The sequence below is a fragment of the Vipera berus genome (assembly GCF_964194415.1).
Source record: "Vipera berus genome assembly, chromosome: W".
NCBI lineage: Eukaryota > Metazoa > Chordata > Lepidosauria > Squamata > Viperidae > Vipera > Vipera berus.
Window position 1 is genome coordinate 58,238,901 of NC_138210.1, and position 144,179 is coordinate 58,383,079.

The 144,179-nt window shown below is 45.3% G+C and overlaps 3 protein-coding genes across 5 annotated transcripts; 2 read left to right on the forward strand and 1 right to left on the reverse strand.

The window, feature by feature from the left end:
* Positions 1 to 17,660: 17,660 nt before the first annotated feature.
* LOC308676232 (kremen protein 2-like) lies at positions 17,661 to 65,854 on the forward strand (the record flags this gene model as incomplete). Its single annotated transcript, XM_081342040.1, has 8 exons — positions 17,661 to 17,946; positions 36,710 to 36,976; positions 38,551 to 38,675; positions 41,454 to 41,607; positions 53,373 to 53,705; positions 55,864 to 55,992; positions 60,563 to 60,635; positions 65,557 to 65,854. Exons 1-8 carry the CDS (start codon positions 17,880 to 17,882, stop codon positions 65,852 to 65,854), a joined length of 1,446 nt encoding a protein of 481 aa, XP_081198166.1. The 5' UTR covers positions 17,661 to 17,879.
* Positions 65,855 to 92,644: 26,790 nt separating this feature from the next.
* Positions 92,645 to 121,881, forward strand: LOC308676233 (progestin and adipoQ receptor family member 4-like; the record flags this gene model as incomplete). The annotated part of the gene is made up of 3 exons (XM_081342041.1): positions 92,645 to 92,810; positions 119,318 to 119,536; positions 120,469 to 121,881. The coding sequence occupies 3 exons, from the start codon at positions 92,645 to 92,647 to the stop codon at positions 120,900 to 120,902; spliced, it is 819 nt and encodes a 272-aa protein (XP_081198167.1). The 3' UTR covers positions 120,903 to 121,881.
* A 3,905-nt stretch (positions 121,882 to 125,786) lies between these two features.
* On the reverse strand, positions 125,787 to 142,121 carry LOC308676231 (membrane-associated tyrosine- and threonine-specific cdc2-inhibitory kinase-like). Of its 3 annotated transcripts, XM_081342038.1 has the most exons (9): positions 142,103 to 142,121; positions 133,283 to 133,451; positions 131,896 to 132,266; positions 130,187 to 130,677; positions 129,967 to 130,073; positions 129,609 to 129,781; positions 128,720 to 128,979; positions 127,575 to 127,673; positions 125,787 to 126,515 (listed from the first exon to the last, which is right to left on the reverse strand). In XM_081342038.1, the coding sequence occupies exons 3-9, from the start codon at positions 132,262 to 132,264 to the stop codon at positions 126,269 to 126,271; spliced, it is 1,746 nt and encodes a 581-aa protein (XP_081198164.1). In that variant the 5' UTR covers positions 132,265 to 132,266; positions 133,283 to 133,451; positions 142,103 to 142,121; the 3' UTR covers positions 125,787 to 126,268. The 3 variants fall into 3 exon arrangements, with proteins under 3 accessions (XP_081198164.1, XP_081198163.1, XP_081198165.1); XM_081342037.1 differs by lacking the exon at positions 142,103 to 142,121 and having other exon boundaries at positions 133,283 to 133,757; XM_081342039.1 differs by lacking the exons at positions 133,283 to 133,451; positions 142,103 to 142,121 and having other exon boundaries at positions 131,896 to 132,534.
* Positions 142,122 to 144,179: the final 2,058 nt, after the last annotated feature.

Consider the following 144,179-nt stretch of genomic DNA (forward strand, 5'->3'; position numbering starts at 1 on the left):
AGGCAGCACGCCTGGAATCTCAGGCACCCTGCTTCAAACAGGAGCCGGATCAGAGCAGGCTCAACATTTGCCAGGTGCAGCTGGAGGCAGATCTGAGCGCAGAGGGGGTGGCGGGAAGAAAGCCATTCCTAGCTGATGGGCTGGGAGGATTGGGTTACTCGGAAGCTGGGGAGGGGGAGGCACTGGAGAGGAGGTGGGTAAGGAGGGAGCAGCAGAGACTCCCATGGGGCAGAGGGATCCCAAAGTTGGAAAGAGGGCCTTTTGTGTCCCAGTGCAATTAAACGGGCCATTCGCAAAGTCTCTGCTTCGGATCATCCCGGATTGTTTTTTTCAGCTGAAGATTTCAGAAAGGCTCTGCTATCACATTGCCAAAAAGGTAGAGGGAGTCCTCAACATACGACCACAGTTGAGCCCAAAATTTATGTTGCTAAGCCAGACATTGGTCAAGTGAGTTTTGCCCCATTTTAATGACTTTTCTTTCCATGTTTGCTTAGTGAACCACTGCAGTGGTTCAGTTAGTAACAGGGTTGTGAAGTGAATCTGGCTTCCCTGTTGACTTTGCGTGTCAGCAGGTTGCGAAAGGGGATCACATGACCCCGGGACGCTGCAACCGTCATAAATATGTACCACTTGCCAAGCGTCCGAATGTAAATCACATGACCTTGGGGATGCTGCAATGCTTGTAAAGGTAAAAAAAATTGTCATAAGTCACCTTTTTCACTGCTGTTGTAACTTTGAATGGTCACTAAACGAACTGTTGTAAGTCGAGGACTATCTGTATTGAAAGATCCTTGAAAGCCACTTATGAGGGCCCGAACACTAGTTCTGGGGACAATAGAGCCAAAGGATGGAAAGGCCGTACTCCTGGTGTTTGGGATGTGTCTGTACACCTGTGTGTGCATTTGGCACGTTGAGACTAGCAAAAGAACTCTGCATGTCTAAGGATTCTGTGGCAAACGACAGCTTGTCACCATTCAAGCGAAACATTCCTGCTTAGAAACTGATGTGAAGGACAACACGATGTGTATCTGACTTTCTTCTCCACTTTCTCTTTCTCTTCTGAATGGCTGAATATGACATGCTATGTTAGGTTGCCAGTTTGGGTGAAAAGAGAAATGCTGGCAATGACCTACTGCTTTATGGCAAGTGGACTATAGTTACTTGTTGAGTAGCCTAAAAACATGTATAATGGTCTGTGGCGAAATCATAATTTTAACCATTGTCTAGCCACTGCAGGACGAAGGCCTCTTCCGCGTGTTTCCAACCTGAGCTTCTTTTGCCAATTGGGCCTGCCATACTTGCTGATGTCGTCGATCCATCTTGTTTTAGGTCTCTTTCACAGACGCCTTTTATCAAGTGGGATCCGTTCTATGACTGCTTTGGCCCGCCTGCCATCAGTTCTTGCTATATGACCATCCCATTTCCATTTCAATTCTTTTACTCTCTTGATGATATCATATGCTTTTGTTTGTTCTCTAATCCATGTGCAGGTCTTTCTATCTTGTCTTGTAATGCCAAGCATGTATCTTTCCGTGGCTCTTTGCGCCACCCATAACTTTTGTGTCATCATAAATACATCCTATAAATAGCTTCTTGGATGAGAAGCGAAATGTCTTCAAGGAAAACAAAGCCCAGTTGCCTTTTGAAAAAGCACCTTTGAGATGATCATGACCTGGATGACTGAGAATCTCCATAGTTATTCATAAATATAGGAAGCCTTGCCCAATCTGATGCCCACCAGGTGTTGGGACTGCAACATCCAGAATTCCACAGCTGGCATGCGGTGTGTTCCATCATGCCAGGCAATCTACCAGCTGTGGAATTCTGGGAGTTGCAGTCCCAACATAATTAGAGGGTGCCAGGCTAGAGAAGACTGATACATACAAAGACACTGGAATTACCATTACTGTTTTTGAGCAGTTCTAGCTTCAGTTTTTCTTGAATTTCCACATTGCACTCTAGTCCAGGGGTGGCCTTCAGCAGTGGGAAAGGAAGGAGGTGTCCTCTGCTGCAGCATCAGTTCTGGGACTCATCAGGGCCAAATTAAAAGAAAAGGGATGTGGCATTGAGTGGGTGGGAAATAGAGATTTTTGAGGCCGGTTCTTGCAGCTGGAGGCCAGATGAAGACAAGGCCTGTCACACTGTCATCATTTGATTTGCATTCTTCTTAATCCTTAATTAATGGACAGGAAGAGGCAGAAATTGCCACCCGCTCCACACCCCACACTTGTCCTCCCCTCCGGAACCACCTGTTTGATTAAGAGGGAACTTCCTCATGGCAATGTTCTGTCTCCCACATGGGTTAGGAAACAATCTTGCATGGAATTGCCCTGTGCTTGGGTTTCACAAAGGCTAGCCCAGAATAACTCTAGTTCCCAGCTCACAAGATAAGGCTGGAGATGTTTTGATCTGCAGTTCCCACAGTTGTTTGACATTGACCAGGCTGGCTGGAGCAGATGGCAGCTGAAATCCTACAGTCCAGGTGGGCCCTGTTGGCTTCTTCCAACTGTGTACAGGTAGTCCTCGATTTACGACTCCAATTGACTTATGACTCCAACGTTTCTGTTGCTAATTGAGACAGTTAAGTGAATTTTGTCCCATTTATGACCTTTCATGCCACAGTTGTTACATGAATCACTGCGGTTGTTAAGTTAGTAACACCGTTGTTAAGTGAACCTAGGTTCCCCATTGACTTTGCTTGTCAGAAGGTCGCAAAAGGGGATCACATGACCCAAGAACACTGCAACCGTCATAAATATGAGACAGTTGCCAAGTGGCTGAATTTTGATCACGTGACCATGGGGATGCTGCAATGGTTGTAAGTGTGAAAAATGGTCATAAGTCACTTTTCCGGTGGCATTATAACTTCGAATAGTCACTAAATGAACTGTTGTAAGTCAAGAACTACCCGTTTTAGGCCAGGAAGGCCTGGGATGATCAAAAGTCCATCTCCTCCTGGATTAGTTAGCATTTTATGCCAGCACAGCCACAGAACCTAATTACATTTCCATTCAGTTATGCTCCCAACACTCTTCCCCAATCTGGTGCCCTTAGTGTGATTTGGGGCTTCAACTGTCAGAGTTCCAGCTATCCTGAAAATTTAGTATTATCTTGACACATCTGTAGGGCACTGGTATGAGAAAGCCCACTTATATCTTGGTTGTGTTCACACAATATTTGAAAGTTAGCACACAGTTCAGCCAATGGTTTACACAAGACAGTGAACCATAAAGTCACCACTGGATGGATTCATACAACCCTGAGACATAAACTGGCAGCCTGGAGTTTGTTGTGGGAGCACAGCCAAAGCTTTTTCAGAGCTTTCCCTGTCTGCAGATGGTTAGAGGCCTTCCATATGCAAGGCATATATTATCTATCCTTAGGCCACAACTTTTCGGTAAAAAGGTTACAATTCTCTCCTCAACGTTTGGAGGGGTATTGAATCTGAATCACAAGGAAAATATATAGTTATCATGTACTTTGCCTCTGTGGATTTGTCTCATTCCCTTTTAAAGGCCTCCAAACTAGTGACCACCACCACATCCTGTGGTAGCAAATTCCACAGATTAATGATGCGTTCTGTGGGGTTTTTTTTCTTTTTCTTTTTTCTTTTGTCTGTCCTAAGTTTCCTGCCAAACTATTTGACTGGATGACCCCAAATTCTAACTTTATGAGGAAGGGTAAAATAAAATGTATCATTTGGGGCCTTTTGCCCACATCTAACACTCTCTCCCACTCACAAACATATGTGCACACACACATACACACACTTGCCACCCAGAGACATCTGCAGGAAAAAAACCCCTCAAAATGGCAGCCTCAACATTGCAACTGAGCCCTGTTCCTTTTTTATGTGCGCATAAAAAGCTGTGTGGCTTCAGTCACACAGTTGCAAGTGCCATTTTGACTTCTTTTTTTTAACTTGTTCCCCTCAACCTCCGGTCACCCATGGCCCCACCTTTATAGCCCATAGGCTATTGCATTAATGTCAGTCTTTATAGGACAATCTTTCCACACTTACTGGATAGATTCCAAACTTAAATCCAGTCAAGACACATAATGGTTGAGCTCACATAAACATGTTGTTTTTCTCCCTCTCCCTACCAAACAAGCCATTTAATATGGTGGTCTGCTTCAGACAATGTGCTAAGATATTTTCTGGATTCCCACAACTCAGAGAACCACTAACTACCAGCTCTATTTAGTCGCATCTAGGATACCGTAAGAACTCCGTCAGTGTGTAATTAACTGATGGGATTCATTGCTGAAACAGCCTTTAAGAGGCAACCTCGGCTCTTTTATGACTCATGGACTTCAACTCCCAGAATTCCTAAGTCAGCATAGCTGACTCAGGAATTCTGGGAGTTGAAGTCCATGAGTCATAAAAGAGCCGAGGTTGCCTACCCCTGGGATAGGACAAAACCAGATACCCACGGACCCACTGAAGTCTTTGCTGGGCTACCCCAGAATAAATCCTTCACAGTCACAGAATGAGAAGATGGGCTGCACCAGTGTTTGGAGAAAAGGGACAAGTGCTTTGCAGGGAAATCTAGCTGGCTTTCTTCCCAATATGACCTCATCTGGGTTGGTGTTTCAGGTGTTCCAGTTGCTGTGTTGTTGTCTGGGGCCCCAATTCAGGTCATATGGCTAAGCAATGGAGGGGGGAGCTGAATACCCCTAAAACTTTCCTCTCATTAAAAGGATCTGGCCTTAAGTCGAACATCCAGGGACCCAATCCTTGCCTTTGCCATTCTTATTGTTCAAAGTAGCTTGTTATGTTTTTTCTTTAAAAAACAAAACAAAACAAAAACCTCCAGCCAATCTTCTGAAAGGCTGATTTGGATTTTTGCAGGGCCAATTTGGGACTCTTAATCTGAGCCAGCTCAGAGTTATTCTAAAGTCAGCAAGTGAGAGGAAGGAGAAGGAAGGGGCTCGGCTTCTTGCCATCCATCCCTCAAGTGGATGCCAGCAGAATCCAGTTGCCGACCACTGTTGTACGAGCCTTAAGGGTGATGTGAAATTTCCTGCACGCTGGGCCCTGAGGCAATTGTGAACTATTTTGTAGGAATCATATGTTAAAGATGAGAAACCAAGCTTGTCTCCTGTGAGTCTCTTGCTCCAGGTCCCTCACTCATAACAGGAAAAATGATCCTTGGATACTTGAGGGCTAACTTTCCAGTGGTTTGGCAAAGCGTGGGAAAACCTTTGCTCAATTTTTGTGCACAAAAATCTGTCTTTTCCTCTCCCCCCCTCCTACCGAAATAGGCTGCCGTCAGCCCTCCTTTCCCACATACCCAGCTCGACTTCCAAGATGCTGATTGTTGGAAGGGACACAAAAGATGAAGGGGAAGCTATGATCACAGGTTTCATGATCGGGAAGAAGAGAAATTTGAGAACAGAATTCCATTTTGGACAACTTGAACATTTAAATTGGTTGGTTGTTGGTTGGCTGGCTGGCTGGCTCTCCATTCAAGTGTTCAGCCCACATTCCTACAAACCTAGCTTTGAAATCTATTGCTAATTATTAGTGGTGGAGGCCATCCAGATTTCAAGAAGCCTTGTTCCATCATTTTTCAGAGCCCTACAAAGCAAACATACGGCTAGGAACATCTGCTTTTTTAAAAAAAATCAAAATCAAAATCAAATGATTAGAATAGGGACTATAATTTCAGGATAAGCCCATGTGTTTTCATGCAGATGTCCTGAAGTTTGGGCCAATAATAAGAAACTTGAGTAGGAGGTCCTGAGAAATTCTTCTACTCAAAAAACCTGGTCAGCCACTGCCGATTAGACCAGACAGTCTTTCTTATTATTTTTTTTGCTTTTGGGACTTGTTCCCACTTTTTAAAAAATATGGAGAATTCCAAAAGAGTTTTTGTTTGCATAGGTTATATTTACCGGTATCAATATTTAGCAATTAAAATGGATGCATTTGTAGAATTTTTATTTACTAAATCATATTAAAACAACAATATTAAACCTATTGGATCAGGCATGTCCAACTTGTGGCACATGGGCCATATGTGACTCTGGACAGCTAGTAATGTGGCCCCTACAAGATCGTACAGGTTTAACATTATGTGATTTTTTTTTGCAATATTTATATACATTAACTATATTGTATATTTTATATGCAGCCCAAGATGATTTATCATCACTCAATGAGGCCCACATTAGAGATTAACATAAATAAAACATTTTTCATAAAAAAATCCCTATATTTTTTAAACAAATCAAAACTATCAATGAAAATGTGAGATTCTTATTTTATTCATTTATTTATTTTATTACTTTTTACTTTATTTATTGATTAAATTTTTAAGCTGCCACCTCACCAATGAGGTGACTCTAGTGGCATATAATTTTTTTGCAAACATCTTCAATATCTGGCAAATAATTTTGATTTTGCAGAGCCCTGAAAAGGTCTTGAGGGACATTCCCCGCCCCTTGGATTCTTAGACCACACTTTTAAAAAAAACTCTGGACTAAATGGACCAGTGGTTACATCTGATAGGAAGCAGCATCCACTCAGATTCCGAGAAGGCTGAACTGTGTATTGACAGATGAAGAGGCAGTTCATTGGCTAGCCATCTGGAGAGATTGTGTGTAGGCTTTGGGTGCAGCAACTACAGGTTACCAAGAAACATCAGGACCAAGCTCATATGAAGAAGGTTTACAGGATTTGGGTTTGGCTAGTCTAGAGAAAAGAAGGACTAGGGGGGGGGACATGATAGCAGCATTCCAATATTTGAGGAGCTGCCACGAAGAGGAGGGGATCAACTTATTTTCCAAAGCACCAGAGGGCAGGACAAGAAACAATGGATGGAAACTAATCAAGGAGAGAAGCAACCTGGAATTAAGGAGAAAAATTCCCAGCAGTGAGGACAATTCACCAGTGGAACAGCTTGCCTTCAGATGTTGTGGGTGCTTCATTACTAGAGGTTTTTAAGAAGAGACTGGACAGTCACTTGTCTGAAATGGTATAGGATCTCCTGTCTGAGCAGGGAGAAGACCTCCAAGGTGCCTTCCAGCGCTATTCTGATGGAAATCTCAGCAGCTCGCTATGCCAGGCTGCGCTTACTCAATGCAGTGGAAGACATGCATTCTGCAATGCTCGAGGCCACTCTTGCAAACAGGATCCAGGACTCAGATCTGGTGGGGTTGCTTGCTCCTCAGCAGCATCCAGATGGAAGGTCTACCAGCTTCTCTTATTATGATTATTATTACTTTGATATATGATTATTATTACTTTGTTGTTTTGCATACATTCTAAGAGCTTATGCACTGGAGACAAATTCCATTCCATTCCACTCCACTCCACTCCACCCTACCCTACCCTACCCTACTCTACCCTATCCTGATGCCTTGATGTTGCAGCTGGGGAAAATGTTCCCTGTTGCCTGTTCAAGCGCTTTGTAAGAACTGAGGTTAGAATCTCTCAAAATCAAATCTTTATTACGGCCATAGGCCAGCAGCATAAGGAAGGGGGCCATAGGCCACCATAAGAATGGTGGTGTACAGACATGAAAAAACTATAAAGGAGACATCAACAGTAAAAATCTAAATCTATAAAATTATGATGAAAAACTAGAAGATACAAAAAACATAGGAATTTAAAATGAAAAATATACAGGTAGTCTTTGTCTTAAAGCCCTCCATTTAGTGACTGTTTGAAGTTATAATAGCACTAAAAAAAAAGTGATTTCCAACAGGTTCTTGCACTTATGACCATCACAGCATCCCCACGGGTCAGGTGATCAAAATTGGCAACTGTCATGCAACGGTTGGAGTGACTTGGAATTTGTGACTTTTCCAGCCGGTTTCCAACAAGCAAAGTCAATAGAAGAAGCAGGATTCGCTTAACAACCACGTGATTTACTTAGCAACTGCAGTGATTCTTTCAATAACCATGGATAAAAGATCATAAAATCAGGCAGGACTCATTTAAACAATCACCTTGCTTAGCCATAGAAATTCTGCCCTGAACTTTGACTGTGACTTGAGGACTATCTGCATAAAAAAATCAAGAATCTAAAACAAAGGGTGCAATAAAATGGCACAGGAAGCATAAAAAGCTTAGTATGTGGAAGACTGTGGCAAGTTACAAAGCACTTTAATGGGTGAACTAAATGCTTCTTGGCCTAGTACAGGTAGTCCTTGACTTACAACAGTTCATTTAGTGACCATTCAAAGTTATAATGGCCCTAAAAAAAGTGACTTATGACCATTTTTCACACTTGCGAGCCTTGCAGCATCCCCATGGTCACATGATCAAAATTCTGACGCTTGGCAACTGACTCATGTTTGTGACGGTTGCAGTGTCTGGGGGTCACGTGATCCCCTTTTGTGACCTTCTGACAAGCCAAGTCAATGGGGAATCTAGATTCACTTAACAACGGTGTCACTAACTTAACAATTGCAGTGATTCACTTAACAACTGTGGCAAGAGAGGTTGCAAAATGAGTCAAAACTCACTGTTTCGCTTGCCAAAAGAAATTTTGGGCGATTTGTGGTTGTAAGTTGAGGATTACCTGTACTTCTTATTAAATATAAAATGCCTGAGAAAGACAGGACCATTCCAAGCTGTCCCTGGATCTTTTACTGTGACCTTCAGAGTAAAGGAAGGCCTCCCCCCTGATAGATGGGAGATAGTTTGGGGCAGGGGTAGGCAACCTCGGCTCTTTTATGACTCATGGACTTCAACTCCCAGAATTCCTGAGCCAGCTTGGCTGGCTCAGGAATTCTGGGAGTTGAAGTCCATGAGTCATAAAAGAGCCGAGGTTGTCTACCCCTGGTTTGGGGCAACTGTGTGGGGCCTTCATCTGTGTGGAGGCTTCATCACAGACCTGTACTGGGGCTCCGATGTGTCTTACAACCATCTTGGGGAACCCAGTTTTCTGGCCTTAAAGATTGTTGTTAGCTGCGAAGTCGTGTCCGACCCGGGCCTTAAAGATACTGTAAGTTTAAGTTAGTTGGCAAGAGATTATTTAATAATGAAGGGAATGTACTCATCGTTAATCATCTGAGGTAAGCTCTTCCCATCTGTCCAGCTCCAGAGAAATGGCTGACTGTTCAAAGAGATGCTAGGCATCTGCCAGACTCCATGCGCTATAACTCTCCCACTCCCACCAGTCCCAGCCAGGCTGGCTAGTGGGGAAGAGAGTGGGAGTTGCAGCCCTTCAAACCTTCCAGGGTCACAGACTTATCTCTTTGCTCTCTCGCTCTCACTCCCCTCCCCGCACCCCTGCCTTTCGAGTGCCTGTATGCACTTGTACACCTTTCCATATGGCTACCTGCATGCTGTGCTACTGGCAAGGAATGTGTGTCTGGTTGCAAGGGGAACATTTTGGAGCTTGCCTCAGCATTTGAGGGACTTGGTTGCATTTCAAAGTCTGGATTCTTCTATGCTTGAGTGTTCACAGAAGCTTTTGTAGTTGAGGTATGATTGATGCCTCCACGGCCTCCTTCTCATCCCCCTCCCCAATATGCACCGCTATTTCAGCTTACCACCTGGGGCCACTCCCTGCCCCCCTTCTCCAAGCCTGGGGGGGATTCCAAGCCCCCTTCAAAGGGAGCAGGTTTCTGCAGGCCCCAAATCTTAGCAGGCTTCTTCTCCTCCCCGCATGGAAACCCCCCTCAGCCAGCCCTGGGAGCTGCCAAGAGACACCAAAGCAAGCCACATCACACCTAATCCCCCCCTTGATCCCCACAAAATTGCTTCCCCCCTGCCCCCTCCCCCTTGATAGCTTTGAACCTGAAAGAAAAAGGCAGATGAAAAGGAGGAGAAGAAAAAAGGTGTGGTGTTTTGGGATTGATAAGCCACAACGCCAATCCACAAGAACCCGTCCTGACACTCTTTTGTCCCTTCCACCCAGACCTTGCTAATCCTGGCATCCTTCCCTGCCAAGGCTGCTTAATTTCATCTCATTGTTCCTCCACTCTTAGCCTTCCCAGGAAACCCCATCTGGAACAATGCCCTTCTTATCTCTGCACCCCTGTCTTACCACATTGACCGAATTTTATGTAGGTTAGGGTCACTACTGGTCCCTTCAGATGTGGAAAGGTCACTAGTACTCCCTCTTTGAGAGTCAAGAGTAGAACAAAAAACCTCTCTCAGGCAGTGTTAAGATGTGACACGATGTGATACTCTCAGGCAGCGTTAAGATGTGCGGACTTCAACTCCCAGAATTCCAACTCCCAGCTGTAGACCTACCGTAGCTCTACAGAAAATCTTGTCCCTGACTTAATCCCTAGCATGATTTCTCAGCATTAATCTACCCAAATTCCTAAATGCTCTCTGGCAGAGCAGGATTCTGTTAGCTCCCTTTTGTAATCGGGTCAAACCCACAGATAGGGTTAGGATTAGGATTTATTAAATTTATATGCCGCCCTTCTCCCTAAGGACTCAGGGCGGCTCACAACAATAAAAATTAAGAGACATAAAATACAAAAATTAAAAAAGAATTAAACAATGAATATAAGAAATAACGGGACAATTTAACACAATAAAAACCAAATTAAAAACCATGGTCAGTCCAGGTCCACTTGTTGGAACAACCATGTCTTCAGGTCATGGCGGAAGTATCGAAGGTCAGGGGCCGTCCACAGCTCCAGAGGCAGTTCATTCCAGAGGGTCGGCGCACCCACAGAGAAGGCTCTCCCCCTGGGGGTCGCCAGCCGGCACTGCCTGGCCGACGGAACCCTGAGGAGGCCGACTCTGTGGGAGCGAACTGGGCGATGGGAGGTTGACATTGGCAGCAGGTGGTCTCGCAAGTACCCCGGGCCTAAGCCATGTAGGGCTTTAAAGGTAATTAACAGCACCTTGAATCGCACCCGGAGGGCAACCGGAAGCCATTGCAGCTCGCACAGGAGAGGTGTAACATGGGAGTATCGAGATACTCCCATAAGCACCCGTGCAGCCGCATTTTGCCCCAGCTGAAGCCTCCGGGTGCACTTCAAGGGCAGCCCCATGTAGAGAGCATTGCAGTAATCCAGGCAAGAAGTGACAAAGGTGTGGGTGACCATGCATAGGGCATCTCGGTCCAAAAAGGGGCACAACTGGTGCACCAGGCGAACCTGTGCAAAGGCCCCCCTGGTCACGGCGGTTAGATGATCTTCCAGGTTAAGCCGTGAATCCAGGAGGACACCCAAGTTGCGGGCCCTTTCTGAGGGGGGCAATAGCTCTCCCCCCATCAAAAGAGATGGAACATGTTGGACAATGCGAGATGCCGGTATCCACAGCCACTCGGTCTTGGAGGGGTTCAGCCTGAGCCTGTTCCTTCCCATCCAGACCCGCACCGCCTCCAGGCACCGGGACATCACGTCAAGGGCATCACTGGGTTGGCTCGGGGTGGAGATAAAAAACTGGGTATCATCCGCATATTGGTGATACCTGACCCCAAAGCCACGGATGATCTCACCCCGTGGCTTCATATAGATATTAAACAGGAGGGGGGAGAGAACCGACCCCTGAGGCACCCCACAAGAAAGGGGCCTCGGGGTGTATCTCTGCCCCCCTGCCAATACAAACTGCAAACGACCCGAGAGGTAGGAGGAGAACCACCGTAAAACAGCGCCTCCCACTCCCAACCCCTCAAGCCGTCACAGCAAGATACCATGGTTGATGGTATCAAAAGCCGCTGAGAGGTCAAGTAGGACCAGGACAGAGGAACAGCCCCTGTCCCGGGCCTGCCAGAGATCATCTACCAGTGCAACCAATGCCATTTCCGTGCTGTAACCGGGTCTGAAACCGGACTGGTACGGGTCCAGATAGTCCGCTTCATCCAGGAAATGCGGAAGCTGATACGCCACAACATTCTGAACAACCTTCGCTACAAAGCGAAGGGCAGGCTTCTTGAGAAGGGGCCTCACCACCACCTCTTTTAAGGCGGAGGGGAAGACACCCTGTCAATGAAGCATTGACAACTGCCTGGAGCCAGCCCCCTGTCACCTCCCCAGCAGCCAAAACTAGCCAGGAGGGACATGGGTCCAATAAACAGGTTGTAGCGCTCAGTCTACGCATAATCCTGTCCACATCATCCAAAGACACAGGGTCAAACTCACCCCAAATGGTATAACCAAGACCTGCCCTCTCCACTCTGCCGGATTCCGCCCAGTCGGAGTCCAAACCAGTCCGGATCTGAGTGATTTTGTCCTGCAGATACTGTACAAATTCCTCAGCCCTACCTTGCAAGGGGTCATCCCTCGGTCGCTGATTAAGCAGTGAGCGGGTCACTCTAAACAAGGCGGCTAGGCAGTTATCTGCAGACGCAATGAGAACGGAAAAGTAAACACGCTTTGCCGCTTCCATCGCCACTAGGTAAGACTTAAGATAAGTTCTTAGCTGTGTTCGATCAGATTCGGATCTGCTGGACCTCCAACAGCTCTCTAGGCGTCTTTTCCGGCGCTTCATCTCTCGGAGTCCCTCGGTAAACCAGGGGGACACCCGGGATCTGCGACGGGTCAGAGGCCTCAAAGGCACAACTCGATCCAAGGCCCCAGCAGCCGCCCTCTCCCAGGCCGCCACTAGGGCCTCAGCAGAGTCATGGGCAAGGGAAGCAGGAAATGTCCCAAGCTCCGTCTGGAACCTCTCAGGGTCCATCAGGCGCCTAGGGCAGAACCACTTAGTTTTGCAATTGAACAAGCTGGCTCTACCAAGGAATTGGAATGACCAACTCTTGAGTTTGTCTAGTCCAGCACTCTCTAGAAGTGTTAGATGATGATTTCCATAATTCCTGGTCATCACTGCCATCGGATACATTGCCTAGGGCTCATTCGAATTATACAAGACATTTGAGAATGACAAGCCTTCCGGAGACAACTTCAAGGATGACCGTGATGCCCAACCTCTATACTATTATATGCTTTGAGACAACTTGGTTCTTGTGACCTTCCCAACAAACAATCCTGGGCATTTTATGACTTCAAAAGTGTTTTTAATATGAGCAAATTGCTTTTCAGCCCCATTACAGTTCCCAAGAGTCTTTGAAGGAAATCCACAGTATTTATTTATTTATTTATTTTTGGGACTTATATGCCGCCCTATCTCCCGAAGGACTCAGACCGGCTAACAACAATAAAACACAATAATGCAAATGTTAAAGAAGATTAAACTAACAAGCCCCAATGATAAAATCATAAAATATTAAAAATATTCTATTTAAAAATCCCTATCGTCAGTCCAGGTCAGCCTGATGGAAGAGAAATGTTCTAAGTCCGTGACGAAAGGACCAGAGATCCGGGGCCATCCGGAGGTCAAGGGGAAGTTGATTCCACAGGGCCGGCGCTCCCACAGAGAAGGCCCTCCCCCTGGGGGTCGCCAGCCGACATTGTCTAGCCGACGGCACCCTGAGGAGGCCCTCCCTGTGTGAGCGCACCAGGTGATGGGAGGTTGTTTCTGGCAGCAGACGGTCCTGCAAATATCCCAGGCCTAAGCCATGTAGGGCTTTATAGGTAAGAACCAGCACCTTAAATCTCACCCGGAGGACAACCGGTAACCAGTGTAGCTCATGCAGGAGGGGTGTAATATGGGAGTATCGGGATGCTCCCATCACAACCCGTGCGGCCGCATTCTGCACCAGCTGGAGCCTCCGGGTGGTCTTCAAGGGCAGCCCCATGTAGAGAGCTTTGCAGTAATCTATACGGGAGGTAACGAGTGCATGAGTGACCGTACGTAGAGCATCTCGGTCCAGGTAGGGGTGCAACTGGCGCACAAGGCGAACCTGGGCAAATGCCCCCCTGGCCACAACTCCTATATGATCTTCAAAACTGAGTCGTGTATCCAGGAGGACGCCTAAGTTGCGCACCCTATCAACGGGAGGTAACACTTCTCCTCCCATAACCAAAGACGGAACCTCTTGGACAGTAGCTAAACCAGTTTCTTAAACCAATTGAATGTTGCAGTGCCAACTTTCTTCAACCCAGGGATGGGCAGACTTAGGTTTTCTGAATTAGCTGTCTTTGCTGGAACCTCCAAATCCATCACTTGGAGGGTTAGGTGACAAACAGTGGCTTAGGAGATGAATCAGAATGGAGGGAATCAAGAAGCAGAAGTACCTCTGACTGTAGTTTAGTGCTGAAATAACAGTCCTTTTTCACGAACCCCCACTACTGATTGTTTTTTTTTTTAAATCTCAGCAACATTGTTCTGAGGGGGAACAGAATTTGATCCTGGTTTGTTTTTTTTTGCTAAATAACCAGGAGTCAGAAATGCATTTCGATCAATTGAGAATTATCGAGAGAGCAATTTAGGTGGAGATGAAAGGAGACGTATCTGCTACACCTGGAGGGAGAGGCAATTTTGGGGAAGGCTGCTCTAACCATTAACTCTTCCACTTTGGAATGTTTTCATATATTTTTTTCCAAATTTACTGCAAAGAGATGAAGCAGGGTACCATATAAATTCACCCTAGATTCATGTCTGGAACCTCTTTTTATTGCCAAAATATTTGATTTAATAATACCCATCAATCTAGTGAATTAGGTGACGTACAAATCACTGTAATAAAAGAAAAGAAAAGCATTTGAATTATGTACAGGCAGCATTTCTACTTATATTAATAAACAGTGAGATCAGGCTGTTTCTGCGAGTTTCTAGCAAGTTTTTGAGCCATGGAAACATTGTGTAGATGTTCCGACATCCTTTTGGATAGCCCCTAATCTTAGCTCTTTCTCCCTTTCAAAGTAGGGTCCAAAACGACCTTTGGGCCGTGTAAAATCTGAGAAGCATTTTTCCTGGTTTTTGTGACACGGACTTGAAACCACTAGGTGAGATTTGGAGTGTCATTCACGTGTTGATCACCCTGAGGAAGTAGTTGAGATCTCGGACCATCACTTGGGCTGTCTCAGTTTTGGGCTGAACAAGTCCAAACAAGCAGAGCTAATTTGGAGCTGCTATCCATGAAGAGATAGCTTGGCCCAGGTTTAGATTTCAAATTGTTCTAGAAAGAGCTACAGGTTTCTTGGAAATGCTTCTTTGCTCCACTTGGCTTCCAGACTTTGAGTGGCAGCGGTAGAAGGGAATGGAATGCTTGTGCAATTAAGTGGAGTGCATCAGCGGTAAATGTTTTCTCCCCACATTTGTCCATATTTTATCCACCATGACTGGACTACCGCAGTGAGCTAGCTATACGTAGGGCTATACTTCGATTACATTCTTGTCACTGAAATCTCTCTGCTAGGTGCCATTCGCTTTTCGGACAGTTTTAATTTATTAACCTGCAAAAGTTTCTATGGTTGATCCCGGTTATCTGACTGATTGCCCATATTCTATGACCTTGTCTGTTATTGACTACAGCAGACAATCTCGTTTTGTAGATGCCCACTGACCCAGTTTATGAGAAACGGCATTCCGGCAGATGAATGCATATCCATCCACCCACCCGCTTTGCTTCTGGGAAGATTGCCAGAGCACTTTTTAAAATTACGGTTTGTTTGTTTGTTTGGTTTTTTTTAAAAAAAAAACCGCGGTCCGTCTTTGTTAAAAGGGTTGATTCATTGATTCTGTTGATTCTGTTGTTCAATGAACTCCTTCTGTAGTATTCGTGGTGTTATTTTATTTTTTTTCTTCCTAGGTCAGAGGTAGGCAACCTTGGCTCTTTTATGAAGTTTAACGAAGAGAAGGGCGAGGGGTGACATGATAGCAGTGTTCCAATATCTCAGGGGCTGCCACAAAGAAGAGGGAGCCAAGTTATTCTCCAAAGCACCTGAAAGCAGGACAAGAAGCAACGGATGGAAACTAGTCAAGGAGAGAAGCAACCTAGAACTAAGGAGAAACTTCCTGACAGTTAGAACAATTAACCAGTGGAACCACCTGCCTCCAGAAGTGGTGAATGCTCCAACACTGGAGGTTTTTAAGAAGAGACTGGACAGCCATTTGCCTGAAATGGTATAGGGTTGCCTGCCTGAGCAGGGGGTTGGACTAGATGACCTCCAAGGTCCCTTCCAACTTTTTATTATTATTATTATTATTATTATTATTATTATTATTATTATTATTATTATTATTATTATTATTATTATTATTATTATTATTATCTCGTGGACTTCAACTCCCAGAATTCCTGAGCCAGCATGGCTCAGCTTGGAAACCTCTCCCTTTCCCCTCAGCATGTCTGGCTCAGGAATTCTGGGAGTTGAAGTCCACGAGTCACAAAAGAGCCAAGGTTGCCTACCCCTTGGGCTAGGTCAGAGGTAGGCAAGCTCGGCTCTTTTATGACTCGTGGACTTCAACTCCCAGAATTCCTGAGCCAGCATGGCTCAGCATGGAAACCTCTCCCTTTCCCCTCAGCATGGCTGGCTCAGGAATTCTGGGAGTTGAAGTCCATGAGTCATAAAAGAGCCGAGCTTGCCTACCCCTGCCATAGGCCAAGCCCGCTGCCATTCTGGCCCTCCAGCAACTTCCCACCGCCCCACGCCCGCGTCCCCCCAACCCTCCCGTTTTCGCGTTGACGAACCGCCTCCTCCTCCTCCCTCCTCGGCTCCGCCCCCTTGCACCGCCCCGTCTCGGATTTCAAGGCGGCGCGCAAAAGCTGAGAAAAGGCGAGCGACTCGGCTTGCGAAGCCGACGCCGCCGAAGAGCCGCTTCCCTCCTCCTCCTCCTCCTCCCCCTCCCCCTCCGTCGGCCCTCCCTCTCCGAGATGGGACGTCCCAGGGGCGGCCGCCGGCCAGGGCGGGGAGATCTGCTGGGAGTGGGGTGGGGTGGGGATGGCGGGGGGGAGCCGCCTTCCCTTCTGCCTCCGGCTGCCAGGGGAGCGGGCTGGGGGAAACGGAGCGCGGCGGCGGCGGCGACGGGAGCGGCAGCTGCAGCGTCGGAGAAGGAGAAGCCGTCCGGCCAGGCGCCGTCGAAGCCGGGGCGCGCCGGGCTGCGACAGGTGGTCCTCTCTCGCTTTCTGACGGCTCTTGGAGGATCCGATCTCTTCTTCCCTCGCCCAGCCGAGACGATCCCCCAACTCGGGCTGCTTGAGCTGCGTCACCCGACCGAGGTAAACAAGCGCCCACGGTGCGACTTCCCTCGGATTGGGTCCTTCGGGGGATCGGCGGCGGCGGCGGCTGCTGGGAGGATTGCTCCGGACGCCACCGTCCAGTAAGACGCCGAGCGAGATTCCTCGAGGGATCGAAGGCACCTCACCTGAGGATGACACCTGGCGGGGACGGGGCTTGACCTGCCGACCGGTCGGAAGAGGAGTGTGTGTGTGGGGGGGGGGGAAAGAGAGAGATCCGGAGAGATCCGGATTCATTCCCGAGGGGAGCAGGTTGGTCGGGAGCCAAGAGAGGCGGGGAAGGGAGGCGGAGAGACAAGAGACTAGGGAACGATCCCTAAGCATCCCGCTTCTGGCAGGCGATCCAGCCGCTTCGAGATCTGAAGTGTTTGGGAGCGAAGCCGAGAAGGGCGAGGCGCAATCCCGTCTCCGAGGCGCGTCTTCGGTCCCGCCGCCAAGATGATCTCCGACCCGGAGTAATCCCCAATGTCTTCCCGGAACGGCAAGCCCCGATCGGTGGCTGAGTTTGGGAGGGGGGGGCGCCTAGTAGGTTCCTGACTCCCGAGTAAAGACTCCAGATGCGCCTCGACTGGTGCTCCTTCAAACCGGGAGAAGGCAGCCTCCGACGTGCTACTACCCTTTGGAAACCGGGAGGAGAAGCAGCAGAGTTCCCACGACAGAATCACCCTGGACAGCGAAAGCAGGTTTCCGGCACCATGGCAAGCGGAAACGTTGCCCACTGATCCAGCTGACCCCTTGATCCGTAAAGCTCCTGGCCGGCACCTTGACAGTTCAGAGACCCCGTTGCAGCTCTAGCTGTCAAGTTGGGATCCTGGCGGTTCCCTCCAGCTGTGGGGCAGCCTTAATGCCCAGAGCAAGGGTGAGCGACACTGTCCAGAGATGCCCTGGGAAGTTGTTGGTTTCCTGCTGGTGCTCCTTCAACGCTCGTGGACTCTGCAGAAAGCAGGTAAGTGAGCTGGGAGGACAAGGTTGGGAATGGGGTCCATAAGACGCAGGACTTAAAATCTGAGAAGTGGGACAAAGAGAAACCACAAGAATCCATGCTGTTCAGTGGCTTGGCCATTTCTGCTTTGCTGAACCAGTGTTGCCCAAGCAATTCAGACTACTATGCTCATCACAGTGGCCATCACCTATTTGGACCCTCTGTATGCACCCCCCCCTAGCAACCTCATGGGAGTTATAGATCACAAGACGGAGTACCAGGTTGGATGGAGAGCTGAGCAAACATACCCTCTGCTTCAGGTGCAGGCAGCATTCACACATCACCTGCTGCTTTTGTAAATGTGCCCGGCTGGTTTAGTTTTTGAGCTTGGTTTTGTCTGTCCATGGCTTACAGGGTTGTGGGAACCTTGCTGGGCTAATACAGTACAAGCCTCCAAAATGGGATCATGCCGTAACCAAAGTGCTGTATGAACATGGCATCTACTCGTTCCACCTGTGCCTCTGGAGGTTGTCGTGAGGGTGTGAGCCACACAAGAGGCTGTTGAGATGCAGAAAGTGGCAGCTGGAAGCACAGCCGTAGCCCTCAGCGCAGACGCAGCAGAGATTGGGAAGAGGAGGAGGAGAGCCACTCAAGCGGTGTTGGTAGACGCTTCCTCTGCCTTTGGCCTGGGAGGACCCTTCTGCCTCCCTCATTTGGTGCCTCTGCTTGGCCCGAGGAGCCCTCGGCCTCAGAAGCACCCCATCTGGACCACCTGTCCTGCCCGTGCAGACAGATGAGCCCCACCAATTTCTCCCTCACCCTGGCAGACCAGACAGCTGCAGGACCACAAACGGCAGCTCAGATTGTAGTAGGATGGGAGGAGAATAGCCTTGGCAGAGATCCTTCACTCTCTCTCTCTCTTCCCCCCACCCCCCATTGCAGGCCTTCTGAGCCAAAGCATCCTCTGCCCCTCCAGATGTGTTTGACTGGAGTCTAGGATACCTGTCCAATGGGAATCCCAAGTGACTGGAGAGTGCTGGTCTGGTCTCTTTTTGAGAAAAAATTGTGCTGGCAGGACAGGAGCGGGGATGAGCCTCACCTACACCCCAACAACACTCCCCAGGCCCCTGAAATGATAGCAGCTTTTTCGGATCCTCCTTTTTTCTCTCCTTCAAACAATCTGACCCCTCTTTCAGTTATTTGCAAAGATGGTTAGATGAGGTATGGCAAGGCTCAGCGGGCTGGCTGTAAGAGGAGCAATGGGAATTGTTTGCTATCAATTATACATGGGTGTCATTAGGCTTCCCTCAGCAAGGAGACACTGGGGAGTTTGTGATCTTGATGTGTCCAATTGGGATGTCAGACTTTTGTTTTCAGCACTCCCAGCGCTGAAGAAGAATGAAGGGACTGGATGCTGCCCCCAAGGGGGGGGTGTAAGAAAGGAAAAAGTGGAGGGAGCCAAGGAAGAACGGAAAGGGAAGCGCTGGGGAAACAGCTCCATCTTCTCAGGTTTAGTCAGGACTGCTGTACACAGGCTGGTACCTTTTGGGATATGTTGTATTATTACCGTTCCCATTAGTCTCAAGGGATTGACATACCAGCTTGGGATGATGGGATTGTAGTTTTAAATCCTCGGGGGGGGGGGTTGATTGGAGAAAGCTGGAATTGGATGCAAGGAACTGTAGAGAGTTCCAGAGGTATTGTGGATTAATTAAAGTAATTACATGGGAGGAAGAGTCTAGTGAAAGGTGTGTTTGTATCCATCATCACTAGAGTCAGCTTGATGTAGCGGTTCAGGCTCCGGGCTAAAAACCAGGAGACTGAACTTTTGGCCAGTCACACACTCTCTTAGCCCAACCCACCTCAGTGTTGCTGTTGTTTTGGAGAAAACAGGAGAAGGAAGAAGGATTAGGTATGTTCGCCACCTTGAGTTATTTATAAAAAAATAACAAAGGCAGGATGTAAATAAATAAAACAAATCACCACCACTCTGCCATTGAAGTGGGAACTCTGACCCCTGGTGTTGAAAGGACCTAGCCAGGGTTGTCATCCCTGCCGATTGTGCTAAGTCTAGTTTTTGTACCTATTCGATGGCGTTCTTTCCTGCACACATTTTCCAAGAGTGAGCCTCCCTTTGGGAAGGGATCCTGGCAGCTTCTTAAAAGTACCTGCTTGGCATGCTAGAGGCTGGATTCCATTGGAAAAATCCAATTATAGCAGGTGAAGGGAAGCATCCCTGTTTTATCCTCCAGAGGTGGCCTTCCGGCAGAGCAGACTACCTCAGCCTCAGAGGACCACTTGCTCTCCACGTGAGGGACTGCTTCGTATATTCACAACCCAGCCAATATAGTAGACAGTGCTTTTTTTGTAAAAGAAAAAGGTGCCGGAACTCACAGATGTCATACAACCCGCCTTGCCTATCCTACAAGGTTCCATCCAAAAAAGGTGCCGGCACTCCGTTCTGAGCGTTCTATGAGAAAAAAAGCCCTGATAGTAGATATGTTCTGGGCTGAAGACCAAATAATAAATGCTGTGCAGGTATGCAGGAAGAAGACATTTCTATTCCACACCTCCTTTCATTGTATCTCCCCAAGAGAGGGAAAGATGTCTGGCTACTTTCCCAGCCAAGCAAGGACTTATATCATAGAGCTGGATATTAATCCCTGAGATCTGACAGTTACTAGAGCTGCCAATATTCTCCCCCTTCCCAAACGTATCTTGGCTGTCCTTCAGTGCCTTTAATGTAATACTTTCCTGAAGTCATCCTACCTCTCTATTTATTCCTCTGTTTGGGAACTCTTTGTTCTCTATCTCTTTCATGGACAAGTGGTGTGGAAACTCTTGGGTGATACGGCTGATCCATGCACAGGTATACTTGACAGGTGCCATTGTTCAGAGAAGTCCAGATTAGGGCTTCTAAGATTGTTGAGGAAGGGAAAAACTCATCCGGGAAGATGAACAACTCTTCCATTTTTCTTCTTCCCATTTTGGGCCTCCTTCCGAGTGTTTAGATGTCACTTGGATAGGGACATGTGTGTCGTGAGATGCACAGAGATAGCCAAAGAGAGATGCCAAAATCAGAACGGCAGTGGGAAGGATAGGGTGACACAAAGAAGAGAAGTGAGATTCAGTCTTCCAGTTTTGCAAACTCCACTAACTGGCCCCACCCATTGCTTGTTTTGGGCTCTTCTCACTAACCCACTTTTATTTTGCCCCCCCCATCAGTATTCCTCCACCCATTAGTCACTGTTCAGTTTAGCATGTCATGTGAATGCAACCACCATAGCTTTTTCATTGACTTGATTAAATCTGAAAGCGCATCCACTAAATGACTTGGGACCGTCCATTCATTCTTTTTGAGGCTCTCTTAATCCGTTGTTAAAAGAAAATGATGGGGAGTAAAGAAAGAAGACCATTCAGCTTGTTCTTGGAGGAAGGGTGGGATTAGGAATAATACGGATAAGGGAATGGGGTTTTTGGAGGACCGCATTTAATTTACCCAGAATTTACCTATCGTGATCATGTGATCCAACATTTTCTGAAACCTCCTCTGCTGCTTATGCTCTTACTCTGACATGTTCAGGGTGAAACAGCAATTCAGCAGATGAAATATGAATACCTGCACTGAAGCTGTAGTGGATCATGAAAGATTTACTGGTTGAACCCTCTGCCCTTTGGTGCAGTTAGCAAAGGTGGGGTTGTTGACAACTCTGATGGTTGCAGATCATGAAATACTCCATTTTCTCTTTGTTGTTTTGCCTGAATCAATTATAATTTCTTTCTATTTCTTTTGTAACAGGAAATGCCAGTTAGTCTCTTTCAAAGTAGCTACTTTGTGTTTTTCTATGTTCTGAACAGAGCAAAAAAAAAAAAGCCAGTTTTAAAGCTTCGGGCTCCATAAGGGGGCACTAGATCACAGAGGCAGTTAAACCCGTTTGTTTCCTTTTGTTCCAGACAATTTTCAGAATGTCCCTACGTATTTTGATATTTTTTTTCCTTATTTCCTGGGGTACGATCTTTTAATAATGCCTCTGCAATTCTCACTGACATTGAAAATCTAGTTGCCTTAATTAGCTGCTGAATTTCATTTTGGAAACCTGTTCAAAGACGAGACTCAGGAAGAGAGAACACAAAAGAAAACAATAAGGTAATTTTCCAGTTTTGTGGAATGCCGAGTAGTTAAGAATGTAGAACGCAGAGGTGTGACCTTAATACATAATCCGTGCTCCAAAATTAAAGAGTTATCTGAATTAGCGGCATTGTCACATCTTGCCGTAGGAATAACCCTAGTCATTTCATTATGCTGTTGTGTGGATTTTGGCTAAGCCACAATTTATTAATTTATGAGCAAGAACTCCTGCCAAAAGGCTTAAGCCAAAGGGCTTGTATCAAAAGCGCACGCCTTTCAGTTTCTCACAAGTAAACCAGAGACGTTCCTATGCTTGTCAAACCCATTATTCTGACGCCAGAGCTGCGTCTATTCTTCCTTCCCATGCATGCAGTAGGTTGAGCTGTCAGTCTTCCCAAATTCAGTTTCCTCCTTCAGTCAGCTTCAAATTAGGTCTCAGCAAGGGGCTGTATGTATTTGTTTCCACATACAAATGCACAAACACGAGGGAACGTGTAACCCCTGCCCTGCAAATACGGTTGATGGGAAGGCCTACCCTGAATTAGGTTTTTCAAGGAACTCCTCAACTGAAGAGAGAGAAAAAAAAGTGCACTCTGTTTAAATCAGGGGAGGACAGAATACAGCATTGCAAGCTAAATGAAGACCAGGCAGGATAGAGAATTCAGCAATGTGTAACAGATGTGTTCGAGCATCAGTTCCTGGTAGGAGAACTGAGTTCTGTTTCTATCCCACCTTTTCTCAGAGAAGTTCAAAGCAGCATATGGGATTCCCCTCCCTGCCTCTGCCTCCCCTGCCCCCCCCCCCATTCTTCTGGCAGGCAAGTCAGTCTGAGAGAGAGAGAGAGTAATTAGCACAAGGTCATTTGGTGTGCGATATAGCTGAGCATGGAAATGTGCCTGGATCTCCTCTGATCAGTGCATCGTGCTGGTGGGTTTCTGGGTCTTTTTTTGTGAAATGTTGAAAAGGGTAAAAGAATAGAGTTCCAAAGCTGGAAGGGACCTTAGTGCTGAAGACAGCAGCTTCTGAACTTTTTGCCCTCCAGATGTGCTATACTACAGTATGACATCAGCCCCAGACAATACAGCAGAAGAAAACGCCAAGGAGATTGAGAATAGCTCAGAATCGTTAGGAAATGACTTCTAAGAAGTTAGCCAGAAGCACACCATTTCCTGGCATTTTTCTTTTTTCTACCCATGGCTTCCAGTCCAGGTCTCCGAATTACAAGCAGGAACTTAGCTCCACTTTATATGTGACAATCCTTCAGGTATTTAAGACCCTTGTCGTGCTTTGTGCTGGATCTTCTCTTCTTAGGATTCAATGTGCCGAGCTCTTACTTTTCCTCCTTCAAAGGACTTACTTGCCAAATCTCTCCCTTGCTTCTCAATTCTCTTCTTGACTGTCTTTTTAAAGCGGTTTACCTCTTGGACTGCAAGGCGATCAAACCGGTCAGTCCGAGAGGAGATCAACCCTGGCTGCTCTTTAGAAGGCCAGATCCTGAAGTTGAAACTCAAATACTTTGGCCACCTAATGAGAAGGAAGGACTCACTGGAGAAGAGCCTAATGCTGGGAAAGGTTGAGGGCAAGAGAAGAATGGGACGATAGAGAATGAAGTGGTTGGATGGAGTCACTGAAGCAGTAGGCGTGAGCCTAAATAGACTCCAGAAGATGGTAGAGGACAGGAAGGCCTGGAGGAACGTTGTCCATGGGGTCGCGATAGGTCGGACATGACTTCGCAACTAACAACAAAATGTTTGAACTGAATGTTTATGGAGCTTGCCCATTCCCTGTTTAAACAGGTCATGTTTTTCTTTAGCTTCTCACTTTAATTGGTTAATCTCTTCCCCCTATTCCTAAAATAGGACAGGATGATGGGATGCTAGATTTTATTTTTTTAACACTGCTGAGGAGCATTAGATTGAGGAACACTGCTGCTTGGCATATTTATTTAATTTGCAGCAGTAAATGATTTTGCATTCATGCTGCATTGTGTCAGCTGCAAGCAAAAAGGGCATCTGGCTGGTGAAAAAAACAATAGAAGGAAAATGCAATTTTTGAAAAGTGATCTTCATTTTATGGCTGCCTGAGGTATAGCAGCCCAGATATTATATGCTGCCAATAACATGCATGTAAATGGCATGTGCTAGAAATTCAAATCATCCCCCTTTTTTATCTGTCCTAAGCTTTCGTGGATCCCTTGGTAATGGTTTCAAAGCTATGCAACAGGAATTACCTTCCTGAAATGTTTAGAAAAATACCACTTAATGTCAGTGAACAGAGACACGGTAGCACCGATTTATCAGTAGTGACATTATGGCAAATGTTGAACTGCAGCTTATTCTGACAGATGATATTTGTGTGAGTGAGTGTAAGTACTTATATCATCATCATCGTCATCATCATTATCATTTAGCCATTGTCTATCCACTGCAGGATGAAGGCCTCTTCCGCATGTTTCCAACCTATACGGTCCTGAGTTTTCTGTTGCCAATTGGGCCTTCCATACTTGCTGATGTCGTCAATCCATCTTGTTTTAGGTCTCTTTCCTGGATGCTTTTTATCAAGTGGGATCCATTCTAGGACTGCCTTGGTCCACCTGCCATCAGTTCTTATATATAAGTACTTATATATACTTAGTTAAGTATATGCAGAGGTTTCTTAACACTTATCACACAGTTAAAGCAACAAAAACTAAAAGGAGCTCCTTTTTCTGAAGAGTCTGATTTATACTGATATTTTGGGAGGTGGGGATGACAACAATAACAATAATGATAGAGTTGGAAGGGACCTTGGAGGTCTTCTAGTCCAACCCCCTGCTCAGACAGGAAACCCTATACCACTTCAGACAAATGGCTGTCCAGTCTCTTCTTAAAAACTCCCGGTGTTGGAGCATTCCCAACACCGGAGGCAGGTTGTTCCACTGATTACCGTATATACTTGAGTATAAGCCGAATTTTTCAGCCCACTTTTTGGGCTGAAAAAATCCACTTCGGCTTATACTCCAGTGAACAAAAAAAAAGAACTTCCACCCCCCCAGTTTGGAGAGCTGCTGCTTTCGTCAAACATGGACGAAGGCAGCAGCTCTCCAAATGGGCGGCAGCGGTTTGGAGAGCTGCGCGCGCAGCTCCGCTGCCACCTCTGCAAGCCTCCGCTGAGAGAATGGGGCGGTGGAAGCTTGCCACCCATTTTCTCGGCGAAGACTTCTTTCGGGGGATCCAGCCTCTGCCGCCCCCTTATCTCAGCTGCCCAGGCAGCTGAGAGAAGGGGGCGGCAGAGGCTGGATCCCCCGAAAGAAGTCTTCGCTGAGAAAATGGGCGCTGAGACGAGAGAATGAGGCGTTGGAGCGCTCCGCGAAGTATGGGGCGGTGGGCAAGCTTCCACCGCCCCATACTTCGCGGACCGCTCCACCGCCTCATTCTCTCGCTCAGCGGAGACTTCTTTCGGGGGATGCAGCCTCTGCCGCCCCCTTCTCTCAGCTGCCTGGGCAACTGAGAGAAGGGGGCGGCAGAGGCTGGATCCCCCGAAAGAAGTCTTCGCCGAGAAAATGGGCACTGAGACGCGAAGTATGGGGCGGTGGACAAGCTTCCTGGGCAGCTGAGAGAAGGGGGCGGCAGAGGCTGGATCCCCCGAAAGAAGTCTTCGCCGAGAAAATGGGCGCTGAGACGCGAAGTATGGGGCGGTGGACAAGCTTCCTGGGCAGCTGAGAGAAGGGGGCGGCAGAGGCTGGATCCCCCGAAAGAAGTCTTCGCCGAGAAAATGGGCGCTGAGACACGAAGTATGGGGCGGTGGACAAGCTTCCTGGGCAGCTGAGAGAAGGGGGCGGCAGAGGCTGGATCCCCCGAAAGAAGTCTTCGCCGAGAAAATGGGCGCTGAGACGCGAAGTATGGGGCGGTGGACAAGCTTCCTGGGCAGCTGAGAGAAGGGGGCGGCAGAGGCTGGATCCCCCGAAAGAAGTCTTCGTCGAGAAAATGGGCGCTGAGACGCGAAGTATGGGGCAGTGGACAAGCTTCCTGGGCAGCTGAGAGAAGGGGGCGGCAGAGGCTGGATCCCCCGAAAGAAGTCTTCGCCGAGAAAATGGGGTGGTGGAGGCTTGCCGCCCATTCTCTCGGCAGAGACTTCTTTCGCGAGATCCAGCCTCTGCCGTGCTGCACCGAGAGAACAGCAAGCCGCCCCATTCTCTCGGCGGCGGCAGTCCAGCGTTGTTTCCCTCCTCGTGCATCTGTGTGTGTGTGTGTGTGTGTGTGTGTGTGTGTGAGACCCACGGGAATGGCTGGTAGAGGTGGCGGCAGTCCGGCGTTTGCGTTTTTGTGTGTGTCGAGCCCCGTGAAGGGAGGGGGGGGGAATGCCGCTTCCCTACCAGCCATTCCCGTGGGTCTCACACACACACACACACACACACACACACGCACGAGGAGGGAAACAACGCTGGACTGCCGCCGCCTCTACCAGCTCTGCAAGCCTCTGCCGCCCCTTCTCTCCGCTGCCTGTTCCAAACGAAGGGGCGTCCCTTCGTTCGGGCCAGGCTGCTGAGAGAAGGGAGCGGCAGAGCCTTGCAGAGCTGCTCCCTTCGGCTCCTCTTTGTTCAGGCCAGGCAGCGGAGAGAAGGGGCAGCAAAGGCTTGCAGAGCTGGTAGAGGCGGCGGCAGTCCAGCGTTTCCCCCCCTCATGCATGCGTGCGTGTGTCAGACCCACCGGTTATGGCTGGTAAGGAAGCGGCGTCCCCCCCCTCCTGTGTGTCGGGCCCACGGGGCTCGACACACAAAAAAACGCAAACGCCGGACTGCCGCCACCTCTACCAGCCGTTCCCGCGGGTCTCACACACACACACACACACACGCACGCACGAGGAGGGAAACGCTTGACTGCCGCCTCCCTAGCAGACCTCCCCATTCCTGTTAGAAATGGATCCCAGTACTTCTAATCCTGCACCAAAACAAAAATGCAGGTCATACGAAGCTGCTTTCAAACTAAAGGTTGTGTCAAGAGCAGAAAAAAGCAATAACAGTATTGCAAGTAGGGAATTTGGTGTTGATGAAAAACAAGTGAGGGAGTGGCGGAAAATGAAAGCTGACTTGGAAAAGATTCCAAAGGCAAAAAAAGCTCGACGTGGTTTAACAACTCCATATGGGGCTCTAGAGACTGAATTGCATAAATGGGTTATGGAGTGTCGTCAAAATGGTTACTGCGTAACACGCATGGGAATTCGCTTACGTGCCCTTCAAATGGCTAAAGATGACAAATTAAAAGCACCAGGCATTGAAAATTTTGTTGCGTCAGCAGGATGGTGTACTGGCTTCATGAATATGTATGGCCTATGTTTGCGGCAAAGAACAAAGATTTCACAGAAGTTGCCAAAAGACCTTGATGAAAAAGTGATGTCATTCCATTCATTCATCATAAAACAAAGAAAGATCCATAACTATGACCTGGGAGATATTGGGAATATGGATGAAACACCTATGACCTTTGATCTTCCAAGCAACAGAACTGTGGCAAGTTTGGGAGACAAAACTGTTTTACTCAGAACCACAGGTAATGAGAAAAACCATTTTACAGTCGTTCTGTCATGTTTGGCTAATGGAACTAAGCTGCGGCCTGTCATTATTTTTAAAAGAAAGACCTTGCCTAAAAAGGTCAATTTCCCACCACGAATTACAGTGCGCCCACATGTTAAAGGCTGGATGGATGAAGATGGAACAAAAAAGTGGCTGGAAGAAGTTTGGAACGGACGACCAGGAGCAGCCTTAAAGAAAAAACCATCATTGCTAGTTTGGGATATGTTCAGAGCCCACACATCTGATGACATAAAAACATTGGCAAAGTCTTCTCAAGTTACTTTAGCCGTTATTCCAGGTGGGCTTACATCTGTATTACAGCCCTTAGATGTGTGTTTAAATAAACCTTTCAAAGACCGTGTGCGAAAGATGTGGTGCGAATGGATGTCATCTGGTCAAGCCCGACTAACAAAAGGTGGAAATATGATGAAGCCTGACATAGAACTGATAGCAAAGTGGGTTCGTGATGCATGGGAAGAGATTCTAGAGGACATGGTGAAGCACGCCTTCAAGAAATGTGGCATAAGTAATGCTATGGATGGCAGTGAAGACAGTGCTTTGTATGAGGACGACAGCTGTGATAGTGATGACTGCGAACTCTGTGACAATGTATATGATAACCTCACACCAGCTACAGCTGAAGCTCTGGAGATACAGATGAGGAGGAGGAATCCAGTTTTGAAGGATTTTGATGCTTGTGTTTTAGCTTGGTTGCTTATTGAGTTAAGGTTTTTGTACATTTAAAGTTATTGTTAATACTTTAATGTTATATATTGTTTTTGTTGAATATACTGATAATATATTGTTTTTGTTGACCCTCTTTTCCACATGCCTCAATTAAAGCAATTTTATTGTTATCTACCTGTATTTTTATTTTTGAAATTTACCGTGAGCTGCTGCATTTCCCAGCCTCGGCTTATACTCGAGTCAATAACTTTTTCCAGTTTTTTTGGTAAAAATAGGGGTCTCGGCTTATACTCGAGTCGGCTTATACTCAAGTATATACGGTAATTGTTCTCACTGCCAGGAAATTTCTCCTTAGTTCTAAGTTGCTTCTCTCGTTCATTAGTTTCCATCCATTGCTTTTTGTCCTGCCCTCAAGAGAATAGCCTGACTCCCTCTTCTTTGTGGCAGCCCCTGAGATATTGGGACACTGCTATCATGTCACCCCTCGTCCTTTTCTTCATTAAACTAGACATGCCAAATTCCAGCAACTGTTCCTTATCTGTTTCAGCCTCCAGTCCCCTAATCATCTTGGTTGTTCTTCTCCGCATCTTTTCTACATCTTGGTGACCAGAACTGGATGCAGAACTGGATGGAGATGGAAAATTAGGTGTAAATAGGAACGAGGTGGGATATCCTGGAAGAGTTATAAATGACTAGCTAGAAAACTGAGAAGGAAATCTTTGGCCACATAAGATTTTTTCCCCTGTTCCTCCTTTCTTCCTCATACTCTTGTTTTTTCCTTAACCACCTCTCACTTGAGTCTTTTAGTTTTCTCATTTGTACATGAAGCATCAAGAAGTGCGTCACTTTGGTTTGTTTGCATTTCAATTTTTATTCTCTCACATTTCTCAGGGCTCAAATCATTCCAAATCTCCCACAGATGAGAAGGCTGAATATGTGCTGCTTGCCATAGAACTTTTGAGTGAATCAGGAAGGCTGCCCTGAGGATTTGTTTGAAAGCACCATTGTTGACCCATGGGCCCTGAAGGCCGAACTGGATGTGGCCCTAGCAATGAACCCAGATCCCTTCGCAATTTTGTCCATGAACATGTAACATGAGGAACAGAGAGTGTAGATAGTTTTACTTAACTATAGAAATGGTGATGAAAAAGGGGAAGGCCAAACCCTTCAGGGTTTCTGGGCTTTGCTACTTCTTCAGTCCATCACAATGTTTCTCCGTTCCATTTCCAGCTCACTTTGGCTATGTTTGAACTGAAAGGAGAACGCTGTGGCTAGAAAAATGGAGATAGGTAGACTGAAGTCCAAAGCAATGGTGCTTCTCTAATGTGCTCCTGTTGTGATTCAGGGTCAGCCTGTGCTCCCTGAATCTGAATCTGCAGCTGAGTCCGATGAATCTGAGGAGGAGGAGGAGGGGTTTGGAGAGCCTTTGGTGTCGGAGGGAGGTTCTGATGCACTGCAGGACTCTCAGCCTGGCCCCTCCAGTCATGTTCCTCATGAGGCCCAGCTGTGTGAGCGCAAGGTATCGGACTTAGATGAGTCAAAGCTGAATCTGTTCAGAGATGCTAGAAGCAGAAGGCAATCCAGCAGAGCAGAGCAGAGAAAATCAATGAGGCAACTCAGTGAGAGGAGGAGAAGGCAGTGAGAAGCCACGCCTTGGGACTGATAATAAAAGGGGAAGGCGTGGGTGGGGCTGGTTGCTGAAGGCATTTGAAGACATTCTGAGAGAGTCCTGGTCTGTTCTTGTTACTTCTGTTTAACTCTTGTTTGATATTTTGATTCATTTATTCTATTGCTTCAAACAAACTGTAAATAAATTTGGGTTAGGTTTTTCCAGCCTATTGACTGTAAAAAGGAAAAAGGGGTTGTCCCTGATACACAAACAGGGCCGGTCGTAGGCTGGAACAGAACAGCTCCCTTTACATTTGGCCACTTTGTGAACATGTGAATGATGGCCCTGTTCAGTCTGGCTTGGCCCCAGAACACCCCAGTTCCTCCCTGAGCCTGCTTCATGGGGAAGGAGAAGATCCTGTGGGGGTGAAGCAGCTGTCTTGAATGATGGGCCATTTGCTGTAGGGACTTTTGCTGTAAAGCAAGGTTATGGCATGAACTGGGAAGGGAGAAGATGTGGTATTTGCAAAGCCTGCATAACAAAGATAAAGGAAGAGGGAGTGTGGACAAGTGGGACCCCTTTCAATGTAGAAAACAAGAGCTGACTGTCAGGCATATCATACAAGACATATTGCTAAGATAAGGAATAGGGTTAAGACCAGCCAATAGAACACTTGCTAAAAGTCTTCTAGGATGCCTATTAGTTAACTTTTAGGAATAGGGTTGAAGTAGAGCGAGTAGAATACTTGCTAGATAACTTTTGAACCATTTATTAGTTAAGGTTTAGAAGTAGGAATGGCATGGAGCCAATAGACGACCCTTTAGAGAATTTTTAAAAAAACCTATTAGACAATGTTTCTCTATCCCACCTTAAAAAACTGTATAAAAGTTGTTAAATCCTTTGTTCTGGGTCCTGGCATTTTGCAGGCTGGGACCCCTTTTGCTGAAGCGCTTCAGTAAAGGGAAATAAATCCTGCACCTCGTGTCTAATAGTCTTCATTGGCTATGGCGCCAGGCTAAGACCTGAATTTGGGGGACAACACCCAAAGCAGCTGATCTAATATGATTGCTACTCTCACTAAAGGGGCCTGGTAAGTATCTAAGGATCTCCAGAGTATCCGGAACACAGATGCAAGCCCCAGAGATGCAACATAAAGGTGTGAATATACCCTTGATTTCTTTTTAAAGAAAGGCATTACAGACATGTTTGACATTCTTGCCTGTCCGTTCTCCACAGCCTGTTGGTCTTTCGACAGCTGCAACCCCAACAGGAGGAAGCTTTCCACAATGGTACCAAAATAGCTAATCCCACGTTTGTTGAAACAGAGCTATGAGCCTCCCGGCCTGCCTGTATGCGTTCCATTACATTCATGTCGCATTTCTTCAGCAATTCAACAGTGCGGTAACACCAAGGCCTCCTGTACCATTTGTCTAATGCCTCACCCCTGATTTTTATTCCCCCCCCTCACCTCCCCGGGGCCATCTCACATTCGTGCCCCCCAGATAGCACTCCACTGGTCCTAAGCATCTTCTAAAGGACCAGCTGCCAACACCCGCCACCTGCTAGACATCCAGTCTCCGGCCTCTGTGGGCTTCCACATCCTCCCATGAAGAGCTCACTTTGCTACCCTCCCCTTCCTAGTCTGGTCCTTTTGCTTTATATCGACCACCTGTTTATTATGTTCTCAGCTATTTCCATCTCCAACAACAGGTGGGTCCTGTCCCCCTGGGGCTCATGTCTGCTAGGTTGGAAAGGCATCTGGTTACACCAGGAGAGGTTTGGGCTGGGAGGGTGGGTGGATGGCAGGAGGCAAGTGAAGAGAAAACAAGTCATAGGTTATTCCCAGCTGTGGAAGGACATTACTATGTCTGGGATAAAACAAGGCAGGCTAGGAGCCAGCCCTCTCAAGTTCTTGGTCGGGGCGAGGGGGAGCCGCTGGTTGTCTGATCTCCTTGCCAGCCCAAAACGCAGCTTTTGTTCACCCTTGTGAGTTCTACCACCCGGCATTCAGCATTATTTAGCCTGAAGGACCACTTGCTGAATCTCTGCCATTTTTCCAGATTTTTTTTTTAAAAAAAGGGGGGGAGAGGAAGGGAGGGAGAACTACAGCCCAGATTGGATTCTGCAAGGAAAATGGCCTTCTGCCACTTCTGCAACCTACTTTGTGCAAAGCCAAGTAGCACAGATGTATTTCTATGCCTGTTTTTGTCCTTACTTTTTAAGCAGATATACACGGTTGTGCAAATTGCCAATAATAATAATAAGAAGAAGAAGGAGAAGGAGAAGAAGAAGTAGTTGGAAGGGACCTTGGAGGTCATCTAGTCCAACCCCCTGCTCAGGCAGGAAACCCTATACCATTTCAGACAAATGGCTGGCCAGTCTCTTCTTAAAAACTTCCAGTGTTGGAGCATTCACCACCTCTGGAGGCAGGTGGTTCCACTGGTTAATTGTTCTGTCAGGAAGTTTCTCCTTAGTTCTAGGTTGCTTCTCTCCTTGACTAGTTTCCATCTGTTGCTTCTTGTCCTGCTTTCAGGTGCTTTGGAGAATAGCTTGACTCCCTCTTCTTTGTGGCAACCCCTGAGATATTGGAACACTGCCATCATGTCACCCCTCGCCCTTCTCTTCATTAAACTTGTGGCTGGCTATGATCCTTTTGCTTCCTTGACGTGTCGTACTATGCCTGCATTCTCCCTTTGCACCCCTTGCGGGACTGTTCAATGCCAGGGCAGTCTTCAGAATGGAAGGAGCCACTGGGGCACGATCTCTCATGGGCATCTCTTCAGATCCAGCACGCTATTTTCTTTGACTAAAAATGTAGTGGAAATAAGTGGCAGAATTCCAATATTTGTACTTCAGACTCTGGATGACTGAACTGATATGTGAAGGTTCTTTGTATGTAGAGACATATGAATGCGGCGAGGAACATGCTTGTATGACTTTGAAAGAATGCAAGCAAAGCCAGGGCTGGGCTGGGCTAGAACTTTTTTCCTTGATATGTCAGTTTTTACTTGGGCGAAAGGGAGTGTAGGTTTTGTATGTTTTGTTTTTGTTTTCAATGCAGAAACATTTAGAAATGACACAGTAACTTGCAATCTGATGTGGTGCATTCCTTCCTTCGTTTCACATTTCAACCACTTCAATCGGCTGCCTCGAGTAAAAATTCTCAAACTTGGCCCTTTTTAAAATGTGTGGATTTCAGTTCCCAGAATTCCCCAGCCAGCATGCTGGTTGAGAACTACTGGCCTAAAGAAACAAGATTTTCCCCCGGGATTAGCATTTATGATGTAAGGAGAAAACACTGTAAAAATGGGATTTCTGGGACGATTAAGTCTTGATATTGCAGATGAACTGGATGGCTCTCCACAGTGGGGCAAGACTCCTAAAAGCCTTGGTTGAAATACTTGGAGGCCTTCTACAATTTCTAAATTAATTAGTTCTTACAACTTACAACCATTTGTTTAGCAACTGTTTGAAGTTACGACCATGCTGAAAAAAGTGACTTTCCCAGCCAGCTTTGGACAAGCAAAGTTAGTGGGGAAGCCCTCAGCAAAAGACACAAGCTGCAGGCAAGCGATGTCTAGCTTAATGACCATAACAAAAAAGTTAAAATCAGATGTGGGCGTATGACGTCTCACTTAATGACTGCACTATTTTAACAAATTTTCTGGTTCCTGCAGTGGTCGTAAGTCAAGGACTACCTGTAGTTGTAAACACTTGAATCTCGAGTTCTTGGTTGATTGTATATTTCTTTTAATATAATTAATTAGGTTTTGAGGTAAGCTACTCCAAATCTGTTTAGGAGCATGAGAATGGAGATGAAACCAATCAACAAATAAAAGACAAATGATAAGCCTAAACAGGAAAATTAAATACATAGGAATAATCCTATCATCTGCATGTAAATAAATCAATTCCATTTCAACCCAATTGGGCTTTGCCCAGTTCATTATATAGTCTCTGCCATCTTTGGGGAATCTATCCCCACCGGTCACTCTACTCAAAAGACCAAACATGACTCATTTCCCCCCCCCCCAAATATTGTTCATCCTTGGTTTAGAAAGGCTCATTCTTTGACCTCGGTAGAGGTCAGAGGTTTAGCAGAGGCTGTGCCATCTCATTGTCCCCCATACTCTTTCTTTGTGTTCTGCCTGCACTTGACTGTCTTGGCATGGCCGATTAAATGTGTCTTTGAACTCTTTGATCCTCCTCCAATCCCTCCTCTTCCCAAATGTGCGATCTAAAAGGGTCTCCTGTGTTTCACTTGCCTCCAGTCAAATCTCACAGGACACCCTCCGCCATTTCCCTTTGAATCTTCAAAGCTCTTGCATGCTTTAACTGATTACACATTTAGCATCTCTAATCTCGGGGGGTTTTTTTGGCCCCCACCCTGGAGGCAGCCTTGAGAGGAGTCCCTCTTCTTCCAAGCTTGTCTTGTCATGGCTTGCTCTGATGTTTTTCCAGCTCCACATTTCAGGATTGGGAGGGGAAAGAAAGAAGGGGCAGCTGGAGGTCTCCTGTGAACTTCCCAGAAGACCTCAAGGTCTCTTCTCCAGCTGCAGCTCTTCAAACTTCCTTCAATTTTCTGACCAAAGCGAATTCCCTAGATTATGGGCAAAAGAGAAGCACAATTATTATTTTTTTCAAATTTTCTGCCCTGAAATTATAACTCGTTTTGACAGAAGCTCTTTCTGTGAAGAAACAGAGGGAGTTTCCTTCACCAATGAGAAATCAAGGGCTGAATTCACCCGTCAGCAATCCTCTAAGACTGAGAGATTAGCTTTAAGAGTGTTTGTCTATGGAGATTTTCAGTCATCCAGGTCATAGTTATCCCAAAGATGCTTTTTCGTGAGGCAACTGGGCTTTTTTTTTTTTTAAGATGTTTCGCTTCTCATCCAAGAAGCTTTTTCAGCTCTGATTGGATGGTGGAGAATGGAAGGATTTAGACAGCTGTTCATTTGCATTCTTTTAGAGAGTCATTGAGGCTACCTGGAAGTTTTATCTGTGTTGTCAGGGTCACCTGAGTAGTGCAAATGGATGTGGAGCCTTCTTGGAACTGTTGAAAGGACTGTGTTGTAGACTGGAGATAGATGGTGTCATATCCTTTCCCCTCTGTTGAGAGAGGGCTGTTCAGTTTTGACATAGACAGCTTCTTTGACCCCTCTTTCAACCAGTGGTCCTCTCGGTCCAAAATGTGGACTTTGCTACCTTCAAAAGGGTGTCTTTTTAAATGCAGATGGACTGCTGAATCTTGTCCTGATGTTGTCCTATGTTGTGCCATGTGTTTATGAAGATTGTTTAAAAATTTGGGATCTCTTCCTCATCTAGAAATGAAGTTCCAGAAGTCATGATGATGTAGGATGTCACAGCGGTCCTGCTTAAATTATGCCTGATTGAATAGTTGAATCATATATATAAATATATATGATTCTAATTGGGACTGGCAACTCAATCATTAACAGTCAGTAAATGAAACTACGATTGCATTTGTGGTCTTATTTAAGCTTTCCTTTGCTTTATAGACCTAAATATGAGGAACAGTCTTAAAGTTACTTTTTCATCGTGATTGTTAACTGTGAACAATCACCAAATGAGAACAGTAGCTAAACAAGATTTACTTTCCCACTGTGTCAGTTTTATCAATGTCATTGTTATCCCTCTCTAAGAAAAAAAAAACATTCAGTGGGATTTCCTGATTATAATTGCAACGCTCACTGACAACCTGAGTACAATTAAGGGCATTGGCTGCATTCACACAACTTAACCTGAATTCATTTTCCTGGTTTGCACAATGCACTGAATCATGCGTTAACCAAAAAAGTTAAATTCACCCAACACACCAACTTACAAAAATTGACAAGAGGTTAAAAATAACCAAGCTTAGTAACTTGTATGTGAATTTGCTATATTTTAACTGTCTGGAGCTTTGTTGTGTGGACAGGCCACTAAAATCCGACCAAATACAAATTCACTACTCCAGAAGGCTTAGGTTTTTTAAAATTGCAAACCCTTTATTTTCTTGATTATGCAATTTGTATCCGTACGTATATTTGTGTGTGTATATATATGTGTCTCACCAGGATGTTGTTGAACTATAACTCCCAGCACTCCCAGCAGCTATGGCCAATGTCTGGAAGTTACACTTTCAGCAATACCAGGAGAGCCACAAGTTCTTCATCCATGAGGAACTGTGGATTGTTTTCCTGGCAGGCTACCATACGTCCCTTAGATGACCTTGAGCTGGTTACTATAGCTCAGTTTAACCAAGCTCTCTGGGTTGTTGTGAGGACAACTTTGTTTGTATATAATAGCTTCCCGGGGGATAGCTGTGTTACTCTTCTGCGGCAAAATCGAAACAGACTCTTATGCCACTTCAAAGGCAGATATCTATAGTTTTTGTGCATCGCAGTTCAGTTTATCAGATGCATATGATACAGAGAGAATTGCTGTGGTTGTCAAGAGAGAAAAGGAAAGGGGGATTGTTGATCAGAGATAGGTCTTGGGTTGAAAGTGACCAAACACTTATGTTTCATCATAAAGCAGCAATCAAATATGTCTTAGGTGTGAAGAAAAGGCGTTGCTTGGCTGACTTTGCTAAGAGTTGGGTCTGAGAAGTTGGAAGAACATCCAACGCCATCATCAAGAGTTGATGATTTGTCTCAAAATAGCCATGTGTGACTTGGTTCTTTAGTGAATGGGGAGGAAATGCACGATAACAACCATCACCACCCCCATATAGAAAATTAAAAGATGCAGGAGAAAACGTGGAGAAACCTGCCTCCTACCATTTCTCTTCCCTCTGATTACTCCCCAGAATTATCTGAATGTTTTATGGTGAATGGAGCTGATTATCGGGGACTGCAGAACAGAACTGCGCCTGGATCCGCTGGGAAGCCTTGCCTCTACTGGAACCAGACACGAGAACATGCTTACAACACGGTCAAGTATCCCAATGGCGAGTGGGGGCTGGGCAGTCACAATTACTGCCGAAATCCAGACGGTGATGTACAGCCTTGGTGCTACATCTCAGAGAACGAAGAAGGGATCTACTGGAAGTATTGTGACATCCCAACCTGCCACAGTAAGTGTTGGACCTTGCATTGAAGTTGGGGGAATCAGCCAGAGTTTAGCAAAAAAATAAAATAAAATAAAATTGGTCCCAATGATGGAGAATATGTGTAGCTAAGGGTTGAAATGAGGGGTCCTTGGTGCTCTGAGCTTGCTTGTTTCCTTGCAGACGTTTCATTACCCTGACTAGGTAACATCATCCGTGCTAGTAAGGAGTGCTTGAGTGCTTGAGAAGGCTGATTTAAAGACCTTTAAGATTTATATAAACTGACAGCAAACAGCGGTCCTTACTAGCCCGGACAATGTTACTAGATAGGGTAATGAAATGTCTGCAAGAAAAAAGCAAGCTCAGAGAGCACCAAGGACCCCTCAAAGTTTGGTCCACTCTGTAGGAAAGTTAATAATTGGTGGACCTTCTCAGAAGTTGAACATCCTTTTCTCAATTGCTTGCTGGTTCTGTCTGGAGTCTCTAACCCAGCTTTTCCCAAATGGGTGTCCTATAAAGGCCAGAATGGGTAGAAATTATGGAAGTCCCCTTCTTACAGTTCTCTGACACTGTGGTCCTAACTGTTCTCCTTCAAACTGACAAGCAGATCCCATTCTGATCAATCACCAGCTCAGAAGAAAGATTTGCTTGCTTTGAAATTTATTTCAAAGGAGAAGAACATTTAAGTGAAATTCTTATAGATGGAGTGTTGTGGTTTGCCTTTATTATGGGAGACCAAGAGTTTTAGATGAAAATCCAGTCTAGGGGTGTCCCTTCTACTGTCCCTTTTCAGATTTTGAAGTTTGGGCAGCCAGGGCAACTCTGAAGTCAAAGAAACAAAATAACGCTGTAGCACCCTTCTCAGTTTCAACAGGAATGTACTGTAAACCCAATACATCAAGAAGAGATGTATTGGAATGCAATTTTCAAGCCTCAGAAAAATACAGAAAAACATGAACAGCTCTTATAGCGGAAAACACTTCAGAGAAAGTGTAAGTTGGTATTAAATCTGTTGTACCTGAAGAGCAACAATTTTGAGACAACTGCCTCTGATGCCTTTCACTCAAAACAATATGGCAGTGTTTCTCAACCTTGGCAACTTAAAGATGGGTAGACTACAACTCCCAGAATTCCCCACATCTGGCTGCATACGGTCAATTTGTATCACAAGTAGTCATCACTTATTGACTGCCTTGTTTAGTGACTGCTTGAAAAAGAAAAACAGCTTTGCAACCAAAGTTTACGTTTTCAGCCGTACAGTGTCCCATGGTTAAGTGATTGCCATTTGTGAGCTTCACAATCAGCTTCAAACAAGCACAATTGATGGAGAATGCGAAAGTGAAACCCCAAGTCGCAGTCATGTGATGTTTCACTTACTGACCATGGTGATTTGTGTAATGACGGAAGCAGAATTGACATCAAAGGTCCAGCGCAGTCACATGGCTTTTTTTGGCTTAGTGACTGTGGTGCTGAGTTGCAAGTCCCAATTGTGGTTGGTAAATGAAGACTACTTGTAAAGTCCTACAGTTGTGTAGCATTGTGATACCTTCCTGTATAAACATTCAAAATTTCTACCCTCATCCTCCATTGTTTTTTTTCAGTGCCTGGCTATGTTGGCTGCTTCTTGGACTCTGGTACTCCCCCAACACTAAGTGGGAGCAGTGGCACCTCCACCAAGCTCACAGTGCAAGTTTGCCTCAGTTTCTGCCGCAAGCGAGGCTATAAGGTACAGCAGCTCAGGAGGCCTTCACAGTCCATTGAAGAGGTTGCTTCAAACGGCCCTCCCAACCGGGGTTTGTCTAGGTGTGTTAGAACTACATCTCCCAGAATTCCCGGATAACAGACTGGCTAGAAAATCTGGGGTGGATTAAGAATCCAGGAACTGAATTCTTAAATAGTCCAGATACAATTAGATGACATTAGTTGAGAAAAACTAAACTATATTATTTTTAGAATAATATAAAATAATAAATAAAAGCCAGGGAGTGATTCCACCCAGTTCCCACTTATTCTCTTCTCCAGCCTAGGAAAAAAGCGCCAGTGAAAAGGATTTCATTCTTTCTAATCTGCCACACTGGAGTTGTGTGATGCAGCTCTGGGCTTGTTTTTAATTTAAACATAGAATCCTGACACTGTTTCCAATACAGTATGCTTTTAGATTTGTCTTTCCTAACCTGACTTGGTCTGCAAAGCTTGAGAAGGCTGATTTAAAGACCTTTAAGATTGGTATATATAAGGACAGGAGTCTTCAAACCTGGCCCTTTTATGACTTGTGGACTTCAATTCCCAGAATGCTGGCTGAGTAATTCTGGGAGTTGAAGTCCACAAGTCATAAAAGGGCCAAGTTTGAAGACCCCTGTATAAGGATGTAGGCTGGTTCAAAGAGATACAAAGCAGTGCTCTGGCACAGCTAACAAATTTAGCCAGTATGGCATTGGAGACCATTAGGGGGTTCTGAATACAGAACTGATGAATTTATGTATTGATTTATTATTGTTGAGGAATAAAGAAATTTGGAACCCAACCAAGTTTAGTGACTATTTCTCTGTCTGGGAACCAAAAAGCTGTCATTCCCTGAATAAAAATATATGGTAGAGAAGCTCCATTTGTAATTTCAACCTCTTTTTCATTTGATCTCTTAGTGTCCCATTAAACTACAGTTCCCATTAAGAACAGCTATGACAATTCTTTTTTTCCCCCTATTAATGGGTAACCAAGATAGCTCATCTCTCATATTTCAAGAAAAACTGTTAAGACAGCTATAGAGGTCTTGCTGGCCACTGATCCATGGTTGTTAATAAAGAGATCTCTATTTAATATTGATATAGGGACTGTTGGTTTGCCAACTTTTCTGAACTGATCTTAACTATTGGGCCTTGAGCAGCTGCTGCTTGATTTGATGGGCAATAGTGCCTATCTCCACGCCATAAAAAAGCTTTCCTACTTGATTTGTTTGCTGATCACAGCACCATCAGCACTTTACGGGGGACCAGCTCTCCACCCTTCACTTGTAATTCAAGTTACAACATCTAAACAGCAAATCAAATGATGACCTCAGAGTAAGGCAGAGCTAGCTTACATGAAAGGCCTGAATCTTGATTTTCTTCACTCGCTCTGGGCATGTGCCTTCACTGATCTACTTTTTCCCCTTATTTGGATTGATCTTGCACCCTTTCATCGGTTCTCTGACAACTGATGGGAATAGAGTAGACACATGTTATCCCCCTTCTCTATTTTCATCCCATCAGCCCAATTCTTGGCATCCTGTGAAACAGAGCTCAGCCATCAAACAGCATTTGTTTTGTCGTTCCAGGCTATCAGTTTTTATTAGCGCAACAAATGCACAGTTGTTACCCATTTGTCACACTTGGTTCAGACGGCTGCCCTCATGGTTATGCTTCTGTTCTGGAGATACTGAATTTGAAGATTCGTCTATTTTTTTTTAATATCTGGGAAAGCATTATACAGTCTGGTTACTTGATTATGTCATCTGTTTAAGCTTTCTCATTTGGAAATAGCAAAAATTTGGGGCTCTTGTAGGTAATTTTGGCTCTTTTCCTATAATCTTCCATATCTTCCAGCCCTTTTATTTTATGGAAACATAAATCTGCTGGTATTACTCTGAGTAATTGCTCCATAGAAAGTAAACCATTTCTTCTGGCTTTAAGGTGGACAACTAGCTCAACAGTTTACCATGCAAATACAATCTTTATGGTCTGTAAACCATGATTTATTTATTTATTTATTTATTTATTTATTTATTTATTTATTTATTTATTTATTTATTTATTTATTATTGGGATTTATATGCCGCCCTATCTCTCGAAGGACTCAGGGCGGCTAACAACAATAACATACAATAATACAGAAGTTAAAAGAAAAATTAAATTAATGGCCCTGTAGAATAAATTAAAATTAAAATTAAAATAAGTTAAAAATTAAAGTTAAAAATTAAAAACATAATTAAAATCCCTGTCAGTCCAGGTCAGCCTGGTGGAAAAGGAGTGTTTTGTGGCCGCGGCGAAAGGACTGGAGATCTTGGGCCATCCGAAGCTCAGGGGGGAGCTGGTTCCATAGGGCTGGCGCTCCCACAGAGAAGGCCCTCCCCCTGGGGGTCGCCAGCCAACATTGTCTAGCTGACGGTACCCTGAGGAGGCCTTCTCCGTGTGAGCGCACTGGGCGATGGGAAGTCGTTCCCGGCAGCAGATGGTCCTGCAAGTATCCCGGGCCTAAGCCATGTACGGCTTTAAAGGTAAGTACCTTCAATATGGTCTAGCATATTGAGTGAACCCAACCAATTTGGCTTATTCAGTAAACCCTGATTAAATCAAGCATGGCTTTCAGTCTACGAGTATATCCTAGGAAGTCTTGAATTTCCTTCAAGACAATTGCTTGTCCTATCCTTGTTTCCTTGTTTCATGTTTCATCTTCTTGCCATAGCAATGCAGTTAAAGAGATGGGTCCATCTTAAATCTTCACTTATTTTCTTCTGCCTTTTTGGAAGTTTGCTGGAGTAGAAGCTGGTTATGCCTGTTTCTGTGGCCATGAAGGGGATATCCGGCACAGCCAGCAAGTGAGTGCTGTGGAATGTGATCAAGTCTGCTTTGGCAAGTCCAGTGAACTGTGTGGAGGAGATGGCCGGATTGGCATATACAATGGTAAGTGTGAGAATTGGATGCATATCTTTGGTAAAGATGTACCTGCTACAGCTAAATGCCTATAGGTGAAACTTCTTCCCTCTGCATATTACACATTGGAAGGCCATCCAGTGAAGTTGATGGGGTTTAGAAATAACTTCCAATGCACTTTTAGAAAGACAAAGGCAAGTTATCTTTTTATTCAAGGATTTGGAATCCAAGTTACCCTAAGTCAGGGGTCCACAACCCCTGGTCTGTGGCCCACTACCAGGCCTTGAGCCGTTTGGAACTGAGCCACAGAAGTGGCAGGTGAGCGTGCACGTACATTGTTTGAGCAGTGGGTGAATGTGTGCATGTGCGCTCCATTTGCTGGTAGCAGCGGGCAGGCTTGCCCACTGCTCGTGCAAATGGAGTTGTGTACGTGCTTGTCCACCGCCTGTGTGGCACCATCCCCTCCCCTCCACCAATCCACAGAGTGGGAAAAATTGGGGGAACTCTGCCCTAAGTGGCATACTAGGGGTTTTTCAGAAGTTTCATATTGTTTATAACAGTATTTCTCAGCAGCTTGAAAATGTACAGATTTAGACTTCCAGAATTCCCCAGCCAGCATTTGGGAGTTGAAGAACTGAATCTTCAAACTGCCAAGGTTGCGAAACCCTGTTCTATGCACGTTCTGAGGCCATGTTGACCTAGACAGTAGGTTAAGGTCTGAGATTGTCATTGCCCCTCCCTGTGTCCCCATGATACTGTGAACTCTCTGTGAGGCTTTGAAAAGTGATCCAATTAACTGCTGGCTCATTTCCTGCTCCAGATAAAACATTTCTCCTTGTTTCACTTCCTAAATGCTGGAATTTCTCTCTTCTTCCCTTGCCACCATTCTATATTTGCACCACGCAAGGGCTGGAAAAGGATTGTTTTTGTTTTTTAAAATTCTTCTCATGAAAATGAAAATGTGAGAAAGGAAACAAGGAAGGTAGAAGATTGCCAGCTTGCTGCCTTTTCTCGGTCTCTTTCATTGGTCAGTTGGAGGAAGTGCCAGTCAGCTGACAGGATGGAAGGTGAAATCCTTGGTGAATCCATCACATTGGCATAAGAGAAGGTTTAAGTTGGACACTGGCATGAAAACGCTGCTTACATTTGGAGGGGATAAATCGGTGACTATAGAGAAGAGGATAAAGTTCCATTAAAATTGAGTGGGATGGAATCCCGAGAAGAGACATTCATAGATTCAGAGGCATCTGAGGCAAGAGGGCTAGGCAGTGTGAAAAAAAAATATATGACAAAAACACTGTCACGCTATCATGATGAACTCTTTCTTGTGCCCTGAGTGACCTTGCGCACACATGCAAAAGGAGATGAGCTTGCTTCGTAGAAGGTGCAACTTTGCTCTCATCATTTAAGATGACAGCCTCCCATCCTGCAGACTCTTCTGGGTAAAATGTGTTTTCTCTTGTGGCAACCGATGCTGCAGCATAACAGCTTTTATACCTGGGATTAGAAAACTTCCAGTGTTAACAATGCAGCGATGTGCTTGAGTTCATATTTTGCCATAAAGGTAAAGGTTAAAATTCCCCCGCACATGCGTGCTAGTCGTTTCCGACTCTAGGGGCCGGTGCTCATCTCCGTTTCAAAGCCGAAGAGCCAGCGCTTGTTCGAGGACGTCTCCGTGGTCATGTGGCCGGCATGACTAGACGCCAAAGGCGCATGGAACGCTGTTACCTTCCCACCGTAGTGGTCCCTATTTTTCTACTTGCATTTTTACGTGCTTTCAAACTGCTAGGTTGGCAGAAGCTGGGACGAGTAACAGGCGCTCACTCTGTTACGCGGCACTCGGGATTTGACCCGCCAAACTGCCGACCTTCTGATCGACAAGCTCAGCATCCTAATCCACTGAGTCACCGCGCCCCTATTTTGCCATAGAGAGTAATAAATATTTGCAAGTTTCATTTGCAAGTGCCATAACCCTTATTATACGAATAGGAAGGCCATTTTAGGAACCAGCTCTTGCACATTTTTGGGTAAAGGAGAGAAGGATGGTATTTGCTCCCATCCTGCTGGTTTTATGTTCTCAGCATCTGGAATGCAGTTATTTATTTTAACTAGTGTTAGTTTTCAAGAACTTTGCTTTGCCTTCTTGTTTATTTAAGATGCAGCTGGGCACTTTTCCTTCCTGATTTTGACTCTTGACAAAGTCTGTTTGCAACTTAGTATTATTTCCATTTTAATTACTTTTTAACAACCATAAAGAAGCCGGGATCTATATAGGATCTCCTTTCACTTGTGAGGCAGTGCACTGGCAGTTTTCCATAATACAATTGCAACTTAGAAGGCACATGACAAACACAACAAGGCAGTGTTAGCTTTGTTTAGAATATGTGCGTGAGATGCACACTAAGCAATTGTGGGAGAAGTGGGAGGTGCAAAAAAAAAAGAAAAAGAAAAGTTTGTGTGTTTTTTATGACTAATAGCTCTGTAATTGCAAATTCCAGTTTGGCCTTTTAAATCTGTTTTTCTCTTTTGAATTGTTCTTTGTTCCTTTAAATGTAATTGCTAAGCACATTTGATTTGTGCTTAGATTGTAAGCCGCCCTGAGTCTTCGGAGAAGGGCAGGATATAAATGGGATTAAAATAAAAATAAAAAATAATAATAATAGTTTTATTTTAATTCAAAAGGAAAGGGAAAAAAAGTTCTTCTGGTTGTATCTTCTAGAGGCCTAATGATTAGGAGCGCTACTATCTATCACTTACAGAGTCCTTCGCTTATTTTGCTGTCAGTTTTATACCCTCACCCTAGTCCAGTCAATTTCATATGTCTTTGTCAGTTTTACTATGCTAGACTAAGACATTTGAAATTGACTCTACTTTACCCCAAAATATCCTAAAAGTAAAATCTTTATCTTTATCTTTATTAGACTTATATACCGCCCTTCTCCCGTAGGACTCAGGGCGGTTCACAAGGTTTTATCAAAATAACAATACAACATTACAAAAATTAAAAACAGTTAAAATAATTACATTTAAACCTTGAATAAATATAAAACCCCAATTAAAATCCAATTTAAAACCCCAATTAATACTCTCAGTCCAGGCCAGAAAGCTCAAAGAGCCAAGTCTTCAGGTCCCGGCGGAATGAGCGAAGGTCAGGGGCAGTCCTAAGCTCTACGGGCAGCTGATTCCAAAGGGCCGGCGCACCCACAGAGAAGGGCCTCCCCCTGGGTGTTATCTGCCGGCAATCTTTTACCGGCGGTACCCTGAGAAGACCCTCCCTGTGGGAGCGCACAGGACGAAGGGAGCTTGATGCCGGCAGCAGGTGTTCCCTCAGATATCAGTAGTACTGCTTTGAAATATCATGTGTTATATACACATTTTTTATTAAAACAAACAAACAAACAAAAACCCCAACTAGCCAGAAGGGTGGGAGGAACAGTTTTGATGAAAAAAATAATAAGAGGACAATTGGAGCCTTCTTTGCATGGTTCATGAAATTAAGCAACTGAAAACACTAGTGTAAATAGCCTTTGATTTAAAACCACCACTGGGACCAGAATTTCTATTGCTAAGCAAGGCAGTTGTTACGTGAGACGCACTTGATTTTACGACCATTTTTGCCATGGTTGTAAGCAAAGCACAACAGTTTTTTAAATTAATCCAGCTCTCCCCATTGGCTTTTCATTTCAGTTGGGAAGGTCACAAATGGCAATTACATGACCTCAGGTTAGTGCAACCATCATGGATACACGCCAGTTGCCAAGCACCTGAATTTTGATCACATGACTGTAGAGATGCTGGATGTTACATATGCAAGGACTGGTCATAAGTCACTTTTTTCAGTGCCATTATAACTGAATGGTTGCTAAATGAATGGTTGTAATTCAAGGAATACCTGTATCATATTTGAAGGTCGATCTCAAGAGCTGGCATATATTGGCATAAATATTGGGGGAGGGAGAATTACATATTATTTGGTCAATCCCTTTGGCAGCTCATTGGGGACTCAGGAGTTGTTTACTATATAAATATTTTTATTTTTATTTTATTTATTTTTATTCCATTTATATCCCGCCCTTCTCCGAAGACTCAGGGCGGCTTACAAGCTTAGCAGTAGCCTTCATTCTATGTATATGCCTGCTTATTAGGGCTTTCATACACCCCCCAAGTGGCATTATTACAAAGTCAGCTTACTGCCCCCAACAATCTGGGTCCTCATTTTACCTACCTCGGAAGGATGGAAGGCTGAGTCAACCTTGAGCCTGGTGGGATGTGAACCTGCACTAATTGCAGGCAGCTGGTGTTACTTAAGGAGGCATTAGCCCACTGCTCCACCAAGGCTCTTTTTAATAGGAAAGGTAGCTTAAAATGATCCAGCTATTTCACATTTAGCTCTAAACAGTTCCAGATTTGATTAGAATTAAATTAAATTAAATTAAATTAGCTCCTCCTGGACAGTTGTCACCCATGCAACTAGACAGAGGAGCAATTGATGGCCAATTCTGAGGTGACATCGTTAAAGAAGAGTAGATTTTCTTTAACGTCATCATCTCTGACCACCTCATAATCTCTGACAGCGTTCTGATTTTCACACAGATATACAGTACCTGTGACTACACAGGGGATTAAAAAGAGGCCCAAAGGGATCAGAGGGATGAGAACATACCCATGTCCAGCTTCTCCACAGTCAGACAAAATAGTTGTGCCTTCTTTGCAATGGCTGCGGATATTTAGCCATGTTTTATCTTGTTCTGCCAGCCCCTGAATTTAACAAGTCAACTGCCTGGGAGCTTTTTGTGCACCTGGGAATCCCTGCTCCTTATGAACATTTGTAAGTTCTAGGTGGCTCTGACCGAGCATGCTGGCTGAGGAATTCTGGGAGTTGAAGTCCACCACATCTAAAAGTTGCCAAGGTTGAGAAACACTGCTCTATACACCCAGTACCCGAGTGTCTTCCTAACCTAACCTAGAGTCCAATTAACATCTTTTGCGCCTCCCAAATCCACTGACAGCCAACTCTGGAGCCCTTCAGGCATATAGGAGTCATGCCAGTCCAGCAATTGGCATCATGGCAATGTGTTCCCACAACTGATTTGCAGTGCTGGAGCTCTATGGAGGTTTGGCTGGACTGTTTTTCGGCACATGGAAAGTTGCTTCTTCACCTGGCATTTGCTAGGATTTTTTTTTCTTCCATTCAACCGCATTTGATTCTCAGCGACTGCCTGGACAAGTCCCTACAGTTTTCTTGGCAAGGTTTTTCAGAAGTGATTTGCCATTGCCTTCTTCCTAGGGCTGAAAGTGACTGGTCTGACCAGCTAGTTGGAGTTGTGCTTAAGGTGAGACTAAAACTCATGGTCTCCCAGTTTCTCTCCTGATGCCTTGACCACCACACCAGTCTGGCTCTAGGATAGCCACCCTCATAATAGCATCCTTTGTGTATTAAATCCCAGCTATCAGAGAACCTGGTTTGAGGCAGCATCTGGAAGGAGCGGCAAGAGGGGTCAGATTGACAGAAGCAGGATGGTGGTATCATTATTATTATTATTATTATTTATTAAACTTATATACTGCCCTTCTCCCGTAGGACTGCCTCTTTTCTGATGGAAATTCAAGGCTCCACTGTAATATAAGTGAAGGACTGCCTGTGTTTGATCTTTTTCCCTAGCCCAAACCATTCGGAGGCTGATCTAGTCCTGAATTTTCAGGACTGTTAGCATCACACTTAACTAGAGCCTGGATGTTGTTGCTCTTTTTTCGGTATCCTCCCCTTTTTCTTGTCAGACTGTTTCTCAACTTGGGGAGGAGGATTGCATCCCATGTTGACTACTTCTGCATGCCACCATCGCTATGTGTCCTCCTGGTTGAGAAACCTCCATCTAATGGATTTCACAACCTTATCAGCGAACCCAATCTTAATTCTCCTAGCAAGTTTCACCATAGCTCAAAACTGCCTCGCAACATTTCTCCACCTTCTTTAAGAAGTTTCCACATAAGGGCAGGCATCACCCAACAATATTATGCTGACTTTGAGAATTCATATATGCAGGGGAAAAAATGCATATTGTTGTGTACTGGGTTCTTTGCAGCAAGCAGGAGACAAGGCGAGAGAGTTCAGGCAGGAACATGCTTTATTGAATGCAGGAACTGAACTGTTAACCAAGGCTTCTACGCAGCTATTTATACTGCTGGCCACTAGGCGGCGGCCAATAGGTTTGAAGGAGCCTATTGCCACCCTAGAGCCAACCAATGGTGGTCCTGGAGACTGCTTGTCTGAGGAGCCAGCGACCGTTACCCAACAGCCTGATTAAGCAATCTCAAACAGCCTTAAAAGACACGTGGTACAGTTCAAGTAAAACAAGCCCAATACATTACACATATAAAAGGAGCTTCCCCTAATACCGGTAGTTTAGGGATGTTTTTACACAATGCCCAACAACAAAAGCACACACTGTATGGAAAACATGGAGGTGGGTTTAGAAATTTGGGTCCCCCCCCACTTTCAGTTTGGGTCAGAGGCAAAGGGGAGTTTGTGGCTCCCGGAACTGCTGTAGCTCAGGGCACAGGTCAAGAATAAATGGTATTTTTGTGCTCACTTTTTGGTTAACTTGAGGGATTGGCTTATGATATTCTTGCCTGTCCTCAGTTTTCCAGGGAAGGCCAGCAATCTCGGGTGTCTTTCCAAATTTAATGGGGGTGGGAGGGTAGGATTGGGAAGTAGAATTGGTGCTCTGCGGAAGTTCTCTATAATTGAGATAGTTTAATCAAGCACTTGTACTTCCCATCAAAGTGAGCTGCTTAACTATGCAGAGTACTATTTTATGCATATGATTCCTCAAAACAGCTGCAGTTCTGGGTTCCACCTCCCTCTTATCTCAGAGGTTGCACACAGAAATGGATGAGCTTATGAAGCATAATTGTTAAATCTGAGCCAGCTGCAAGATGTAAGAATATTGTTTGTGTAGGAAAAGATCCAACTGTTCATGTAGGTGGGTCTTAACTCTGGCCAGGTTATAACAACTCCATGGTAGTTGGATGCAATGCTTAATACTCCCTATTAATTGCCTTTAGCGTTATGATGTGGGATGTAGTACTGTAGTTGTTGACAAGCTCGATTCAGATCTAAGTTCAGCCAAGCACTTACTGCTCAGCCTCAGGCAAGTTGCTTAGGCATTCAGCTTTCACCAGCCCTCTATAATCATTAAGGCTATGCAGCAATCCAGGTTTAAAGGTCTACACTGAATTTGTAGCATACGTGGATGTGCACATAGCGTTTGTTGTGAACACCTTTTCCTGGAATTGTGTGTGAGTGAAATTGGGTAGAAATCTAATAAATAATAATAATAAGGATATGTCAGGGTAAGAATATTGGTTATACACTAGTGGGAAGTGGGGTAAATTTAAAAATGGGGGGAACCCCTTTCTCCATTTTTATGAGAACTCAACTGGCTATCAAGAGAGGTGTAGCAGTGTAATATGGAAGGCTGGAGATCTCGTGTCTTCTCTCCTGGGATACGCATATCCTGTCCTCGCCTCTTGCTACTTATAGTGGCTGGGCAATTCTCACTGCTTTCCAAGCAATACCTAATGGATAACTTCACAGTAAGGGACGCGGTGGCTCAGTGGGTTAGGACGCTGAGCTTGTCAATCAGAAGATCGGCAGTTTGGCGAGTCAAATCCCGAGGGCAATGTAACAGAGTGAGCGCCTGTTACTCGTCCCAGCTTCTGCCAACCTAGCAGTTTGAAAGCACGTAAAAAATGCAAGTAGAAAAATAGGGACCACTACGGTGGGAAGGTTAACAGCGTTCCGTGCGCCTTTGCCATCTAGTCATGTCGGCCACATGACCACGGAGACGTCCTCGGACAAGCGCTGGCTCTTCGGCTTTGAAACGGAGATGAGCACCGGCCCCTAGAGTCAGAAACGACTAGCACGCATGTGCGGGGGGAACCTTTACCTTTACCTTTTAGCAGTAATATGGAAGGCTGGAGATCTCAAGTCTTCTCTCCTGGGATACACATATCCTGTCCTCGCCTCTTGCTACTTATAGTGGCTGGGCAATTCTAACTGCTTTCCAAGCAATACCTAATGGATAACTTCACAGTCCTATTATGTGTCTGAAAGGGGATTCTCATCACCTATTTTATCTTGCTGCAATGGCAATCAGGGGAAAAAAAATAAATTCCATAATGCAACTTGCTGGCCATAAGGGGAAGAGAGAGTGACCTTGAGGGATAGGAGGAAGAGCTGCTACCAAGGCCACAGTCAGATAAAAGAAGCCTCAGTCCAGAGCACGAATGTAGTGTGAATAAATTTCTCAGACAAACCTCTCCCTAATTCTCAAGAAGATAAAAGGAGGGAGGAGATGTATTCAGAGTTGCAAGTTTCTGTTACTGTAACCTTACAATAAAGGTGTGTCTTAGCCTACGTGATGTGGGTTTCCTAGTCTGATCTACCTTGAAAGGATGAGATTGGCCTTGTAGCAGCCTTTATTTCCTCCTTTTGAAAAATAGACCAAATTTCAATAGTGGCAAATATCTGTAGCTTGGGTGTCAAATCTAACGAATCTATCTAACAAACAGAAATTCAATGGTGAAAAAAGTAAGGTTCTACATTTAGGCAGGAAAAACCAAATGCACAGGCATAGTATAGGTGGTACCTTGCTCAATAGTAGTTACTGTGAGAGGGATCTAGGAGTCCTAGTGGACAATCACTTAAATATGAGCCAGCAGTGTGCTGCAGCTGCCAAAAAAGCCAACACAGTGCTAGGCTGCATTAACAGAGGGATAGAATCAAGATCATGTGAAGTACTAATACCACTTTACAATGCCTTGGTAAGGCCACAGCTGGAATACTGCATCCAGTTTTGGTGACCACGATGTAAAAAAGATGTAGAGACTCTAGAAAGAGTACAGAGAAGAGCAATAAAGATGATTAGGGGACTGGAGGCTAAAACATATAGGGAACAGTTGCTGGAATTGGGTATGTGTAGTTTAATGAACCGAAGGGCGAGGGGAGACATGATAGCAGTGTTCCAATATCTCAGAGGCTGCCACACTGATGACTTACACCTGACCCATCACAAGACCCATCCCAGACCCTCATTTGACACACCCACACCTGAAGCCCTGCTGAAGTTGTTACCTAGCCTGGTAATGAAATGTTCAGAAACCCACCCACAAGCTCAGAGAACGAACCTTCACCCTCAATAGACCAATTTCACAAGAGATAAAACAATAAAAGTTTACTGACAAGAAGTCAAGATACGATAATAAGTAGTTCTTGTTTTAAACCATTTGTTCAACCATTCAGAATTATGATGGTGCTGAATGAGGAGGACCAGCTCGCAATTACAATGTCACAGCACTTCAGTCACATGATTGCTATTTGTGACCTTCACTGTCAACCTCCGACGAGCAAAGTCAATGGGGAAGCCAGCAGGAGGTCTCAAGTGCTGATTATGTGACCATAGGGCATTGTAACCTTTGCAAGATTCATCAAACAGCAGCAACTGGGACTGCCCGACTCATCTAATAACAGCAACTTGGACTGCCAGAGATGTTGTCATAAGTCAGTGTGGTCATATGATGTTGCACTATACAACTGTGTCACTTAGCAATAGTTTCCAATTCCAATTACTGTTGGTAAGTGAGGATTAACTGTCTACAAACAAACCTCTATTTACTAAAAAAAGAGACTATTTCTTCAATCAAAAAAGAAAAATTTGCTGAGTAAAGTTCTGTGCTCTCCAGTAGACCAAGCAGAAAGGGCCAAGAGGCTAGTTCACTTTTTCTCCAGAAGCTCAAGGTCCAGAAAAAGATTCCATTGAACCTCCATTTGTTGTTGTTGTTAGCTGCGAAGTCGTGTCCGACCCATTGCGACCCTATGGACAATGTTCCTCCAGGCCTTCCTGTCCTCTACCATCTTCTGGAGTCCATTTAAGCTCACGCCTACTGCTTCAGTGACTCCATCCAGCCATCTCATTCTCTGTCGTCCCCTTCTTCTATTGCCCTCAATCTTTCCCAGCATTAGGCTCTTCTCCAGTGAGTCCTTCCTTCTCATTAGGTGGCCAAAGTATTTGAGTTTTAGCTTCAGGATCTGGCCTTCTAAAGAGCAGTCAGGGTTGATCTCCTCTAGGACTGACCGGTTTGATTGCCTTGCAGTCCAATGGACTTGCAGGAGTCTTCTCCAGCACCACAGTTCAAAGGCCTCAATTCTTTGGCGCTCAGCCTTTTTTATGGTCCAACTTTCACTGCCATACATTGCAACTGGGAAGACCATAGCCTTGACTATACGCACTTTTGTTGACAGGGTGATATCTCTGCTTTTTAGTGTGCTGTCTAGATTTACCATGGCTTTCCTCCCAAGCAGCAAGCGTCTTTTAATTTCTTGGCTACAGTTCCCATCTGCAGTGATCTTGGAGCCCAGGCAAATAAAATCTGTCACTACCTCCATTTCTTCCCCATCTATTTGCCAAGAATTAACCAAAGATTGTGAGAAAGAGAGTCACCTGTGAGTTTTTATGGAAGATGGTAGAATCAACTTTGGGTCTTCCTGCTTCTAATCTAATTAGACATTAAGAGATATTGTCTGAAATGACAAATTATGTCAAATCATTATGTGGATTTCTCTCTAAACGTATTTGGAAGGTCAGAAAGTGTTTATGGTTCGATGCAGACTCACTTAAGAAACTAATGTTGAATTATCCAAGTTTGAAAATGAAGAAGAAGACGATCTTCTTTTTGAATGTCTGGGACAAACAAAGGATAAACTCCTTAAGTCAGTTGAATTTTAGTAGTTGTTTTAAATATTCTGAGAGATTGTGTTCTGAATATGATTTACCCATAACATCTGTTTGGCAAGTATGTATCTTTGAAACATGTACTGACAAAATAGCACAAGCCAGACATTTTTAGCAGGCTTAGAAGTATCTGGAGTCTTGAGATGCTTAAGAGATGCAGCACTTAAAGTGATCCAAACAATTCAATTTTATATGGGATTTAAAAAAAAATAAAAGGAAGACTAACTTTAATTACATATCTGTACTGTGGAATGAAGAATTGAAATATCCAATTTTGGAAAAATCAAAGGGTGCACCTTTTTTAAAAAAACCCTGTAAACATACTTATTATTTTGAAGAACTTATGAAATTCAGTAGAATGCATTATATTTTATATCTACTGGACTTCTCAGGTAAAGTTTAAAAAAGATTGGACATTAGATTTTTTTGTACTGGCATTATAAATATTTTTTTAACATCATTCTGGAAAGAAATAGAATGCAAATGAGATATTATATTCCTAAAACAGGGAATTTGGTCTTTTACGAAGAGGTTTGGCTATATACCCTAAATCTTGGTAAAGGGGATGATCTTATATAATTTGAATAAAGCGTATCTTCCTGATATTAAGGAATATCTGTTATCTATTTTTGAAATCTTTTTATTCCAAAAATAAGAAACTGAAACAATATGTCTCTATATGGTCTAGATTTAATGATAAAACTTGAGGACTGAAATAATCTCATACCAATATGAAATGGATATTACATGCATTTTGGATCTATTTAAATTAACTCTTTTTATTTTCTGTGCAGTTACATTTAGTTTATTTTCATCATTAAACAACAAAACGGAGTTTTTGTAATTGAATAGCCATTATGTTGACGTTGTGCTTCTTTGTATTTCAGCATTTGATCATTTTTTAAATTTAAAAATATCTAAATTTCATAACCTCGGTTCATCAGAGGCTTTTCCTTTAATATCGATTGCAATTCTGTTCTGATTTTTCCCTTCCCATTCCAGTCTCCATGGGGGCCTGTCAGGGGAACTTCAGTGATCTGTCTGGAGTGATCTACTCTCCGCAATTCCCAGATGACTATGAGGCCAACAGCAACTGCAGCTGGATCCTTTACCCTGCAGGTTGTGATTCTATAGAGCTCAGCTTCCGGATCTTTGACGTGCGTGATCCAAACGACCGCCTGGAGGTCCGGGATGGACACAGCAATCTCTTACTGGCCCAGTTTGATGGGCGCCGAAGGCCAGGCGCACCTCTGCTGTTCCCCACGGACTGTCTTTCCCTCTTCTTCCAGTCAGACCAGTTCCTGCAAGCCCAAGGCTTTGCCGTCTTGTATCGAGGTAAGCACTGAACTTTGGCTTCCCGGATGATGCTGTCACCTGACTAAAATGTTATAGGAAAGTTATATGACGATGTTCCATAGGAGTGCTTTCTCTTTCCCCCTCCCCTTCTTTCTCCCAAGCGGCCCTGCTTACAGAGGGGGACAGGGGAGACCATCTTAGCAAGATGAATGAAGTCAACTTTTGGGGCAATGTAACCACAGATGCCTTTGACCTGCAAGGCGGTGGATAAACACTTGTACTGGTGACATCTTACCCTTGCACCCTGAGCTCTAATTAGTAGATCCTAGATCCACATGTGTTAGGAGTACAGATGGTTCCGTCTTGGAACATCTTTCAGGATTCCTGGAGAAACTCCATAAATTTATTACCCAAACATTGCTATCTGGCCATACTCCTTGAATATGAAAAAAGGCTTCTTCCCATATCAATCAATCAATCAGTCAGTCAATCAATCAATCAATCAATAATAGAGCTGGAAGGGACTTTGGAGGTCTTCTATCCAACCCACTGCTCAAGAAGGAGACCCTATACCAGGGGTGTCAAACTCAATTTCATTGAGGGCCGCATCAGCACTGCGGTTGCCCTCAGGGGGCCGGGTGGGTATGGCCACGGTGGGCGTGGCCTACTGGGTGGGCGTGGCTAGAGTGCGTATGGCCTGCTGGGTGGGCGTGGCCAGCTCTACATCGTTCGCATCAAGGGTGCCTATGGGGGCCTGGGCAGGAGTGGGACAGATCTGAGGGTCTCTGGCAGAAGGAGGGTCTCTGGGCCAGGGCCAAGGCAGTGGGGGCCGTTCCCTCACTGTTTCCAGGATGGCTTCGCGGGCCACATGAAACCACTTTGCGGGCCGGATCCGGCCCCCGGGCCTTGTGTTTGACATGTCTGCCCTATACCATTTTAGACAGGTGCCTGTCCAATCTCTTCTTAAAAGCCTCCAGTGATGAAGCACCCACAACTTTTGAAGGCAAGCTGTTCCTCTGGTTAATTGTTCTCACTGTTAGGACGTTTCTCCTTAATTCCAGGTTGCTTCTCCCCTTGATTAGTTTCCATCCATTGTTTCTTGTCTTGCTTTCTGGTGCTTTAGAAAATAAGTTGACCCCCTCTTCTTTGTGGCAGCCCCTCAAATACTGGAATACTGCTATCATGTCACCCCTAGTCCTTCTTTTCTTTAAACTAGCCCCTACCCAGTTCCTGCAACTGTTCTTCATGTGTTTTAGTCTCCAGGCCTTTAATCATCCTGGATGCTGTTCTCTGCACTTTTTTCAAAGTCTCGACATCTTTTTTGTAAGGTTCCAAATTTTTTTAATTACATTTCTTTTTTACATTTAATTAATTTTTTTTGTAATATCCCCCAAGGGTTAATTGTAGGTCAATCTCTCTCGACATCTCTTCGAATCTTTCTGTAGTCCCAGATCGGTAATCTGTCTGTGACCCCAGGGTTCTTTTTAACAGAGATGGCCAGAGCTGATTTTGCAAGCCTGGGGGCCACAATTGTCTCAGGCTTTCACAAGGTACGGTTCAGTCTTTGAAATGATTGATTGGATCAGTACTTTTTGTTCTGGTAATGTTAAGATGTAACTGTACATATTCACATTTATAGAGTCACTAGTTTCAAAGGGGAGGAGAAGCTAAATTGATATATTTTGCATTGAGAAGAAAAGAAGGTCAGATGGACATTTTGCTGTTGAGCTTCTCCAAATTTTAAAGACACCTTGACCTGGCTCCTTTTGCAGTGAAGTTTTTGCTTGTTTGGCTGATTTAAATTCTTGTATTTTATCTAACCTTTCTCTAAAGCAATGCTCCACAACTTCCACTAATTGAAATCTCTGTATGGGGAAGACTCTAAGGGTTCAAAGGAGATGCTAATGAGATGCATTTGTTGCATTTATTGTATCTGTGCAACTTGCCCTTACTACAGCTCTCATCATGGCTACGCACACACACGCACACAGAAAGGCTAAACTTCAATAATAAATTAATGTTCTCACTAGGCCAGGATTACATTCAGAATCACTGTACTATGTTCATGTCAAATCAATGTAGGAAAACTGGTGAGGTTGGTGTTACTGTTTAACATATCAGGAAAGCCTGAGATTTTGATGAGAAGTTAAGCTGAAAATCCACTGTAAAATCCTTCATGATTCTGATTTCCTTCCAGGCCTGAAAGCTTCCTCGGTCAACTTGCGGACCCTTCCAGGTGATGGATCCCGTCTGGCCCCTACCTCTTCTGATTGGTTGAACTCAACCTGGACCTACAGTGGCAATGACTCTGCCATTGGGGTAGGAGGTAAAGGATCAAACTGCAGGGGAGGGGGCATATTATCCTATGAAGCTGTTATATGTTATAGCAGGGATCTTCAGACTTGGCCCTTTTATGACTTGTGGACTTCAACTCCCAGAATTCCTCAGCCAGGCACGCTGGCTGAGGAATTCTGGGAGTTGAAGTCCACAAGTCATAAAAGGGCCAAGTTTGAAGACCCCTGCAATAGGGTGTCTGTGGAATTCTGGGAGTTGAAGTCCACAAGTCATAAAAGGGCCAAGTTTGAAGACCCTTGTGTTATAGCTTGACTGGCTTTAGGCAAAACAGATTCTTTGACACTGTAGTTTTGCACTGGACCAAGGAGGCCTTGGAGTCGTTCTGGTTATGCCTGCCAAGAAAACCAGGGTGCCATTAAATTTATAATATTTCAAAGAGTGCAATTCGAAGTTAGAGAATACATTTGCAAGATGAAATGTACTTAATTCTTTTTCCTATCTATTTCTTCTGAATCTAGGGTGAGCCAACTGTATGTACCACTGGTTGGTATGCATCCTCATTGTTTTTAGGAGAATCCCCAAATCACAGAGCTTAAAAGTTCCCCCTGCCTGATTTTGCTCCCAAAATATGCATAATACGAAGGTTTAATCCACTTTTTTTGCATTTTTAAAGCCTTCCAGACTTGGAAAAGGGATTTCAATTCCATCTTTGGTAATAGTATATAGGTGTGGTTATATATACCTCCCCTATCCTTCAGGAACAGAAAGAAATTTTAAGGGTCATCCAGAGCTAAAAATGTTGCCTATCCATCTTCTTCCTGTCATAATTTTATTTTTATTCAAAAGCAAGATAAAATACAATTTTTTAAAAAAAATCTAAAAACTGACAAAAAAATACAATAAAGTTATTTAAAAAGCACGTAAAAAAGAATAGAAAACCCCCCCGCAACACATGTATACATATTAAACCCCCCCCCTTTACTGAATACTGATTAATACATCCTATCCATCTTCTAAATCAGTGTTGTTCAATCTCAGCAACTTGAGGATTTGTGGACTTCAATGTCCAGAATTCCCCAGACAACAGCACTGGCTGGAGAATTCTGGGAGTTGAAGTCTATAATTTTCAGGTTGCTGAGACTGAGAAATACTGTTCTAAGCAGAGCAGTCTTTCAGCATTTTTCCCCACAGTGATGAAGTTTGAATAACAGAATTATCAGAGCTGGAAGGGACCTTGGGGGTCTTCTAGTGCAACACCCCCAGCTCAGGCAGGAAACCCTATATCATTTCAGACAAATGGCTGTCTAATCTCTTTTTAAAAACTTCCAGTGTTGGAGCATTCACAACTTCGGGAGGCAAGTCGTTCCACTGATTAATTGTTCTAACTGCCAGGAAGTTTCTCCTTAGTTCTAGGTTGCTTCTCTCCTTGACTAGTTTCCATCCATTGCTTCTTGTCCTGCTTTCAGGCGCTTTTGGAGAATAGCTTGACTCCTTCTTCTTTGTGGCAAGCCCTGAGACATTGGAACACTGCTATCACGTCATCCGCAGTCCTTCATTAAACTAGGCATACCTAATTCCAGCAACCGTTCTGGGTATATCCATTTGGATATTTTCAAGGGTAATAATTTGGAATGGAGATGGATGGAAAGCAGATCTAGCAGCCCCCCCCCCCCCCATTTATTCTTTGCAGAATTTCTCTTTCCCATAAATAGTTCCTGGCTTAAAGAAACAGGAACACACTGGGGTGCACTAAAGCATATTCCAAAAGTATCTAAAACATATTTTTCAAATGGATAAGAGGAACATTTGAGGAATGGAATCTTTTCACATTTCTGTACAAACTATTCCTCCTTCTGCCGATTATGAATTGAAGCCATTCCCTCATCGCCACACATTTGGAATGTGCATTTTTCGAAATGAGTTCACTTAGGTAGTCCTCAACTTACGACCGGTTGCTTAGCAACTGTTTGAAGTTACAATAGATACCAGAGGGGAGGGCTACTTATGACCCAGATTCAAAGTTCTGACAATTGCCCTCCCCATGGTCATGTGACCCAACTTTGTGTGCTCAGCAACCAGGCTGCATTTATGGTGTTTGCAGCGTCCCGTGATTGTACAACTGTGATTTACAATAGTTTTGCCAAACCCCAGCATTTACCTTTGATTTTTGGCCAAACTGTACCTATGCTGAACTATTGGTTCACTAAATGAACCCCGGTGCTTGCTCAATGACTACAGCAAAAAAAAAAAAATAAGGTCATAAAATCGGGTCAGTTTTGTGACAGATCCTTTTTATGACCGTCACGACTTATGACTGTGATGGGTAGCTTCCTTACGGTCATAAGTCAAGGACTGCCTGTAAAGGAATATTTAAAAGGAAATACGTAATTGTGTATTTAAATATCTAGCGCTCTGTAAAATGAGATGCAGGATAAACAAAAAAAAAAGGATGTAGTCATTGTAAACAGGTTAATATAGTATTATGGAGAAGAAACAGGTTGATGTGCAGCTCAGCTTTTCCTAATGTGGCCTCTCTCCAGATGTGCTAGCACAGCAACTCTCATAATTCCGAGACCGTCTGGTCAACTTGTGGAAGAATGAAACTGGGGCATCACAGTCTTGCAATGGACCACCACAACAGTTAGTTTCTCGTCCTTGGCAACTTGAAAATGTGTGGACTTCAACACCCAGAACTCCCCAGCCCCAGTTCTGGGAGCTGAATTCTACACAACTTCAAGTTGCCTAGATTCAGAAAGATTGTACTAGACGTTATCGCTTCCTTTTATTCTGATTTTTCTTTTCTTTTATTTCTATTCTGCCTTTATTTTTACATATAGCTCAGGGCGGCAAACATATTCAACACACCTTCCTCCTTTCCCCCCCCAACAACAACCTTGTGAGGTGGGTTGGGGTGAGAGAGAGTGACGCGCCCAAAGTTACCCAACTGGCTTTCATGGCTAAAGGGAAAGTCACGATTTCCCACTTTCTAGCCTTGTGCTTTAACCACTGGACCAAACTGGCTCTCTTTGTACTTTATATACATACCGTATATATACTTTATATACATATTATGTACTTTATGTCAGTCTCTTTGTATTCCAAATTGGGTGAATGAACACATCCGGGATCCTAGCAGACAACCCCTTATTTAGGACAAGACTTTGACTCTAATGAATGGGAAAAATAACAAAAGCAAGATAAATCAGAACTCTGTGCAAAGAAACCAGGGCATGGTTATGCACGCAGAATGCAAAGCTAGCAATATGGTAGATATATGCTTATTTGGCACATCTTTTTCTGCTGCCCTTATGGGAATGGGAAGAATGGCTTGGAAAACTCCCTTTTCGGCTTCTGTTCAGCCTCTGCCTTAGCTGACTTCAGCTTTACTAAGTGTCGCTCTGCCAGTTTCATATCTGTCTGTTGAGCCAGAGGGACTAAGAAGAGCACACCAAGCCGAAGCCAAAATTTCTCAACGTGGCATGAACTTCCATGACGCAGTCAAAGAAGAATGGAATGCATGCTGTCAATAGAAGGGGCTGGCTAGGTTGCTTGTTGGCTTCTGTTCATGCAAACCTTTGGGTATGTGTGTATTATACATACCAGCCCCAGAAGTATACAGGGTCACCCAGCGGTGGGATTCATCCGGTTCGCACCAGTTCGGCAGAACCGGTAGCTGATTTTTTGTTGCCCAGGCCCAGAATAGACTTCCAGAAGTGGCATTCACAGAGAACCGGCTGTTCACATATTTGAATCCCACCACTGGGATCACTCTAAGGTTCATGGCAAGTATTTCCACTTCTGAGGTGTGTGCCATGTTCTTAAGAACACTGACTTCTTGCTCATCAGGCTGTCTGGAATTTTATATAATTAGTTACCATCTTCTAGCCTTCTGTCTCCTCCAGAGCAATGAGGTTGCTTTGCTGCTCTGCATTACCCACCCCATCTGGAAGACGTTGGTATTATTCAGTATATTAAATATGGCACCACCTAGTGGCAGAGGCTTTGCAATTACAGATAGGCTGATGAGGGCTTTAAAGCCGTCCCAGTTAGGCCAAATTGAACCTGGCTTGAGCTGTGTGATCGCTTCTTAATTTTTGTTAGGTAAAGGTTCCCCTGCACATGCGTGCTAGTCGTCTCCAACTCTAGGGGCCGGTGCTCGTCTCCGTTTCAAAGCCGAAGAACCAGCGCTTGTCTGAGGACGTCTCCGTGGTCATGTGGCCAGCATGACTAGACGCCAAAGGCGCACGGAACGCTGTTACCTTCCCACTGTAGTGGTCCCTATTTTTCTACTTGCTTTTTATGTGCTTTCGAACTGCTAGGTTGGCAGAAGCTGGGACAAGTAACGCGCTCACTCTGTTACACGGCACTCGGGATTCGACCCGCCAAACTGCCGACCACCTGATCGACAAGCTCAGCGTCCTAACCCACTGAGCCACCGCATCCCTTAATTTTTGTTAGTGGCAGGCAATTAGGGCTCTGGAATTCCAACACCTTTGGAGGGCACCAGGTTGAAGAAGGCTGTGGTGTTTAGCAGGCTGTTTGATTAATGGTTCCTCATTTGTTGAACACCCATTGATTTCTTCTGTTCTTTTGTGACACAGCTTGGGTGATGTATACGGCCACAGGGACCTTCATCTTAGCCATCGTCATTGTCTCATACCATTTGCGCAAGAGGTAGGTTCAAGCTGACTGGGAGATGTTGTGTAATTTCTTGTTCCAATTTCTTGGAGGAATGGAAGCCCAGGAATCCCTGCTGGGAACAAGGAGTGGTGGCTTCCCTTCCTGTTTTGCAGGATGAAAGACAATAGATTTTGGGGGGGTGGGAATAAGTTAAGGCCCAGAGATTGAAAAGAAGGGGTGTGGAGGCTGCGTGGGTGCAGGCAAACTCCCTGAGCCCCATGAAACAAAAGTTGTCATCAAGCACAGACAAGCAATGTAGGTAGTCCTCGACTTACGACCACAACTCCAACCAGAACTTTTGTCATTAAGTGAGATGGTTGTTAAGTGAGTTGTGCCTGATTTTATGACCTTTTTGCTGCGGTTGTTAAGTGAATCACAAGGTCGTTAAGCAAATATGACTTTCTTTACTGACTTTGCTTATCTGAAACTCCCTGGGAAGGTTGCAAACGGCAACCCCCATGAGACCGGGATGCTGCGGCCTTTGTAAATATATGCCTGTTGCAAGCCCTCTTAGATTGTGATCATGAATGAATGAACCTTTATTGTCAAAGTACAACCATGTATACATTGAGATTGGCTGAGCCTCCCTTTGTGCCCCCCCCCAACTCACAGTGACAAGAAACCCTCCATCTTATTACACCATGTGAGCTAATTGCACAACACACTGGCCTCGCAAGTCAAGCATACATAAAGTTTATAAAATTATTTCCCGTTCAAGAGCCTAACAGCCCATGGATTAAAGCTGTTCTTCAGCCTGTTGGTACGGCTGGCTATACTCCTATATCTCCTACCCGATGGTAGGAGAGTAAAGAGATACCGACCAGGATGTGAGTCCTTCCTGAGAACTTTCCTCACTCTTCCAAGGCAGCGAGCCCTGGCGATGTCATCCAGTGGTGTCAGGGGACAGCCCACAAAGTCTGTAATACTTTCCTATCTGCGGCTGTCAGACCAGCATACCAAACCACAATACCATACGAGAGGACGCTCTCTATAGTAGACCGGTAAAAGAGGGTCATTAGCCGTTGTTCTACCCTGTTCTTCTGCAAGACATTGAGATCATGTCACCGTGGAGACACTGTGACAATCGTAAGGGTGAGGACCAGTCATAAGTCAGCACCCGTAACTCTGAATGATCATTAAAGGAATAAGTAAGGACTAGGAATAAGTAAGGACTTTCTTCTTCATAGAGAAGAAAGAGAGAGAACAGTACAAAATATCTGTTAGCAACAGGGGCATCTTCGGGGATGGTGAAGGCCCATTTTTGTGATCACAAATGTGTGATCAAGTGTATAGGAAAATTTAGGAGTCCAAAGTTTGCTTATAGATGCCACTGTCCATCAAGAAAGTTGTTTCATACAGATGAAAGAAAGGGGGTAGTGCATCAGTGACAACCCCCCCCAGGTACTGCTGAACTACAATTCCTAATACTCAGACAGCGTGGCCAGTGCTTATGGGTGTCACTCAGCAACATTTGAAGGGCCACATATTCCATATTGCATTTTTAAAAGCAAGATTAAGTACTACGCTGCACTATGTTCTAAAATAATAATGTGCAGGTACCAAAAGTCAGCAAGTACACTGGATTTTGCCCCATTAGTCACTCTGGGAAATGTATTTGTGTGATATATATTCATGAAAGTTACTGTGGAATCTGACTGATACTGTCGCTATAGTAATAATAAGCCCAAATGTAGTGTTTCCAGAACGAGCGTTTTATTGGCACAATGGAATTGTAGACATGTAGACATTGTTGCTTTTTTTTTATTTGTAGTCTTCAAATATTTTCTCACCTCTGATTGTGCCTACCTAAAACAAACAAAATGCAATAAAAGCCTTGCTAAGGAATAAAGGACTAAGTACCAGGTAGTCCTCAAGTTACAACCACAATTGAGCCAAAATTTCTGTTGCTAAGCCAGGCAGTTTTAAGTGAGTTTTGCCCCATTTTATGGACTATTTTTGCCAGTTGTTAAGTGAATCCTACAGTCATTAAGCAAATCTGGCTCCCCCTCCCCATTGACTTTGCTTATCCAAAGCTGGCTGGGAAGGCTACAGTGGTGATCAAGTGACCCCCATCCTAGACAATTCAGCTGTACATACATATTAGTTGCCAAGTGCACAGATTCTGATCACATGACCATGGGGATGCTGCAACGGTCATAATAAGTGTGAAAAATGGTCACATCACTTTTTCCCCCAGTGCCATTATAACCTCGAATGGTCACTAAACAAATGGTTATATGTCGAGGACTATCTGTAACTGCATGATGTACTTGATTGACGGAATTTGGAACCCTCAGTTTGGAAGCATGCTTTATCAACTACAGCAGGAATGTGGAAATAATTGGTTTCACTGATTTAATTTAGATTCATATGAATTGGGTCCATTATCCTCCTCATCCTGGTAGATATTGTCCTTGATTGGCCTGATGGAAATGGTAGTTCCAAGTACTATGAGGAGGCCTATGTTAAAGTTTGAATCCTATGCCTCTAATGATGGGCAACCAATATAGTTCTAGGACCTTTTCCCATTGCTGCGTTCAAGTGCTGCCCACCTGTTTTTTCCCTGAGGGAAAAGTAATTAAGTGAATGGCCCTGAGGAGGCAGTAAATGTTGGCCAACATTTACTGTCCCCCCAGGGCCATTCCCTCAACTATTTTTGCTACCGTACTGTCTTGGTTGCATCTGTCCAAAGCCACTGCTGAATGGCCTTGTTTTGATTTGTGAAAGAGGCAATTGCTGCAGGCAATTGCCTCATTCACAAATACTATTCAAATACTCCATTTGAATATGTGACTGGGGGACTGGGAAATCATCTAGCAAAAGATGGTGGGTGCAGCCATGCAATCGAACTCCATCCCTTTGTACACATATGTGGCATTGATGAATGTATGAAAGTGGGGAAGCTTTGATTGTGAGGAGCTTTGGTGGCGCAGAATGCAGTATTGCAGGCTAATTCACCTCACAGCCAGGAGTTCAATCCTGACTGGCTCAAGGTTGACTCATCCTTCCGAGGTTGATAAAATGGGGGCAATATACTGACTCTGTAAACCACTTAGAGAGAGCTACAAAGCACTATGAAGCAGCATATAAGTCTAAGTGCTATTGCCAAGTGCTACTGTGAGGCCATCTTGCCTCTTTTGGCTCTGCACTGCAGAAGCTGTGTGTAAGATTTGGCTTGTCTTCTGTAGGCTGGTACTTCTGCCCCACTCCCAAATTAAACTAATGTAAAATAAATGAACGAATGAATGAATGAATGAGTGAAAGACATCAGGACAAAACTAGTCTCAGGGACGAAACCGCAGGTAGCGATGTCCCATAGAGAAAAGATCTGACAGACTAATTGGTGGAGCAATTTCCAGAAGAGAAGAGAATGATTAAAATTGACAAATGCAGGGAAACTAGCAAATAAGCACCAGAAGCCCAGTTCAGCCTCCTGCCTTCTTTTCTGCATGAAGAAAAAAAAAACAAGACTTCTGTATGCTAAAATAAAGGCAAGTTTCAAAATACAGCTAAAACAGGGAGGGATAAACATATCCCCACCTTCTTTTTTCCTAGAAAATACTGGAAGCTGGCTCTCCTCTGTTCTCCATTTTTGAGGTCAGCCACAGATAGGGCTCCAGGAAGTAATGGGTCTGAAAGAAGTTCAGAATAACAAAGTTGGAAGGAACCTTGGGGGTCTTCTAGTCCAACCCCCTGCTCAGGCAGGAGACCCTATACCAGGGGTAGGCAACCTCGGCTCTTTTATGACTCATGGACTTCAACTCCCAGAATTCCTGAGCCAGCCATGCTGGCTCAGGAATTCTGGGAGTTGAAGTCCATGAGTCATAAAAGAGCCGAGGTTGCCTACCCCTACCCTATACAATTTCAATCAAATGGTTATCCAATCACTTCTTAAAAGCCTCCAGTGTTCGAGCCCCCACAACTTCTGGAGGCAACTTCCATTTGTTAATTGTTCTCAAGTGTCAGGAAATTTCTCCTAAATTCTAAGTTGGGTCTCCCTTAACAGAATAACAGTGTTGAAAGGGACCTTGGAGGTCTTCTAGTCCAACCCCCTGCTCAAGCCATTCCAGAGAAATGGTTGTCCAATCTCTTCTTAAAAACCTCCAGTGTTGTAGTATCCATAACCTCTCGAAGCAAGTTGTTCCATTGATTAATTGTTCTCACTGTCACCACAAGCCAAAGAGGTGGTGAATAAAGGAAGACCCACCTACCCCTGAGATGACCCAACAGGTGACATCGCCTCTCCCCAGGCCTAAGTTATAGCCAAACTCACTTAGTTCAAGGAACTAAGCATTAATGAAGAAGACTTAAGCATTAAAGGCTGAGATGAAGGATGACAAATGATCAGAAGGGAGGGGGCACACCATCATCTCTCAAAACTCTCCAGTCACATCAGCAACACGTCAGTTGACCTTATCTCCAAGATAATGGATGACACAAAACTATCATTTTTACACATTTTGAAGGCATGGTAGAATCATTTTGGTTTATAGGGAAAAAGACAGCTAAAGGCAATTTAGAAAGACACAGGTAGTCCTTATTTAGCTACCACAAATGGAACCCACAATTCAGTTGTTAAGCGAAGTGGTCTCTGAAATTATGACTGTGCTTATACTCTTACTTCAGCGCTTCTTGGCTTTTAAGAGCTGCAAAGGTCAAAAAGTGCAAAGGCTGGTGCCAAAATTATTTTCTTCATTACCATCGCAACCGTGAATGGTTGCTAAACAAGATAGTTGTTAAACAAATCTACGTGTATCACCAACCACCTGGGAAGGTGATGAAAACCGATGTTGCCAGAGCACGATTGTGCTCGTCAAGTACAGTGAGGGGCGTTGGGCATGATTGCGTGGCTACTGCTGATGTCTTTGCTGTCAGAGTTAGCTGGCCATGTCACCTATTTCTCCCTCTTTTCCAGGACCTGCCTTTTTGTACAAAAGAAGACGGGGAATTCTCTAGTCCCATTCTCCTTCAAAGGGCCACGGAACCGCTGCCAGTGTCTTGGGGGTGAGGCCTGGGCTGTAGCCTACCGACATACCCGTGTGGTGATCTGCACGACTCGTGGGGCCCCCCATCACCGTCCCCTGCACAATGGGGGTGGAGTTGCCGGAGGAGACGACGAGACCTCCTCCGATTGCTCGTGCCTCTGCCACAGCTATGAGAACCTTTCTTCCACCAATCAGTCCTCTCTCAAATCTCTCATCTCCACCATCTGAGGAGCTCAGATCCTGCAGTTTGTGGCTTTCACTGCCAGACAGTTAAAGCATACCTTCCTCAGTTCATCAGGGACAAAAAGACTGGGGCCTTACAGAGTTTAGCCACTCAAGAACGTGCGGCAGTGGCTTTATGATATAGTGGAAGTCAAAGCTTTTAGGCTGAGAACCACATTCCAGAAAGCCAAAGGTCACTTTGTAGCAAGGCTCCCGTAACAATATTCCCCACATCACAGCTTTCTTTGAGGCAGGAAAAGCCTGAGGGAACGGAGACGCTCTTTGCCATGTCTCCTTGCGGAAGACATGTCAGCCTAATTTAATCTCAAAGCAGCCTTTATGGCCCTGGAATTTTGTAAAAAGTTCCTGTTGGACAAAGAGGACTGGTAAAAATCCCCATCATGCCAGAAATATTCCTGTGGCATTATGGGAAAATGTAAGTCTGTGACAACACACCTGTTCCTTATAACTGATGGAAGGGGGAAAACCTTGGAAGGAACGGACGCCTGGATATAGAAAGCTTGATGAATTTTTGGACACTGACTAGGGAAAACCGGTTCTCATATTGGCTGTAACATTGGTGAGGCATTTAGCTGCAAACACCCTGAAGACTTCGAGACCCACCCATCGAAACATTATTTACTTGGCTTCGGGGAATTTTGTAGACACACCAAAGAAGGAGGAAAACTAGCTGTCCTGTGTTCCACAGGTACAGGATAGATTTTGGAACTCTAAGCCTTCATTAAATTATTTTCGTATTGGCAAGGATGCTTCTGTGTCATCAGCTCTGTTGGGCTGTGATTCAGAGCTTGATAGATTTTCTGCTTTCCTGGACTGGGTAGGAGATACACTGGATTGTCCATTTTTCATTGAACATGACTCATTTCTCTGAGTGTTTTGTCATTAGCAGTGGGGAACCAAGGGATCTTGAATAAAACGACAGGTTCTGGAAGAAAGTGAGGAACATTGGTATTTACCTTTGCTTTCGGTGATCCTGTTTCAGATTCCTGGTTTCCTACTGGACCTGCAGTGTGTTTGGGGTGAGGTGTGGTGGGGCTGTCCCTAAGGCCCCATGAGCCCTGCAGCTGTAGCCAAGTCTTGGATGGGTATGCATCCATGCTGTTCTTTTTTTAAAAAAAGGGTACAGAATATAGGGTAGCAACCAAAATCCTTAGGAGCTTTGAGCAATTCGCAAATAAGTGTTTTGGTGTTTTTTTTTACAATGTTGGGATAAATTTCATGAGGAGGAAAAGGTGAGCAAGACAGGCAATAACTGTATAAAATTAGGCAGAATGGATAATCACCAATAGTAGAACATGAGTACATGCAGTGAAGCTGAACTGATAGAGGAAATATCAGAGTTCATCATGTCACATAGTAAATCCTAACTAATGGGACAGAATCTGCTGCATACAAATAGTGTGTTGTTTTACTGAATTATAGACCACACTGGTGATGATGAGGCTGTTAGCAGATCCTTGTGCCAAATTCTTTCAGTATTCCTTCCCTAGTCATAATGGTTGCCAGCCCAGAATTGTTTAAAAGAAGAGGACAGAGTAACCTCCTACTGTTTGCAGTACCCAATAGCATCTGGTTAGCCACAATGTGAAACAGAATCCAGGGCAACTATGCCATTGATTTAATGCAGTGTGTTTCAAAGCTGGAAACTTTTAAGATGAGTAGACTTCAACTCCCATGCTGCCTAGGGGATTCTGGGAGTTGAAACCCACATATCTTAAAGCTGCCAGGTTTGTAAACCCAACGTAACCTATCAGGTTTTTTAATAATGTATTATCTTTAGAAGACAGCAAGAGAAGACCTTATTCTTTCAACATCTATGAAGGCCAGTTTTTTGGAGTGTGATCCATTAGCTCTTGTAATTCTGCAGCTGAGAATGGAGTTTCAGACTGTTTGTGTAGAATCTGCTCCAGCTATTAACTCAAAAAACAATATCCCCTCTAGACTTTCCCAGTCTTTGCCCTCCAACTGAGGTCCTTGTTGTTATACACTTTTCCCAAGGTTTAGTACAAATCAGACCAACACAACAGTTACAAAAATATATTATTATAGAATTAGTTGATAATTTAATAGCCATACCTGTAAACAAAGATTAAGGGAAACTAGGAATTACAATCCTAGGATTTCTAGAGACTATCAGGTTTGGGAAAGAGTGATGTAAAGGATTTGTTTGAAAGGGCATCCTTTGTGTGTCCCAGGAAGGGAACAGTGTTAGAGAAAATCTCTCTCTGTGTGTGTGTGTGTGTGCTTTCTGTGCATGTGTGTGTGTGTTGTGTAATTCTTCAGGAACAGAATGTACAGAATTTTTCAGTTCCAATCATTTTAATTTAAGGATCTTCAGCCATGTTTACATATGTGCCATTTTGTCAATAATAGGAACAAGAGCCCAACCTTTGAAACTTCAATGACTTGTAAAAAGATGAGTCCAGACATTTTTTTAAGACTGAAAGAGAACAGTGTGCTTCTTTGCCTAAAGACAATCACAAATCCCTTATATATTTTGAAAGTTACAGTTGTGCTGTCGCCAAGACTAAATCTAAACCTAAGACTATGACTCCAGGAGCTGTGGGCTCAGCCCTCAAGTATGTGAAACCATAAAGAGTGCCTCTGAACATCGGTAAAGTGCTTTCCCTCAACAATTGGCAACTACGTCAAGTGCCTAGGGCAGCATAGTAAAAGAAGGGCTGGCAGATTTTGTTCTGTACCAACCTGCTACTGGCCTTGCAGAAAAGGCAACCCCTTTACAGACGGCAAGAGGCTGGAATACGTCTGCCAAATTTATTACAAAAACAAACAAAACATGAAACAAGATACCGGAGCTTTGAAACACTATCGGAGTGGTTGCTTTCAGCAAACCAGCCCTCCCCCAAACATTCCCTTTATAAAGAGTTCAGGGCGTGGCCTCTCCTTGCCTCCTTCCGAGAAGTCCCACAGCCTTCCTATGCTTGCTCCTACTTGACTGCCTCCTGCGTCGGGCGTCCTTGAACAGGGCCAGCTGTGGGTCATCTTCATCCACACTATCAGGCTCACACAGCTGGGTCTCCACCAGGTAGGAGGGGCCTGGCTGGGGGCTCTGCGGAGCCTCAAAGCCATCAGCAAGTTCTTCAACACCCCCCTCCTCCCCCTCATCTGAGTCATCCGACCCAACTGCCGAACCCACAGGCTGACCCTGAATCACAACACTATCCCGCACCGCAGGGCCCTTCCCCCGGGGCTGCCGATCCGGATGCGGTCGGGATGGGAATTGTTCATGAAAAGCAGTCACCAATGCAGGGGCATGAACGGCGGTCGCGTCTTCCCAGGTGAAGTCCTCTGGTCCGTAACCTTTCCATTCAATCAGGTACTGGAAACGACCTTTCAGCCAACGGGAATCCCTGATGCTGGCGACCTCGTACTCGGGGGTGCTGCCTCCATCACGAGGTCTTGATGGGGGAGGTTCCGCTCGGCGGAGTGGACAAGCCGGTTGCTCGGGGACCAACAGAGACCGATGAAAGACTGGGTGCACGCGCAGGGAACGTGGCAGAGTTAAGCGATAGGCGACCGGATTGATGACAGCCTCGACTGGGAACGGTCCTAAATATCGGTGATCTAACTTTCTCACCGGCCGTGTTGACGGTAGGTTCCTGGTGGACAACCAGACCCGATCCCCCACCGATAGTGGAGGCGTATCCCGTCTTGACCGATCAGCAAACCTTTTGTAATCGGCCTTGGCCTTCTCTAACTGACGTCGCACCAATCGATGGATCGCCTGTAACTCTGCCATGAAGTCGTTCGCTGCCGGCTCCGGTGAGTCCACGGGAGAAAGGGGGAAAAACCGGGGGTGATAACCCACATTGGCCAAGAACGGTGTTATCTGTGTGGAGGTGTGCTGCGAATTGTTAAATGCAAACTCAGCTATGGCCAGATAGTCCACCCAATTGTTTTGCTGCAGATTGACGTAGCAGCGCAGATATTGTTCCAGGATACCGATGACCTTCTCGGTTCCCCCGTCAGTTTGAGGATGATGCGCGGAGAGGCAAATCTTGATATCCAACGCATGCATCAACTCCTGCCAGAAGCGGGCTGTAAACTGGGCCCCCCTATCAGAGACAACTCTATCAGGGAGGCCGTGCAGCCGAAACACCTGCTGAATGAACATACGACTAGTGGTGCGGGCTGACGGTAAGCCGCGACAGGGGATGAAGTGCGCCATCTTGGTCAGCATGTCCACCACCACATACACTGTCGTAAAACCAGAGGATGGGGGTAAATCCGTCAGAAAGTCCATGGAAACAGCCCCCCAGGGTCTTTTGGGTGTTGGCAAGGGCTGCAGTAATCCAGGCGGGGCCCCTGTCGCTGACTTGGCCTGCCTGCATGGGATGCAGGAGGTGACATAGGACTGGACGTCGTGTCGGACTCGGGGCCACCAGAAGGTACGGGAGACCAGGTTCAGGGTCTTGAACAGGCCAAAATGCCCCGCTGCCGGGTTATCGTGACACTGGCTGAGGATGAGTCCCCTGAGTGGCCCTCCCGGAACATAGAGCCGGTCACGATAATACAAGAGTCCATCCGTGACCGTCCAAGGAGAATCTGGCCCCACCTCCTCCTTCCGCTGAGCCACCCACACTTCCTGCTGCTGTGCCTCCCGGATCCGAGCCCGTATATCAACCGGCTCCCGTACCGCAGCAAAAGACTCGACGGGGATCACTGTCCTGGGCAGAAGCTTGTCTTCCACTCGGGAATATTCGGGCTTCCTGGACAGAGCATCCGCTCTTTGATTGTGCCCGCTAGGTATGTACCGAACCCGGAAGTCAAACCTCGCAAAGAAAAGAGACCACCGGATCTGGCGTTGGTTCAAATTCCGAGCGGTCTGCAGGCTTTCCAGATTCTTATGGTCCGTCCGGACCTCGATTTGATGCCGCGCTCCCTCCAGATGATGCCTCCAGGCCTCGAACGCCGCTTTGATGGCCAGCAGCTCCTTCTCCCAGATTGTATAATTGCGCTCCGAAGGGTTCAGTTTTCGTGAATGATACGCGCAAGGGAAGAGGGTACCGCTGGGCGTCGTTGCCTGGAGTAACACCGCCCCAATGGCAATGTCGGAGGCGTCCGCCTCCACGACAAACGGCCGTTGCGGGTCAGGATGCTTCAAGATGGGCTCCTTCATGAAGGCTTCCTTCAAAGTCTGGAAAGCCTGTTGTTCTGGTGCGTTCCACTGGAACCGAGTCTTCTTCTGCAGGAGCCGGGTGAGGGGGGCTGTCAAGGCAGCAAACCCAGGGATGAAAGTTCAGTAATAGTTGGCAAATCCAAGAAGTCGCTGAACATCCTTCACGCGACGCGGGGGTTGCCAACTCTGCAAAGACTCAACCTTACTCGGCTCCATGGCGATGCCCTCAGGAGAAATGCGGTGACCCAGGAAATCGATGGTCACCCGGTAGAACTGGCACTTCTCCAACTTGGCAAACAGCCGATGTTCTCGGAGTCGCTGCAGGACCTGATGGAGATGCTGATGGTGCACCTCACGCGACGGGGAGTAGATCAGGATGTCGTCCAAGTATATCACGACAAACTGATCCAACAAATCCCGGAAAATGTCATTCATGAAATGCTGAAACACAGCGGGGGCGTTGGTCAGGCCAAACGGCATCACCGTGTACTCAAAATGTCCATAGCGAGTACCAAACGCCGTCTTCCACTCATCACCCGGCCGAACCCTGACGAGGTTGTAAGCTCCACGCAGGTCCAGTTTCGTGAAGATCTTAGCCTCCCGGAGTCGGTCCAAGAGTTCGGGGATGAGGGGCAGCGGGTAACGGTTGCGCACCGTGATGGCATTGAGTTTTCTGTAATCGCAGCAAAGCCGTAATTCGCCCGACTTCTTTTTGACGAAGAGCACGGGTGCAGACACTGGCGAGGACGAGGGCCGGATGAAACCGCGAGCCAAATTCTTCTCCAGAAAGTCCCGCAATGCAGCCAACTCGGGGTCCGACATGGAGTACAAACGCCCCACTGGGAGAGGCGCATCAGGGACTAAATCAATGGGGCAGTCATAGGGCCTGTGCGGGGGTAATTGATCCGCCTCTGTCTCGCTGAACACATCAGCAAAGTCGGACAGTTCGGGAGGCAAGGAAACCCCTGGGAAACCCTCCACCTGGCCGGCACAAATATGGCGGGAGTGGTCCACGCACTGCAAGCTTGGGAAGGTGACCAGGTTCTGTGACCAATAGATCTGTGGGTCATGCGCCCGGAGCCACGCCAGTCCCAAGACCACGGGGAAGTGCAGGTCTGAGGTGATATAGAACTGGATGGCCTCCACATGGGAACTGATGGCCATACATAATGGTTGCGTGGCGGCCGTAATAGGCCCAGACAGGAGCACTCGACCATCGATAGTCTCCACTAACATGGGCGGATCCACCGGGCACTGGGGAACAGCCCATTTGGCCACAAATGCTGAGTCCATAAAATTTGTGGTGGCCCCAGAGTCAATTAAGGCATGGACTGGAATCCCCTCTGGCTTGCCAGGAAGGATCAGACGTGCCTCCAATATCAGATGCCGTGGAGGTCCACAGGCAGCATCGGAAAGACGTCGCTCAGTGTTGTTGTGGGACGCCCGATCTATCACACCGTCTAGATCGGGCTCGGGGCGTTTCCCGACAGAAAAGTAGGGGACTTTCTCGGGGCAGACTCGATCACTGATGCCCGCTGTCGCTTCTTTGGGCAAAAAGCAGCCAAATGTCCAGGGTCCCCACAGTAAAAACACAACCCCCCCGATCGTCGTCTGTTCATTTCAGTCACCGATAGACGAGACCTGGCGGCACCCAGCTCCATTGGCTCCTCCCTTTGAACTGGGGGCTCACGCACAACAGGGGCGGCAGGGGTCTGTGGGGTGGCACAGCGACTCCTTCGCTGCTGCAACTGAGCATCGATCCGCAGGCAGAGATGGATCAGCCCATTCAGGTCTGAGGGAATATCCACACGGGCCAGCTCATCCAACATCTCCTCCGACAATCCATCCTGGAAGGCATCCACAAGCGCAGCCTCATTCCAGGCGGAATCCTGGCTAAGCAGCCGGAAATCGCTGATATAGCCCTGTAGGGGGCGTTGACCCTGCCTCAGAGCTTTCAGACGTCGAGTAGCAGTCTGCGTCTTAATAGGGTCCTCATACATCAGACGCATATGATCACAAAACCCCACAAAGTTGTCCAACAATGGGCTAGGTTGAGCCAGCAGAGGCGTGCCCCAACGAGCTGCATCACCCGAAAGAAGGCTTAACACAAACCCCACCTTATCCCGGTCAGTGGGGAAATCAGCTGCTCTCACGCTGATAAAGAGCTGGCATTGTCCCAGGAAAGCAGGAAACAGTTCTGGAGTGCCTGTAAATTTATCCGGCATTGCAACTTGGCATTTTCTCCTGGGTGGGGGTGCAGCATGAACCTGAGCTTGCAGTTGAGCCACCTGAGTTGCCAGCAAAGTGAGTTGCTGGGTGAGCTGGGCATTCTCAGCACGTAGCTGCTCCATAATATTAGTAAGGGGTGGGAGGCTGAAAGCAAACTGTTCTGTACCAGCCTGCTACCGGCCTTGCAGAAAAGGCAACCCCTTTACAGACGGCAAGAGGCTGGAATACGTCTGCCAAATTTATTACAAAAACAAACAAAACATGAAACAAGATACCGGAGCTTTGAAACTCTATCGGAGCGGTTGCTTTCAGCAAACCAGCCCTCCCCCAAACATTTCCTTTATAAAGAGTTCAGGGCGTGGCCTCTCTTTGCCTCCTTCCGAGAAGTCCCACAGCCTTCCTCTGCTTGCTCCTACTTGACTGCCTCCTGCGTCAGGCGTCCTTGAACAGGGCCAGCTGTGGGTCATCTTCATCCACACTATCAGGCTCACACAGCTGGGTCTCCACCAGGTAGGAGGGGCCTGGCTGGGGGCTCTGCGGAGCCTCAAAGCCATCATCAGCAAGTTCTTCAACACCCCCCTCCTCCCCCTCATCTGAGTCATCCGACCCAACTGCCGAACCCACAGGCTGACCCTGAATCACAACAGATTTGTCGCTAGACGGGCCCCACCCAATGTTGGTTAGCTCTCAGTCTTAGAATCATTTTGTGGCAACTGGAAATGATTACAAGGCACCATTTCCAATTTCCTGGAAGGATGCTGAAATGGTATTCTAGGAAGTGTGGATAGCAGCCCATTGGACAGTTTTAAATATCAAACCCTTGATGGAATGAGATTCTTTTCCACAAAAAGAGACCTAGGTTAACGCCCTATTCTTTCTCCATTTTTTTAAAGGTTTACTGAATCCCCAGGGCCTTACTTTAGAAATATTAACTGCAGAGTCTACGTTCAAATATATTGGGTGTTGTCCTTTCAATGAATTAAATCCATATCCGAAACTTGTATCAGGCCAACTCCTCTTGTCATCCTCTTGTATATAATTGAAATTTGTTTAATTATTTAACTTATTATGAAATCATTGTGCCGCATGTATATTAAGGAAAACATAATAAAGCAGGTAGCCATTAAAATTAATTGTGTATCTGGATATGGGTCTGATCTGAAAGTACAGATTGGTTTATTTAAGGAAACAGGTTCATGTTCAGAAGCGAGCCTTGTATACAAGAGTAAATCTTTTAAAAATGTTCCTACTGAAATGAAAATTGTCTTCTCTCCTGGATGACGATAGAATCTACCATACACAAGGAAAAGAGTCATCTTGCTGATACCAGCATTCTGGTGATGGTGTAACACAATCAGGTGAAGAACCCAGCTGCTCTGTAAGCTTCAGAAAAACATTATTCTGTGTGCATCGAGGGAAGAGACATTTGGCTGCCTTTGACCTTCAGCCAGGGAATAGAGAAGCTGATGCTCCCTCTGCATCCCTGTCTCCTATGGTATCTAGCAAGTTTCTGAAAAGAGTTGGCAAACCCCATTTGATGTGATCAGTACAGAAAAAGAGTTGACTTAGTTGACTGGGAATGGCTTGCAAAACCAACAAATTCTGGTATAGCAAGCTTCATATCCTGCCAATCCCTCAATTCCATAGTATACACGTACAGCTTGCATCAATGTGATATACCAGATGTTCCAGAAATGCATATATTAATTGAATGCTAAAGGCAGTGAATATATTAAAGGGATGGTCTTCTGTTAGTTACCTTAGACTTCCACAGTAACAGATCCAACACCTTGGAACAGGTTGTATCTGAAGTACACTTTTTCTCGACCCACTTTGCATTTAGAAAGACCCCAAATCCTATTTTATTTCAGTGGGCCTGAGGACCCAAGTTTGATTGTAGGCAATCACATTTGATGTTCATGTTTGTTTTTAATTGAAATGTTATAAGTAAACCCCACTTAATGTCTATTCATTTAGTGATTTAGTGATTGTTCGCAGCCACGACAGCACTGAAAAAAAAGACCTATGACCAATCCTCACACTTACGACTGTCACGGCATCCTGCAGTCACATTATCACCATTTGTGATCTTCCTAGCCAGCTTCCAACAAGCAAAGTCAATTGGGAAATCAGCAGGGAAGGTTGCAAGTTGCACTCGTGGCGTCTCACTTAATGACCACAGTGATTTGCTTAATGGACATGTCCAAAAAAAGGCTGTAAAATTGGAAGTGATCATGTGACACCTCATTTAATGACTCCTATTTAATAATGAATTTTCCTATCCCCTTTGCAATCTTAAGTTGAGGATTATCAACTACACTTTGTACACTTTTATTTATTTCCCTTTGTGTGTACTACTTAGTATAAAAAAAATCTATGGGGGATGAGGAGTGAAATAGGGGACAAATTATATACGTTGTAACATTGTGATACAAGCCCCATTACTTGTGTATTTGGGTTAGATGCTAAGACATAACTGAGCAGATACTGTACATTGGCCCAGATATATGACTGGGATAGTGTACCCTTCATTTGACAAGATTCAAAACTGTCACAATCAAGAATAAAGAAATCCAACTTTTTCACATGAATAGGAGTAATATAGTCGGTTTCTCATAAACATGGGCATTTTGTGGGTGAATGGAGAAAGAACCCAGACCTTGTTTCAAAAATTATTACCAATCAAAAATAGGTTAAGGAGTGCAATTCCATAAGCTGCATTAATTTTGTATCTTTCTTTTATATAAGGAGAATCTTCTACAGAATATGATTTGAATTCTCTCCTTCCACAATGGGACAACAGTTTACAAATTAGGTGTTTCTTGTCCAAAGTCTATTTCTGCTAGACACCCACTCTGATCTCAGATAAATCACTGTCAAGGAGTCAGCAATTTGAGGAAAATGATATGTGGTTAGACTACTATATAGGGCTGTTGGGAGTATTATTGAGGCCTGACCTTTTCTGAATTTGATAGCTTAAGCAAGTTCAGATCTGGTTAGGATTTGGAATTCCAGGCCTGTGTATTGGTCTTCTTAAAAGAAAACCTTATCAGACCAATTCTGTCTAGCTGTGAAGAAAACTGCATGCCTGTAACATTGCATTGGTATTTTTAAAAGCACGAATAAACCTCCTAAATAAGGGGGGGGAATTCTATTAACCCTTATTGAAGAAGTCTTATAGAATCACTCAGTCCCAAAACAGTCTGCTGGCTTCAAACTTCAAAGCGGTTTCATCAGATTTTTATTTATGATGAGCAATTTGGAAACCTGAACAATGCTTTTGTAGTCTTCAATTGGCTTTTTTGTGGAATTGTTTTAAAATGAGTTTGGGGATAATCTACGGGAGAAAAACTCCCCACCATCCAGTCAGAGCTGAAGACATTCAGTTGCCTCTTGAAAAAGCACCCATGACCTGGATCACGGGTGTCAAATTCGATCGCGTCACACGACATATCATTATGTATCATGATGTTTTTTGCTTTTGCAGAGCTGGGGTGGCCTGCACGTGACGCAACCGGCCAGTGGGCCACCAGTTTGACACCCCTGACCTGGATGACTGAGAATCTCCACAGACATACTGGAGGAAAAGTCTTCTACAAATAATGTAAAAATTAAATGCATCTTATAACACAAAGACGAAGAAGAGTAGTCATAGAATCATAGGGCTGGAAAGGACCTTGGAGGTCTTCTAGTCCAATCCGCTGCCCAAGGCAGGAGTCCTGGTTTAATAATAATAATGGACCTCCTATATTGTAATATTGTACAGGTAGTCCTTGACTTACAACAATTCGTTTAGTGACTGTTTAAAGTTACTATGGCACAGAAAAAAGTGACCTACGATTGTTTTTCACACTTATGAACATGGCAGTATCCCCAAGGTAATGTGATCCAAATTTGGATGCTTGGCAACTGGTTCATATTTATGACAGTTGCCAAGTCCTGGAGTCATGTGATCAGGTTTTGCAAATTTCTGACAAGCAAAGTGAATGGGGGAAGCCGGATTCACTTAACATGCAATGATTCACTTAACAACTGTGGCAAGAAAGGTCGTAAACTGGAGCAAAACTCCCTTGACAAATGTCTCACTTAGCAACATAAATCTGGGACCCAATTGTGGTCATAAGTCGAGAACTTTCTGCACATTCTACGTTGTAACAGAAATATGAATGAATGCAGCTTTATTGTCAAAATATAATATAAAATAGATTATTATTAAGACTCTATCGAATAGTCGTCCTCCAAGGAGAGGTAGGGCCGTTGAGGCACCCAGGGTTAATTACTGTACAGTACTTTCCGATTAATTACCATTTAGAATCCTATGGTGTTAACCTTACACACCTTTCAGCCTTTGGGCGGCGTCTTTTGGCTGTCTCAGGCCTTCTTCCGCGCGCGCTGCGCTACCCAATCACAGTCCTCCCTGGGCGGAGACCGAGGGTGTGTCTCAATGCTTGGGCAGCGATGCGAGGAGGGCCTTCACTTAACAACTGTGGCAAGAAAGGTCGTAAACTGGAGCAAAACTCCCTTGACAAATGTCTCACTTAGCAACATAAATTTGGGACCCAATTGTGGTCATACGTCGAGAACTCTCTGCACATTCTACGTTGCAATAGAAATATGAATGAACCTTTATTGTCAAAATATGATATAACATAGATTATTATTAAGACTCTATCGAATAGTCGTCCTCCAAGGAGAGGTAGGGCCGTTGAGGCGCCCAGGGTTAATTACTGTACAGTACCTCTCAATTCCTGGTAAGTAACACCAGCTGCCTGCAATTAGTGCAGGTTCGAGTCCCACCAGGCTCAAGGTTGACTCAGCCTTCCATCCTCCCGAGGTAGGTAAAATGAGGACCCAGATTGTTGGGGGCAATAAGCTGACTTTGTAAAAATGCCGCTTGGGGGGGGCCGAAAGCCCTAATAAGCAGGCAGGCATATACATAGAATGAAGGCTATTGCTAAGCACATCGGTTTGTGCTTAAATTGTAAGCCGCCCTGAGTCTTCGGAGAAGGGCGGGATATAAATGAGATTAAAATAAATAATAAATAAATAAAAATAAAATAAATAGATGGGGAAGAAATGGAGGTAGTGACAGATTTTATTTTCCTGGGCTCCAAGATCACTGCAGATGGGGACTGCAGCCAAGAAATTAAAAGACGCCTGCTCCTCGGGAGGAAAGCCGTGGCAAATCTAGACAGCACACTAAAAAGCAGAGACATCACCCTGCCAACAAAAGTGCGTATAGTCAAGGCTATGGTCTTCCCAGTTGCAATGTATGGCAGTGAAAGCTGGACCATAAGAAAGGCTGAGCGCCAAAGAATTGAAGCCTTTGAACTCTGGTGCTGGAGAAGACTCCTGCAAGTCCCTTGGACTGCAAGGCGATCAAACCGGTCAGTCCTAGAGGAGATCAACCCTGACTGCTCTTCAGAAGGCCAGATCCTGAAGCTAAAACTCAAATACTTTGGCCACCTAATGAGAAGGAAGGACTCACTGGAGAAGAGCCTAACGCTGGGAAAGATCGAGGGCAAGAGAAGAAGGGGACGACAGAGAATGAGGTGGCTGGATGGAGTCACTGAAGCAGTAGGCGTGAGCTTAAATGGACTCCAGAAGATGGTAGAGGACAGGAAAGCCTGGAGGAACATTGTCCATAGGGTCGCGATGGGTCGGACACGACTTCGCAACTAACAACAACAACAACTTTCCGATTAATTACCATTTAGAATCCTACGGTGTTAACCAGTGCTTTTTTTTGTAAAAGAAAAAGGTGCCGGGAACTCACACATGTCATACAACCCGCCTTGCCTACCCTACAAGGTTCCATCCAAAAAAGGTGCTGGAACTCCGTTCTGAGCAAAGCCTTACACACCTTTCAGCCTTTGGGCGGCGTCTTTCGGCTGTCTCGGGCCTCGTTCCGCGCGCGCCGCGCTACCCAATCACAGTCTTCCCTGGGCGGAGACCGAGGGTGTGTCTCAATGCTTGGGCAGCGATGCGAGGAGGGCCTTCACTTAACAACTGTGGCAAGAAAGGTCGTAAACTGGAGCAAAACTCCCTTGACAAATGTCTCACTTAGCAACATAAATTTGGGACCCAATTGTGGTCATACGTCGAGAACTCTCTGCACATTCTACGTTGCAATAGAAATATGAATGAACCTTTATTGTCAAAATATGATATAACATAGATTATTATTAAGACTCTATCGAATAGTCGTCCTCCAAGGAGAGGTAGGGCCGTTGAGGCGCCCAGGGTTAATTACTGTACAGTACCTCTCAATTCCTGGTAAGTAACACCAGCTGCCTGCAATTAGTGCAGGTTCGAGTCCCACCAGGCTCAAGGTTGACTCAGCCTTCCATCCTCCCGAGGTAGGTAAAATGAGGACCCAGATTGTTGGGGGCAATAAGCTGACTTTGTAAAAATGCCGCTTGGGGGGGGGGGCGAAAGCCCTAATAAGCAGGCAGGCATATACATAGAATGAAGGCTATTGCTAAGCACATCGGTTTGTGCTTAAATTGTAAGCCGCCCTGAGTCTTCGGAGAAGGGCGGGATATAAATGAGATTAAAATAAATAATAAATAAATAAAAATAAAATAAATAGATGGGGAAGAAATGGAGGTAGTGACAGATTTTATTTTCCTGGGCTCCAAGATCACTGCAGATGGGGACTGCAGCCAAGAAATTAAAAGACGCCTGCTCCTCGGGAGGAAAGCCGTGGCAAATCTAGACAGCACACTAAAAAGCAGAGACATCACCCTGCCAACAAAAGTGCGTATAGTCAAGGCTATGGTCTTCCCAGTTGCAATGTATGGCAGTGAAAGCTGGACCATAAGAAAGTGTTGTGACTCAGGGTCAGCCTGTGGGTCCGACAGCCGGCTCCGATGTATCGGAGGACTCAGATGTGGGGGAGGAGGGAAACGAACCGGCTGATGATGATTTGGAGACTTTGCAGAGTCCTCAGCCGGGAACCTCTGCTCAGCTGTGTGAGCCCGAGAGTGCGGAGGATGATGACCCACAGCTGGCCCTGTTCAAGGACGCCCGACGCAGGAGGCAGTCGAGCAGGGACAAACAAAGGAAGGCTATGGGACTCCTCGGGAGGAGGCACAGGGAGACCACGCCCTGAGCTCTCTATAAAAGGAGTGTTTGGGGAGGGGCTGGTTGCTGAAAGCAACTCTTTTGCTTGAGAAGATAAGCTCTTGTGTGTTTACTATTAAATCTTGGCAGAAGCCTTTTAGCCTTGGACGCTTTCCAGTCTCTTCTTTTGATTAGGGGTGCGAGAAGAGGGCTGGTTCAGAACAGTTTGCTTTCAGCCACCCACCCCTTAATACTACGATGGAGCAGCTTCTTGCCGAGAATGCCCAGCTCAACCAGCAACTCACCTTGCTGGCCACTCAGGTGGCACAACTGCAGGCTCAGGTACATGCTGCCCCCCCACCCAGGAGGAAATGTCAGATAGCTATGCCGGATAAATTTGCTGGTAAACCAGAACTGTTTCCTGCCTTCCTGGGACAATGCCAGCTTTATATCAGTGTGAGAGCAGCTGATTTCCCCACTGACCGAGATAAGGTGGGATTCGTGTTGAGCCTTCTGTCGGGAGATGCAGCTCGTTGGGGTACGCCTCTGTTGGCACAGCCTAGCCCTTTGTTGGATAACTTTGGGGGGTTTTGTGACCATATGCGCCTCATGTACGAGGACCCGATTAAGGCGCAGACCGCCACCCGACGCCTGAAAGCTTTGAGGCAGGGTCAGCGCCCTCTACAGGCCTATATCAGCGATTTCCGGCTGCTTAGCCAGGATTCCGCCTGGAATGAGGCTGCGCTCGTGGATGCCTTTCAGGATGGCTTGTCAGAGGAGATGTTGGATGAGCTGGCCCGCGTGGACATTCCCTCAGACCTGAATGGGCTGATCCATCTTTGTCTGCGGATCGATGCCCGGCTGCAGCAGCGTAAGAGTCGCCGTGCCACCCCACAGACCCCTGCCGCTCCTGTTGTGCGTGAGCCCCCAGTCCAGAGGGAGGAGCCAATGGAGCTGGGTGCCGCCAGGTCCCGTCTATCGGTGACGGAAATGGACAGACGACGATCGGAGGGGTTGTGTTTTTACTGTGGGGACCCTGGACATTTGGCTGCTTCTTGCCCGAAGAAGCGTCAGCGGGCGTCAGTGACCAAGCCTGCCCCGAGAAAGTCCCCTGCTTTGCTATCGGGAAACGGCCCGAGCCCGATCTAGACGGTGTGAAAGATCGGGCGACCCACAACGATCACGCCGAGCGACGCCGTTCCGACGGTGCCTGTGAACCTCCACGGCATTTGATTCTGGAGGCACGACTGATCCTCCCTGGCAAGCCAGAGGGGATTCCGGTCCATGCCTTAATTGACTCTGGGGCTACCACTAACTTTATGGATTCGGCCTTTGTGGCCAAATGGGCTGTTCCCCAGTGTCCAGTGGATCCGCCCATGCTTGTGGAGACCATCGATGGTCGAGTGCTCCTGTCCGGGCCTATCACGGCCGCCACGCAACCCGTGTGTATGGCCATCAGTACTCATGTGGAGGCCATTCAGTTCTACGTCACTTCGGATCTGCACTTCCCCGTGGTCTTGGGACTGGCGTGGCTCCGGGCGCATGATCCACAGATCTATTGGTCTCAGAACTTGGTCACCTTCCCAAGTTTGCAGTGCGTGGACCACACCCGCCATATCTGTGCCGGCCAGGTGGAGGGTTCCCCAGGGGTTTCCTTGCCTCCCGAACTGTCCGACTTTGCTGACGTGTTCAGCGAGTCAGAGGCGGACCAATTACCCCCGCACAGGCCCTACGACTGCTCCATTGACCTAGTCCCTGATGCGCCTCTCCCAGTGGGGCGTTTGTACTCCATGTCAGAGCCCGAGTTGGCTGCATTGCGGGACTTCCTGACAAAGAACTTGGCTCGTGGTTTCATCCGGCCCTCGTCCTCGCCAGTGTCTGCGCCCGTGCTCTTCGTCAAAAAGAAGTCGGGCGAGTTACGGCTTTGCTGTGACTACCGGAAACTCAACGCTATCACCGTGCGTAACCGCTACCCGCTGCCCCTCATCCCCGAGCTCTTGGACCGACTCCGGGAGGCTAAGATCTTCACGAAACTGGACCTGCGTGGAGCTTACAACCTCGTCAGGGTTCGGCCGGGTGATGAGTGGAAGACGGCGTTTGGTACTCGCTATGGACATTTCGAGTACACGGTGATGCCGTTTGGCCTGACCAACGCCCCCGCTGTGTTTCAGCATTTTATGAATGACATCTTTCGGGATCTGTTGGACCAGTTTGTTGTGATTTACCTGGACGACATCCTGATTTACTCCCCGTCGCGTGAAGCGCATCATCAGCATCTCCGTCAGGTCCTGCAGCGCCTCCGGAAACATCGGCTGTTTGCAAGTTGGAGAAGTGCCAGTTCTACCAGGTGACCATTGATTTCTTGGGTCACCGCATTTCTCCTGAGGGCATCGCCATGGAACCGAGTAAAGTTGAGTCGTTGCAGAGTTGGCAACCCCCGCGTCGCGTGAAGGATATTCAGCGACTTCTTGGATTTGCCAACTACTATCGGACATTCATCCCTGGCTTTGCTGCCTTGACAGCCCCCCTCACCCGGCTCCTGCAGAAGAAGACTCGGTTCCAGTGGAACGCCCCCGAACAACAGGCGTTCCAAGCTTTGAAGGACGCCTTCATGAAGGAGCCCATCTTGAAGCATCCTGACCCGCAACGGCCGTTTGTCGTGGAGGCGGACGCCTCCGACATTGCCATTGGGGCCGTGTTGCTCCAGGCAGCGACGCCCAACGGTACCCTTTTCCCTTGCGCGTATCACTCTCGGAAATTGAATCCCTCGGAGCGCAACTATACCATCTGGGAGAAGGAGCTGCTGGCCATCAAGGCGGCGTTCGAGGCTTGGAGGCATCATCTGGAGGGGGCGCGGCATCAAATCGAGGTCCGGACGGACCACAAGAATCTGGAAAGCCTGCAGACCGCTCGGAATTTAAACCAACGCCAGATCCGGTGGTCCCTCTTCTTTGCGAGGTTTGACTTCCGGGTGCGGTACATACCAAGCGGGCACAACCAGAGAGCGGATGCTCTGTCCAGGAAGCCCGAGTACACCCGAGTGGAAGACAAGCTTCCGCCCAGGACCGTGATCCCCGTCGAGTCTTTTGCTGCGGTGCGGGAGCCGGTGGATATACGGGCTCGGATCCGGGAGGCGCAGCAGCAGGAGGCGTGGGTGGCTCAGCGGAAGGAAGAGGTGGGGCCAGATTCGCCTTGGTCGGTCACGGATGGACTCCTGTATTATCGTGACCGGCTCTATGTTCCAGGAGGGCCACTCAGGGGACTCGTCCTCAGCCAATGTCATGATAACCCGGCTGCGGGGCATTTTGGCCTGTTCAAGACTCTGAACCTGGTCTCCCGTACGTTCTGGTGGCCCCGAGTCCGACACGATGTCCAGTCGTATGTCACCTCCTGCGTCCCATGCAGGCAGGCCAAGTCAGCGACAGGGGCCCCGCCTGGTTTACTGCAGCCTTTGCCAACGCCCAAGAGACCCTGGGGGGCTGTGTCCATGGACTTTCTGACGGATCTACCCCCATCCTCCGGCTTCACGACAGTGTTTGTGGTGGTGGACATGTTGACCAAGATGGCGCACTTCATCCCCTGTCGCGGCTTACCGTCAGCTCGCGCCACTAGTCGCATGTTCATCCAACAGGTGTTCCGGCTGCACGGCCTTCCCGATAGAGTCGTCTCCGATAGGGGGGCCCAGTTTACAGCCCGCTTCTGGCAGGAGTTGATGCGGGCGTTGGACATTAAGGTTTGCCTCTCGTCCGCGCATCATCCTCAGACCGACGGGGGTACCGAGAAGGTCATCGGCATCTTAGAGCAGTATCTGCGCTGCTACGTTAACCTGCAGCAGGACAATTGGGTGGACTATTTGGCCATAGCCGAGTTTGCCTTTAACAACTCGCAGCACACCTCCACGCAGATGACACCGTTCTTGGCCAATGTGGGTTATCACCCCCGGTTTTTCCCCCTTTCTCCCGTGGACTCACCGGAGCCGGCAGCGAACGAATTCATGGCGGAGTTACAGGCGATCCATCGGTTGGTGCGACGGCAGCTGGAGAAGGCCAAGGCCGACTACAAGAGGTTCGCCGATCGGTCGAGAAGGGATACGCCTCCACTATCGGTGGGGGATCGGGTCTGGCTGTCCACCAGGAACCTACCATCCACTCGGCCGGCGAGAAAGCTGGACCACCGTTACCTTGGACCGTTCCCAGTCGAGGCCGTCATCAACCCGGTCGCCTATCGTTTAACTCTGCCACGTTCCCTGCGCGTGCACCCCGTCTTCCATCGGTCCTTGTTGGTCCCCGAACAACCGGCTTGTCCACTTCGCCAAGCGGAACCTCCCCCATCAGGACCTCGTGATGGCGACAGCACCCCCGAGTACGAGGTCGCCAGCATCAGGGATTCCCGCTGGCTGAAAGGTCGCTTCCAGTACCTGATCGAGTGGAAAGGGTACGGGCCGGAGGACTTCACATGGGAAGACGCGACCGCCGTTCATGCCCCTGCGTTGGTGACTGCGTTTCACGAACAGTTCCCATCCCGACCGCATCCGGATCGGCAGACCCGGGGGAAGGGCCCTGCGGTGCGGGACAGTGTTGTGACTCAGGGTCAGCCTGTGGGTCCGACAGCCGGCTCCGATGTATCGGAGGACTCAGATGTGGGGGAGGAGGGAAACGAACCGGCTGATGATGATTTGGAGACTTTGCAGAGTCCTCAGCCGGGAACCTCTGCTCAGCTGTGTGAGCCCGAGAGTGCGGAGGATGATGACCCACAGCTGGCCCTGTTCAAGGACGCCCGACGCAGGAGGCAGTCGAGCAGGGACAAACAAAGGAAGGCTATGGGACTCCTCGGGAGGAGGCACAGGGAGACCACGCCCTGAGCTCTCTATAAAAGGAGTGTTTGGGGAGGGGCTGGTTGCTGAAAGCAACTCTTTTGCTTGAGAAGATAAGCTCTTGTGTGTTTACTATTAAATCTTGGCAGAAGCCTTTTAGCCTTGGACGCTTTCCAGTCTCTTCTTTTGATTAGGGGTGCGAGAAGAGGGCTGGTTCAGAACAGAAAGGCTGAGCGCCAAAGAATTGAAGCCTTTGAACTATGGTGCTGGAGAAGACTCCTGCAAGTCCCTTGGACTGCAAGGCGATCAAACCGGTCAGTCCTAGAGGAGATCAACCCTGACTGCTCTTCAGAAGGCCAGATCCTGAAGCTAAAACTCAAATCCTTTGGCCACCTAATGAGAAGGAAGGACTCACTGGAGAAGAGCCTAACGCTGGGAAAGATCGAGGGCAAGAGAAGAAGGGGACGACAGAGAATGAGGTGGCTGGATGGAGTCACTGAAGCAGTAGGCGTGAGCTTAAATGGACTCCAGAAGATGGTAGAGGACAGGAAAGCCTGGAGGAACATTGTCCATAGGGTCGCGATGGGTCGGACACGACTTCGCAACTAACAACAACAACAACTTTCCGATTAATTACCATTTAGAATCCTACGGTGTTAACCAGTGCTTTTTTTTTGTAAAAGAAAAAGGTGCCGGAACTCACACATGTCATACAACCCGCCTTGCCTACCCTACAAGGTTCCATCCCAAAAAGGTGCTGGAACTCCGTTCTGAGCAAAGCCTTACACACCTTTCAGCCTTTGGGCGGCGTCTTTCGGCTGTCTCGGGCCTCGTTCCGCGCGCGCCGCGCTACCCAATCACAGTCCTCCCTGGGCGGAGACTGAGGGTGTGTCTCAATGCTTGGGCAGCGATGCGAGGAGGGCCTTCACTTAACAACTGTGGCAAGAAAGGTCGTAAACTGGAGCAAAACTCCCTTGACAAATGTCTCACTTAGCAACATAAATTTGGGACCCAATTGTGGTCATACGTCGAGAACTCTCTGCACATTCTACGTTGCAATAGAAATATGAATGAACCTTTATTGTCAAAATATGATATAACATAGATTATTATTAAGACTCTATCGAATAGTCGTCCTCCAAGGAGAGGTAGGGCCGTTGAGGCGCCCAGGGTTAATTACTGTACAGTACCTCTCAATTCCTGGTAAGTAACACCAGCTGCCTGCAATTAGTGCAGGTTCGAGTCCCACCAGGCTCAAGGTTGACTCAGCCTTCCATCCTCCCGAGGTAGGTAAAATGAGGACCCAGATTGTTGGGGGCAATAAGATGACTTTGTAAAAATGCCGCTTGGGGGGGGGGCGAAAGCCCTAATAAGCAGGCAGGCATATACATAGAATGAAGGCTATTGCTAAGCACATCGGTTTGTGCTTAAATTGTAAGCCGCCCTGAGTCTTCGGAGAAGGGCGGGATATAAATGAGATTAAAATAAATAATAAATAAATAAAAATAAAATAAATAGATGGGGAAGAAATGGAGGTAGTGACAGATTTTATTTTCCTGGGCTCCAAGATCACTGCAGATGGGGACTGCAGCCAAGAAATTAAAAGACGCCTGCTCCTCGGGAGGAAAGCCGTGGCAAATCTAGACAGCACACTAAAAAGCAGAGACATCACCCTGCCAACAAAAGTGCGTATAGTCAAGGCTATGGTCTTCCCAGTTGCAATGTATGGCAGTGAAAGCTGGACCATCAGAAAGGCTGAGCGCCAAAGAATTGAGGCCTTTGAACTATGGTGCTGGAGAAGACTCCTGCAAGTCCCTTGGACTGCAAGGCGATCAAACCGGTCAGTCCTAGAGGAGATCAACCCTGACTGCTCTTCAGAAGGCCAGATCCTGAAGCTAAAACTCAAATACTTTGGCCACCTAATGAGAAGGAAGGACTCACTGGAGAAGAGCCTAACGCTGGGAAAGATCGAGGGCAAGAGAAGAAGGGGACGACAGAGAATGAGGTGGCTGGATGGAGTCACTGAAGCAGTAGGCGTGAGCTTAAATGGACTCCAGAAGATGGTAGAGGACAGGAAAGCCTGGAGGAACATTGTCCATAGGGTCGCGATGGGTCGGACACGACTTCGCAACTAACAACAACAACAACTTTCCGATTAATTACCATTTAGAATCCTACGGTGTTAACCAGTGCTTTTTTTTGTAAAAGAAAAAGGTGCCGGAACTCACACACGTCATACAACCCGCCTTGCCTACCCTACAAGGTTCCATCCAAAAAAGGTGCTGGAACTCCGTTCTGAGCAAAGCCTTACACACCTTTCAGCCTTTGGGCGGCGTCTTTCGGCTGTCTCGGGCCTCGTTCCGCGCGCGCCGCGCTACCCAATCACAGTCCTCCCTGGGCGGAGACCGAGGGTGTGTCTCAATGCTTGGGCAGCGATGCGAGGAGGGCCTTCACTTAACAACTGTGGCAAGAAAGGTCGTAAACTGGAGCAAAACTCCCTTGACAAATGTCTCACTTAGCAACATAAATTTGGGACCCAATTGTGGTCATACGTCGAGAACTCTCTGCACATTCTACGTTGCAATAGAAATATGAATGAACCTTTATTGTCAAAATATGATATAACATAGATTATTATTAAGACTCTATCGAATAGTCGTCCTCCAAGGAGAGGTAGGGCCGTTGAGGCGCCCAGGGTTAATTACTGTACAGTACCTCTCAATTCCTGGTAAGTAACACCAGCTGCCTGCAATTAGTGCAGGTTCGAGTCCCACCAGGCTCAAGGTTGACTCAGCCTTCCATCCTCCCGAGGTAGGTAAAATGAGGACCCAGATTGTTGGGGGCAATAAGCTGACTTTGTAAAAATGCCGCTTGGGGGGGGGGGGCGAAAGCCCTAATAAGCAGGCAGGCATATACATAGAATGAAGGCTATTGCTAAGCACATCGGTTTGTGCTTAAATTGTAAGCCGCCCTGAGTCTTCGGAGAAGGGCGGGATATAAATGAGATTAAAATAAATAATAAATAAATAAAAATAAAATAAATAGATGGGGAAGAAATGGAGGTAGTGACAGATTTTATTTTCCTGGGCTCCAAGATCACTGCAGATGGGGACTGCAGCCAAGAAATTAAAAGACGCCTGCTCCTCGGGAGGAAAGCCGTGGCAAATCTAGACAGCACACTAAAAAGCAGAGACATCACCCTGCCAACAAAAGTGCGTATAGTCAAGGCTATGGTCTTCCCAGTTGCAATGTATGGCAGTGAAAGCTGGACCATAAGAAAGGCTGAGCGCCAAAGAATTGAAGCCTTTGAACTCTGGTGCTGGAGAAGACTCCTGCAAGTCCCTTGGACTGCAAGGCGATCAAACCGGTCAGTCCTAGAGGAGATCAACCCTGACTGCTCTTCAGAAGGCCAGATCCTGAAGCTAAAACTCAAATACTTTGGCCACCTAATGAGAAGGAAGGACTCACTGGAGAAGAGCCTAACGCTGGGAAAGATCGAGGGCAAGAGAAGAAGGGGACGACAGAGAATGAGGTGGCTGGATGGAGTCACTGAAGCAGTAGGCGTGAGCTTAAATGGACTCCAGAAGATGGTAGAGGACAGGAAAGCCTGGAGGAACATTGTCCATAGGGTCGCGATGGGTCGGACACGACTTCGCAACTAACAACAACAACAACTTTCCGATTAATTACCATTTAGAATCCTACGGTGTTAACCAGTGCTTTTTTTTGTAAAAGAAAAAGGTGCCGGAACTCACACACGTCATACAACCCGCCTTGCCTACCCTACAAGGTTCCATCCCAAAAAGGTGCTGGAACTCCGTTCTGAGCAAAGCCTTACACACCTTTCAGCCTTTGGGCGGCGTCTTTCGGCTGTCTCGGGCCTCGTTCCGCGCGCGCCGCGCTACCCAATCACAGTCCTCCCTGGGCGGAGACCGAGGGTGTGTCTCAATGCTTGGGCAGCGATGCGAGGAGGGCCTTCACTTAACAACTGTGGCAAGAAAGGTCGTAAACTGGAGCAAAACTCCCTTGACAAATGTCTCACTTAGCAACATAAATTTGGGACCCAATTGTGGTCATACGTCGAGAACTCTCTGCACATTCTACGTTGCAATAGAAATATGAATGAACCTTTATTGTCAAAATATGATATAACATAGATTATTATTAAGACTCTATCGAATAGTCGTCCTCCAAGGAGAGGTAGGGCCGTTGAGGCGCCCAGGGTTAATTACTGTACAGTACCTCTCAATTCCTGGTAAGTAACACCAGCTGCCTGCAATTAGTGCAGGTTCGAGTCCCACCAGGCTCAAGGTTGACTCAGCCTTCCATCCTCCCGAGGTAGGTAAAATGAGGACCCAGATTGTTGGGGGCAATAAGATGACTTTGTAAAAATGCCGCTTGGGGGGGGGGCGAAAGCCCTAATAAGCAGGCAGGCATATACATAGAATGAAGGCTATTGCTAAGCACATCGGTTTGTGCTTAAATTGTAAGCCGCCCTGAGTCTTCGGAGAAGGGCGGGATATAAATGAGATTAAAATAAATAATAAATAAATAAAAATAAAATAAATAGATGGGGAAGAAATGGAGGTAGTGACAGATTTTATTTTCCTGGGCTCCAAGATCACTGCAGATGGGGACTGCAGCCAAGAAATTAAAAGACGCCTGCTCCTCGGGAGGAAAGCCGTGGCAAATCTAGACAGCACACTAAAAAGCAGAGACATCACCCTGCCAACAAAAGTGCGTATAGTCAAGGCTATGGTCTTCCCAGTTGCAATGTATGGCAGTGAAAGCTGGACCATCAGAAAGGCTGAGCGCCAAAGAATTGAGGCCTTTGAACTATGGTGCTGGAGAAGACTCCTGCAAGTCCCTTGGACTGCAAGGCGATCAAACCGGTCAGTCCTAGAGGAGATCAACCCTGACTGCTCTTCAGAAGGCCAGATCCTGAAGCTAAAACTCAAATACTTTGGCCACCTAATGAGAAGGAAGGACTCACTGGAGAAGAGCCTAACGCTGGGAAAGATCGAGGGCAAGAGAAGAAGGGGACGACAGAGAATGAGGTGGCTGGATGGAGTCACTGAAGCAGTAGGCGTGAGCTTAAATGGACTCCAGAAGATGGTAGAGGACAGGAAAGCCTGGAGGAACATTGTCCATAGGGTCGCGATGGGTCGGACACGACTTCGCAACTAACAACAACAACAACTTTCCGATTAATTACCATTTAGAATCCTACGGTGTTAACCAGTGCTTTTTTTTGTAAAAGAAAAAGGTGCCGGAACTCACACACGTCATACAACCCGCCTTGCCTACCCTACAAGGTTCCATCCAAAAAAGGTGCTGGAACTCCGTTCTGAGCAAAGCCTTACACACCTTTCAGCCTTTGGGCGGCGTCTTTCGGCTGTCTCGGGCCTCGTTCCCCGCGCGCCGCGCTACCCAATCACAGTCCTCCCTGGGCGGAGACCGAGGGTGTGTCTCAATGCTTGGGCAGCGATGCGAGGAGGGCCTTCACTTAACAACTGTGGCAAGAAAGGTCGTAAACTGGAGCAAAACTCCCTTGACAAATGTCTCACTTAGCAACATAAATTTGGGACCCAATTGTGGTCATACGTCGAGAACTCTCTGCACATTCTACGTTGCAATAGAAATATGAATGAACCTTTATTGTCAAAATATGATATAACATAGATTATTATTAAGACTCTATCGAATAGTCGTCCTCCAAGGAGAGGTAGGGCCGTTGAGGCGCCCAGGGTTAATTACTGTACAGTACCTCTCAATTCCTGGTAAGTAACACCAGCTGCCTGCAATTAGTGCAGGTTCGAGTCCCACCAGGCTCAAGGTTGACTCAGCCTTCCATCCTCCCGAGGTAGGTAAAATGAGGACCCAGATTGTTGGGGGCAATAAGCTGACTTTGTAAAAATGCCGCTGGGGGGGGGGGGCGAAAGCCCTAATAAGCAGGCAGGCATATACATAGAATGAAGGCTATTGCTAAGCACATCGGTTTGTGCTTAAATTGTAAGCCGCCCTGAGTCTTCGGAGAAGGGCGGGATATAAATGAGATTAAAATAAATAATAAATAAATAAAAATAAAATAAATAGATGGGGAAGAAATGGAGGTAGTGACAGATTTTATTTTCCTGGGCTCCAAGATCACTGCAGATGGGGACTGCAGCCAAGAAATTAAAAGACGCCTGCTCCTCGGGAGGAAAGCCGTGGCAAATCTAGACAGCACACTAAAAAGCAGAGACATCACCCTGCCAACAAAAGTGCGTATAGTCAAGGCTATGGTCTTCCCAGTTGCAATGTATGGCAGTGAAAGCTGGACCATAAGAAAGGCTGAGCGCCAAAGAATTGAAGCCTTTGAACTCTGGTGCTGGAGAAGACTCCTGCGAGTCCCTTGGACTGCAAGGTGATCAAACCGGTCAGTCCTAGAGGAGATCAACCCTGACTGCTCTTCAGAAGGCCAGATCCTGAAGCTAAAACTCAAATACTTTGGCCACCTAATGAGAAGGAAGGACTCACTGGAGAAGAGCCTAACGCTGGGAAAGATCGAGGGCAAGAGAAGAAGGGGACGACAGAGAATGAGGTGGCTGGATGGAGTCACTGAAGCAGTAGGCGTGAGCTTAAATGGACTCCAGAAGATGGTAGAGGACAGGAAGGCCTGGAGGAACATTGTCCATAGGGTCGCGATGGGTCGGACACGACTTCGCAACTAACAACAACAACAACTTTCCGATTAATTACCATTTAGAATCCTACGGTGTTAACCAGTGCTTTTTTTTGTAAAAGAAAAAGGTGCCGGAACTCACACACGTCATACAACCCGCCTTGCCTACCCTACAAGGTTCCATCCCAAAAAGGTGCTGGAACTCCGTTCTGAGCAAAGCCTTACACACCTTTCAGCCTTTGGGCGGCGTCTTTCGGCTGTCTCGGGCCTCGTTCCGCGCGCGCCGCGCTACCCAATCACAGTCCTCCCTGGGCGGAGACTGAGGGTGTGTCTCAATGCTTGGGCAGCGACGCGAGGAGGGCCTTTGGTTATGCTAATAATAGAGCGCTATAGTTTTTTTTTCCCCTCCTGGGCAGCTGATAGGCTCTCAAAAATAGAATAGGTGTGGTTTTGCCTCTCTACCTCCTATAGTATTACGCAACGCATAGACTCCTGGGTTCGGACAACTGGGCCTTTAGGCGAAACTGCGGTGCAGAGATTTATGCAAACGAGACGGGGGGGGAGGGTGGGCGCGGCTTGCATCAGAGAATGCCAATGGAGAAGGGCAGGGCAAGGCGCCGGGCAAAGAAGCGCGGGCAAAACCCCGCATCTATTATGCTAAAGAGGTCGGTGGGCGGGGCAGAATCGTGAGCTCAGGTTGCGGAGGGGAAAAGGAGCGCGCGCGGGGGGGGGGAAAGCCCAAGGAGGAGTCCCCCCCCCACCCCCCTGCAGCGGCCCCATCAGCAACCGCAGAAGCAGGAGGAAGCCGAGCTAAGAAGGATGCAGAAGCCGGCTAGTAGCTGACCCTGGGGGGGGAGCCCGGCCATGGCTTTCCTGGGGGGAGCCCGGCTCCTGGACTGGGCCAGCTCCCCCCCTCACTTGCAATTCAACCGCTTCGTGCTAACGGGCTACCGGCCGGCCAGCTCCGGCTCCGGCTGTCTCCGCAGCCTCTTCTACTTGCACAACGAGCTGGGCAACATCTATACCCACGGTGAGATGCGGCAGATTCTCCTCCGACCCCCCCCCCATGCTTGCTTCCCCCTAACCTTCTCTCCCCTCCGCTTCCGGGCTCCCGTGCCCTCCGAGCTTCACGCCCTCCCTGCAAGGCCGTCCCCGCCGTTGCCCTGCCCGCCATCCCCGCTTCTGCCCTCCCGGAGAACTCTGGAATTGCGTTGGGGCATCGGGAGGTTTCCCTGCCCGACCGCCCGACCGCCTGTCCCTCAGCTTCAGCCGGTCCCGTGTCCTTACGTGGCTCCTGTATTTCATAGGATGAGAAAATTAAGGGACAGCACTGATTTTCGGACGCCGGCCATCCCATATACTGTACAGCCAGTATCCCGATCTCTCTCTCTCTCTTTCCGGGCCTGGCTATGTTATTTCCCACCCTTTAAAAGAAGACATGGAACCAACCGCTTCTGCTTTTGCCCCCCCACTTCCTAAATCTATAATTCAGCCCAGTTAAATATGGAACTCCACTATACAGTATTTGGCAGCCCACTACGGTGGAATCACTAGCCTGCTGGCTTAAGCTTTCCAGCATCCTCAGACGCACATCGCCAGCTACCCCGCTCCCCCCCCTTGAGGTACCTGCCTCTTCTTTGCGGACACATATTTTCTCTAGACTTTTTCAACTTTGGATTATTCCCTTCCCTCTCCCCCCCCCCTTTGCTGCCAAGTGAGGGATTCCTCAAGATGGCAAAGAAGGCAAGTTTGCCAGACTTGGGACAAAGTTGTGCCGGGAAGCATGGCCATTGAGTTGTTTAATTGTAGCAGTGCCCTGCCTTCTCCCATGCTATGAGAGCCTTTAATTTGGATTCCATGGGATTGTTTCAGTGAGCAAATGTCTGAGAAAGGTTAAGCTTGCACTTCGTACACTTAAGGCCTCGGGTTCAAACTCTTGACATCCTTGTGTGGATTCATTATCGGCTCTCGTGCCTTCCTGACCCCTTGATCTGTGGCATTTTAGTATGCATCCTTTTTCTGGACTTAATTCTGTAGTTTTGGTCCCTGACAAAAGAGCCTGAGTAAGGAGCTTGTACCATTTAAATGTTGCTAAACCAAAACTCTGATCAGTGATAGTGTTGCTAGGAATTGTACTTAGTTGTATTTAGAGGGTTGCCATATGCCCATTTTTCATCAAAAAGTGAACAGGAATGGGTTGTTTTAGAATTTTGCCTAGGTTCAAGGAAGCAAAGAAAGCCCTGGTTTCTCTGATATTTTTCCTGATTCTACCGGGCTAAATGTTCCATTGAGGGTTGAGAGCCTTACAAAGACCTCCACAAAAGTGACTACTCCTCATCATTCCCCCCCCCTTAATACATAGCTATGTGAATCATTTTGTGACATGTTGATGACACTGAAGCGAACTTGGCCTGGCCCAGCTATGCTCGGAAATAAATAAATAAAGACTGCCAATGAAAAATTCTGACTTTGCAAAACATGACATATATTCAATAGTCTGCATCACTTTGCAATCTGTTGTAAGCAAAAATACTGCAATTAAAATATATGAGGCAGGGGAAGAACACAAATGGAAATAGGTTTTATTTCATTTACTTCAAACTGATCAAGCAGGTTTACTGTACGGTATTTGGAACTCCTGCTCCTTCATTTGAGTAGAGACCTAGCAGGATCGTTTGTACCACTGCTTTGGTGCCTTTCCTATCCTTGTTGCCAGGTTGCGATAATAAAAGCAGGGATCCTCTTGAACATAGATTTGCGTTGGTTCACAAATTAAGGAAATCTGTTTTGGGCTGTCGATTGGAAGAAAAATATGCATAAGTATCTAAAGCAATTTTTGAGAATTGAAGTTGTAAAAGTTTCACTAATTTTTATAACATCATTGTAAACTAGCTTAATCCCCAGATTCCTGATGTTTATGGAAACTGTTGCGAATACTTGGCTGTGGTGATATTTGAAATGTGAATATCCTTGCTCGTATTTTAGTTATTCTATTGCATTAATTTACTGTTGAAGAAAAACCATGATTTGCAACATATAATTTATTCTAAGGCTTAATCAAGTGCTGGAGTCTTTGCTGTGTTCAAGGAAATGCTGCTGCCTGTTCTAAAAATATATATTGTACCGTAAGGCCTTTGTATTATGAACCAATTGGGAAGACTGTGTCTGTTTGAATATATTTAACTACATAACTACATAAATTATACATATTTAAATATAATTTATGTAACCTCCCCACCCATCCCAACTTTATGTAGAATGTTCACCAAACACTGGACTTTGTCCATTGTTTAAGGAAGCAACATATATTCAGATTCTGTTTGCTGCATCCAAAGTACACTGAATGGAATAGTATGTCATAAAATCAAAGTTTTATTCTTTCATTTTTAAAAAGGTTCTAATGTTATAAAGAAAACCATGCAGGCAGAAGGCTACAGCTAATTCTGTAAAAAAATAAAATCAATGTATGTTAAAAGATTTGTGTAAGCTATTTTTAGATGAATTCTCATTTTATCTTCAAATACTTGGCCCTTCTTACTACAAAAGTTGTGATCTAATTTCAAAATCTAGCTTTTAACTTGAGCATCTAAAGAAATAATACCTATTTTCCTAATGGATGCAGCCACCATCCTTTAGGAATTGTTTGAGGATCCTGTGTATGTGATTTTGCTTTTTGTTATGTAAAAGAGGTAGACTGTCAATATATCACATTTATACAGGGCAGTACTTAAGTTGTTGGACTTGTGATACTAGGTATTAGTCCTCTTCAAAGACAAAAGTTCCCCAAATCACTTAAAATCTGTCATTTTCTCTCAGCCCAGCCTATTTTCCATAATCTGTAGTGAGAAACATTGGATGTGTGTGTACTTACCCTAAATTCCTTGGGAAAAAAGGCAGGGAGTTAGATACATTTGTTAGACAAAAATCTAATCAATGAATAGCATGAAATAAAGAAATTAAGACAGGTGCCTCCAAGAACTGAACTTCTGTAGTCTTCTTTAAACAGCAGCCAGTGGGCTAAGATTATGTAGGAAACTAATGCCTTTTTTGTTGTTTCGTTATTTCCTGTGAGAAAATGAGAAGAACTGTGTTTCCGCTGTGGGCAAATACATTAGTCTGGAATAATAAAGGAGTGAAAAGGGCATAAGCATAGTTGGAACAAATTGTCTCAGGACCTTGCAAATTTCCTTTTGCTAGCTGTTCTGGTAAGTCAACCATTGAGGGCAGCTCTTCCTGACCTCTTATGCCTAACCAACCAAGGTGCTCAGGAAAGTTGTGCAAAGTTGCTGCTAATTGTTGCTCATTGTGGGGAAAGAAGGAAGCAGAACGCTTCCTTTCTTAAACTGTTTTCTTGTGGAAATAGCTTTCCCCATTATGGCTCCCTTCCAACATGGAGACTAGAGCTCCTTTGTTCCCCTCACCCTACCAGATCACTGGGAGCAAAAAAAAGTGTTTCTCAACCTCAGCAGTTTTAAGATGGGTGGAGCTCAGTTCTGGGATTTTAAGTCCACACAGCTGAGGTTGAGAAACACTGATTTGGAGAATGCCACCTTGGGAAACGTTGGCTTAGAGGTTCTCCATTTTTGTAAGGATAGTATGGGTTCATTCTTTTGTTGAGTTAATTGATGTATTGAGAGTTATTTTTCATGGATTAAGAGATGTTTGACTTCTGGGGCCACCACAATTTCTCTTAGGTATTTTACAAGATTGGGGCTGCAAAAGCTTCCAGTCTACTTGTGTCAAAGAAATCAGGGGTGTGATAGGACCTTTTCCACCTAACAGAATATACTAAGAGGTATCAGCTCTTGTGAACTGCAACACATGTTTAAAAATGCATTGTTTGGAAAAGAGCCTACCAAACTCCTGATTTTATGGCCACCACAGACTAACCAGCTTTCCTCCTATCATATCTAAAACCTAAATGGTGTATATTAAAAGAATCTGTGGGTTGAAGCTGAATCCTCCCTGAAAAAACTTCCAGAGTTAGCATTTCCCCCCTATTTACACTTTGTTTAAATCGACCCATTTCAATGGAGTCCATGCTACCTTCCCCACCAATCCCAAAGTGCATTTTTCATCATTTTCATTGGTCATCGGAAATGTTCAACAAACCAGAATGTAGGAAGCTGGTTAGCCTGCACTCTTTTGTAAAAACGGCATATCAATTGCTCTAATAGTGTCCTTGAATAATAAGCTTTTCCTTGATGTTCCTGGGCTGGTCAGCAAGAGCATCATAATGAGAAAAGGCATTGTTCTCAGTCCGTGGATGTCAAATGAGGGCAGGGAAGAACAAGAGAACAGAGGAGCAGTTGTAGTTGCCTAAGCATGTTGAACGGCGTCTACATTGGTAAGAATACAGCAGTAAGCATTTGCTGTCTAGATGACTTTGAACAATATATGTAGCAACTTCCAAAGTTCTCAGAAAATACCCTGGGCAGTGCTTAGCTGCTTTAAGAGAGGTGGACTTCAACTCCCAGAATTTCCCCAGCCAGCTGACTGGGGGAATTCTGGGAGTTGAAGTCCACCCCTCTTAAAGCAGCTAAGGTTGAGAAACACTGGAGATATCCCTGAGGATGAGTGTGTTGGTGCACGTTGTTTAATGAATCATTGTCTTACAGAGAAGACAGATAGTTTTCTTCCCTATAATAAGAAAAAAAACCTGTCCTGGCTTAGTGCATTATTAGCGTCCAAGTTCCCAAATGGAAAGACTTCCTTCTACATTTTTTCCTTTGTCAAGGCAACGCCAGCCTGCCTGCTAAGGAATCTGTGCATATTGCAAAGGATTCTGGGAAGGGGGAGTTCTCAGGCATGCTGGTTAACGGTGGACTGCAATCTTTTCATCCAGATTATTCCATCCCTCACAAACAATTTGCATCTCCGGATTTCTTGGGGAATGGCCTAAATTTCAGAATTTCAGCCAGCCTGGTCAAAAGGAGGCTGAGAGTTCTGGAAGTTATAGTCCCTCACAGCTGGAGGGTCTCAAGTTAGGGAAGATGATCCTAAAAAATGGGGTGTGTGTGTGTGTGCGTGCGCGCGCGCGCAGGGGAGAAAGCAATGGCAATGCTAAGGTAGAAATTCAGTAACAGCAAGTTAATTGCAGTAACTTCTTTTGCAAATCTAATTCTTCCAGCAAAAAGCTAAGGTTCAGATAAGATCCCTGAGCCACGAAAGCTGTTGAGTCAAGTGGAACTAGGTGTGTGTGTTTGCGTGCTTGCCTATACTCACTTTCCAGGAAAATTGACTTACGCTGCTATTGATTATTTTAGCGTTACAAGGGTGGAGATCTCCAGGGAGCGGCCTGTACCAGATGCCTGGCGTTGGTTTGTCAGTGCACTTCTTAGGGCTGTGGCCCAAGAATGCAAAAGGAAGAATCAAGGGTGGAGTAAAAACATGACTTAAGCTAAGCATTGATCCGATCTAGCGTTCTTTTTCTAGTGATGACTAACCCAAAACTTCTGAGAAGCTTAGAGGTAGAACATGTAAATGTTACTCATCTGTTCTTTGTCCTTAGGCAATTCTCTAAGCTACACTGCCTTTTACATGTGGGGATTTTGTTAGTTCTAACTATTAGCCATTGCTTGTGGGGGGACCTTTGCTTGATTTTGACCAGCACTGTGCCATGCATAATGTAATTTCTGATTAAAGAATATCATATAATGAGCAGGAGTAGATTCTGTTTGATGCTTTATAATGCTACTGGCAGTTAGAATAAGCCATGCTATTCTTAGACCATTGTGGTTTATTTTGATTTTTTCTTTTTCTTTCCTATGCTGCACTATAGATCTACCCCAAAGAGCAGATTGGACTAGATGACCACTGGACTTTGCTTGTTCCAGCTATCAAGACATCTAATTGGCTTGTTGTGCAGCTCAATATATAGAAGTTTAATCTGTCCATGGAGAGCTTTCTGTCCAGTTCAGTCTAGCTTAGTTTTCATCTCTTGTAGAATTGAGAAGTCCTGCTGGGAGGTGAGAAGGAATTATGTTTAGAAACATAGAAGGGCCTGCTTCTGAATTGGAGAAAAAACCTTGTTTAAATATTTCATAATCTTTGTCCAATACTACAGGATAAGGGCAGGATATGATTACCATATTTGAGCTGCAAAATCCCATTGGCCAGATACAGCAAAGAGGCAGCACTTTCCATATCTCTTTACTCTTGTCTAGAGATCATTCTAATTTCCATAGGCTCCATACTATATGATAGCCATTGGAGATACTATATGCTGCAGACTCTACAGCAAAGAGTCATAGATACTACTGGTCTTGACTCTTTTGTTTCGCTAAAAGCTGTAAAACAAAGGACCGTGGCACAGATATGGGCTAGGGTATACAGTATGTTTGTGTGCCAGATGATGTGACTTGTATATTTTGAAGTTAGTTACATAATATACTCAGTAACCACCTTAACAGGTAGCTTCTTCAGAAAACCCAGACCCCAAAGTGTCAAAGCATACTGTATTTTGCAGGTTAAAATACCCAGAATCAATCCTTTGCTGCTGTGGTTGGAGCTGCAAAATCTCTGGTCAAAATAGAGCAGCATCGCTTATCCGGGTTCCATTTGGATGAGTGAGCTACATCCCAGAATTCCACAAGCAGCATAGCATTGTTAAGAATTCTGGGAATTGAAATGCACACATCTGGGGGACATCCAGATTTGGGAAGATTGGTGTAAAGTTTCTATAGAGCCAGGTGAGCGCAAGGTCTGATGCAGTAAACATTCATCTATTGCAGAGGTGGAAAACTATGCCCCCTTTATGACTTGTGGACTTCAACTCCCAGAATTCCTGAGGCAGCCATGTTGGTTCAAGAATTCTAGGAGTTGAAGTCCACAAGTCATAAAAGGGCCATAGTTCCCCATTCCTGTTCTATCATACTAACCCCGTCATGTCAGTTTTTCAATGAGCTCATGTTGATTTTTGAAGTCAGGAATCAGAGGCCTCATGATTTGATGAGTCCATGCTTGGAGAAATTAAATGACATTGTGTAGCCATGAGGTAGGAAGAGGACACAGACCTGGGCTTCCCCCTCTGTTTAATGCTGCACGTGGCTAAAAGAAGATTGTTCATCCTTCCTTCCTTTTGGCTTGGGGATTCTATCCAAACAGGATGAGAGAACCAATACATCCCTTGCAGTCTGCTGCAATTCTGAATCCTTTATGTAGTGAAGAAAGTTTTGACTCTCCTTTCACAGATAGAGAATTGAGGCAGTCGGCTTGGGATTCAGCCAGGAGTTTATGGGCGATGGGAGTGGTAAAATCTGAATGCATTATTATTTAGAAATTTTAAATCTGCCTTTTGATGGCTCACAAACATTTGAAAAACATCCCGATTGAATAAGATGGATTCACTGAGCCTGGAAAATTAAATAATACATTCCAAGAACAAATACAGTAAATGGGTCAACAGTAGCTAAAAAAAAAGAAGAAGATCAATATTAATTGCTGTTTAAGGCTGAAGAGAACAGGATAAACTGCACCTGGTATCTGAAAGGCGATTGTGCCAGGCAAATATGCTTACAAATGGAGTTTCATAATTGTGGTGCTGTCCCAGAGAAGGGACACGGTGGCTCAGTGGGTTAGAACGCTGAGCCTTTTTGATCAGAAGGTCGGCAGTTTGGCGGGTCGAATCCCGAGTGCCGAATAACAGAGTGAGCGCCTGTTCCTCGTCCCAGCTTCTGCCAACCTAGCAGTTCGAAAGCACGTAAAAATGCAAGTTGAAAAATAGGGACCACTACGGTGGGAAGGTAACAGCGTTCCGTGCGTCTTTGGCGTCTAGTCATGCTGGCCACATGACCACGGAGACGTTCTCGGACAAACGCTGGCTCTTCGGCTTTGAAACGGAGATGAGCACCGGCCCCTAGAGTCGGAAACGACTAGCATACATGTGCGGGGGAACCTTTACCTTTACCTTACCCAGAGAAGGCCTTCTCGGGAAAAGTTACCCATTGGCCATCAGAAATAGGAGATTGCAAAAAGCCGACTCTGAATTGTCTTGCTCTGTCTAGCCAAAATTCTGCAATTTGTCTGAGACAGTGGATCTTCAAGGCATTGGCAGAAGCAGCCTGAAAGAGGAGAGTGGAGGGGGAGGACATCCATCCCTGTTTGAAGCCAAGTGTAAAGACCCTGGTGTGTAATAAGCTGTTTAGGGTGCTCCAGATCTGTTTCATTGGAATTCCCTTACAAATTACCGTAAGAGAATTCTGGTTTTGGAGGACACCAGCCTGGGCTTAGTTAAAACCATTGATAGATTTATTTAGTGTAGATTTTGCACAATATCCTTAAAAAAACTAATAATTAAACTGAGGACAGGAGATCCTTTTTCATCACACGCACGCACACACACACACACACTTTTTTGCAGCTTGCAGAAACAGCTCATCAGTTTACATTGTTAAGACTCTATAAATTTTTGAGAACCCCAAATTATGACAATTATTCTCAATTCTTTTGTGACTTTGGAACCATAATTACTCTTAACTTTGTCCTACCACATGGAAGGCTTAACACTAAGCCCTGCGCTCTTTTCCTGAGCTCATCTTGAAATACTCCCAACATATGAAACAATTATCCACCTGCTATTTATCTTCCTATCTCTTTCTTTCCAACTAGTTAATGGTGATCCTGTTATAGGCTCAGCTCTTTTCTCTCGTCCTTCCTCTCTCCCTCCTTCCTGCTTCTTTCCAACCAGAGGTCCCAGTGTCACAGGTCCTGTGGGAAAGTAGACACATCCTATCCCAGATATGTCAAAATAGTTTCTGATCTAAGCAGTTTACACTTTAGCAGCTGACTGTGTAGGTGGCAAGGAGAAGCCGATATGAACTCTTGCAAAGGTGTTTTGGGTGTTTCAGCACAAAAGTGCTGGTGTTGTATAATGCCTTTTGCATTATATGTATATAATGTATACTGCACTGTATATGTACACGTGCATTTACCTTCACACACAACCCATTTATTCTTGCTTTCGCTGTTGTCTCTTCTTTCTGCTGTTCCTTCAGTCAGAATCTAGATCATCAGCTGGCAGCAGAGACCTGTGTATCCTGCACATAACCCTCAGTTGCTCAGCCTGCATTCAGCCTATATTGTGGCATAGCCCCACTGCTTTCCTTTACTTGTGGGAAATCTAATTTTGCTTACAGGTTTGCTGGAGGGGGCATGGAATTTTTATTCTCTCTCCTAGTGCTCATGAGAGAGCGGTTAGCTTTCTGTTTAGCCCCTAAAGGATTTTTTTAATGACTTACGCATGCCCCATTCCCCTCAGCAAGCCTGCTCTGCCTGCTCCTCTGTGCTGCATGTGTTTTATGTGCGTATAAATGACAACGCACAGTAATAAGTGAGATTTCTCTTGTAGCCAGGAAAAGATTAGGTGTAAAGAGCAAAGGGAGTGTGTATTGATTCATGAGAGTGGGGGACGGTGGGTGGAAAGCAGGGGAATTTTCCCCCCCCAAATCCTTCTTTTAGGGAATCTCAAACGGTAGCAATGGTGCAGCGTATTTTCCCTTGGCCAAGACTGTACGGCTTGGGGAGTACCACTATTATTGATTAGTACTATATTGCCATGTTAAGAAAACCAAGATCATGGCATCCGACCCTCTCAATTCCTGGCAAATAGATGGGGAAGAAATGGAGGTAGTGACAGATTTTATTTTCCTGGGCTCCAAGATCACTGCAGATGGGGACTGTAGCCAAGAAATTAAAAGACGCCTGCTCCTCGGGAGGAAAGCCATGGCAAATCTAGACAGCACACTAAAAAGCGGAGACATCACCCTGTCAACAAAAGTGCGTATAGTCAAGGCTATGGTCTTCCCAGTTGCAATGTATGGCTGTGAAAGTTGGATCATAAGAAAGGCTGAGCGCTAAAGCGCCTTTGAACTCTGGTGCTGGAGAAGACACCTGCGAGTCCCTTGGACTGCAAGGCCATCAAACCGGTCAGTCCTAGAGATCAACCCTGACTGCTCTTTAGAAGGCCAGATCCTGAAGCTAAAACTCAAATACTTTGGCCACCTAATGAGAAGGAAGGACTCACTGGAGAAGAGCCTAATGCTGGGAAAGATTGAGGGCAATAGAAGAAGGGGACGACAGAGAATGAGGTGGCTGGATGGAGTCACTGAAGCAGTAGGCGTGAGCTTAAATGGACTCCAGAAGATGGTAGAGGACAGGAAGGCCTGGAGGAACATTGTCCATAGGGTCGCGATGGGTCGGACACGACTTCTCAGCTAACAACAACAATATTGCCATGATGCCTCTTGAGTCCAGAGTTCCATCTGTGGTGCAACTTTGAAGGAAGCAAGCAAATTCAGGATGTGTGCAGGAGCAAAGAGAAATGTCAAGAGAGGCACTGACTGGAAAGATAAGATACAATTGGAAACCTCCAGTTAGCTGCTGTTTCTTGAACCTGGAGATTGGAGTCGAAGGCCACTTACTTCCTACCTAGCCTCTAACATTCTGTGCAGTCCTTCAGGTTGTTAGATTTATTTATACCTTGTGTCCCTCAAGAGAGAGAGAGATCCTGCAGGAAAGCCTAAGTACACGATGACTTCCCAAGGCCACCACTGTGTTTTATGGCTATCTGTGGATTTGCATCCTTGCCTCTTCAACGTCTGGTACAGAACTGGAATTTCAGACTACAGTAAAGACCTAGAACCTTCCCATTTAAGGGCAGTGATTTTTGCCTTCTCAGCCTAAATCTATGATGTCGAGACTCTAGAAAGAGTACAGAGAAGAGCAACAAAATGATTGGGGGACTGGAGGCTAAAACATATAGGGAACGGTTGCTGGAATTGGGTATGTGTAGTTTAATGAAGAGAAGGGTGAGGGGTGACATGATAGCAGTGTTCCAATATCTCAGGGGCTGCCACAAAGAAGAGGGAGTCAAGCTATTCTCCAAAGCACCTGAAAGCAGGACAAGAAGCAACGGATGGAAACTAGTCAAGGAGAGCAGCAACCTAGAACTAAGGAGAAACTTCCTCACAGTTAGAACAATTAACCAGTGGAACAACCTGCCTCCAGAAGTGGTGAATGCTCCAACACTGGAAGTTTTTAAGAAGAGACTGGCCAGCCATTTGTCTGAAATGGTATAGGGTTTCCTGCCTGAGTAAGGGGTTGGACTAGATGACCTCCAAGGTCCCTTCCCACTTCTTCTTCTTCTTCTTCTTCTTCTTCTTCTTCTTCTTCTTCTTCTTCTTCTTCTTCTTCTTCTTCTTCTTCTTCTTCTTATTATTATTATTATTATTATTATTATTATTATTATTATTATTATTATTTGTAGTTAAGACATTCAGATACAATTTCAAGTATTATTACCCACACAGTCTCACCCAATTTCTAAAACTAATTTCCCCAGCCAATTTTTAAAACCAATTTTCAGCTGCTTTCAAGTTTCTTGGCATCTTTTGGGATGTTTTAGTTCAGGTTTTGTCACCTTTCTTCTCTGAGGTTGGAAATCAGGTTCCTTGGTGCTCTGAGGCTGGGGATGTGAGAGAAATGACAGCAGCTTGGTTATGTTTTTCCTCTAAAGTGAAAACATCCTCCTTCAGGAAACTAAGTTGCTGCATAGCTTGTTTAATTGGTTTGGCTGCATTTTGGAGGCATTTGCTGTTGTACAGTTAGAGCTTGGGTACCAAATTTCTGCTGTCAGCAAAATGTACAGTTGCAGTTTATCTGCTGACACACCATCCCTGTTGTCCTTGAGGCTGTCATCCCATCTGGTGGAGTTTCCAGGCACCGGTGAGAACTAAGGTAAAAAAACACTTAGGTATCTCTTCATTGAAGTACCTGGTACTGTACTGACTTCAGTGGCTTGGTTATATCATCATCGTCACCATTTCTTTGATCCTTAAATGCAGAGTTTTAGATTCCAAGCCCATAATCCTTCCTTTCAGTGGGAACATTCTTGAAGACAGTGGAACCATAGCTTGGTAGGAAGGTACAGGTAGTCCATGACTTACGACTCTCAATGGAGCCCAACATTTCTGTTGCTAAGTGAGGCATTTGTTAAGTGAGTTTTGCCCCATTTTACGACCTTTCTTGCCACAGTTGTTAAATGAATCACTGCGGTTGTTAAGATAGCAACGCGATTGTGAAGTGAATGCGGCTTCCCCATTGACTTTGCTTGTCAGAAGGTTGCAAAAGGTGATCACATGACCCCGGGACACTGCAAGCATCATAAATATGAGTCAGTTGCCAAGCGTCTGAATGTTGATCCCGTGGCCATGGGGATGCTGCAATGGTCCTAAGTGTGAAAAACGGTGATAAGTGCCATTATAATTTTGAATGATGTCTAAACGAACTGTTGTAAGTCAAGGACTGGATGTTAAAATATTCAGGTTCCAATGTTAAGGTCAGTGTCAGGACCCACCCCAAACCACGTCTTAGGAAGACAAAAACTCTTGGAGTCAAGTTTTTAGTCCAAAAGGAATCTTTACTATGGCATGCTTGGTTGTAGGAAATGAGACAGGGCTTAATGGTTCCACGATGTAAACCCTTATAAAGAGTTCCCGGTTTAACCCCCCTTAATCCCCATTTGGTCAGTCCCCCCATCCTTCCTCTCGTATCATCCATCTCGTGGGAAAAAGGAAGTTAGGACCCTTTTGTTTATTGCTGTCTACCGTGACAAAAACCAGATGCTAGCCCCCCCTTTTGTTTCCCCAGTTCAAAAGGCTTCTCCTTTCCTTTGAAATGCCTATTGCCGGTTCAATACACATCTGTCCTCTTCTCTTCGGGAGATGGCAGAATCCATGGGATATGTTTGAAACATTCCATTTATGAATATGATATAAATGGATTCTGACAGTCCGCTCTCCTTAGAAGAAAGATGTGTCCATCTGTAGGGGGAGAAAAGAAAAGAGAAGAAAAAAAAACATGTGTAAATGTTAACTCGGTTTGTTTGGATATTCTGTATGAAATCTCTTAAGCAGCTTTGGTGCTTTAACGTGGTGTTTGCTGACCCATTCATTTTCTGAGGAGGGGAGGTGTTTCCAAGCCACTAGATATTGAGTTGTTCCATGATGTTTCCTGGAATCCAGAATTTCCTTCACCTCGAAATGTTGTTCTCCTTCCACCATGATGGGAGGTGGTGGTGGTGGAATTTTTGTTCGTAGGGGAGATTGTTGTTCTCTCTTTATTAGACTGCAGTGAAAGATTGGGTGTATTCGTCTAAGATTTTTAGGTAGTTCTAATTCAACTGTTACTGGGTTTATGATTCTTTTAATTGGAAAAGGTCCAATGTATTTTGGTCCTAGTTTTTTACAGGGTTGGAGAGACTTAAGGTATTTTGTAGACAGATATACCATCTCTCCCACCTTGAACGGTGTGGGATCAGATCTTTTCTTGTCTGCCTGTGTCTTGTGTGCTAATCTAGCCTCTGTTAATGCTTTTCTGACAATAGGCCAGGTGTATTGTAACTGAGCAATCCATTCCTTTAGTTCTGGAATTACCGGTTCTTTTGGAGTTAGATCAGGTATGGGGTTGAAGCTCTGGCCTGTGGCTACTTGAAAAGGAGTGTAACCTGTGCTGGAGTGAATTGCGTTGTTATATGCCACTTCTGCGAAAGGCAGCAGGTCTGTCCAATTGTTCTGCTGAAAATGTACATAACATCTTAAATATTGCTCAAGTACAGAGTTAGCCTTTTCTGCTTGCCCATTACCCTGAGGGTGATGACTAGATGTCAGTCCTTGGGTAGTTCCTAACAGAGATAAAAATTCCTTCCAGAATGCTGAGGTAAATTGCACCCCCCTGTCAGATATGATGCGTTGTGGTGCTCCATGCAATCTGTAAATATGTTGTACAAAAAGTTTTGCTAATAAAATAAAATAAAATAAAATCCATGGCTATTTCTTTCCGTGGGGCTGAGGGATTCGCCACTGGTGGTAACAGTCCTGGCGATTTCCCTTGTAACCTCTTGGCCATTGCGCAAATTTGACAACTACCCACATAGCTTTCTATGTCCTTTTTCATAGATGGCCACCAAAATTGCCTTTTAGTTAAGTGTAAGGTTTTTACAAAGCCAAAGTGTCCTGCTGATTTTGTATCATGGCACAGTTGCATGAAATTGATTCTCTGTGTGGCCGGTATATATAGCTTCTCCCCCACCCATGGCAGTCCATCTTTAATTGTGCACACATGTTTATTTTTCTGGAACCATTCATCACTTTCCAAAGATTTCCTGAATTCTATTCCAGTTTGGCTATCTACCTTCGGCTTCATTTTTTCTTGTGCCCTGGTGGTGACTGGTGCTGCCAGTTGTTGTTCCGGTACAAGTGGTTTAAAGTCAGTAACTCTTGTGCTGTTATATTGGGGCATGCGGGATAATGCATCTGCCAGGAAGTTCTTTCCCCCCGGTAAGTGTTTGAGAGTGAAATTGAATCGGTGAAAGTGTTGGGACCAGCGGGCTTGCTTAGGAGTGAGCTTCCTGGGCGTTTTTAGTGCTTCTAAATTTTTGTGGTCAGTCCAGACTTGGAAAGGTATTTTATTTCCTTCCAAAAATTGACGCCAAGTTAATAATGACCACCTTAATGAGAATGCTTCCTTCTCCCATATTGGCCATCGTTGTTCAGTTTCTGTAAGTTTCCTGGATGTATATGCGCAAGGTTGCAACGCCCCCTCATCATTTTCCTGTAGTAATACGGCTCCGACTGCTACGTCGCTCGCATCTGCCTGTATTACAAAAGGTTTGTTGGGATCTGGGTGTTTAAGTACAGGTTCCGCAGAAAAGAGTCTCTTTAGCCTCTCAAATGCTGCTTGACATTCCATTGACCATTTTAGAGGCTGGCTGGGTTTCACGGGTGACCCCCCCTTCGTTTTCAACAAATTTGTGAGGGGCATGGCTATTTGGCCAAATGCAGGGATGAATTGGCGGTAGAAATTTGCAAACCCCAGGAAACTTTGCAATTGCTTCCGTGTGCGGGGGGGTGCCCACTCTAGTACTGCCCTGACCTTCTCTGGGTCCATTTCGATGCCCTCTGGGGATATGCGATATCCCAGGTAGTCGATTTTTTCCTGATGGAATTCACACTTCGATAATTTAGCATATAAATGGGCAGCTCGCAATTTCTTCAGGACTGCTCTGACTAGTTTGATATGTTCCTCTTTGGTTTCTGTGAAGATAAGGATGTCATCGAGGTAAACCAGGACCCCCTTATATAGGTGCTCTCTCAGTACGTCATTAATTAATTGCATAAAGACTGCGGGGGCCCCTTGCAGTCCAAATGGCAATACTTTGAATTGATAGCACCCCATTGGGCAGTTGAATGCAGTTTTCCATTCGTCTCCTTCCTTAATCCTAATACGGTAGTATGCTTCCCTCAGGTCTAGTTTGGTAAAAATCTTTCCTTTCGATAGGTGGGATAGCATATCCTTCATTAGGGGAAGGGGGTACAGATTACATTCACTAATTGTATTTAGGTTTCGGTAATCCACAACCAAACGAAAAGACCCATCCTTCTTCTCCCTGAACAGAACCGGGGCGGCTACTTTGGGTTTGGCGGGCTCAATAAATCCTCTTTCTAAGTTTTTCTTTATGAATCTTTCCATTTCTGCCATTTCCCTTGGGCTCATGGCATACATCCTGGGTTTTGGGAGTTTTGCCCCAGGTTTGAATTCTATGGTGCAGTCTGTGGGGCGGTGGGGGGGAGCTCATCTGCTCTTTCCTCACTGAAAACCTCAGCCAGGTCCCTGTATTCCTCCGGTATCTCTGTTAGCCCCTTCTCTTCCCCCACTGCTGCTTTTTCCTCCCTCTGGGTTGGGGGGGTGTTTGGGGGTTTTACGTTTTCCTGTTCCCCTTTTGGGAAGTTGAGTTCTGCAGTCCTCCAGTTTATCCCGGGGTTCCATTTCTTCAGCCATTCCAGTCCTAAAATCATTGGGCATGCCATGCCTGGGGCCACTATAAATGTTATGTCTTCCTCATGGGACCCCAGGGACATGTGGAGTGGTAGAGTGGCTAGGGTAGCTGGTCCCCCCCCTGCTATAGACCCGTCTAATTGACTGAAGGAGATTGGTTGTTTTAGCCTCCTCACTGGGATGCTCAGTTCCTCCACCAGCATTGGGCTGATGAGGCAGCGGATGCAGCCAGAGTCTATCAGAGCTTTTATTTCATTGGCTTTTGGTGCAGAGGAAGCTAATATAGTCACTGTCTTAAGTATGGGTGGAAGAGGTCCACTTACCAAAGGTTCTCCCTCTGAGCTGTCTTCCGAGGTGTCCACCGCCCCTGCAGTGTAGGCCGGAGTCCAATCCCAGGTTTTGGCAGGAATTGTGGACTCTACAGCCTCTGTCCCCTTCATGGAAGATTCTTTTGGGTTGCCTTGAGACTTCCCCAGCTTTTTGGAAGATGGTGCCTCTGTTTTGCGTGGAGGGGCTTTCGAACGACATTCTGCAGCACGGTGGCCCTCTCTCCCGCAATTGAAACATCCCTTTGATTTTTTAGCCGTGGCCGGTGGGTTTTTCCCCTCACGTGTTTGCTCGAGTGGCGGGCGGCCCCATGGTTTTCCTCTGCGTTGTCTTTTCAATAGGTCTATTTCCACTTCCTCTGCCAGGACATACCAGTCATCGAGATGGTAGGGGTCTCCCCAAGGCAGGCAAGCGTCATACAGGTCGTAGTTTAGACCGTCTTTGAAATGGCTGAGGAGGATGTCTTCTGGCCAGTTCAGCTTGCTGGCGATGGCTCGGAATTCTTGGGTATATTCGGCCACTGTTCTCCTGCCCTGCCTCACCGTCTTGATTCTCTCCCGGGCCTTCCGGTCAGCCAAAGGGTCCTCGAATCGTCGCCTCAAGGATGACATGAATCGGTTGAAGTCGTTGAGTTCTGGGGCGTTGGAGTCATGCAGGTTCACCACCCAGTCTGCAGCCGTCCCGTCCAGGGCAGATTGCACAATTCGGATGCGTGTTTTGTCACTGGGGATGTCCCGTCCGTACTCTTCCATGTAGCTGAGGACTTGGGTTAGGAAAAATCCCAGTCGTGATGGCTCCCCCTTGAATTTAGCTTCCAGGGGTGGGAATCTTTGGCTGGATCGTTGTCTGCGCCGCAGGGTGTATCGCTCCTCATCTCGATCCCCATCTGTGGGTCTGGGGGGGGGGTACCGCTGAGTCAGCGGCTCCTGTTCCATTGGACAGCCCTGGGGTTTCAGGTGTTGGATCCCTTCCGTTACCCCTCCAGTTGCGACCCCAGGTGTTGTGGTTTCCAGCTCTCTCCTCCCTTAGTGAGCTCAGGGTTGTTTTCATCAAGTCAATAGCTTTTTCCAGAATCCGCTCTTCCTCATTGGCATGCAGGGAGTTCTCCATCTCTTGTTTCCATTCCGGTTGGTGGTCGCTCCGTCTCAGGGTCACTTCTCTCGAAGCCTTTTCCCACTCACTTTTCCTTCCAACGCCCATCGACCACCGGGGTTTTTGTTCGTGCTGCTCCGCCGTTTCCTCCCAGGAGAAATATGATGCTTCAGCTTCCCAATGTTTCTGGGAGTTCGGCTGGGAGGAAGGCTCCTTCTCCGTGGGGCTTTCTTCCCTTCTTGCTTCATCGTCAGACATCATATTTATTTGCAAAGTCCCCCGGTAAGGTTCTTCTTCCCGGGTTGACTTTCGTTGCAAGCCCTGTCTAATGTCAGGACCCACCCCAAACCACGTCTTAGGAAGACAAAAACTCTTGGAGTCAAGTTTTTAGTCCAAAAGGAATCTTTACTATGGCATGCTTGGTTGTAGGAAATGAGACAGGGCTTAATGGTTCCACGATGTAAACCCTTATAAAGAGTTCCCGGTTTAACCCCCCTTAATCCCCATTTGGTCAGTCCCCCCATCCTTCCTCTCGTATCATCCATCTCGTGGGAAAAAGGAAGTTAGGACCCTTTTGTTTATTGCTGTCTACCGTGACAAAAACCAGATGCTAGCCCCCCCTTTTGTTTCCCCAGTTCAAAAGGCTTCTCCTTTCCTTTGAAATGCCTATTGCCGGTTCAATACACATCTGTCCTCTTCTCTTCGGGAGATGGCAGAATCCATGGGATATGTTTGAAACATTCCATTTATGAATATGATATAAATGGATTCTGACAGTCAGGTAGGAAAAGTTATGTCAATTTTCCTTAACCTGGAAGATATGGTTGCCTACAATTCTGATTGTCACAGTCATAGATGTGCTGCTTTGTATTATGGGCTGTAGGAGAGCCCAGATTTGGGGAATTGTTACTTTAGACCAGTGGTTCTCAACCTTTTCTTTCTCAGGACCCTCTTTACATACCTTTTGTGGCCACAGACCATGGCTACAGATTCCCAAGACTTAAGAGTTAAATCATTACATTTCTTTAAGCTCCTGTGATGACACTGCAGCCCCCCCCCTCGCCCAGAAGTCTGCGGACCACAGGTTGAGAACCACTGTTTTAGACAGTGCTGAACTTAGAGGAATGTTTGGAATAAAACTTTGCCTCTCCTTTTGTGGATGGAACTTTTGTCAGTTTTAAAAAGTGGAGCTTTCTCTTTGCATTACAAAGATAAAGTAACCTACTCTATCTACCAAGGTTGTCAGTTCTTGGTGAGCTTTCTCATGATGAAAGTAGCACTCTTGGGATGTTTTAAGAGACTCAGGTTTTTCTTCCTAAATACTCTTCTTTCCCTCCCTTTCCTCCCACCCTCTCCATTCTGGTCAATTTTACTTTAACTGAATTTTAAATTTAAATTTAAAGATCCCTATTAATTTTTTTAAAAAATGTTTTATACTGCACTTTAATTGAATGACTATAAGCTGCCTAGAATTGCTTATGGTGAGATGGGCAACATGTAAGTTAAATAAATCAGTTCCCACCCCTTTTTTGCATTTTTAATCTCCTGACTACTGCCCAGTGCTCTTGATATATGTTGGACAAAAGCTGAAAGAAGTACATCTTTTTTTTTTTTGGCAAGGATTAAAATAATTTGGAAGTGGGGGAGTGGCTCCAATTAGAACTGGTTTTTATACTGTTGTTAAAGCCACAGAAGTCCTGTTAGCAAACTAAGTTTGGCCACAAGCTTTCTGCTTACCAGCCAATTTGTGACCCTACCGCTCTCTCCCCTTCATGGATTACTGCCTTGTCGTGGTGAAGGGGCTTGCATAATTCAATGAAGCTATGAGCTATGCCGTGCAGGGCCACCCAAGACGGAAAGGTCATAGCAGAGAGTTCTGACAAAACGTGATCCACTGGAGAAGGAAATGGCAAACCACTCCAGTATCTTTTCCATGAAAACTCTATGGACAGTACCAAAAGGCAAAACGATATGACGCTGGAAGATGAGCCCCTCAGGTTGGAAGGCATCCAGTATGCTACTGGGGAAGAGCAGAGGGCTAGTACTAGTAGCACCAGAAAGAATGAAGCGACTGGGCCAAAGCCGAAAGGACGCTCAGCTGTGGATATGTCTGGTGGTGAAAGGAAAGTCCGATGCTGTAAAGATTTTTTCTCCATAGGAACCTGGAATGTAAGATCCATGAATCAAGGAAAGCTGGACGTGGTCAAACAAGAGATGACAAGACTAAACATCGACATCTTAGCTATCAGCGAACTAAAATGGACAGGAATGGGTGAATTTAATTCAGATGACCATCAGGTATACTACTGCGGGCAAGAATCCCTCAGAAGAAATGGAGTAGCCTTCATAGTCAATAAAAAAGTAGGAAAAACAATACTGGGATACAATCTTTAAAATGACAGAATGATCTCAGTTCGAATCCAAGGCAAACCATTCAATATCACAGTAGTCCAAGTCTATGCCCCAACCACCGGTGCTGAAGAGGATGAAATTGACCGGTTCTACGAAGCCCTACAGCACCTTATAGAACTAACACCAAAAAATGATGTCCTTATCATCATGGGGGATTGGAATGCTAAAGTAGGAAGCCAAAAGATAACCAGAATAACAGGCAAATTTGGCCTTGGAGTACAAAATGAAGCAGGGCACAGGCTGATAGAATTTTGTCAAGAGAATACGATGGTCATAGCAAACACTCTTTTCCAACAACCCAAGAGACGGCTCTACACATGGACATCACCAGATGGTCAACACAGATATCAGATTGACTATGTGCTCTGCAGCCAAAGATGGAGAAGCTCTATACAGTCAGTAAAAACAAGACCAGGAGCTGACTGTGGCTCAGACCACGAGCTTCTCGTTGCAAAATTTAGGCTTAAACTGAAGAAAGTAGGGAAAAGCACTAGGCCACTCAGGTATGAACTAAATCATATCCCTGAAGAATATATAGTAGAGGTGACAAATAGATTTAAGGAATTAGATCTGATAGACAGAGTGCCTGAAGAACTATGGACAGAGGTTCGCAACATTGTACAACAGGTAGCAACCAAAACCATCCCAAAGAAAAAGAAATGCAAGAAAGCAAAATGGCTGTCTGAGGAAGCTTTGCAAAAATGGGCATGATAAAGGACCAAAATGGCAGGGACCTAACAGAGGCAGAAGAGATTAAGAAGAGGTGGCAAAATTACACAGAAGAACTATACAAGAATGAGCTTAACGTCCCTGATAATCACAATGAGGTGGTCACTGACCTCGAGCCAGACATCCTAGAATGTGAAGTGAAGTGGGCCTTAGAAAAGCTGAGCAACAACAAAGCTAGTGGAGGTGACAGTATTCCAGCTGAGCTATTCAAAATCTTAAAAGACGATGCAGTAAAAGTGCTACACTCAATTTGCCAGCAAATTTGGAAAACTCAACAGTGGCCACAGGATTGGAAAAGATCAGTTTACATTCCAATTCCAAAGAAAGGCAGTGCCAAAGAATGTTCAAACTATCGCACCATTGCACTCATTTCTCATGCTAGTAAAGTTATGCTTAAAATTCTACAAGCTAGACTCCAGCAGTATGTGGATCGAGAACTACCAGAAGTACAGGCAGGATTTCGAAGAGGCAGAGGAACTAGAGATCAAATTGCTAACATACGCTGGATCATGGAGAAAGCTAGAGAGTTCCAGAAAAACATCTACTTCTGCTTCATTGACTATGCTAAAGCCTTTGATTGTGTGGATCATAACAAACTCTGGCAAGTCCTTAAAGAGATGTGCATACCAGACCATCTTATTTGTCTCTTGAGAAACCTATATGCGGGCCAAGAAGCAACAGTGAGAACTGGACACGGAACCACTGATTGGTTCAAAATTGGGAAAGGAGTCCGGCAAGGCTGTATACTGTCGCCTTGCCTATTTAACTTGTATGCAGAGCACATCATGAGAAAGGCAGGGCTAGATGAATCAAAAGTTGGAATTAAGATTGCCGGAAGAAACATCAACAACCTAAGATATGCAGATGATACCACTCTAATGGCAGAAAGTGAAGAGGAACTAAAGAGCCTCTTGTTGCGAGTGAAGAAGGAGAGTGCAAAACTTGGGTTGAAACTAAACATTAAGAAAACCAAGATCATGGCATCTGGCCCTCTCAATTCCTGGCAAATAGATGTGGAAGAAATGGAGGTAGTGACAGATTTTATTTTCCTGGGCTCCAAGATCACTGCAGATGGGGACTGTAGCCAAGAAATTAAAAGACGCTTGCTCCTTGGGAGGAAAGCCATGGCAAATCTAGACAGCACACTAAAAAGCAGAGACATCACCCTGTCAACAAAAGTGCGTATAGTCAAGGCTATGGTCTTCCCAGTTACAATGTATGGCAGTGAAAGCTGGACCATAAGAAAGGCTGAGCGCCAAAGAATTGAAGCCTTTGAACTATGGTGCTGGAGAAGACTCCTGCGAGTCCCTTGGACTGCAAGGCGATCAAAGCGGTCAGTCCTAGAGGAGATCAACCCTGACTGCTCTTTAGAAGGCCAGATCCTGAAGCTAAAACTTGAAGGCCTGGAGGAACATTGTCCATAGGGTCGCAATGGGTCGGACACGACTTCGCAACTAACAACAACAACAACCGCTCTCTAGTCTAGTGGCAGGCCTCCTGAGTTTTACTTGTTGAGTCCCTCACTTGTAGAATCTTCTCTTGGGCCTGCCACAAGTAGAATGGTTGGCCCTTAATGAACTTCAAAGGGGGTGTTTATCATCTTCCTAATTGAGATCTGGCTTCAGGCAGCCTCAAATTAGCACAGTAATTGGGCTCAAGGAGACCTAATCTGTTTGTGTAAAGCTGTGACCTCTGGGGAAACAGGAGAGGAGAAAAAAAGAAGGATAAGGTCAAGCACAGACAGCATGATGTACAAGTCAGAAATGGTTGAAATTCATTGCACTCGGCGTGAAAAGAAAATCTACTCCAGATTATAACAATAGCGTACCATTTTTCCCCTCAGAATCATTTTTTAGGAATCATCAGGGCTGGTATCCTTGAGAATGATGAATTGGTATCAAACAAGTGTGAAGATTCCCCATAACTGCGAGGTTTTTTTTTCTTTGAAGGAAAAAATCTATCAAAGAATGCCATATGAGTTTTAATAGTTACGTTGGGCAGCAAACAGCACAATAAGGACAGTTCTGTCCTTATTGCGATAGGAAGATGCTATTCTGTAGAGTTCAGAGCCTCTACCAGCAATTCAGTTCGTGGACATTTGCATCTTGGGGCACGTTAGTGCAGTGCATTAACTTTAGGAGCTATTCAGGTCCCAGCACTTGGTGATTGTAGGAAGGAATATACGGAAATGGTTTCAGAATGGGGAAGTCCTGTAAAATTCTGTACAGAGGGACATGAAGTAATGCAACGTTTTTATCTCTCTCTGTTCTGAGAGCTTAAAGGAAAGTAGGCTGCAACTGCCATTCTGATAGCACTTTTTGAGATCTTTCCCTGCAACCACTAAATGCCAGAACCTGGAGATCTGGATAGCTAATGCACAGGGTAAGTCCTCGACTTACAACCATTTTTTTGAGTGACCATTCCAAGTTACAGTGGCACTGAAAAAGGGTAACTTATTTTCATGTACAACTTTTGCAGCATCCCTGTGGTCACCTGATCAAAATTCAGACGCTTGGCAACTGACATGTATTTTTTTTTAATTGAAAAGTTGTATAATACATTTTAAAAACATAAACTCACTCACTCCCCCTCCCCCCCACTTCCCCTCCCTCCCCCACCCCCGACTTCCCAGAGGTGAATACAGGGTATTAACCTTTACCAACTTAAGCTAAAATATGCTAACTAACTAAAAATACACTTTAAATTCTATCGCACTTTAACTCCTCTTAAACATAACTAAATAACTAAATAATAATAACTAACTAATAATACATCGTATAATACTAATACTTATTCATATGCTAAATGAAACTTTTTAGTCCCATATTTATTATGAATATAATCGATCCATCTTCTCCATTCCAAAATATATCTCTGTTGTGATTGTTCTTTCAAATATGCTGAAATCTTTGCCATTTCCGCCAGGTTTGAAACTTTTAAAGTCCACTCTTCTATAGTAGGCAGTTCCTCCTTCTTCCAGTATTGCGCTACAAAGAGTCTTGCTGGCCGTAGTTAAATTCAACATCAATTTAGTATCTATAACAGTACAATCTGTAATAATAATGTTGTTGTTGTTGTTGTTAGTTGCGAAGTCGTGTCCGACCCATCGCGACCCTATGGACAATGTTCCTCCAGGCCTTCCTGTCCTCTACCATCTTCTGGAGTCCATTTAAGCTCACGCCTACTGCTTCAGTGACTCCATCCAGCCACCTCATTCTCTGTCGTCCCCTTCTTCTCTTGCCCTCAATCTTTCCCAGTATTAGGCTCTTCTCCAGTGAGTCCTTCCTTCTCATTAGGTGGCCAAAGTATTTGAGTTTTAGCTTCAGGATCTGGCCTTCTAAAGAGCAGTCAGGGTTGATCTCCTCTAGGACTGACCGGTTTGATCGCCTTGCAGTCCAAGAACTCGCAGGAGTCTTCTCCAGCACCATAGTTCAAAGGCTTCAATTCTTTGGTGCTCAGCCTTTCTTATGGTCCAGCTTTCACTGCCATACATTGCAACTGGGAAGACCATAGCCTTGACTATACGCACTTTTGTTGACAGGGTGATGTCTTTGCTTTTTAGTGTGCTGTCTAGATTTGCCATGGCTTTCCTCCCAAGGAGCAAGCGTCTTTTAATTTCTTGGCTGCAGTCCCCATCTGCAGTGATCTTGGAGCCCAGGAAAATAAAATCTGTCACTACCTCCATTTCTTCCCCATCTATTTGCCAGGAATTGAGAGGGCCAGATGTCATGATCTTGGTTTTCTTAATGTTTAGTTTCAACCCACGTTTTGCACTCTCCTTCTTCACTCGCAACAAGAAGCTCTTTAGTTCCTCTTCACTTTCTGCCATTAGAGTGGTATCATCTGCATATCTTAGGTTGTTGATGTTTCTTCTGGCAATCTTAATTCCAACTTTTGATTCATCTAGCCCTGCCTTTCTCATGATGTGCTCTGCATATAAGTTAAATAGGCAAGGCGACAGTATACAGCCTTGCCGGACTCCTTTCCCAATTTTGAACCAATCAGTGGTTCCGTGTCCAGTTCTCACTGTTGCTTCTTGGCCCGCATATAGGTTTCTCAAGAGACAAATAAGATGGTCTGGTATGCACATCTCTTTAAGGACTTGCCAGAGTTTGTTATGATCCACACAATCAAAGGCTTTAAATAGGCAAGGCAATCTGTAATAATACCCAACAGAAATAACTGTGGAGAAAACCTTATCTTTTTCTTAAATATCTTCTGCATGTTCCACCAAATTTTAATCCAAAAAGCTTTAACATTTGTACAAGTCCACCATATATGATAATAGGTTGCATCATCACAACCACACCCCAACTGACATGTATTTATGACAGTTGCAGTAACCTGGGGTCGTATGGTTCACCTTTTGTGACTTTCTGACAGGCAAAGTCACTGGGGAAGCAGATTCTGTTTACAACCGTATTTCTAACTTTAACAGCTGTGTTGATTCACTTAACAACTGTGGCAAGAGAGGTTGTAAAATGGGCAGCAACTCAATTAACAACTATCTTGGTTAGCAGCAGAAATGTTGGGCTCAATTGTGGTCATAAGTAGAGGACTACCTTTATAGTCTCCCCTCCCTCCCCCCAAATCATGCAAAACTTCATACAAAGGGATATAGCGCTCAGAGAACCTAATAGCGTAGATTGAGCAGATCACAAACTTAGAGATCTGCAAGTTTTTAATTCTAAACTTTTCTCTGGGTTTTGTGCTTTCTTCTGAGGAATCCTCAATATCATTCACAGTAAGCATTTTCTAGCGACTGGGACAAGGATGCCATTTCTTTAATCTCCCATCCGCTAATATCTTTGAGTGTTCTCCCAAAGGTGCTTTTTCAAAAAGCAGCTGGACTTTTTTTTTCCCTTTTTCTGGAAAGACGTTTCACTTCTCATCCAAGACGTTTCTTCATTTCTTGGGACAACCATGACCTGGAATGACTTTGTGTCTCCACAGACATTTTTGAGTGCTGCTGAAAGTTTCCTCACCTGAACTAAACGAAAGGAAATCAATAAACCAGCTTCCTCCAGCCTGGTATCTTTCAGATATGTTGGGATTTCAACCCCCCTGAATTCCCAACTTGTATGGAATCCCAACACATTAGGAAGCCACCAAGCTGTGGAAGGCTTAGGAAAAAAATGTATCTCCTAAAAAGAGGACCCATAGGTTGAGTGTCTCTACACAAAAATGCTGGGTCCGTGAAAGTTCTTTCATCGTTGGTCTATGATAGCTGGTCAACAAAGGATGCTGCTTGGGACAAACACATGTTTGGTTGGGACAAGGCAGGGCTTTTCAACCTTTTCACCCATTGTATCACTTTTAGGATATGGCAATGTCTGAGTACCACCAGTCGCCTAGCAAGGTGTCAAAAACTTGATGACCAAAAAAAAAAGGAAAAAAGTGATGAAGTACAGGTAGTCCTCGACTTACAACAGTTCACTTGACTGTTCGAAGTTACAATGGCACTGAAAAAAGTGCCTCCCAAGCCACAGCCGAGCAAGACACCTGCCTGCCCGCCCGGCCGCGCTCTTCCTCATGTCCGAGGTTTTCATTGTTGTGAACATTTCTGTTGAGGATTGGCAGCGGAGGTGGGAGGTGTTTGGTTTTATTCCCCCCCGTCTGCTGGGTGGTTGCAGCAGGTTTTGGTCACTTCACATGACCCTGGGACTCTGTGACCGTCATAAATATGAATCAGTTGCCAAGCATCTGAATGTAAATCACAAGACCCTGGAGATGCTGCAACATTCCAGCTGATCAGCGCTTCTTCTGGGCTCAGCAGAAGTGCCAGGATCAGCGCCGAGCTCCAGTTGGAGCCTGGCGCTGATCCTGGCGCTTCCGCTGAACCCTGACAGCCCCGAAGAAGCGCTGATCCTGGCATTTCTGCTGAGCCCTGACAGCCCTGCAGCTCCAGCCGTCTCTCGCTCAGGCTTGTGTCGTGCTGCCACCGGTTCAGCTCATTCCCCTCCCCAGCTACCACTTTTCTAGGATGGTCACGTACCACCTGCCAGGTGCCAATGTACCACAGGTGGTACCCGTACCACTGGTTGAAAAGCCCTGGGATAAGATGCAGGAAAGGCTGACAGGGTTGGAAAAAAGGCAGGGATGTAGTCCTCCTCTCTCTCAGTTCCTTCTTTCCTCTTCTTTCAGGTATCCCTCTGCTGGGGTTTCTCTTCGTGCTGCCGCTGACCATTCCATGGGCTCGACTTTCACAATCATGGCTGGGAGTCGTGCACTATTTGGCTTGCATTTTTCCACAGCTGGGCAGTGTGCTTTACCATCTCTTCATGAATCATGAGGGAGGCCCTGCTGTTTACCATACCTTGCTCACCCTTGATATGTGTGGGGTATGCATGGTCAACACTCTGGGTGAGTTCAAGCACGCCCCTGTTATCCATGGATGACTTACTGGATAGGAGGAACACAAAAGGGACAAAACTGCAATGCGTACTGAGAACGCAGGAGGGCTGAAAGTGGTATTGGAGCTGGGAGCAGGTTGTGTAGAGGGTATATGAGTCAAATTGTGTTGGCTTTGGGTACTTGAAGAGCCAATCTTTTTATGTGATGGCAGAGGCCATCTTGAGTAAAAGCTCAAGAACGAAGTGGAGGTAAAAAGGCTGTGGAATTGAGCAGCTCCGGTTATGCTTGGAAAGGAAATACTCATGCTGACTTAAAAGAAACTGAATTTAAAACAATGAAAAACACGTTTTCAATGAATGATCCTTGCATTGTAAAGATTATTTGGGGAAAAGGGGGCTTGTTGTAAATACAAGACTGTTTGTTCTGAGAAGCTGAAGGAAGCTGAAATATTTCAAGAGCGCTACATGAAGTCCTTCCTTAACAACTGTTTACAATAGACTTCAAAAAAAGGTATGACCCATTCTCAAAGTTAGGACTACTGCACCCACCCTTCTGAGGTCATGTGATCTCATTTCAGGCACTTGCAACCGATCATTTGTGACTGGTTGCAATGTCCCGCAGTCAGGTGATCGCAATTTGCAACTGTTTTGCCATTTCCCAGCAAAAAAATGCCCACTGGATATGCTGGATTTGCTTAATGACCAGGTGGTTCACGTAACGACCAGGTGGTTCGCTTGGAACATCTGCATTTTTCTCCTTTTATGATCGTTGTAAAAAAAAAAAGGTTGTAAAACTGAGTCTGATCACACGATGCCTCGATTTATGCCGCAGTGAGGCTCCGTTGTAGTTGGAGACTACCCGTAGTGAATTGACCATGTAAGCTGATTGCTACTGTTTTTATCCTTAATTTCTTGGTGGACTGACTGTCTCTTTCCACACAGGTGCTCTTCCAATCATCTACTGCACGCTGGCCTGTTCCCCACTTCTTCGTTCTATTGCCCTGCTGGCCTACACAGGCTTGTCAAGCTATGGTATCTTTTGTGCAGTGACTGCTCGCTCCAGTGTCCGGCGCTTACGAGCCTTTGCCTGGCAGGCTCTGTTCCGCTTCTTCTTCTTCTATTTGCGGTGGGTGGGATTAGGCACCGGCCACCCCACCTCTCTGCGTTCATACCTCATTATGGACGGTCTGGCCTTTCTTGGGGGCGTCATCAACATCTCACGAGTGCCTGAGCGCTGGAAGCCAGGCAGTTTTGACTATTGGTTCAACAGCCATCAGATTATGCACGTGCTGGTGGTGGTCAGTATACTCTATCTTCACTGGGGAGTGGTGGCTGATCTTCATTGGATTGCCAACTATGCCTGTCCAAAGGAATGACCACATCATGTTTGGATTCACCCCTTCCACAGAAAATTTGCTGACTGAGAAGTGGGTGACTTATAAGGCGCGAGCCATGGTTCTCATTGTCCGAGATCTTCTACAAGGGCTGAAGTACATAAGAAAGGACATCTTCTGGATGTGATTTATATAAAAGAGGCTGCATTTTTTCCCCTGTGGGGTTAATACAGTAATTTCCTATTGGTTGGTTATTCATGGATCAACTTGTCTAGGATTTGTATACTTCTGAGTCTAAAGTAACGAGTTTCCACACCACTTGAGGTTCTTAGATCAGCTTGTGCAGTTCAACTATTCTTCCAGTTTACAATAGGCAAACATAATTTGGTTAAAAACAAATCTTGGATCTCTAATAAGATGTAATTGGAGAAATAATCAACGGTACTAGTGAAGATTTCCACCCCATCCCCAACTCTTACTTTCGTTTGCTGAAGGACTTTTTGTCATCAGAGCTGTTCTTGAGGTAGCTTTGATGATAGCAGGAAGAACCCTATTAGTTGGTTCTCTTTTTTTTCTCCATTTGCATTGAAGATGACATGGGCAGTGGGAAAAGAGAGACGTTCTTAGTAGAAGATGTTGGAGCTGAGTGCAACTTCTCTGCTTTTTAGAGGCAGTTACTTAAATACTTTTTATCCAGGTGTTTTTCAGACACCATGCAATACTTTCTGATTTTTAAAAGGGCTTGTCAGAGACCAGAATATTAAACTCTGCTGCATAGTTTAGTTTTTCTTTACCTGTCAGAAGGATAATCAGGAGCCTTGAAACTGGATTTAAGTTGAAGTTGAGGAGTCCTGATTTCAATTTTTGGGTACTGTCATCAACTTTAGGGCCATGACTCTTTTGCAGCATACCTCACGTTTCCTATCTCTTGGCAGAGTGTACAGTATTTATGGTCAGATTGGAATTCTTTTTCTGCTACCATATTCCAATTTTACCAATGCTTTTCAGAGCTTTATAGGTTTTGTATGAATTTGGAAGAACTCTTTCTACTCCATTGATATGGCTGCTGCAATTGCAGTAATCAATAACAGGCAAGCGCTACTATCTTTTTCCCTTTGTTATTGGCCTGACTGGCCCATTAACTACAGCTTCTAGATTTTGGTTCACTTCCTTCACTGGCTTCTTGAATTGGTCCATTCTGAAGATTTTGCTTTCTAATTTGATTTGTTTTGATACAAAGAGAATCCTGAGATCAATTCTTCCTCTGAAGAATTAAGTTTTTAACTACTGGTCCATGGTCAGAATTTTTGGGGGGAGGGGGTACTTTTTGAGAATGTAATCAGAAGCGGCTGGTTGAGAGTCAAAACAGCATTCTAACAAACATTTTACAATCCCTTTGAAGTCCTTCTCTTGGCCTAAAATTAGGAACCGGGAGAGCTAGCATTTCTTTTTGGTGCCTAAATTTGGCGCATAGTCCTTAACCTGCTAAACAATATTAGGTCCTGATGCATGTCTAAATAGGGGTGAAGTATGTGAGATCTTGTAGGCCCTGGTGATCTTCCACATCCGAACACTCAAATAATTGTGCACAATGCTACTTTCAATGTAAAATGGATTTTCAAGTGGAATTTGTTTGTGTTTTATGGCAAATCTTAAAATCAGGGTGGTGGGTTTTTTTTGTTTAGCCTCAAAATACATCTAAATCAAGCAACCCATTCAATATTTGGCAGCGCTTTATATTTTGCATTTATGTAGATCACTGTAATTTGGCTTTTAAAAAGCTATGTTTAGGGGCTCTCCTTGAAATGGGGGAATTCTCTATTTTCTATGCAGCACAAGTTACTTCATATTGTTTTAGTGAGTGAGGCACAAAACATTTAAGAAAATGGTTAAAGCATATTATGTGACCTTTACTGAAAACTAGTTTTCAGTGTATAGTAAGCCAACCTCTATGGATTTTAGTTTAATTTAGGGTCAAATAAGAAAAAAAAATCCACCTGTATCTTTGTAAGAATATAAGTGGCAGTGGAAACTCCTTTCTCCAAGGAAAGAAATTTGGAAAGGGTAGAGGATGATATTGTGACTAACACATCAACTAAAGTAAATCATATCTGATTCCTTTAAAGATCAAAATTGTCCTCTTGCACCTGTAAATCCACCTTGTTAAAACCAGCCAGACTGAAAAACAATCATGTAGATTTACAGATGTGGAGACTAATTTTGATTTTTAAAAGAATGGGGGGGAAAAACTTATATTAGTCTATATAATGTTACTTTGGATGCATCTTCTTTAGAGAAGGTAACCAGGATAAAACACGAAAGAGTCTGCTGTAACTTAACAAGCTGAAAAGTGAGTCAAACAAATTTTTGAAGGAATAGAGTGAAGGTTAAAACAATTTCTGTGTTTTGGGTTGCAAGTAGATCTTAACGTTATGAAAAGGGAAGTATTGATCTAAAGCTTCCATGTTAGAATGTAAATTTTGTGTCATACAGCTATTTTGGAAGAGGATTTAATCTGCTGCTAATCAAGTCTTGTCTCTTGTTATCTCAGGGTAGATGGATATTGCTGATGTTCACAGCTTCTGAAGTTGAAGCTTCACATATCTTTAAAATAAAAGAGCAAGGCACCACATCCAAAAATGCACTTCATATGGGAGGGAGGGAGAGATGGGAATTTTAAATACTTAAGATCCAGAACCTTTAAAAAAAAGGCTGGAAAAAATAAACTTAGGCAAGTGGCAGATTTGGGCTTTTGATAAAAGAATGTTTAAAACGGGGCTTAGATAAGAAATGAACTGCTACTCCAAATCTCTTGAAATTTTTCAGCTTATGATGGCTATGCTGTTCTCAGTGCCAGATGCCTCCTTCATGTCTATTAGAGTAAAACCATCAGATTTCATTCTGAAGCAGTGAAAATGGAGTCTTAAATACTTTCACACTGACAGCTTTTACTGTCTCTCTACTTACATTTGAATGAGTTGCTGCTAAGGGTATGAACTTGAATTGTGGTTCAGCTAAAATTACTGTGCTGGCTGGAACTAATTGGAATCTTTCACAAGTGAGGGACCACATTCCTTTTGGAAATAATAAGAATGGTTGAACATTCGACTACTACAAGCTTTCTCTATATTTTTTATAAAACTACATATTTTATAAAAACTTAACTACAAAAATGTTTAGTGAGATGTAGATCAGTTCAGTGCTAATAGCCTGCCTATTGAAAATTTATTTTTTGTTATATCATTCTATTCTAACGCTTTCATCGTATTTGGCTGAAAGGGAGTAAGACCTTGTACCCTGTATTCACTTGATGCTTTAGAAATTGTACTTTTGGTTTTCAACTAGAATTCCGTATCTTTATATTTTAAAAATATCTACAAACATTTGAGTTGAATTTCAGACTCTGGAATTCAATACCCGGACAAAAATTTAACATCTCATTCCTCTTATAATCTAGGCTAGAGAGAATAAGATTTAAATAAGCTATGAAGCAGTTATATTGGCTAAAAGAAAAAAAATGTAGAAGGATCTTTATTAGAGCAACCAGTTAAACAAAATCAGTTCTAGAACATGCAACTGGTAAGGTATTTTTGCCTTAAATTTCATTATCCTCACCTTATCTTGTATCCTGGCACTCTTGCTACTGAAATTTAAGATCAGCACTGGAAAACTATGTTAAGTATTCTGATAAATGGAATGGTTTTAGCACATTCATTTTGTCTATGTAAAAGAAATAATTTCCCAAAAGGTGCCACAAGTATAAAATCTATTTGTCACCTATTGTTTTAGAGATTAAATCAGGTTGTCAGTACGGATGGAAACCACAAGCTTATTGCCTATTTCAAGCTTTGGGGGCATGTCCTTTTGCTTCAATATTGCCTGCTGCCCTTCTGTTGTCTCCCTAAAAAGCAAGATGTAGGAGCACTGTGCCGGTAGTTTGTCAGAATTATGCAACAGGACTAGACTAGACTGCTCAGCTAGCAATACTTTGACCTTCATCATTTTCACCAGGTTACTGTGAGGCTGAAATAATCTAATAACAGAATGATGGCATTAGTGTACTTTTTGCCTCTTTGCTGGTTAAATAGCAGGGCAGTCTGGAAGTTCACATGTATTGCCTATTGAAGGGAAAGGAAGCCAAGAAAAAAAGTCAGCTTTTGCAGTGACTTTTTAACTTCAGCATGGATTACAATACAATACAAGATAGTCAGCCTACAGAAACACTGCCTGCAATCAGATTATCCCTCCCCACTTCTTCCTGTAGTGCCTTGGTTGCCGGCTATTTTTCCTACTGGCAGATACGCACAAGAGAAAACACAGCCAGAAAAGCCAGCCGACTGCTTTGGTTGTGATGTACACTGCATACATATAATCAAAGCAGTGCCATTCTGTGAGCCAGAACAGATGCCATAGAAGCAGGACAGGAATTGCTTAACTGCGGTGGCAAATTTCATGCTGATACTGTACAGATTTGAATTTTTTTTTTGCTACTGAATGATGCATATACATTCATCGGGCTCCCAGTTGGATAGTCTAGAATAAGAGAATATTTGCATTCTAATTATATCCCAATTGAAGCTCATTAAAGTAGAACGAACAAGCTTTCAGAAAAGCACTTTTTTAAAAATTAATCACCAGTCACCTTTTTCTCTACCCAGTAAGAATAGGGCATCTCATATAATCTGACTGGAAAATTCTGAAACCAAGAGACAGTAAATATGGGCAGTTAATAATGTGCACAGTTTACAGTCACTTCTCCGAAGGTCTGTATTTTCAAGATTTTCCTCCATTAAACAAGAAACTCAAATAATTTCCCTCATCGTCTATTAGACTTCACTTTAAATAACATCTCCTTTTAAGTGTTTTTTTTTCTTAATGGAGTTTTACTTTATAGTCATGTTTGAAAAAAGGAAACAGACCAGTTAGTGGAAATTCTGAATGTTTTTATTGTCATGACTTACAGCTGCCACCTTTGTAAAATCCCAGAATGAAAGATTATTCAGTCCCGATACTCAAAAGTCCCAATTCCACAAATGACAACAAATCTTTGGGACACAAACAGAAGGGGACAAAACTTAAAAAAGAAATGCGTACAGAATGCATTCAAGCATCAAATTTGCATAAAAGTAGGATGTCTTTTCCCTTAAATGATGACAGAGTATAATCTGCTCTCTACTGACTGCCAGCAAAATACTATTCTTAAATCATCTCAAAAACAGCCTTATATATGACTCAAGTAGATAAAATGTACACAAAGCATCCATACAAACTTGCCTTTCCTTTGCTAGTCTGAACTCGGTCAAAACTCTGAACATATTGCCCTCTAGCATAACGCTAATGACAAGAACCTCTTCCTGTTAAAAAAAAAAAGGGCCTAAGCAAACCAGCAAATAAATATAGTTCCCCCATCAGATCTGACATTTTTGCTCAGATGTCAGAGAATCCTCAAATAAGCTTAACAAATTTTTTGGCTCAAAAGTGGAGCACTTATTTGAGCATTGAGGTAAAACCGAATCCCATTCATCTTCTGTCTCCTCGTATGTTGGCGTGTGCTGCAAGCTATTCGCAGGTACTACGTTCGATGAACTGGGGCTGCTGCATGGGGACTTCAGACTAATGCAACTAAGGTTGGGACTTCCCTGGGCTGGAAAAGACCTGTGAATGATAAAAAAAAAGTTAAAAAGGAAAAAAAAAAGGTATGGAAACCTCACAACTTGGCAAGAAAGAAACTAAAATATTTGGCCTCTCCACAATCTAAGAGCCTAGGGGAAAAGTCTCAAGCTTCAAAATACCATACTTTTTATCTTTTACCGAAGAGGTGAAAACGTGCAACAGAAGTATTAGCCCAGTGCTACAGTTGCTCCCTGAGTTAAGTCATCAGGGGTTCTGAATATTATTTTGTATCTTCAGTTTGCAGGCAACTCTGCAAAAATCTCCAGAAGTTTAGTTACTGACTGGTTTCACACACAGTAAGCCTTGGTTTAAGAAAGGGGTCGGCAACCTTAAACACTCAAAAAGCCACTTGGACCCGTTTCCCAGAGGGGAAAAAAAACACTGGGAGCCGCAAAACCTGTGTGTGTGTGTGTGCGTGCACACACACAATGGGGGGGGGGGAAACTTGATTGAAGAGTTTAATTAAAAAGAAATAGAGGCTGCTGTGCATGAGTTCTCTCTCTCTCTGCCTCCCTCTCTTTCTCTGCCTCTCTCTCTCTCTCCCTCTCTCCAATTTTCTGCTCATCTGGCAAGCTGGCTTCACACTATTCTGGACAAACTGACACACATTCTTACTGGGCTGGCTCTCCTGCCCTGCTTTCTGCTGCTTCTTGTGGAGACGCAGCAAAGGCAGGAGCCCCGCCCAATAAGCTTGTCAGCTTCTTGGAGAACAGCGTGAGTTACACACACACACACACACACACACACACACACACACACACACAGAGAGAGAGAGAGAGACAGAGACAGAGACAGAGAGAGAAGGGAAGCACAAGTGCCTCTCTCTGTCTCTGTGCAAATGGCTGGGAACTGCAGGAGAAGGCTGAAAGAGCCGCATGCGGCTCCAGAGCCGTGGGTTGCCGACCCGTGGTTTAAGTAATAGGACTATACTGAATATTACATTTGCACAATTCTCTAAATCAAAGCAAACCAGATTATATCTGGTTATACATATATGAAAACAAATACTTCCTTATAGTCATGGCTTCAGTAACAGCTCACCTGTTTTTCCTGCAACTAGTCTGTTGGGGTGAGGGATGCCGTGGTGTGGAGGTGCTTCCTGCACATGGGCATATGGTAAGCACGGGAGAACCAGGATGTCTGGAAAAAAAGTAAATAGGTTTTACTACCAGGCTTAGCAGAAGTCTGACAAAGATATGTTGGGAAATGGGTGGGGAATTCAGATCAACATATATAATAAATGATGCCCAACATGTTTGAACAAGTAGGCTGTATGTGCTTTGTCTTCTCCCTTTCATCATACAAGATCAAGGTGTACTGTATTAACAGATCTGTTCTGCCTTCAAGAAAAAAAGCAGAGTGTCAATCACTTGCCTCCAAAAGGTGAATTCCTAGCCAGAAATAATTTGAATGATCAGGGGATAATTATTTTTTTTGATAGGACAGTTGGCTATCCTTAGCAATTAAACGAAGATGAAATTTTGTTAAAAAGCTGGGTGAGTACTTTCAACCAAGTAACACAAGTAATGCTTAATAACTGACAACAGCATTCCATAAGCTAAAAAACCCACTTCCTAATAATTAGAGAAAATATCAAGAGAAATGCATTCTCATATGAAAAATAGAATTGGATAAGTTTACTAATGTCATAGGTTGGCTTCAGGCTTGGGATGGTGTCCTAATTTTTTTTTTTACAACTGTAAAAAGCATTGGAGGATACTGCTGCTTGGAATAGCAAGGCAGTTTCTCAAAGACTTGGAGCAATCAATTTGAAGCTCTTCCTTGGTTGTCAGATATGCTCCAGGCAGCAAAATTGGTAGGGCTCTTTACAAAGTGCTTCTTCAAATACTTTTCACAAGCCTAATCGCGGTCCTCTTATTTCAGAGACTGCTAAAACCAGAGATAAGATTACTGCATGCAGGTAAAGTATTAGGGAATTAAGAAGTTCTAAAAATAATTCATCAATTCCTGTATCAGAAGGGAATTTTTCCAATGAATTTTTGAGAGTTGAGCTTATTTGTTTCTCAAATTAGGCCAGCACTTCACTGACCTTAAGCACTAGGATTCATCCAAGACTTATTTTTTAATATATTCTGATGCAGGCCACTTGTTCATGTTCACTTTCTACTTCTGCCACATTTTGAGAGAGGTAGAAAAGGGAATATGCCTTTCTCTCTCTAACTTACTTATCCAAGGGCTGTAGCTCCACAGGGCAAGTGTGATTATGTTGTTTACTTATCTCTGAGAGATCAAGTACATCCTCGCCAAGGCTCTCTTCATCACCCTCATCTTCTTCACCACAGTCACTAGAGAGACTGCTGTTTTCCAGGGGAAGAAGAAAGGGTGAATGTGGTGGTGTGATTGGAACAGTCTGATGCCAAAAGAACAACCACTGAGTTGGACTGCACAGAGCTCCCCAGAGCCACTGCATGAACCTGAGGAGAGCCTGGAATGAGCAGAAGGAAAGGATCAAATACTGAGAGATCAGCAGATATATTATACAGAAAACAACCATGAAATATAGCATGTCTTAAATTTGACAGTAACATGGAAACTGGAAAGGGTTCTAGCATTAAACAACAATAAGCATTTGATATAAAACAGTTTTGTACTAATATGCAGGGCTTTTTTTGTCATAGAACGCTCAGAACGGAGTTCCGGCACCTTTTTTGGATGGAACCTTGTAGGGTAGGCAAGGCGGGTTGTATGACATGTGTGAGTTCCGGCACCTTTTTCTTTTACAAAAAAAGCACTGCTAATATGTGTCTTTAAGAATCCCAAGGATTCAAGGAGAAATAGAACCAGTTTAGTTTCATTCATTCACAGGTAAAAATACCTAACAATTTATCAAGACTTACTAAGCTAAAAAAAAAAAAACAAACAGAAGCCATGGCTGTAGTTATAAGGAAAAGAGTGCTCTGGCATCCCTGTGTGATACTTATTTATTTTTTTAAAGGTTTGTCATTCCATTATGAAGCAAAGATACATAAAAATGAACAGTCACCAAAGAGGATATGGTTAAAGGTTGCTGTAGAATTGGGACCATAACAGTAATCTGGCTAAATTCATGCTTACCTTGTACATGGAGACACCCTGCTGGATCCCAGACTGCGCTAACAACATGAGTTTTCGCCACTTCTCAGTTTTCTGCATGAGACTAGAATTAAGCAACGTCTCCACTGAGGGCCGGAGAAAATGATCGGGTTCCAACATGGCAACTAGAAGTTTTCGCAGCTCAACCGAGAGACCTGAAGTGGATAGGAAGAGTCAGTCACCTATCTTTTAATTATGTGGCATACTGAATTTTTCATACCAGCAGCTTCTTTTTACTTGATTCTTCTGCTTTTCGGTTTGCCTGCTGAAGAAGATTGCCAACAGAATTCTTGCACTGTAGATATTATACACAAGAGTTGTCCCCTTTACTGCTACTCACCTGCAGTGAATTCCGGGGGCAAATAACCCTGTCGAAGCTGCTGCCAGCCTTCACCTCCATTGGGGAGCTCCATATTACAGGCAATTTCTAGGATAGTTATGCCAAGACTAGGAAGACAGAAAGACAGGCAGCACTATTCAACCATTTCACAAATTGTGCAAGAGTGGCCATTCCTGGCACCAGAAAATCTAGCTCCCCACCTTCTCATCCCACCCCACACCTGAAGACATCAGCAGCCTTGGTATATTCTCCACGGAGCAGTTCTGGGGCCATGTAGCGTGGATCCCCTTCTTGAGCATCTTTCAGATCCCCACAGTCCAACTCCAGCATTAGCCCAAAGTCGCCCAGCTTACAGACATTGGTAGATGATAGAAAGATGTTAGCTGGCTTGATATCCATGTGTAGAAGGTTACGATCGTGTAAATGGCGCAGTCCTTGAAGCATATCCCAGAGAAAGGCCTGAACTTGCCATTCGGACAGAGGCCCACATTCCTCACAATACTGCAACAGGGTGCCCGGGCACAACTCTGTCTGGATGTACAGTTGACCACGCTCCTCCCAGGCCTGTACGAAGCTCACACAGTTGGGATGGTGCCCCACGTGCTCATGCTTGCGCACCTCAGCCAATTTGCGCTGCCTATCACCCTCACTCCGGAAAGGCTCTACAGAACGCTTCACTGCATACAACTGACCATCTTCACGAGACCGTACCTGTAAGAGAGAATAGGGAGGAACTTGGCTTTAAATTAAAAGAATCCTACCAGATAACCCCAACATCGTTAGTGAGGAGTGGTACCATTGTGCCAAAAACATTCTTTTTCTCTGGCAGGGAGTAATGTCTGTATCAAGGGATGTGGTGGCTCAATGGGTTAGGACGCTGAGCTTGTCGATCAGAAGGTTGGCAGTTTGGCGGGTCGAATCCCGAGTGCCACGTAACAGAGTGAGCGCCTGTTACTCGTCCCAGCTTCCGCCAACCTAGCAGTTTGAAAGCACGTAAAAAAATGCAAGTAGAAAAATAGGGACCACTACGGTGGGAAGGTAACAGCGTTCCGTGCGCCTTTGGTGTCTAGTCATGCCGGCCACATGACCACGGAGACGTTCTCGGACAAGCGCTGGCTCTTCGGCTTTGAAACGGAGATGAGCACCGGCCCCTAGAGTCGGAAACGACTAGCACGCATGTGCAGGGGAGCCTTTACCTTTACATGTCTATATCATGTGATGAGATTGCAAAGAAATGTCCTATTTGTTCTAATTGCTAAGGCAGCCAAAATTAAATCACAAGTACTTAAATACTGTAGTCTGAAATGCAAAAATTTCTCCGGGATACCAAGTTACACTTGAATATAGGAAATTATCTGCTGTTTAAATAAAAGTTGAATTTGTTTTTTTTTTAGTTGTCTGCCACCTGGTTCAAGGAGGTTTACTAGTGGAATGAGATGACAATACTTTCATCTGGTGCCACATAGCCCTACAGAATGTGGAATCTCCATTTAGCTGTCCCAACTAAAATCTATTATAAAGGTAAAGGTAAAGGTTCCCCCGCATGTGTGCTAGTCATTTCTGACTCTGTTTCAAAGCCGAAGAGCCAGCGCTTGTCCGAGGACGTCTCCGTGGTCATGTGGCTGGCATGACTAGACGCCAAAGGTGCATGGAACACTGTTACCTTCCCACCATTGTGGTCCCTATTTTTCTACTTGCATTTTTACGTGCTTTTGAACAGCTAGGTTAGCAGAAGCTGGGACAAGTAACAGGCGCTCACTCTGCTACGCGGCACTCGGGATTCGACCCGCCAAACTGCCGACCTTCTGATCAACAAGCTCAGCGTCCTAACCCACTGAGCCACCGCGTTCCTCATAAAATCCATTATAGTCTCCATTAATTTCCGTAAGCTTATTTTAAGCCATTAATCATTACTTGATGACCACTTACCTTATATACCTCCCCAAAAGATCCTCGTCCCAAACAGCTCAGTTTCTGGAAACATTGCCTGAAAAACAACTCTTTTTTAGAGGCATCATAGAGATGGCTATGTAGAGGTGATTCCTGCTTGTGCAAGCTATGGAAGGAAACACTACGTGGCTGGAGCTTAGTCCAAGGCTGCAGACGGCGGTCAGAAAAAATTCGGCTCACAGTTAATGTGCTCTTGTGGCGTGGCCGTGGAGGAAGGGTATAGCTGAGGGCTTGGCGGGTCTTTTTGATGGAAAAACTGCATTCTGCTTCCCTGAAGAAGGCAGGCACTGGCAGAGGAGTATGACTCAACTGAGACTCAGCACCTGAACAGTCAAGAGGTACTGGCATGTCTGAAAATAGAAAGTGTAATCAGTAATACTATGCAATATCTTCCTTTATAGCCTAAACCAGAAAGCATCAAGTTTTGGTGCTAAGCTGTTGAGGATTTTTCTTCAGGTTCATAAATCATAAAAACTGAATGTAAGCATGGTTACAAACTATTCTTCATATTGAACCTAACTGGAATAATACAGATCATGACATACATTGAGTTTAAACCATCTTTTCACACAATGTAATAACATATTAAAGAGATACATTGTGTAAAGTACAAAGAAAAAAAACCCCAATAAAGTGTAATAAGCATCCTGAATGTAGGTAAGTAAATATATTTAACAAAACTATAAAATTCACAAACCTATAAAGCTTATTAGCTATGCATCTGCTTTGTTTCTTGCTTAGTTAAAGTAAAGGTAAAGGTTCCCCCGCACATGCGTGCTAGTCGTTTCCAACTCTAGGGGCCGGTGCTCATCTTCGTTTCAAAGCCGAAGAGCCAGCACTTGTCCGAGGACGTCTCCGTGCTCATGTGGCCGGCATGACTAGACGCCAAAGGCGCACGGAACGCTGTTACCTTCCCACCGTAGTGGTCCCTATTTTTCTACTTGCATTTTTACGTGCTTTCGAACTGCTAGGTTGGCAGAAGCTGGGACAAGTAACAGGCGCTCACTCTGTTACGCGGCACTCGGGATTCGACCCGCCTAACTGTTGACTTTCTGATCGACAAGCTCAGCGTCTTAACCCACTGAGCCACCGCGTCCCTCTTCTTGCTTAGTTAGATGCACTTAAAAGGCTAAATAGAAGGAATAAAGTAAGTAGTAGCATATTTAGAAACATTAAGAGTTTGAAAGACCTCTAGTGTTGTTATGGCACAAACTGATGCTTCTTTGTTTCTAGCTTACAATTCTAAAAACAGCCTTTAATTTGATATTAATACTTTCTATGTTTTCAGTTCTTTTTGCAGTAAGATTCTCTTTATTTTATCCTTTAAAAAAGCCTTATCAACCAAAAGCTTTAGTAATGATCATACTTTTCAATCAGCACTAGATTTCCATCTGAGAAAATCAATGCTCTGTGTTCTGCTCTCTCCAAATCCTGGCCATTTGAAGAATTTTTTCAGGTAAGATGGATTTATCTGTCTGCTGCAGTTGTCCAGGATCCATCAATAACAGTCATGACGTTTCTTGATAGGTTTCTTCCTGATGAGACACATGACATTCAAATGAAACTAACAAATCTGATTTGTTAGTTTCTAGAGGCACTCAAACACAACTGTCAGCAGAACCAGCGGTGGGATTCAGCCGGTTTGCACCACTTCAGCAGAACCGGGAGCTAATTTTTTTGTTGCCCAGACCCAGAATGGACTTCCGGAAGCGGCATCCACACAGAGAATTGGTTGTTCACATATTTGAATCCGACCACTGAGCAGAACTATAAACTGAAGAAACAATATAAAAAGTTTCAAAGTATTGGTTTTTTCCCACCAGTTCCTTGCTTACATAATCCATCATAAGGATTTTTTTTTAAAAAAAGATGTAATCATATATGCTTTTCAGGGATAAACTGTAATGAAAATAGTGGGGATTATTACTTAAGGGTAAGAGGCGGCATGGTGGCTCAGTGGGTTAAGACATTGGACTTTGTTGGCTGGAAAGCCAACAGCCCAGGTTCGAGATCCGAGTGCCATGCGACGGTGAGTTCCTGTCCTTGCCCCAGCCCTTGACAACTAGCAGTTTGAAAGTATGGAAATATGAATAAATTGGTACCACTTCAGTGGGAAGGTAACAGTGCTCTGCAAAGTCATGCTGGCTGGCTACCTGACTGCGGAAATGTCTTCAGACACTGGTTGCTCAATGGCCTTGAAACAGAGATGAGCACCGCCCCTTATAGTTGGCAATGACCAGCAGAGTAAAATCTGCAAGGACTCTTTTACCTTTACTTTTACTTAAGGATAAAAGTTATAGAGTGCACTACATGCTCTCTTATCCAACATGGCAACTGTAATATTTTATTTAAAAGTCACTAACTATATTTCTATATTGCCAAGAGCATCAGACTAAGACTAGGACTTCAAATGTAGCTATGAAGCTGATTATGTTCTGCATACTATGGAGCAAATCTCAGCAAAATATTGTAGCAAGTCTCACCAAAATTTTTTATAAAATATTATAAAAATGGTCCAGTGAACATTTCTAGATAATAGAATGATCACTGGACTCCACCCGGAGTAAAATAAAAATTTACAAGGCTGTTCTAGGCATTAAAAGAGGCATTTAAAAGAAGCAGTTGAGTTAAAAGGAATACTTTTGTAACAGAACTACAAATCTGAAGTAGAGGATGGGGATTAAATTGTCCCTTAAAAATACTGTGTACTAATTAATACTTGTACTCCCAATTTTCCACATTACAGTATACTCCTCCTTCTCTTCAAATTGAAAAACTATCTGCAATCTAAAGAAATGATCCATAATATAGGTAAAAAGGTAAAGGTTCCCCCGCACATGTGTGCTAGTCGTTTCCGACTCTAGGGGCCGGTGCTCATCTCTGTTTCAAAGCCAAGGAGCCAGCGCTTGTCCGAGGACGTCTCCGTGGTCATGTGGCCGGCATGACTAGACACCAAAGGCACACGGAATGCTGTTACCTTCCCACCGTAGTGGTCCCTATTTTTCTACTTGCATTTTTACATGCTTTCGAACTGCTAGGTTGGCAGAAGCTGGGACGAGTAACAGGCGCTCACTCTGTTACGCGGCACCCGGGATTCGACCCGCCAAACTGCCGATCTTCTGATCTACAAGCTCAGCGTCCTAACCCACTTCCTTAACTTATATTTGTTCAGGGACCATTTCAAGTTACTCCATTACTAAGCCTTTCAGCTAGTCTGTCCCTGATCAATCACCATGTTCTAAATTTCTCCTCTTCTAGCAATTCTTCATTTGCCCTGCCTTTTCTCTGATGTTGTCCTGTTTTCCTCATACAGAGAGAAGACAGAACAAATACCTGAAATATTCTTGGGCTAAATCTCCAAAACCAGAGCTTATGGAAACCAACTAAGTTGGGGGTATAATTTGATTTAACTCTAGACTCCATCTTCACATTTATTTATTTATTTATTTATTTATTTATTTATTTATTTATTTATTGATCGATTGATTGGACTTATATCCCGCCCTATCTCCCGAGGGACTCAGGGCGGCTAACAACAACAAAACCTAAAGGTCTCTGTACAGTAAATTTAAATTAAAAATTGAAATAAATTAAAATAAATTAAAGAATAGAGTTAAAATTGTAAACATAATTAAAATCCCTGTCAGTCTAGGTCAGCCAGGTGGAAAAGGAGTGTTTTGAGGCCGCGGCGAAAGGACTGGAGATCTTGGGCCATCCGAAGCTCAGGGGGGAGCTGGTTCCACAGGGCTGGCACTCCCACAGAGAAGGCTCTTCCCCTGGGGGTCGCAAGCCGACATTGTCTAGCCGACGGTACCCTGAGGAGGCCTTCTCTGTGTGAGCGTACTGGACGATGGGAATTCGTTCCCGGCAGCAGATGGTCCTGCAAGTATCCCGGGCCTAAGCCATGTAGGGCTTTAAAGGTAAGTACCAGCACCTTAAATCTCACCCATAGGGCAACTGGTAGCCAATGCAGCTCACGCAGGAGGGGTGTAATATGGGAGTATCGGGGTGCTCCCATCACTACCCGTGCAGCTGCACTCTGCACCAGTTGAAGCCTCCGGGTGGTCTTCAAGGGCAGCCCCATGTAGAGAGCATTGCAGTAGTCTATACGGGAGGTAAAGAGTGCGTGGGTGACTGTACATAGGGCATCTCGGTCCAGAAAGGGGCGCAACTGGTGTACCAGGCGAATCTGGGCAAATGCCCCCCTAGCCACGACTCCAATATGATCTTCAAAACTGAGTCGTGAATCCAGGAGGACGCCCAGGTTGCGTGCTCTATCAACGGGAGGTAACATCTCTCCTCCTATAATCAAAGATGGAACCTCTTGGACTAAACGAGATGTCGGTACGTAAAGCCACTCAGTTTTGGCCGGGTTGAGCCGGAGCCTGTTCTTTCCCATCCAAATCTGTACCGCTTCCAGGCAACGGGACATCACATCGGGGGCATCACTGGGTTGCTTTGGGGTGGAGATGAACAACTGGGTATCATCCGCATATTGGTGATACCTCACCCCAAAACCACGAATGATTTCACCCAGCGGCTTCATATAGATGTTGAACAGGAGGGGCGAGAGCTCCGATCCCTGAGGCACCCCACAACTAAGGGGCCTTGGGGTTGACCTCTGCCCCCCTGCCAACACCATCTGCGAACGGCCCGAGAGGTAGGAGAACCATCGTAGAACGATGCCTCCCACTCCCAACCCCTCAAGACGATGCAGCAAGATACCATGGTCGATGGTATCAAAAGCCGCTGAGAGATCTAATAAGACCAGGACAGAGGAGTAACCCCTATCTCGGGCCTGCCAGAGATCATTCACCAGCACGACCAATGCCGTCTCCGTGCTATATCCGGGCCTGAAACCCGATTGGTACGGATCCAGATACTCAGTTTCCTCCAGGACCAAAGGGAGTTCCCGTGCCACCACGCTCTCAATGACTTTCGCAAGAAAGCGAAGGTTGGAGACAGGACGAAAGTTGTTTAAAATAGCTGGATCCAATGCAGGTTTCTTAAGGAGGGGCCTTACTACCGCCTCTTTCAAGGCGGCAGGGAAGTACCCTTCACTCAGTGAGGCATTGATAACTGCTAGGAGCCAGCCTCGTGTAACCTCTCGAGACGCATACACCAGCCACGAGGGACACGGGTCCAATAAACACGTGGCGGCACTTAATTTCCCCATGATCCTGTCCACTTCATCTGGAGTCACAGGATCAAACTCTTCCCAAATGTTCTCGGCCAAACTCATTGTTTTCCTCTCGTCAGATACTGCCCAGTCAGAGTCCAGACCAGCCCGAATCTGAGCAATTTTGTCCACCAGATATTTACTAAATTCCTCGGCCCGTCCTCGTAAGGGGTCCTCTCCTGTCCCTTGATTTAAAAGGGAGTGGACCACTCTAAACAGGGCGGCCGGGCGGTTGTCTGCGGACGCAATGAGGGTGGTGAAGTAAGCGCGCTTTGCCACCTCCATTGCCACAAGATAAGATCTAGAAAAGGATCTTAACTGTGTTCGGTCAGACTCGGACCGACTGGTTCTCCAAATGCTCTCTAGGCTCCTTCTCCGACGTTTCATCTCCCGCAGGTCCTTGGAGAACCAAGGAGCGAGTCGGGACCTGCGTCGGGTCAGAGGACGCAAAGGCACAACGCGGTCGAGAGCCTCCGAAGCAGCCTGTTGCCAGGCATTAACTAAGGACTCGACCGGGCTGTGGGAGAGGGAGGTAGGGATCAGTCCAAGCGCCATCTGGAACTTATCTGGGTCCATCAGGCGCCTGGGGCGGAACCATCTGGTGGGTTCCGCCTCCTGACAGCGGGGGGTGACATGACGGAGGCCCAACCGCAGGAGATAATGGTCTGTCCATGAAAGGGGTTGAGATGTTGGAGTAACCCCACCCAGTCCATTAAGCCATTGCCCAGAGATAAAAATAAGATCAGGCGTGTTTCCCCCCTCGTGAGTCGGGTCCTGAATAATTTGGGTCAGGTCCATGGCCATCATGGAAGCCATGAACTCTCAGGTCACCTCCGATGTACTGCCCAGGGAAGGCAGATTAAAGTCTCCCAGAACCATCAGTCTGGGAAATTCAACTGCCAGTCCTGAGAGGGCGTCAAGTAGCCTGGGTAGAGCCGTTGCTACGCAGCTTGGAGAGAGGTATACCAGCAGTAGGCCCAATTGACCACCAGGACCCCACCTTAAGAGGAGGGATTCACATCCGTCTATCTGAGGGGCAGTGGTCTCCCATGGACGGAGGGTCTCTTTGATAACAACCGCCACGCCACCTCCCCTACCCTGAGCCCGAGGTTGATGCAGCACACGGAAACCTGGAGGGCATAAATCAATCAGAGGGACCCCTCCCTCTGGGCCCAACCAAGTTTCCGTGATGCATGCCAGGTCTGCGTCTTCCTCCTCGATCAAATCATGGATGAGGGGAGCTTTATTCGCAACAGACCTGGCATTGAAATAGATCAGTCTGAGCTCAGGTGTCTGCCCTCCCCCTTCCCCAGGACAGCAGGTGAGAGCCAGAGGGTCGGAGCGTGCCACAGCTCAAAAATAGCGGGGGCGTGATCTCAAATTACGATATGGCCCTCTGCTCATCCATCTGCCGCCATTCCCAATCACTGTGGGGATCGGTATCCCTACCCCATCCCCCTGGGTCCCAAGATTCTCCCCGGCCCCCATATTGCCGCGGCCATCGGCCAACCTAGACTGAGAAAGGTCCAGTAGAATCTTCCTTATTCTGCCGGGCCTGACCCTCCCCCCTCCCTAACCCTTCAAAAAAGTTGGGGGTATAATTTGATTTAACTCTAGACTCCATCTTCACATTTAACTTTCTCCTTGATTTCCTTCATGTCATTTTTGCACTACATACGCTGTTATCAATCCAAGAGCATCTGCTGTACTGCAGACAATATATTTTAAAAACAGGTAAAGGTAAAGGTTCCCCCGCACATGCGTGCTAGTCGTTTCCGACTCTAGGGGCCGGTGCTCATCTCCGTTTCAAAGCCGAAGAGCCAGCGCTTGTCCTAGGATGTCTCCGTGGTCATGTGGCCGGCATGACTAGACGCCAAAGGCACACGGAACACTGGTACCTTCCCACCGTAGTGGTCCCTATTTTTCTACTTGCATTTTCACGTGCTTTCAAACTGCTAGGTTGGCAGAAGCTGGGACGAGTAACAGGCGCTCACTCTGTTATGCGGCACTCGGGATTCGACCCGCCAAACTGCCGACCTTCTGATCGACAAGCTCAGCGTCCTAACCCACTGAGCCACCGCGTCCCATGGATTTAGCCATCTGGTATTTTTACTAATAGTTCAAAAGTAGTTGGCCATTGTCTCTTTCAAGGATGATTTTCCAATTTAACCAACAACTCTAGCACTATCTAGTAGTTTCCCATACAAATACTAACTAGGGCACGGGTTGGCAACCCGCGGCTCCGGAGCCGCATGCGGCTCTTTGAGCCGTCTCCTGCGGCTCCCAGTCGCCCGGTGCGCGCGCACCTCTCCGAACGGGAGGTGTGCGCGCACCTCCTCCCGTCCGGAGAGGTACGCGCGCACCGGGCGACTGGGAGCCGCAGGAGACGGCTCCTCCGAACGGGAGGAGGTGCGCACGCACCACTCCAAACGGGAGGAGGTGCGCGCGCACCGGGCGACTGGGAGCCGCAGGAGACGGCTCCTCCGAACACTCTGCTGGTGTTCGGGCGGAGGTCGGGCGGCAGTTTGGAGGTTCCGGGGGTGGCTCCGGCGACGCCCGGGCTGAAGGTGGCACCGCAACCCAGCGCCCGTCACCACGGAGACCCGTCGCCACTGGCGTGCAGGTGCGTCCACATTAAAAAAAGTGGAACCGCGCGCGTGTATGCACGTGCGTGCATGTGCAAAAAACCGTTTTGCGCATGCGCAAAACATTTTGTTTTATCCGCGTGCATGGATGCACGCGCGCGGCTCCCACTTTTTTTTATGTGTGATGGAACCGGTTCCCAGTGGCTCTTTTGCTTTTTCAGGTTGCCGACCCCTGAACTAGGGCAACTGCTGATTAGCTTCCAAGCCTTCACAAAATCAAGCAAATGTTGCCATCTGCTAAAACATAAGAAAGAAACCCTGCTAGGTATAATACCCCAAAAGTAACTTTCAACAGTCTGATCTCCTTTTGTTGAAGTATTGGACAAACATCGCCTCATCTTAGCCATTTGGCAGTTAACTGGGGATGGTGAAAGATGTCACCCAGTGGTCTGAATGACACCAATTTGAAAAGATCTAACACACAGGGGAAAACTTAGATAATATAACTTACATAACAGCTGAATTCCTAAAGCTGGAGTAGCCTCCAGTTCCTATCATCTGGAGCCAACTTGATACTTGAAAGAGACAATGGAAACTGAACCCACACCTAATTAAAGCGGCATAGAAATGACACTGTTGGAATGGCATTATTTGCATATGTAGGGTGGATAAGCTGCAATAGGAGCTTAAGGGGTACACCGAGAACTTCCATCAATTTTTACCTCACAACCACCCTGGGAGGCAGGTTGGGCTGAGGCAATTATTGGCCCAAAGCCACTCATGGGTTTCCTTGTCCAAGGGGAGATTTGAAGCTGGGTGTTGCCTCAAAACTCGCACACCCAATGTGCATGGAGCTGAAGAACTATTCCCTGAATTTGAGATAGAAAACACCTTTATCTGGAATGGGTAGGTGGGTGGCAGCAAGTCTTTTTATAGAGTACAGAAACAGATACATTCAGTATATGTGATAAGTCAATAAATAAATGATCAACCAGTAAAATACATTATTGCATGTGAAGTTTGAACAATGGAAAACACTGATTCTAAATAACATTCCACAAGTGACAAATTCATGGGTTACATTATTTTCCCCCAGCTAGGTTAATATCCTTCTTGAAAGTTGCAAGTGTATTCAAGGACTTTGAGAATATGCTTTCTATTTGCAGTTGCTGAAAAGGCAAGTTCTCACATACTAAAAGAAATGACCTTGGCTAAAAGAAAAAAAAATGCTTTATTACACTTAGAAGAAGAGGCCCAGAGTGTCATGTTAAACAAGATAACCTTTGTCATTTTTTTCTGTGAACACACTGGAACGCATTAAAAAAATGAAATTTGATGCCTGTTCTCAAAAGAATGTCTCTCTGTGTGTATATATATACACTGCTCAAAAAAATAAAGGGAACAGAAAATAAGACATCCTACTATTAAATACAGTACATTGTGTTGTTTAAGTGTTCCCTTTATTTTTTTGAGCAGTATATATGTATATAGTGTGTGTGTGTGTGTATGTATATATATGTATTATTTGTTAAGTATTTTAGAATACCTTGCCGGCCCAAACCTTATTGCCTGTATCAGCCTAACCTAAGGCCATCCACAGGCTGTAGTCACAACTGTGACAACTCATTATTTGTGTAAATTTTTGGATTGCTAACAATCCAATTAATTTAATTGGATTAATTTAATTTTGTTAGCAATCCAAAAATTTACACATATATTGGTTTGTGCTTAAATTGTAAGCCGCCCTGAGTCTTCGGAGAAGGGCGGGATATAAATGGGATTAAAATAAATAAAATAAATAAATAATATATGTGTGTGTGTGTATATGTATATATATATATATGTATATGTATATGTATATATATATATATATATATATATATATATATATATATATATATATATATATATATATATATATATATATATATATATATATATATGTGTGTGTGTGTGTGTGTGTGTGTAAAAAATATAAAATTGCCAAAAGAGTGAATCAAGCTATTCTCCAAAGCACCTGAAGGCAGAACAAGAAGCAGTCCAATACTAAGGAGAAATTTCCTGACACAACAATTAACCAGTGGAACTACCTGCCTCCAGAAGTGGTGAATCCTCCAACACTGGAAGTTTTTAAGGAGAGACTGGACAACCATTTACCTGAAATGGTATATAAGGTTTCCTGCCTGAGCAGGGGGTTGGACTAGAAGACCTCCAAGGTCCCTTCCGACTTTATCATCATCGTCGTCATCACCATCATCTGCCTCACTCCCCTTCAACAACCACAGCGACGGATTTTTACCTTCTTCAAAGAGCCGCCGGCGGGTTGTTTGCAGCCTTTCCTCAACAGAGGTCGGCACCAAGCGGATTCAGTTCCACCAACCATCTCCCTCCCCTCTTGGAAAAACTTCGCAGATTCTCTTACCTCTTTTAAATTGTTCCTGCGTCCCAATCTCCCCCCCCCCCCCACGAGTCGCGAAAGAAGAAAAACTCGGGATTCTCCCTGAGCAGCAACCCCGTTTTCCTTCCCGGTCCCACCACCTCCTCCCCGTCCTCCGAGGAGCGCGCCAAACTTCCGGGAAGACAGCCAACGCTCCGCGCTCGCGCCAAAATTCCAAACGGCCTCGCCCATTTCCGCCTTTACGTCATAATCGCGACGCGTACGCACAGAGGCCCGCGCCTCCCCCCCCCCCAAAAAAAACAACCAACAACAACAACAAAACCCCACCAAAGAGGCTTGGCGTCGGGCGCGCGCTCGGCAACCGAATTCGGCTTTTATAATGGCCGCCTGCTGCGGTCTTTCAGATTTACCTGTCCCTCGTTTCGTTTGTCTCCCGCATCTCCTTAAAAGACGGGTTATATATATTTTTTACCCCCTCGTTCCGTGCCTAGTTTCATCGTCTGCTGCAAGACTCAGGACTTATTAACAGGGCGGCGGCAAAGAAGGGAAGGTTATGTGGATTTGTGCCTATTTTTGCGGCATAAAAACACAGTACAGCAGCCTTAGCTAAAAGACAAACGTGTTTGCTACGCTGGGTTTTCTGTAGTGAAACTTGAATAAAAGGTTGAACGAGGATGCGTTTGGGGCTCTCTATTTATTTTATTTATTTATTTTAATCCCATTTATATCCCGCCCTTCTCCGAAGACTTAGGCCGGCTTACAATCTAAGCACAAATCTATTCATTTCAGCAAAGCCTTATTTTGTCGGTAAAGAATATTAACACCATTGGGGGGGGGTTATCTAAAACTCTCCACAATATTTACACCATGCTGTCACTGTGGGGGGAAAAAAGATCCATTTGTATTAGTGGGATTGAGGATTGTACTATCAATTTTTAAAATTGCAAGTATTTATTTCTGAAATATAGGGACACGGTGGCTCAGTGGGTTAGGACGCTGAGCTTGTAGATCAGAAGGTCAGCAGTTTGGCAGGTTGAATCCTGAGTGCCACGTAACAGAGTGAGCGCCTGTTACTCCTGTTACTCGTCCCAGCTTCTGCCAACCTAGCAGTTTGAAAGCATGTAAAAAATGCAAGTAGAAAAATAGGGACCACTATGGTGGGAAGGTAACAGCATTCTGTCCGCCTTTGGCGTCTAGTCATGCTGGCCACATGACCACGGAGATGTCCTTGGACAAGCGCTGGCTCTTCGGCTTTGAAACGGAGATGAGCACCAGCCCCTAGAGTCAGAAACGACTAACACGCATGTGTTACCTTTACCTTTACCTGTTTCTAAAATATATTGTCTGCAGTACAGCAGATGCTCTTGGATTGATAACAGCGTATGTAGATGGAAAAGAAATAGAGCAGTTGACAACTGCTGAGTAGTTGGGAACCGGCCTGAGAGCCAGTTTTGGTTACAGTGGTTATGGCATTAGGGTAGAAACCTAGAGATGTCTTAAGCACATAGCCAGCTGGTTGACTTGGGTCAGTCATTTTTTTTTCTCAGCCCTAGGAAGGAGGCAATGGCAAACCACTTCTGAAAAACCTTGCCAAGAAAAGTGCAGGGACTTGTCCACGTAGTCTCTGAGAATAAGACACGGTTGAAGAGAAGAGGGAAAGAAGCATCTGATTAAAAAAAATTGATTAACATATATTAAAACATAGGATATAAACAATAAGAATAATTTTAAAAAATAGAGAATACCCTTTGTGCTTTTGCCAGTATTAAGATAGTTTGCAAACTGTGAAGTTTGAAAGAGAGAGCCACTTGTTAAGGTGCTGGATTAGAAATACTGAGCTCAAATTCTCTCTTCAGCAAGAAATCTAGTTAGGTGACTTTGGGCTAGTTACTCTCATCTCAATCCACCTTACAGGATTGTTGTGTGGAAAATAGGCAGGAACATTATGTGAGCCCCTTTGAGTTATAAAGATATATAATAATATAATATAACACTATTTGTTATGTTAATTGTCAGTTGTCTGCAAAATGTTTCATTTTGTGTGGGGTGGCTACCTAGTGGTAAACTGAATTGATATAAGGAATATAAATAAATATATATG

Bases quoted from the DNA above. Each gene is read 5' to 3' on its own strand.
- LOC308676231 (XM_081342038.1), bottom strand. From the start codon at position 132,264: ATGCCAGTACCTCTTGACTGTTCAGGTGCTGAGTCTCAGTTGAGTCAT. The intron at 127,674-128,719 runs GTAAGTTAGAGA...CTTTTTTTCCAG, and splicing joins GAGCTACAGCCCTTGGATAA to ACATCCTGGTTCTCCCGTGC. The intron at 126,516-127,574 runs GTGAGCTGTTAC...TATCATTCACAG, and splicing joins ACTAGTTGCAGGAAAAACAG to GTCTTTTCCAGCCCAGGGAA.